At 48.6% G+C, this 140,796-nt stretch overlaps 6 protein-coding genes, 3 long non-coding RNA genes and 1 pseudogene across 23 annotated transcripts; 4 read left to right on the top strand and 6 right to left on the bottom strand.

The window, feature by feature from the left end:
* Positions 1-21,851: 21,851 nt before the first annotated feature.
* Positions 21,852-61,098, bottom strand: H13 (histocompatibility 13). 10 transcript variants are annotated; one of them, NM_001159551.1, is made up of 13 exons: positions 60,756-61,059; positions 52,880-52,978; positions 49,387-49,469; positions 44,334-44,422; positions 41,772-41,857; positions 41,558-41,683; positions 40,619-40,676; positions 38,644-38,727; positions 35,997-36,033; positions 34,936-35,038; positions 30,252-30,337; positions 26,326-26,525; positions 21,852-25,898 (listed from the first exon to the last, which is right to left on the bottom strand). In NM_001159551.1, exons 1-12 carry the CDS (start codon positions 60,936-60,938, stop codon positions 26,375-26,377), a joined length of 1,185 nt encoding a protein of 394 aa, NP_001153023.1. In that variant the 5' UTR covers positions 60,939-61,059; the 3' UTR covers positions 21,852-25,898; positions 26,326-26,374. The 10 variants fall into 10 exon arrangements, 7 of the variants coding, with proteins under 7 accessions (NP_001153023.1, NP_034506.1, XP_006498846.1 ...); XM_006498783.4 differs by having other exon boundaries at positions 25,468-25,898; positions 26,379-26,525; positions 60,756-61,098; NM_010376.4 differs by lacking the exon at positions 26,326-26,525.
* On the bottom strand, positions 42,574-43,372 carry Mcts2 (malignant T cell amplified sequence 2). Its single transcript, NM_025543.2, has one exon. The coding sequence runs from the start codon at positions 43,247-43,249 to the stop codon at positions 42,704-42,706; it is 546 nt and encodes a 181-aa protein (NP_079819.1). The 5' UTR covers positions 43,250-43,372; the 3' UTR covers positions 42,574-42,703.
* A 15,091-nt stretch (positions 61,099-76,189) lies between the features above and the next one.
* On the top strand, positions 76,190-77,637 carry 1700030C14Rik (RIKEN cDNA 1700030C14 gene). The gene is made up of 2 exons (NR_156705.1): positions 76,190-76,437; positions 77,130-77,637. It is a non-coding gene; the product is annotated as an RIKEN cDNA 1700030C14 gene (long non-coding RNA).
* Positions 77,638-81,380: 3,743 nt separating this feature from the next.
* On the bottom strand, positions 81,381-84,765 carry Gm31791. 3 transcript variants are annotated; one of them, XR_375130.3, is made up of 5 exons: positions 84,132-84,765; positions 82,737-82,780; positions 82,520-82,636; positions 82,053-82,200; positions 81,381-81,611 (listed from the first exon to the last, which is right to left on the bottom strand). It is a non-coding gene; the product is annotated as a predicted gene, 31791 (long non-coding RNA). The 3 variants fall into 3 exon arrangements; XR_866863.2 differs by having other exon boundaries at positions 82,520-82,780; XR_375131.3 differs by lacking the exon at positions 84,132-84,765 and having other exon boundaries at positions 82,520-82,996.
* A 10,563-nt stretch (positions 84,766-95,328) lies between these two features.
* Positions 95,329-103,512, bottom strand: Rem1 (rad and gem related GTP binding protein 1). Its single transcript, NM_009047.5, has 5 exons — positions 103,474-103,512; positions 102,085-102,620; positions 101,264-101,343; positions 96,863-97,064; positions 95,329-96,074 (listed from the first exon to the last, which is right to left on the bottom strand). Exons 2-5 carry the CDS (start codon positions 102,422-102,424, stop codon positions 95,803-95,805), a joined length of 894 nt encoding a protein of 297 aa, NP_033073.1. The 5' UTR covers positions 102,425-102,620; positions 103,474-103,512; the 3' UTR covers positions 95,329-95,802.
* Positions 103,513-107,466: 3,954 nt separating this feature from the next.
* On the top strand, positions 107,467-108,164 carry Defb25 (defensin beta 25). Its single transcript, NM_001039122.1, has 2 exons — positions 107,467-107,550; positions 107,956-108,164. Exons 1-2 carry the CDS (start codon positions 107,493-107,495, stop codon positions 108,111-108,113), a joined length of 216 nt encoding a protein of 71 aa, NP_001034211.1. The 5' UTR covers positions 107,467-107,492; the 3' UTR covers positions 108,114-108,164.
* An 8,582-nt stretch (positions 108,165-116,746) lies between these two features.
* Positions 116,747-119,114, top strand: Gm31618. 4 transcript variants are annotated; one of them, XR_375126.3, is made up of 3 exons: positions 116,747-117,160; positions 117,964-118,068; positions 118,489-119,114. It is a non-coding gene; the product is annotated as a predicted gene, 31618 (long non-coding RNA). The 4 variants fall into 4 exon arrangements; XR_375127.3 differs by lacking the exon at positions 116,747-117,160 and adding an exon at positions 117,167-117,313; XR_003954066.1 differs by lacking the exon at positions 116,747-117,160 and having other exon boundaries at positions 117,907-118,068.
* Defb36 (defensin beta 36) lies at positions 117,791-126,193 on the bottom strand. Its single transcript, NM_001037247.4, has 2 exons — positions 125,975-126,193; positions 117,791-118,039 (listed from the first exon to the last, which is right to left on the bottom strand). The coding sequence occupies exons 1-2, from the start codon at positions 126,030-126,032 to the stop codon at positions 117,894-117,896; spliced, it is 204 nt and encodes a 67-aa protein (NP_001032324.1). The 5' UTR covers positions 126,033-126,193; the 3' UTR covers positions 117,791-117,893.
* Gm14163 (predicted gene 14163) lies at positions 121,001-121,388 on the bottom strand (annotated as a pseudogene).
* A 7,841-nt stretch (positions 126,194-134,034) lies between the features above and the next one.
* Defb45 (defensin beta 45) lies at positions 134,035-137,329 on the top strand. The gene is made up of 2 exons (NM_001037752.2): positions 134,035-134,181; positions 137,089-137,329. The coding sequence occupies exons 1-2, from the start codon at positions 134,127-134,129 to the stop codon at positions 137,232-137,234; spliced, it is 201 nt and encodes a 66-aa protein (NP_001032841.1). The 5' UTR covers positions 134,035-134,126; the 3' UTR covers positions 137,235-137,329.
* Positions 137,330-140,796: the final 3,467 nt, after the last annotated feature.

The raw sequence follows: 140,796 nt of genomic DNA, 5'->3' as shown, positions 1-140,796 counted from the left end.
CCAGTCACGAAGCTCAGAGCCAAGGCAGCTGCATAGTTCAACCTCTTACTTGCCTCTTTGTATTCAGTCTGGGACCCTGGGTCTTCCCCCTTCAAGGTTTTTGAAATGACTCTGGCGGACATGCCCAGAGGTGTGTCTCTTAAGTAATTCTAAATCCAGTCAAGTTGACAATCAAGATGAAGCCTCCGTGTCCTCTATGGAGAAATGTACTGAATGAAGGCACGGCACTATTTAGGGAGGGCTGCAGGTGTGCAGTCAGTCACACCTGCTAGGGAAAGCTTCTTCAGTCTGGTTCCTGTCCCTGTCTGTCATGCCAATAGCTCAGAGTAACTTAGTGCTCCCTCCCTCAGTATCACTCAGAATTCTAAGCACTAGCCTAAGCCTGTGCTCTGAAGGCAGGCATCCAGGTCCTCTACCCAGCCTGTAGCTCAGGGTGCTTCTCAGGGCCTGTCTCTGAATGAGGAGTCAGCAGCCTCCAGAGGTAGCAGTCACTTCTTGTCTGCTCTGTGTAAGGAGTAGCTTCAGATCACACAGTGTGGAGATGGTGTTCTCTCCCTGTGTGGGGGGTGGGGAGACCTTACATATAAGTCCACACTGCAGAGCATATCTCTGTGGACATGCGCATTTCCAGATACTCTTCAACTGCCTTTTCTCAGAGTCTTGGCTCTGTAGGCTCCAGGGCGAGCCTGTCCGTGTCACGTGATCTACTCTGGCCCTGGCCCCGCAGCTGCTCCCCATATGTGCCCACAGTGAAGTCTTCCAGCAGCCAGGCCGGCGCCTCTGGGCTGGGACTGAGGGAACTTTGGGGAAAGACCTTGGGCTCTGGCTGTCCCCACCTCTGATTGTAACCAGAGAGCATTCCCCCATTCCACCCCAGGACTCTGGCCTGGCCAAACACTGTATCTGTGCCCATCTCCTTGAGAACAGAACCCAAACTCCACCCCCCTTTACTCACCCCCCCACTTCACCCCACGTCCTGTCCTCCCATTTCCCTCTCCAGCCCCTTGACTTCCTCTAACCAGCTCCATCCGGCCTCAAGACCCTTGCCCTAGATGTGCCCTCAGCCTAGAGCACTTACCAACCAGGTCTCTGCTAGTTTGTCACCCTGAGGTCCCAGGTCAAAGGTCACCTCCTCGATGGAGACCTCAGGACACCCTTGGCTATTTTCTTTTACTATCTAAAGCGATCGTTGTCTTGTGCTCTGTTATCCATTTCCTATTCCCATCCCCCACCCGTGGGGCTGTGAGTTCTAGGAAAGCAAGTAGGATTTACAGGGCATGCTGAACCTGTAATCCCAGGAATCAGGTAGAGGCAGCTGGAGGCTTAAGGTTTGAGGTCATCTTGGATTGGGGAGGACAACCCCCTTGAGGAGGCTGGGGAGCAGGATCGGTGAGCTCAGAAAAGGTTAGCAATCTGCTCAAAGTCACACCACCCAATACTTGGAGCTGAATAATTTTTAGATAATTTTAGTTAACTAGTGAATTGTTCCTCTAAGTCCTCGGTTTCCTCATTTACAACATGAGGATAAAAGTTGAATTTGGACGTGTGTGATGGCACAGTGGGAAAGGTGCCTGGGGCCAAGCTGACACCCTGAGGACCTATTCTTGTGGCCTACCCAAATGGTAGGAGAGAAGCAACTCTTCCCAGCCGTCCTCGGCCCACCACATGAGTGCTATAGCAAGAGTCCTCCGCTCCACCACAAGCGCACTAAATAAACAAGAGTAACAGAGAAACAAGACACATTCAAACGTTGAACTTAACCCAGAGTTAGGGTTAATGTTTAACCCACAAGAAGTATTCTGAAATGGGAGCCAACAAAACAGTTCTGTGACTTTTTAGGGTCTGACTCATCTAGACCCCCAACTTCATCAGGAGGCTGGGCAGTGGTCACACGAAGGGTGTAAAGGCTGTGATCTCTCTGGCCTTACTACTCATGGAACCAGCCCTTTCTGCTCTAGACTCAACTTCTCCATCTGCACAATGGACCCATAGCCAGCCTCCCCGTAAGGGTTCCAGGCTGCTTCCCTGGTGATTCTAGGGAGTGTGATGGCCCAGGCCTGGACCCACCTTTTGCCTTCCACCCAGTTTTCCAAAGAGGCCCTAGAACAATGGGAGGGAGTTTGGAGCCTGGCAGTCTGGGCCCCTCCCAGAGTCCCTGCAGATGAAGGGGGTGGGGCCTTCCTGTAGCTGGACAAAGGGCTGCTCCCAACCACCCCCCAATCTCCAGTGACTCTCACAGCAGAATATGGATGTACGGATTCAGCACCACATGAGTGTGCAACAGACACAGCCAGCGTGACAGCGGCACACTCATACATACAACCAAAGGACCTGCCAAGATGCACATGAACATAGTTAGCGTGCATACACAAACACAAACAAAGCCAGCACACTGGAAAAGATACTGTGGAGGGGACACGTCAAACCACAGACCGATCTTCCTCATCCCAGCCACTCACACAGAACATGCAGCTATCCCAGGAACCCGACCATCACACAGACTCACCCACCCTCCTCCCTGCACCGGAACCACCAGCAGAACGCACACTTCCGAACTGCGCAGTCCTGTCCATACCAAAGCACCATCCGCGGGCTGCAGTGTAGCTGGGGGCAGAGCACAGCCAGAGCACAACTGGGTTCCATTCTGAACACTGCACAAACCAAACCAAAGCAAACAGAGCACAGGCCTCACATCCAGCATGGGGAGGTTTCTGGACGATTACTGAAAATCTCTGAGGCCTGCCTAGAGAGTTCCAGGCCAACAGGGGCTGCATGAAAGTGAGATCCTGTTAAAAAAAAAAAAAAAAAAAAAGCCAAAATGAAACCCTCTCAGATACACCAAGGCCATAGCTGTGACAGAAACTCCCCTTCTAGGCATCTGTCACAATGCTTTTGCCCAGCCACTGTCAGCCTCCGCCAGGATGAACTCCACGTTGGCTAAATCCCTGCAACTAGGATCCCAACTACCTGGGAGGCAGAAGCAGGAGGATCTGTCTCAAAACAACCATAAACAACAACAAAAAATAAAGGGCCACGATGGATTCTATGGAGTTTAAAATTAAAACGAGCAAAAGTCCCACCAAGACCCAGCGGGTTTAATTGTACACAGCCCCTGGATCCTCAACACGAATATCCACTTCAGCAGGCTACCAAAGCCCCACAGTCACACAGCCGTACTTCTCCTGACCTAAGGAGTCCCACACCCACGCATACAGGCCTAGCCCTTTCCCAGGACTGAGGTGTAGGAGTTGGCCTGACCCTGGAGGGCTGGCTCTGAGGCTGGCAGGCCACAGCCTAAGCAAAGCCCCGCAGAGGGTGGAGGATTGCACAAGAGACCTCTGGGTGGGGCCTCAGGGGTTTTTTGCTTGCACCCACTGGGACCAGGCAGGAGACTCCAGAGATCCCCTCCTAGAAGCAGTGCCCCTCCCTCCCTGGCACGTGACCTGGCCTTTCTTTGACTCACCTACTTCCCATACACCTGGGTTCTCCCTCCTACTGCTCCAGGGCCTGGAACCAGGGGAGCAGCTGAGGTTGAGGCTCTCCTAGGACCCCACCCAGCTCCCTGCCCATCCTTCAAAGCCTTGAGCTCCCCCTTCCTGTCCTGCTCCACCCAACCCTGAATATCCTGTCACTGGGGTTGACATCTCAGGCCCCAAGGAAGGACAGCTGGATTCAGACACTGTGTGACTCACCGTATTGCCTTTCCTACTTTTCTTTTTAAAAGTATCATTATCATTTTACCGAGGCCAGAGTCGTGCTGTGCTGGGTGAAAGGAAGTTAAGACATCCAGGAAGCTGGGCTTGACGGCTCACACCTGTAATTCTAGCACTTGGGCAGCTGAGTCAAGAGGGTTAGCTTTAGTTCAAGGCTAGCCTGGGCTACATAGTGAGTTCTAGCCAGCCTAGAATTGGACAACAATTCCAGAGCTTTTGTTAAACACCACCACCACCAAAACAAAAATAAACAAACAAAACAATAAAAAGGCCATCCAGGAACACTGAGGATGAAAGAGACCTTCTAGGTGCCTCCGAGGCCCCAAGAGGCCATTTGGCTCCACTTCTTACAACCCAAGGGTCTGAGCCACTTCATTTCGTTGGGTCTCTGTGTCATTGCCTGTGAGAGTGAAGAGGGCGGTGCTCCCATCTCTGTGAGGACAGGAGTGCTCCCACCTCTGTGAGGTGATAGGCCAGTGAGTTGATTAGGCCAGTGATGATCTTGGAACAGTCTCCAGCAAAGGTGGCCTTCTTTAGAAACTGCTTTTTAATTGTTCCCAGACTACACTGTCGCTCCGAGAGGCTCTGCTGCGGCCATTTACTTCGTATCAAGTGAGTGGCTCACACTTGCACCACAGGGAAAGACTTGTCCTCATGACTTTAGGGAGCCCCATTGGTTCAACTGGAGTAACCAAACAGGAACACTTTGCTAGGGACACACAGATGCTATCTGTGGCTGGCCACTGTCACCTCAAGGGCACACTTAGAATAATGAAAGTTCTCTATTCTGGGTAGGGGAACACGATCTGTAGTGCCTGCGTACCCTTCACAACTGATTCAGTAGCCCCAAACTGCTGCCTGCCTAGGGATTTTGTAGTCTGGTGTGAGGTGGTCATCTCCCAAATTCCCAGGGCTGTGATGAAAACACACAGGGAACTTTGGGAGCCAACCCACACCAGACTGTTAGAAAAGTCAAGGGGGTCTTCCTGTCAGAGGAGGCTCCTGCCCTGCTGAGGCAGGTGTTTCTAGCTCTAAGATCTGCCTAAGACTGCAGAATTGTCTGCAGGAGACCATGGTCCATCATCACACTGCAAAGCCCTTTCCAGTCAGGTAGTTTAAAATGCTGGTGCTGATGTGGGAGGAAACCTCTAGTCCTCGGCAGGTGGGTGTGGAAACTGGAAGGCTTGCTCCAAGCTCTGTGTGGCGACAGGAGTAAAAGTGCACACCCCAACACCCGGTGACCCAGAGCCTTGCTCTCACTCCCACGGACAGACCCAGAGCGCCTTGCACACAACCCGCTGCAGCTGTGCGCTGGAACCTGCAGCGCTCGCCCGGTAGCCCGCAGAAGGAAAGTGCCCTGTCCTCATAAAACAGAAATAAAGTGACAATGGCCGACTGTGCAAACACTTCATTGGAGTGAGCTGGAGAGAATGGGAGTGAGCATGACCGACTCCTGCGCAGGGCAAACAGAGAATGACAGAGAAAACAACCACACAGGAACCCCACACGCAAGCAGCCTGGCAGTGGTGGCCCATGTCTTTAATGCCAGCACTCTGGAGGCAGAGAGGTGGATCTCTGTGAGTTTGAGGCCAGCCTGGTCTAAAGAGCAAGTTCCAGGACAGCCAAGGCTACACAGATAAAAAATGTCCTGAAAAGCTCAAACGAACAGACAAACCTTGTATGCTAATATGTTCATGTGCAGCAAAATCTAAAGCAATGATTCTCATTGTGGGTCACGACCCCCTTAGGGGGGGGGTCAAACGACTCTTTTACAGGGGTCACCTAAGACCACTGGAAACCAGATATTTACATTATGATTCATAACACTAGCAAAATTACAGTTATGACATAGCAATGAAAATTTTGTAGTTAGGGAATCACTAAAACATGGAACACTGTATTAAAGGCATTAGGGAGAGAAAAAAAAGCATTAGGATGGTTGAGAATCACTGGTCTAAAGAAAGAGGCATGGGGAGTAATAAAAAATAGAAGCAAGGGCCAGGCATGGTGTCACATGCCTTTAATCCCAGTACTCAGGAGGCAGAAGAAGGTGGCTCTCTGTGTCTGGTCTACACAGTAACTCAATCTGTAGATTTCAGGACAGCCAGGACTATGGGAAGAAACCTTAAACACTATCTTGAAAAAGAGAGAGGTGGGTGGGGAGGGAAAGTATGAAGTGGTTAGAGACGTAGCTAAGTTAACAGAGTGCTTGACTAACTAACATTCAGGAGGACCTGGGTTTGACCCCCCAGCACAACATAAGCAAGACTTGGTGGTACCTGTGTAATGCCAGCACTCGGGAGGAAGAGGCAGGAGGATCGAAGTTCAAGGTCATCACCACTACTAAGGTAGCAAGTACTTGCTTAAGCTCAAGTCCTGAGGTAGGGTTGAAGAGAGACCCAGTGCAGGCAGGACAAGCTAATGGCACACCCTCATTTCTCCCCCCAAAACAACAACTACAAAAACCTACAACCAAGGCTAATGTCTCCTGCAGATCTGCAGTGCTCAGAACTGAGGCAGAGCTGGGAGTGGACCTTGGCCGGACGGAGCTGCTCCTGCAGCTACTTGGGACGGAGTAGGACCCCGCCTGGAAGAGGCTAGCACCGGGGCTTTGTTCCGCGCGCGCACTTCCCGAAAGCATCCCCCGCCAGGGCACCCGCCCCGGCAGATGGGCGCCCGGGCGCGCGCTGGACCGTGGGAACCGGCCTGCGGCTCAGGAGAGGCAGGGCACAGATGGGGCGGGCGCCGGGGGCGGCAGCAGATGGGTGCGAGGCTGGCCCCGGCTGTGCGACAAAGGCTAAGGGCAGATGTTTGTGACCAGATGTTCGCGAAGAGTGAGGCGGGGGCCTGGGAAAAACCGACAGGCCAGTTTCCTGCATCCTTCCCTCGTGGCCACAGGGGAGAGCCTGGGAAGCCAGGGATCGAGGTCCGGGTCTCAGGCTGATGTGATGTTGTGTTCCAACCAGCGCACCCACCGTCCCACCCTGATCTATGGTAGCACAGGAGTCTGTGGGTACAACCATACCATCATGGCCACAGTGGAGCTCAAAACCTCCTACTGGAGAACCCTATGTGCCAGGTTCTGGCCAGTGCTGAGATATCACAGGGAACTTCATCCTGGGCAGCTTTTATTTTGGAGGTGGGGACAAGGACACATGTAGTACAAATGCATAACATTATCTTATAGGAGAACAATTCTTACTATTTTACTAATTATGAGATAGTCTTGCTATAAAGTCCAGGCTGGTCTGGAACTCAGAATACCTTGTCATCCCCAGCTCCCAAAGGTAATATACCTTTCTTTACTTGTTAAAAATCTATTTATTTGAATTTATGTATATGAGTGTCTTTCCTACATACATGTAAGTGTACTGTGTATGTACCTGGCACCTAAAGAAACCAGAAAAGGGCTGGAGTTACCAATAGTTGTAAGCTTCCATATGGGTACTGGGAACCAAAGCCAGGTCTTCTGAAAGCAACAAGTGCTCCTAACTGTCATCTCTCTAGATCTGTCAGTCTGTCTGTCTGTCTGTACTGGGGAGGTAGAGAGAGGAAGACCAGAAGCTTAAGTTCATCCTAAGTTCCATAGTAAGTTTGGAGCCTGACTGGGTTGCACGAGCCCATTTTCAAAAGGCCTGTGAGAAGGCTCAGCAAGTAAGGGTACCTGCTACCCAGCTTCATGAACTGATTTGCCAACAGGCGGCCAGAGCCTCAGAGAGAGTTATCCACAGTGTTTGTATCAGCTTGTTTGAAAGAGCAACCAGAAACAAGTCCTAATAAACCGCCACTGGAATAATGGCTGAATGAGCTGTGAATTCCTTGTGGATCTAGGGTATCATGAGGCTGCACTTCTCTTTCAGGAATCTGTCTTAAGGATATCCTCAAAGGTGGGAAATGATGTATGTCTGGGAAGGACAGCCAATTGGAAAGAGCCACACAGCCACGGCCAGGGAATGTCTCAAATCATGGCATTATAGTCACAAGGGAATGGGGAAGAGTGGAGCATGGGGTTGGTGTGTGATTTCAGCCTTAGGAAGGCAGAAGCAAGAGGATGGAAAACTGGGCTTATCTATGCTACAGAGTGTTCTCCGGGCCAGCCTGGGTTACATAACAAGATCTTGTCTTTAAAAAGAAAACTATGGGGTTGGAGAGGTGGCTACTAGTTAAAGGCAATTGTTGCTCTTGTAAAGGAGCTAGGTTTGGTTCCCAGCATCCACAGGGCAGCTCACAAGCATCTGTAACTCTAGGTCCTGGGTTCCAATGCCTTTTAGCCTTTTCCTTGGGCATCTGAACACACATGCATGCACCACATACACTCAAATGAAAATAAAAGATACATCTTTTAAAAAGGAAAACATCCAGGTGTACAGACGAATTCATTTTAAAACCCTAGCTTTCAGGAGGCAGAGGCAGGTGGATTTCCATGAGTTTGAGGCCAGCCTGGTCTACACAGTGAGTTCCAGGACGGTAAGACCTGTGTAAACCAACCAAACATTAAGCAAGAAAAGAAAACAGAAGGCCAGGGCCGGGGCCAGGGCTGGGGCTCAGGATTTGCCTCAAATGCATGCATGCAATCCTTAGTTCAATCTCAGTACTGCAAACATCAAAACCCTGGATTGTGTCCTAAGATGAAAGGTAAAGAAGGACTTTCCTGTTGACTTCAATTCCGGGAAACCACGGAAAGGAGGAAGGAGAGAAATGACTCCAGAGAGTTGTCCTCTGATCCCCATACTCATGCCATGGCATGTGTACCCTCCTCCATCACACACACACACACACACACACACACACACACACACACACACACACACACACACACACACACAACACACACAACACATACACACATATATATATATATATACACACAACACACACAAAACACACATAAGAAAAAAAACACACATAAGATGTATACACACACAACACATACACAAACACCCAATAAACACAAACATACACAACACACATAGGCATGCCCACACACAAAAAAAATACAACACATACAACACACACTAATAATAATATTTAATAAAGAAACCAGAAGCCGGGCATGGTGGTGCACGCCTTTAATCCCAGCACTTGGGAGGCAGAGGCAGGCAGATTTCTGAGTTTGAGGCCAACCTGGTCTACAGAGTGAGTTCCAGGACAGCCAGGGCTATACAGAGAAACCCTGTCTCGAAAAAAAAAAAAAAAAACAAACAAAAAACAACAAAACAAAACAAAACAAAACAAAACAAAACAAAACAAAAAAAAGAAATCAGAACACAGGCTTGCTGCTCGGCGGTGTTTAGTGCACTGGCAGAGCTGTACGCCATCAGAGAATTCCCACAACTTCAGAGAAGGCATTAGGGACTACTCATCACAGAACACTGCCCACACCCCTGGGCCTGTAATTAATTTTCTGTCTTTTAGCATCTGACTGTTCTGAATATTTGATGTACATGAAATTGTTCAGTATGGATCCTAGTGACCTCTGCTTTTATTTATTTGGTTGGTTATTTATTTTTGTTTTTATTTGTTTGTTTGTTTTTGAGACAGAGTCTCTTTACCTAACTCTGGCTGTCCAGGAACTCACTGTGTAGACCATGCTAGACTTGAACACACAGAGATCCACCTGCCTCTGCCTCCTGAGTATTGAGATTAAAGTTGTGCACCTCCATGCCCAACCTGCAACTTCTTTTATAGCAACAAGGTTTTCAAGATTTTCTCTCTCTCTCTCTCTCTCTCTCTCTCTCTCTCTCTCTCTCTCTCCTTCCTCCCTCCTTCCCTCCCTCCCTCTGTTCCTTTCTCTCACCCTACTTCTCTCTATTAAGCAAGGCTAAGATAAGATATTCCAAGACCTTTCTTGTACTTGTTTGAAAGGCAAGGGATTCTTCACCACTGAGCTATGAGTTGTACATCCAACCAAAACTAATTTTCTTCCTTTATATTTATATTTTAAAAATGTGTGTGTGTGTGTGTGTGTGTGTGTGTGTGTGTGTGTGTGTGTGTGTATTACATGTGTATATGGGTGCCTATGGAAGATGTCAGATATTCTGGAGGTGGAGAGGCAGGCTATTGTGAGCCACCATGTGGGTACTGGGTCCTTAGTAAGAGCAACAAGTGCTTTGAACCACTGAATCATCTCTCTAGCCTTTTTCTTTGACAAGGTCTTATGTAGTTCCAGCTGGCCTTGAACTTAATATGTAGCTCAGGGTGGCCTTTTCTGTCTCTGTCTTTTGAGGACAGAGATAACAGATGTGTGGGTCACTCTACCTGGCTTATATTATGCTGGGGACTGAATCTAGGGCTTTGTGTCAGCTAGCTAGGCAAGCTCTTTACTAAGTGAAACACATTTCTAGCCCTAGATCGTGTGCTTTTGTTTTTGAGACACTGTTTCACTCCGAAACCCTGTGTGGCATTAAACTGGGTATGCAGGTCAGCCTAGCCTTAAACTAACTAACGGAGATCTGCCTGCCTCTGCCTCTTGAGTGCTGGTATTGAAGGTGTGTGCCATCATGCCCAACAGAACATATTTTTTAGGGCACAGCTGGGCACAGTGACATTTTAAATCCCAGCACTTGAAAAGCAGAGGCAGCCGAATCAGGAATTTGAAGCCTTCTTTTCCTACAGAGGGAGTCTGAGGCCAGTCTAAGACCCCTATCTCCAAAACAACAAAACCATGGAGACACTGGCAAGTTGTTTGTTAGTTTACTTATTTATCTTCTCTTTTCAAGACAGGGTCTCTCTGTGTAGCCCTGGTTGTCTTGAAACTCGCTCTGTAGACCAGGCTGGCCTCAGAGATCCACCAAGGACAGGATTAAGGGAGTGTACCACCACGCCCAGCTTGACAAACTGTTTCATTGGAGCTCTAGATGGGGATTCTATGGGCAACTCAGATGCCAGGTCACCCTTTGTTGTGTTGTCCAGGTTTCTGCATCCTTTGCCTGCCTGTGGTGCCCCATTGTTTGTATTGTTGCTGACTAAAATAACGACACAGCCACAGTGGAACTTAAACAGAATAGAAGTCTTTCTCAGTTCTATTACCCAAACTCCCTGAGATAACTAGCTGGGATGTTTGAGGGTGAGCAGGGGCGTTTGGGAAGTGTAGAGATGTTACTTTCCACAGGGAATGGAGAGCTGGGAAGCCAGTGACTCCCAAGATCCCATGGGAATGGACAAAAATTCTGATTCTGTTTCTAGCTGTCATTGGCAAATATCCCACCCCACCCCACCGTCCTTCCTTTATATTGAGGTGGAATTGCATGCTTGAGGATTCAGTTAGTTCAGGAGTTCCTGAGGGCTTTAAAGCAAATAGGAAAATTGGCTTCAACATCACTTAGAGCCCTGGCAAATGAAGCTTGGAAGCAGCCGAGCTCAGTGCCTTGATACAGGGGACCTTCAGCATCCATGGTGTGACATCTGGAGAGTGTGTGCTCATTTTCTGGGCATCCCATCCATTGGCTCTTCAGTTGTGTATTTGTTTTTTCCTAAGCAGGGGTCAGGCTGGACTTGGAAGTTCTAACCCTGGCCAGGTGATGCAGCTCGTGTGGGTCTAGCATGCAGGAAACCCTGGCTCGATCCCTAGTACCAAATAAACGTGGTAACACTTCTGTAATCCCAGCACTCAGGAGGTGAGGCAGGAGGATCAGAATTCAAGGTCATCTCTAGCTACACAGCAAATTCAAGGTCAGCTTGGGTACCTAAGATCCTATTTCAAAAATATGACTTTTTTTGTTTGCTTGTTTTACAAAGCCAAGAAATTGGAACCTTTGTGCCTTTGCATCTGGAGTGAGATGGGGAATTCTGGGCAGGTCCATCAGATATTGCTCTGATCTTCAGTTTTAAGCACCAACTGTGTATCATGCTCTGGCCAAGTCTTAGGGAGGTGGCGGTGAGTGACATTTTCTTTCTTTCCCTTCTTAGCTTCCTTGAGGATTTTACATGGCCAGCGTCATGATCTAGCTCATGAACTGATATTCATAATGATGATAATGACCTAATGTGCTTCTGATTTCAGGTTGGGATAGCAAACCTTCCTTCACATCCTCAGCTGCTTGAGAAACCTATCTTCTTGGGTCTGGGTGCCCTCCTTTGCAAATGGGATCCCAATCATGCCACCTGTAGGGTTGTGGTGGGCGATATACAGGACAATGATGAACTTGGAAATGCCTCCTGCCCAGCTTAGTCCAGCTAAGAGCTTAAGAAGTCATGAGGACTGGAGTTTTTCTTGGGGCTGGAACCCAAGATTTTTGAGTCTGCTGGGCAAGAACTCACCAGAAAAAAATTAATTAAATTAGTAAAAAATTTAAAAGATAACTATTATGGGAGCCTAGCAACTATGTTGTAAACAGGCACCCCATCACCTCTGTTTGCTTACGAGGAAACAGTGTGGAGGAGGAGGATGGCTGCCAGCCCGAGCGCAGCATGCTCTGGCTGGTCGGTTCTCAGGATCAGGGTCTGCGAAGCAGGGAGTTAAGGGCTGGGAGCTGGGGCTCCTCCTCTCGGTTGGCTCCCCTCCTCTTCCCTGGGAAAATCCAACAGGTGGTGGGGCCACTGTGCTGGGGCCATTGTGTGGCCTAGAGGGTCCTGAGTGTGTGTGTGGGAAGATGGATGCCTTCATTACCATGTGAATCCTGGGAAAGCACAGGGCTGGAGGTGGGTGGGTGGGGGACTTGGCTGGCCCTGGCCAGACCACACAGTGGCTGAGAAGGGGGTCCCTGTGAACCCTGAAAGAGCCTTTTAAAGTCCCAGGTACTGGGCTTCGTCCTCTTGTTTAATCCCTTATTTTTAGAACATTTCCATCATATGAAGCGTAAAAAGGACACTGACAGAAAGAAGAATTTTTTAAAGGGAGAAACACTTTTGTTTTCCACCCATACTTTCTCAGTTGCAATTTCCCACCGCCGGAGCTGCCTATCACAGCAAACTGTAGCCCCGCACCTCGGTGGAACATTTCCCAGCGGGGCTCTGACTGTTCCTCAAATATGTCCTAGGTAGCTCCTGAGTGATTAGCGACTCGTGGGTGAGCAGACTAGTAGAGGCAGCAGGGTTTGGACTTAGAAACTAGATGTTGTCAGTTTGGTCGGAGTGGAACAGTGACTGGTCTGATGATGGGAAAGGAGGCAGGAAGAGAAATGGCAACAGCCAGCCAGCCATGCCCGCTGAGCACGAATCCCCCACTTTAGAGATGGTAAGAATGAGTCCGCTGTCTAGAATCCACACAAGGTGAGAACTGCGGCACAGTCAGGATTGCAGGTCCTGTTACTCTGGGGCAGTTTCTGTTTCTGCTGTTTCTGGAGTTTTTTCTTGGGGGTAGGAAAGAACCCTTGAGGGCTACTTGAGAGTCAGGGTGGGTGAGGGGGACACAGGAAAACAAAACTGGGGAGTGACCTAGACAAAGAGAAATGAGGACCCCAAGTCCAGACCTGACACATACAAGCAAGCACACAAACAAGTACAGATACATATACACAGACACATGCATACACAGACACATAGACACATACACAGACACATGCACACATGTACACACACACACAGACACATGCACACATGTACACACACAGACACATGCATACACAGACACATATACACAGACAGATACATGGACACACAGACACATGCACACATACACAGACACATATACACATACATAGACACATGAACACACATACACAGAGACACATGCACATAGAGTCACATACACACACAAATACACATACATACACAGACACATGCATACACAGATACATATATACATACACAGACACATGCACACACACACACAGAGACACATGCACACAGAGACACATGCGCATAGAGACTCATACACACACAAATACACATGCATACACAGACACATATACACATATACAGACACATGTACACACACAGACACATGCAAACAGAGGCACATGTGCATAGAGACACATACACAACTACACATACACATGCACACAAACACACACACACACAGAAACACACACACAAGACACAGACACACATGCACACACATGTGCACTCACACAAAACACACACATGCACACACAGACACACATGGACACTCACTCATGCATGCACACTCACATACACACTCACCACAGAGCAGAAAGAAGGCAAAAGGGCACAGGGTCACAAGTTGATACAAACAGGCTTGAAACCCTTCATAAGCCTGTTCTCAGCTAGTGTGCTCCCTCTCTCTACCAGGTATCCTGGCACAAGGGCTCATAAATGCACACACCCTTAAGAGTGCCCCAAACACAAAGGCATGCACAATGTGGAGGAAAGAGTATCAGCCGCCCCAGGTTTGGCCTGAATTCTGGCACTAGACCAAAATAGTGAAAGCTCGTTTGGCAAAATGCAAATCAAGATGCTTATCTGACTGTCCAAGAAATGAGCGATGGAAGCCGAGCACTCAGCAGACCGGTTTAGCCAAGTGTGTTGGTGAGTCCTCCTCTGTGCCTGTAACCTTTATGACGGAAAGTAACTTGAATAATTTTTTTTTTTAGACAAAGTCTCCCATGGTAGCCCAGGCAGGCCTACAATGCCACTGCCTTCCTGCCTCAGCCTCTACATCCATTTAAAGTAACTTTGAAATGACTAATTCACTGTTTGAGTTTCTACGTCCCTTCCTTGCACCATCTCCATCCATAAATCCCACCTCTTTTGCTTACCCCCCTGACACCCCCCTACCCCATTCCTTTGTATTTTTTGTGCGATAGAATCTCCCTGTGTTTCTCTCTAGCTGGCCTGGAGTTTGCTATACAGACCAGGCTGGCCTTACATTTGAAGTTATCCTCCTGTCTCTGCCTTCCAAGTCTAGAATGAGAGGTTTTGCGCCACTACACACAGTCTGAATGATCATTCTGTTTATAGAACAGGTGCTGTCTGATTACAGAATCACACATAAAGCCAGCTAGGATCTGAAGTACAAGGCTGGCCAGGTGTGGTAGTCCATACCTTAAACCCAGCACTCAGGAGGCAGAGGTAGGCAGATCTCTTCTGAGTCGAGGCTAGGCAAGGCTAGATAGTGAAGCCCTGTCAAAAAAAAAAAAAAAAAAAGAAAGAAAGAAAGGAAGAAAGACAGACAGACAGACAGATAGGTACGGTCATCTCTCACTAGCTAGGAGGTTCAAAGACAACTGTGGCCAGCAAGACCCTGTCTAGGGGGAGAAAAAGCCAACGTCAACTCAAGGCTGGTGTAGCTCCATGGTGAAGCGCTGGTAGATGCTGGCTTTGCCTGATGCCCTAGGATTGAGTCAGTTCAGCAGACAATACAGTAAGGCTGGTTAAGGTTCCGAAGACAGGATGAAGGACAGGTGAAGGAATAAGCACTGGCTGCTTCCCAGGGAGCCCAGGTTCGAGTCCCAGCACTCACAGTTCACAACTTTCTGTAACTTTAGGTCCAAGGGCCTCTGTGGGCGGCAGGCATGCACATGGGGTAGATACAAACACACAGACAAAGCAGAAAATATGTTTAGAAAAAAAAATTGGTGGTGGTGGGGAAGGGTTTCAAGAAAAAAATATTTTAAAGATAAACTTATTATAAATTTGTCTTTCTTTTTTTCTTCTTCTTCCTTTCTCTTTCTTTTCATTCTTTGAGACAGGGTCTGTGTAGCCTTGGCTGTCCTGGAACTCACTGTGTAGACCAGGCTGGCCTCGAACTCAGAGATCCACCTGCCTCTGCCTCCTGAGTGCTGTTTGTTGTTTGTTTGTTTATTTATTGAGACAAAGTCTCCTGTAGCTAAGGCTGGCCTAGACAGCTTTGATGATGAAGCATCCACCTCCTGGGTGTTTGGATCACAGACATGGAGACTATGCTCAGCCACCCCATGCCCCCACCCCATTATCGTTACATGCTTTCGAGTAGCCCAGGCTAGACTGAAACTAGAACTAGAGTTGAGGCTGAAGAGGACTTGAACCCCTGGCCTTCTTGCCTCTACCTCCCAAGTGCAATTGTTACAGGCAAAGAGATGTCCACCACTGCTCAGTGCTCCTTCCCTCTCCATGGCCACCTCGGTGGCAAAGGACTGAGGACCCAGAAAGGAGGAGGACCTACTTAGAGTCTCGCTCCTAAGGCAGGGTTTGGCCTTCACATGAAGAGAGCCTTTTATATCACCAGTACTGCCTCAAAATGACAGAGGTTGGGTCCTAGCTGGTATTAGATAAGATGCCAGAAACGAATGGATAAGGGGAGGTATCAAAACAATGCGCACTGTGGACCAGATTTGGGCTAGAAATATGTAAGTGGCAGCCAAGTTTGGTAGCACACGCCTTTAATCCCAGCACTTGGGAGGCAGAGGCAGACGGATCTCTGTGAGTTTGAAGGAAGTCTGGTGGTCAATAAGCCTGGACACAATGAGTTCCAGGACAGCCAGGGTTATGTAGAAAGGCTGTGTCTTTTTTGTTATGGATGGTTGTGAGCCACCATGTGGTTGCTGGGATTTCAACTCTGGACCTTTGGAAGAGCAGTCGGGTGCTCTTACCCACTGAGCCATCTCACCAGCCCGAAAGGCTGTGTCTTAAACAAACAAACAAACAAACAAACAAGCAAAGCAATATAACTTTTTTTTTTTGAGATAGGTTTCTCTGTGTAGAGTTGGCTGTCCTGGAACTTGCTTTGTAAACTGACCAGGCTGGCCTCAAACTCACAGAGATCTACCTGCTTCTGTCTCCCAAGTGCTGGGATTAAAGGTATGTATTGCCTGGCTAGCAATATCACTTTAAAAAGAGCTCTTTAGTGTTATTTATTCCTCTCTGTATTAGCTCATCTAATCCACCTTCTCTATAGAAACCTACCATAGATACTCCTTAAACATACACACAGAATTAAAATGGAGTTAGCCTATGATGAGACAGCAATGCCCCTATAGACATTACAGGTTGTCAAATTTAAAAGCTCAGTGCCAGGAATGGGTTACCTCTCTTGAAGTTGTCGGCTAATGATGTCTCACAGACACTCAGTTACAGACTATTGCCAATGCTATGACATTAAGTGACTTAGTGCTATGACATTAGGTGACTTGACAGTAAGCCACCCATTGTGGTGGTTTGAATAGGAATGCACTCATAGATTCATGGGTTTGAATGCTTGGACCATAGGAAGTGGCATTATTAGGAGGTGTGGCTTTTTTGGAGTAGTTGTGGCCTTGTTGGAGGGAGTGTGTCACTGTGGCAGCAGGCTCTGATGTCCCATATGCTCAAGTTACACCCACTGTGGCATACAGTCTCCTTCTGCTGCCTATGGATCCCGATGTACAACTCTCAGCTACCTCTCCAGCACCAAATCTGCCTGCATGCCATCAGTCTTTCTACCCTGACCTCTGAGCTATAAGCTAGATCCAATCAAATGTTGTTCTTTATAAGTGTTGCCGTGGTCATGGTGTCTCTTCACAGCAATAGAAACCCTACCCAAGACACCCATTGCTGAAGACACTACATACTTGAGTCATAGAATGTGGAGACATCAAGTTGGTACTGACCTGGAAGCATCATCCCTACTGGCTAGTTTCATAATTCTGGAAGGTGCCGTCCATGTTACCAAAGGAGAAAAGTAATCACTGGTCTTATCCAGCTGTGAATCCTGCCCAATGACTCAATACTGCCTCATACATCATGGGAATAACCAATCATTTTCTGATTAGATTCAAGTACCTACCAATCTACAAGGTGAACCCATACTTAACACCACCATTATCAGGCTCTAGTGAGATACATACATACATACATACATACATACATACATACATACATATATATATATGTGTGTGTGTGTGTGTGTGTGTATGCATATATATACACACATATCCTGTTTATATATATATACACGTGTGTTATATATATTATGCTGTTATGTGTTATATATATTATGCTGTTATGTAGTATATAATACAGTATTATATATTATATATGTATATTTATATACACTCTCTATATACACATACAATATTATATATATACACATATACATACATACATATGTACATATACACACACACACACACACACACACACACACACATATATATACACATATACATATATTTTAAAAAAAAACCTGTGGCTAGCTAGGTCATAGCTACTACTCCTCTGCTAATTAGACACAATATTGACTCCTAATGACCTATTGTTCTACACATAGGTTAGTGTATTTCTCAACCCTCATCTGAGAAGTTTCTATTCACAGCAGATGGCAGTTAACACAAGTGGTCAAGGTACAGAGAATAAGAGACTACAGAATGCTCAGCCCTAAGTAGAACATCTTTATCACAAGGCTCAGGGATCATTGTTTAAGAGATGGTAGAATACTGTAAGAGCAAAGGCAATGGTGTTTCCTAGACACAGCAGGGCAGTTGCACATATGAACTCACAGTGGTTGTGACAGCAAGCACAACTCCTGTATAGACTCACCCTAGACAAAAAGCTCAGTATAGGAGGGGAGGTGGCATCAAGCCCCACCCTTAGCTGGGAAGGTATTGACCACTGATAAGTTGCTGGGAGGGAGAGTCGGTTTTCCTTAAGTGTGGTCCCTGGTAGGGGCATCACATTCCAGGGAAGGCCACACCTCTAAGATTATATGAGCAACATAAATCGGATGAGCTAAAGGAGAAGAAGGATCCGAAGTTTGGTGGGTCCAGAAGTAGGGCAAGGGGTGGATATGATAAAAACGTATTGTGTGGCATTCCCAAAGAACTGGTACAAAAACCAAACGATAATAACAAAAACAAACACTACTAACAGGGTCTTATACTTTATCATTAAGCCACGCTCCTAGTTCCAGTAAAAGTCCTTTTTTTTTTCCCTTTTTGTTTTCTGAGATAGGGTTTCTCTGTGTATCCCTGTCTGTCCTGGAACTCATTCTATAGACCAGGCTGGCCTTGAACTCAGAGATCTGCCTGCCTCTATCTTCCAAATTCTGGGATTAAAGGCGTGAGCCACCACCACCCAGCTGCCTGGCAAGTTTTTAACAAACTGGAATTGAGTGACATGAAAAATAAGAAGGGTACTGGACCAGCCAGGCTGGACACAGACCATGTCCTCCAAGTGAGACCTTGGGAAGGTTCTTGGGTATTTGGCCTTGGGCAGATCCATTCCCGTCTGTACCTTTCCTTCCCCATCTGTACAATGGAAACTCACCCTATGGGATGGGGCTGATGTGAGGCTTAAGGATATGAAACACTCCAAAACCTGGAATGCTGTCAGCACACTGTAAACAGGAATGGCAACTACTGTGGTATATTTCTTACGTATAAGGTTCATGTCTGTGGTACCCAGTTCATAATGCTGCTTTCGAGATGGAGCCGTGCATGGAGGTATATTCAGGCTCACACACGGAAGTCTTTGTGTGTACATGTGCTGTCTTGCTCTGGATTTTATGTCAACTTGACACAAGCTACAGTCATCTGAGATGAGGGAACCTCAACTGAGAAAAAATGCTGTCCCCAAGATAGGGCTGTAGGCAAGCCTGTAGGACATTTTCTTAGTGCTACTTGGGAGAGGACTCAGTCCATTGTGAGTGGGGCCGTCCCAGGGCTGGTGGTCCTAAGTTCTATAAGTAAGTAGGTTAAGCAAGCCACGAGGAACAGGACAGTAAGCAACACTCCTCCATGGTTTCTGCATTAGCTCCTGCCTCCAGGATCCTGCCTCGTTTGAGTTTCTGCCTTGGCTTTCCTCAATGGACTGACTCAGGATGTGTAAGCCAAATAAACCCTCCTCAAGTCACTTCCGGTTGTGGTGGTGTTCCATCACGGTGATAAAAATCCTAAGACATGTGCTCTGTACACACCCAAACATGTACAATTCAGGAGAAACTGTACAGGCAAAAGGGGTTCCAGGCCCTTGGCTCCTAGAACCCCATGGTGAGTGGATAAATAATACAGCTTGCTCCACTCAGCTCTTCTGTACCCTGTGCTCATTCCAGTTGCCTTGTTTTTTTTTTTTCTTTTTTTTTGGTCTTTTGATATATATTTTTTCATCCCAGAGCTGAGGACCGAACCCTGGGCTTTGTGCTCGCTATGCAAGCGCTCTACCACTGAGCTAAGTCCCCAACTCCCAGCTCATCCCTAGACTCCTTCATCTCAACCCTGCAGGGGATATGATTCTTTCTGGGACCCATTCAGACCCCAGAGATCTTGAGGCTTGGAACTTTTGCTTTCTTTTGCAGTGTGGAGGGAGGGTCAACCCCTGGCTTTGCTTGCTGCTTGCTAAGCTGGTGGTGTTCCACCGAGCTGTGGTGCCCAGCCTTTGTCTTAAGGTGAGAGGACAGAAGTAAAGAGCTGACCTGAAACTCCTCTGCGCCCTGGGCTTGCAAGTCCGGCTGAAGGGAAGCAGGCTCCTTAGTTGTGGGCAGCCAGCTGGAGAACTTTTACTGTGAGAGCAAAGACAGGCCCCTGGGTGGAGGAGACCCTGCCCTCAGGATGGACTCCCTGTATTTTGCACTGTGTTTCTGTGACTTAACATGTGTCCTAGAGATAGAGATTCAAGGCGCAGAACTTTCTCATCCACCCCCTGCAAGGCCGGCTCTTCTTTCCCCCTTTCTCCTCGTCTTTTTTTTTGAAATAAGACATTTTAAATTACATTAATTTAGTGCAGTAGGTGTGCATGCCATGGTGCACAAGGAAGCTGGAGACGCATTACGAGAATCAGTTCTCTCCTCCCACCCATGTAGGTTGAGGTCCAAACTCTGGTTTTAAGGTGTGCTAGCAAGTGCTTTTTATCCACCGAGGAGTCATCTTGCTGGACCTCTCTCTCTCTCTTTACAGTTCATCATAGCCTAGCCTTTTAACATCTACATTTTGTGCTTTTGTGTGTAGGGATGAACGCATGCTCCAGCACATGTGAAGGAGTCAGAGGACAACTGTCAGGAGTTGGTTCTCTTCTACCACTTGGGGGGCCCCAGGTCATCACGCTAGGAAGCAGGTGCCCTTACCTACTGAGCTGTCTTGCCCGACAACTGAGGTCTTGCCTGGTTGGCAGCCTTCAACTTCTGAACCCCTGCCTGGAATTGTAGGCATGTACCACCACACCCAGTCCTAAGGCTGCCTGGGGGCGGGGGCGGGGGGGGGGGGAGGACAGACCTGTGTCCTTCCACCACTTCCTGGTCCTGTTTTTTTGGTTGGAGTGGTGAGCTGTAAGAATCTGGGGATTATTCACATGAATGTGACAGGAGAAAACTGTCAGGATGCGCTAAGGGACATCTGGATGACTCCAGGTCCACTCTTCCAGCCTACTTGTGTTCTCTCTTCCCCATCCCCTCAAAATCAGGGTTTCTTTTTGTGCATTCCTGGTTGTTCTCAAACTCACTGAGATCTGCCTGCCTCTGCCTCCTGAGTGCTGGGATCAAAGGTGTGCGCCGCCACTGCCTGGCTCTGTCTCTCTCATTTCTAGCCAGCCTGTACTCTCTGTCCTGGCCTCCTGTCCATTAAGGATGATGATGCTTTCCCACTCAGGGTTCTCCCTTGGGTTCTAAGCTCCTTCCTTGGTGTGGCTTGGGGCAAGGGCTATTTACTGCTTCCTGTCTCATCCCCGAAGCTTCCTCTGGCTTCTCTTCCTCTCTGCTGGGACCCTTTCCTCTTTTGGGCTAGGACTCACTCTTGGAGGAAGTAATGCGAAGCCCGGGAAGGGGAGGAGCGTCCTCCCTCACTTTTCTGTATTTAATTGGAGTCTAACAGATTTTCATTCGTATGTGTTTGTGTGTGTCCTCTCTCCCTCTAAGGTTCTTGTTACCATTGGCTTGGGTGGTGGGGATGGAGCCCAAGGTCTGCCTCCCTCTTCTAGATCAATGCTCAACTGAGCTCAAGCTCTGGCCTCTGGATCAAAATACTTAACTATGAAATTCGACAAACTATTTTCTTGAATCTAAGCTTGTAGGTACCCCATGGATTTCTTGACTCTTTTTAGATTTATTATTTTATGTGTATGAATGTTTTGCCTGCATGTGTGTATGGATGCGTGTGCATGGTGCCTGGGGTGGTCAGAGGTGGGTGGTGCCAGATTTCCTGGGACTGGGGATACAGATAATTGTGAGTTGCAGCGTGGTTTCTGGGAATTGAACCCAGGTCCTCTGTAAAAGCAACAAGTGCTCTTGACTTTTTGAGCCAACTCTCCCGCCCTGGGTCGAAATCTTTAAAAACACGAATAAGAAGAGACTACACACAGAGAAAGTTTCTTGTAATCCTAGTCTGCTGTACAGAGTTCCATCTGGGCCAGCCTGGGTTACATAGCAAGTTCCAATCTCAAACCCAAGCAACCCACTCCCTCCAAACTCCCCTACCCTCCAAAAAGCAAAATCTTCCAAGTGTAATTCTTTTGAGCATTTTTACCTCCAAATATATCAGTTTTGAGACAACAGGATCTTATGTAGCCCAAACTAGCCTTGAAATCTGCATCAGGAGCTGGCTCTAGACGATCCTCCTGCCTTACTCTCGATCCTCCTGCCTTACTCTCGGGTTTTAGGATTGCAGGAGTATGCTACCACATTCCCCCCCCCCCCCCCCCGCCCCATCTTGGAGACTCTTCCATATCTTTTACGGAGGATATTCTAGGTGTCCATGTTTTCCGAGGACTGTTTCTTCTCAGCCACCACTGACTGAGGAAAACGCAGCTCAGGGATGAAACAAAGGATTCCTCATCTGCGGGGAGCTTTTTGCCCAAGACAACGCCAGGCCTCAGGGAGGTTTTAGACCTTCGCATGCATTCATTTAACACACACAGTGCCGGCATGATTTTGCACTGGGCCAGGTGTTGGGGGTGGGGTACAATTCCCTCATTTTCTAGGTAAGAACATCGAAGTGAAGGGTTTCGGGGATACAGCTCAGTGATATAGCGCTCACTTAGCACGGTTCGGTCCCCTGGGACTGGGAGGAAAGAAAAACACAAATGGAGACTGTAAAGCCAGCCGAAATTCCAAAGCTTGTCCTTGGGCTACAGTGACCCTGCCCTCCTGGGTGGGACCAACACGGACCACGCCCCCCAGTGAACAGCTTCCGGCCGCGGAGCTGCGCGAGCGACCAGCCCAGCTGGCGGCCCCCGCAGTGCGTAGGGAGGGCGGCCCAGACTCGCTGGAGCCAGGCGCTGGCCCGGCGCTACCGCCTGCGGAGCCCAGGTGTGGCCTTGGCGGGGGCGAGAGAGGTGGCGCTTTCCTTCCCGCTTGCAAGGCCCTTCCTGGCGCACCCCGCAGGATGCCGCTCCTCCCGTGGCCGGCAGTCACGCGGGGAGTCCATAGTTGGAGAACAGGAAGGAGGCGCAGGCTGCCGCAGAGACCCCTGCCAGCCTGGCTTTTTTTTTCCTGGGGTGGTGGCGGGAGCACTGAGTTTGTCGTTTTGTGCAAGGGCAGCTGGATGGCACAGACCCTTGCTTTGCCCACCAGGACCGGGGCAGGAGTCCCATCTCCTGTGGCATCATCTCTTGGCACATCCACCCAGTCATTTCCGTCAGTCTCCCCAGAGGAATGCCATCTTGCAGGATGTCAGCTCCGGAGAGCCACCATTTGTGCTCCCTGTTAGGTCCTTATCAACTTAGCTGGTGTCTGACACTGCATGGAAACAGAAAGACTTTCCAAAGGGCAACTGGGTGAGAGGATGCTCTCACCTCTTTTAGCTGAAGAAAGGGATCAGATGTCAGGACACTGCCATCTCATCCTGGAAGCCATCCATTGTCATCCTCTCCCTGTCCCCATAATCCCTATGCTGTCCCCAAAGACAAGAAACAGGAATTCAGCACAGTGGTGAACATGAGTTTAGATAAGCCAGGCACTAAGGTCAAACACCGGCAGGTCAGTGCAGACCTGCTTGCCATTCCTTATCTGTGAAGATGATGGTAGGTGCCATATAGGATTGTTACAATTAATCTCTCCACTTGGCTAGAGGCAGGCTCTGGCTTTGAACTCTTTGTAGCCAAGGGGGACTTTGAATTGATCATCCTGTCTTAAGTCTCCCGGGTTCAAGATTAGTCACAAACCAGTATGGATCAATCTGGCTTTTTTTTTTTTTAATTTTTTAAGCTAATTCTTATCTTGGAGCGCTGGCTGACCTGAAACTTGCTATGTAGACAAGGCTTATCTCAGCTTGCTGCCTCTACAAGTGCTGGGATGGCAGGCATATTCCACACAGGGATAGTCAAGAACTTCTAGAACACTCTACAATGCTGGCCACATGCTAACCCGGTAAGCATGTATAGAGTATGGGGTTTCTTGCAGGGATGGTCTTAAGCCCTAACAGCCTCCTCCTACTGGAAAAACCAAGGCACAGAGAGGACACCACAAACCAGGGGAAATCTGTTTGAAAGCAGCTTCCGAAGAATCCACCCCCACTCCAGGGTGAGCCTGGCACCAGTCCCATCTGAGGCCCTGCCCAGCCACCCATCCCGCCTCCCAGTATGCAGGCCTGATGCGCGCCCGGCCTGGTGCCATTTTTCCATGGGGCTCAGGCGGTGGCGGTTCACATCTGGAGTCTAGACTCAGAGGCTCTGCCGGCCGGCCGGGCCGGGCCGGGCCCACCGCCCAGGCTGGGCCCCGCTGCTGCCCGTGGTTTGCTCAGCTGAAGCTGGTTAATTGGAACTGGAGTGGCCTCTGTGGCTGCTTGGCCAGGCAGGCCCTGATCGGCGCTGCAAGGTCTGTGGAACATCTGGCCCAGCCAGGACGGTCATTAGGTGGCAGGCGCCCGGCGCCACTGCCACCTCAGCCTCTGCTGGGGGTCGGCAGTGACTCAATGAGGCCTTTGTGGGCTGTGGGCTGTTGAGCCAACCACACTGTGTGCCTGGGCTGCCTGCCCCATCTGCCACCCTCAGAGGGGCTTTGTTCCAGGACCACATGGCCTCCCCCTGAAGGCAGTACAAGCCTGCAGAGATCCAAGAAGGCCCTAAAGAGACCCCCTGCCTAGAGAGCCTTTCAGGCTTTCCTCTCCAGACTTTTAGACCCAGAGAAGTTGGGTGGCTGACTCGGTGGCCCAGCAGAGCAGCCACAGTGACTTCTTGGTCCTATAAGAGGACAGCACAGTGCTTAGTATGTTGAGCTGCAGTCACTGTCTGGGGGTGAGCGGCCCCATTCCCTCCTCTGTAGAGCGAGGCTAAAGCACGCGCAGCTTAGCATCCGAAGTACAGATCCGAAGCTTGCATCGACACACCTGGTCTACATCTGAAACTGGGGACACTCACCTCCCTCCACTCTTATTCCCCAGGCTCTGGACAGCCTTTGCTCTCTGACCATTTCCAATCTGTTCATTTTAGTCATTAACCCTGAACCCTAGCCAGGGAAAGCTCACAGGTCATGGCCATTCCACAGTCTCAGTTTTTCCACCTGGGCAGGTGGACGAGGGATGAGCTGCCCTCTCCTTGCCCTTTAGGGACTCGCTTGAAGGTCAGGAGGGAGGGAGACTTTGGCTTTGGGATCTCTAACTCTTGCCTGACCTTGGATGGCCTCTTCTGTTCTCTGGAATCTGCTCCCTCCCCAGGGCAGGCTTTCTGAAGACCTGAGCTGTATTTTGGGAGACCTGGGGATGGAAAAGATGGACCTTTGATTTCCAGCCAGATGGACAGCAAGCCCAGGGAGCCGTCTGTCCATAGTTACAAGTCCCTTTGCTGAAGCGGGGTGCCCCGTGACACTCTCTTCATCTCATACCAAGGCCAGCGGGGCGCAGCAAGCACTCGCCCACCACCTTCACTGTCCCCCAGGAGTGGCTGGGAAAGGAGGCTCATGGGAACCCACTTCTGGCCTGGCACCCACGAAGGTACTCGCAAAGCCCCGATGAGTTCAGCACGAAACACTAGGCAGAGCTGCTGAGAGCTCCCTTGGAGCACGGTGGCCTAGCGGCCATGGGATGAGTTTTTAATATGAGGCAAAGACAGTCCACAATACAAAAATCTAAAAACCACATTCAGTGCCCACCTGGCTCCTGGGGAAGGAAGCAGCAGAGGGTTTCCTTTGCCTGCAGGGATGAGGAGGAGCAGAGGAAGCCAGAGAAAGGGCAGAGGGAACAGGCAGCAGAGGCCTGCTCCCCATCCTGGGGCCACCGTCGCCTCCTGCAGGTGTCTTCTCTTCTGTGTCGCCCACAGGTCATCCCCTGCCTGTCCGATCTGGCCCTCAAGGGTCAGGCAGCGCTGCCTCATTTCTCCTTCTTCTCTAGCCTCTTCGATGCCGACGCCTCTGTTGACTCCTCTTTGGATTCAGTCTCGGCTGCTGGATCTTTAGGGTTGGACTCCTCATAACTGATCAGAAAACAAAAGAACATACTTGGAGGATGCTGAGGGAGGGCAGAGTCTTTTGTGCCCCCTCTCCCTGCAATCCCAGGGAATGAACGACAGGGTCACTGCATCTCAAGCCTAGCCTCTGCCAGTACCTGGCCCCAGCCATCTGTGTGTCCTCATGGGCACCTTGCTTGGCTTCCCCTGTGCCCTGTGCTGCCAAGGGGCTGCAAGGGCAGCGGCAAATGGGAAAGGCTGGGGCTGGACTTGTGTGGATCGACTTTAAGCTTCTTATGCCTTCTGCTGGAGAGCAGAAGAGAATAGTGGGACCGAGACTCTGGGCAGCAAGTACGGATGGTTGTGAAGAGCTGCTTCCTGCCACCAGCCCCTTCCTGCCACCAGCCCAGTGACATTCCCTCACTTTCCACTAAGGCTGGAACATCTGCCCTACCTTAGGCCCAGGACAGTGGGGAAGCGGGCAGGTGGGCACCTGCTGGGCACTACATGGCGCTGGGATTCTGCGGGCGCCGGCGACGAGGGCCAGCTAGCTTCTGCTGCATGGAGTCGGCCAGGCTGGCAGGGGAGCCCGAGACTGTGGGAAAGTGAGTGAGCCTCGGCGTATGAGGCAGGATTACGGCCGAGGACTCGTAGCTGTGTGAGAGACAGACAGAGAAGACGGAACAAGGAGATGCAGAGGAGGAGATCAGGGAAAGCTAGAGTCAGCCTTCCCTAGGAGCACAGAGCACCACTGTCTTGGTTCCATGGCCTGTCCTTCCACTTTGCTGCGTGCAAAGCAGCCTGTGTGCATGGTGCACACAAGAGAGAAGCAGAATGGGCCGGCCGAGTGAGCATGCTGCCAAACCAGCGTCTCTAACATATGCTGTTCTGCAACACAGCAAGACAGCACACGCTCAGCCTCAGTGAGGCCCCTAACACACCGCACACAGGAAAGAGCACCAGAGAGCAGAGCAGGTGCTGGAGAATGTTGTCCTCAGTGCATGTGTCTCTGAAGGGCTGTGACATCTGGCCTCTCCAGCAGACCCAACAGGAGCGTAGCCTCCCTTCTCACAGCTGCATTTGTGTGTGTGTGTGTGCACGCGCATGCATGCATGCCACGTAAGGAGGTCAGAGGTCCATGATGTCTTCCTCTCTAACTCTACACCCTATGTCTGGAGACAGGGTCTGTTATTGAACCCATGGCTCACCCACTGGCGAGACTGGCTGTCTAGTGAACTCCAAGCATCTGTATGTCTATCCCCACCCAAAGCCAGGGTTACCCATGTGTGTCACTCTACCCTGCTGGGTGCTGGGTACCAAACACAGGTCCTCACGCTTGCACAGTTGGCACTTTAATAACAGCCACGTCCCTAGTTTGTTTTTAACGAGTTGATTTGTGTGTACCACGGTGCTTGTGGAAAGGTAGGAGGACAACTTATGGGAGTTGCTGCTTCCCTTCTACCATGTGGATTCTGGGGATTAAACTCAGGTCCTTGGGCTGGAGAGATGGCTCAGCGGTTAAGAGCACTGACTGCTCTTCCAGAGGTCCTGAGTTCAACTCCCAGCAGCGATATGGTGGCTCACAACCATCTATAATGGGATCCAATGCTCTCTTCTGGTGTGTCTGAAGACAGCGACAGTGTATGTAAATAAATTAAATAATTAACATAGATAAAATAAAAAAATAAATCTTTAAACTTAGGTTCTCACACTTGGCAGCAAGAATTGTTACCTTGTGAGTCATTTCGCTTACCCATTTTTTAAAAAACATGTTTTAATTCTCTGGTATGTGAGTGCTTTGCCTGCATTCATGCATGCGCACCTGGTGGCTGCAGAAGTACGAGAGTGTGTTGGATCCCTGGACCTGGAGTTTACAGAAGGTTGTGAGCTGGCCTGTAAGCGCTAGGAACTAAAGCCAGGTCCTCTGGAAGCACAGGCACACCTGACTGCTGAGCCATCTCCACAGCGTTCTTAAAAAAAATTTTTTTTTGAACTTTTAAACTTTTCTTTACTAATCTAGAGACAGGATCTTACTATGTAGCCTTGGCTGGGCTAGAACTCACATAGACACACCTGCCTCGGTCTTCCAAATGCTAGGATTAAGTGCGTGCCCCGCCACGGTGGGATTAAGGTCATATGCCACTGTTTTGTTTTGTTTTTTTGAAACAAGGTTTGACTTGCTCCATTTCTGACTTGGGCTGGCTCACTTGGGCCCCTTCTTTGGTAACCTGGTGGTCCCTGTTCCCAGGAGGTCACCCTATCAATGCCTGATTAGCATAGTGTGAGTTACAGTAGAGACCCTCCCGTCTCAGCCTTCCCAGCAGCTGGGGCTAAAGACACTTAGCTGAAACAAGGTTTTACTCCGAAACTCAGGCTGCTGGCCTGGAGCCTGACCTTAATCCTCCCATGATGGTGCATGCCCTTAGAGGTGGCTGGTCTTGAAATCAATGGTCCTTCTGCCTTAGTACAGGGCTAAGGCATGAAGTAGCCCAAGGCAAAGACAGGCTCAGATCTGAGTATTAAAGAGGAAATTCATTTTTATGCCCACTTGGCCAGCTGGGTGCTGAGCATCCAAGCACAGGTCTTCACTCATGTGAAGCAAGCACATTAGCGACTGAGCGCTCTCCCTAGTCTGCCTTACAAGACTGTGGTGGTGTGAGAAAGAACGGCACCCATATGCTCATATCTGAATGCTTAGTCATCAGTGAGTGGCACTATTTGAAAAGAATTAGGAAGGAGTGTGACCTTGCTGGAGGAGTGGGCCATGAGGTTTCAAAAGTCCATGGCAGCCCAGTGTCCTGCTCTCGGCGCTCTCAGTTCCTGCTCCAGCACCCTGAATCCACTCTGCTCCCTGACACAACGCTAATGGCCTAAGCCTCTGAAAGTAAGCAAGCCCCGTAATTAAATGCTCTCTTCCATAAGAGTGCCTTGGTCATGGTGTTTCTCTTCACAGCAACCCAACAGTGACTTAGATACATATTTATTCATGTGTGCCATGGTGCTTGTGAGCTCAGAGGACGACTTACGGGACTTGATGCCTGTGTGCGTGCCTGCTTGTGTATGTGTGTGTGTGTGTGTGTGTGTGTGTGTGCGCGCGTATGCGTGTTTGCTCTCTCACTGAATACAGGTTTCAGATCCCTTGGAGGACTGGTTGCGAGCTGCCCAGTGTGGGTGCTGGGAACCACATTAGAGTCCTCTGAGAGAAGAGCAAGTACTCTAACCGTGGAGTCATCTCTCCAACCGCAGCATCCGTATAAATGTGTAACCCATTCAAGACTGAATCATCAAATGAGTTTTTCAAAAGGGAGTGGCAGAGAAAGAAAAAAAAGCAAATGATCAGGTTGAGAAAGGGATAGAGGGCAGAAGAGAGGGCTGCCTGCTTTCTTGCTTCTCCCTAAGGACCTTCTGGGTAGGGTGGGGCTTACACAGAAGACCATTTAGGGAAACCAGACCTCAGACGGGGAAGGAGGCACCTTCTGCCCTGGCTGGGTGCTCAGAGCTTACGCTACGGGGATACAGGAGACTGGTTTGGAAATCTCTCTGAGCATGGATGTACAGAGCGAGATGGGATGGGAAGCGCTGACCTCAAGCATCAAGTGCCTTGCCAGAAGATGGGGGTGGGAGGGCTTCCAACCGGCAGGCCCAGCCGGGAGCTGGGGATTCCAGGCAGGGCAGGCATGGGGAAGGGGTGAGTCATCTGTCGCTCTGAGGCAGCCAGGTGCACAGGAGGCCCTGGCAGGCATTTGGGGGACAACTGGAGGCCAAGCCCGGAGTTGGGTGAAGGCCCCCGAGTGGGCAGCTTTAATAGTAGCTGGCAGCTATTTCTAGGTCTCTAGCAGGCGGGGGTTGGTGGTGCCTGGGAGCAGACACCTGCTGGGAGTCATGCAGGCCCTGGGGGTAGGGGTGGGGCTGTGCACAAGGTGCGGCAAATGTGGTAGTGGCCACGGGGAAGAGGGAGGGCGTATGAGAGAAGAATGGCTATAGAGGCAGCTGAACAGAGATGGACATATACCTTCTTGTTAAGGGTACATCCTTGTCCTAGTACATGCAAACTGATGATGAGGGATGGGGGAAGACATGCCTCAAGTCACCTGGTGACAGAGCTAGTCTGTGATCCAAGGCCCTGGAGAGTGGGCAGCCTGGACAGAACCTCCCCAGTCATTCCTTTAACACACAGTAGGCATGCAGGCCGTCCTAGGCCAGACCTCCCTGACTCCTAGGGAAAGTCCCACTGGTAATCACAGGCCAGGCACCAATCACCAGCAGAGAGGCACAGGTGCTGGGAACACGCCCTTGGAGCCGATGCTCCTGGGATCTGGCAGGCTGCGGGCAGGGCAGGTGTGCGAGGGCTGGCCTAGCGTCTGCTCCATCCCGCCTTACCTGAACATCTCGGCCACTTCTCCCTTGGCTAGTGCCACCAGGACAGGAAAGCCGATGCAGGCAGGGACCAGGTACAGGAGAGCCGGCTAGGAGAAGACAGAGGCTAGTGAGGGAAGGCACTGACTCAGGACCACACCCAGCACCCTGACTCTCTTCTGGAGTTAACTGAGGGATAGCTCAGACCCAGAGTTTCAGAGCGAGCCAATGGCAGAGCCTAGAAACAGGGCTAGAGTCAGAGACCAGGGCCCCTCCTCCCCGGGAGGAAAAGCACGCGTGGCTCCAAGGCTGACTGGTAGTGTCTGAATCAGGGACTAGCTCAGCGCTGCTACTTCGCAGGCTGACTTTCTTCCTAGAAGCCTGCAAGCCTAGGCTGGGGCAGAGCCTTGCACCTGGGAGACAGGTGACATGGTGACAACAATGACAGTAGCTCCCCGTGGCTGCAGTCAGTGTTGAGGGACAGACATATCACACGTACGTGCTCTGCCCTCCCCTCCCCCTACTCCAAGTCTGTGCTAAGACTCCTGGGAAAGCTGGGCTGGGAGAAAAGGAAGGCAGTCAGGGCACGAGGCTTTCCCTGGTGCTTCTAGCTCGCCTTCATGGTGGTGACCATCCTCTTTGGGCAGAGAAGGTCTAATGTCCTGGGGAACAGAACACAACACACCCTAGACCCTGAAGTCATTCCTCGCCTATTACCTCTGAAAGGTGGACATCACACCACAACACCGCTGCTGGATACTCCAGACTCCCCAGTGCTCCTAGTGGCCCCATGAGATGTGACTCTTGTCATCTCTTCCTATCTCATCTGACCTACTTTGGCCGCAGCTCCAGTACCTTGGCATGTGCGGTCTCAGCTGCCTAGGCTACTCTGCCTCCCCCCTCAAACCTTGTCTCTGTGGAGAAGCCTCCACTTGCGAGGCTTCAGGTCCCTTGCTGCGTGTTAGTGATCATTCTAGGCGGTGTGAGTCTCTGTTCCCTGCTGGGTTGTGGACTTGGAGGGAGTAAGTGACCTCTTCCCTGTTCAGTCTCTGTCTGGCATTTAGCAGAGGGTGGGGGTGGGGGTGGGGGCGGCGGCACAAAGTGTACTCGTGGCTTCTCCTTGCTCACGAGTTAAGAGATAATTTATCTCGGAGATAAATGGCCTGAGAGTAAAGAGGCATCGACCTCAGTATGAAGCCAGCCTGTGATGCTGTGACCCACCAGCAGCAGGTCTCTCCCTGCACTCAAGGATGAGCTTGGGGACCATTGTTTTTTGGCCCTGGTCTGGGTGGATGGTGAGCCACGTTACTTTATTATAGAGAATCTAGTAATAGCCTAACTCTTCAGGCCTGAGGCCTAAAGTCAGCGCTCCTGAGGATCAGAGCAGGGGACAGACCTGCCCAAGGTCACGGAGGGTGTATGAGCCAAGTTGGGGGTGTGACCTGGGCTCCTCTCACGGGCACTGGCTCCTTGTAGGTTTTTTGAGGTCCATGACCCAAGCTGAGAAGCAGCTAGAGGTCCTCTAAGGCCTAAGCAAACTCACGAGAAACAAGGCATGTGAAATGGTTTAAACTTTCAGGTCACAAAACTAGAAAAAAGGGCAGGGGTCGAGCTCAGTGGTAGACGTCTCACATAACATCCAAGCAATGCTGGGGTCGATTCCCAGCACTGCCACAGGTGGGGTGGGTGGGGCAGCTAGAGAAAGAATAAAATATCCTGTAAGGAGGAAGAAGCTGGGCACTGTGGTGCACACTGGTAACTCTAGCGCTAAGGAGACCGAGGCAAGGGGATTACTGGGAGTCTGAGGCTAGCCCAGCTATGCAGGGAGAACTTGCCTCAAAACAAAACAAAAAACAGCCAATGAACCAACAGAACAAACAGTCAAAACCAGGCTGGGTGTGGTGATGCGCATCTTTAACCAAGCCTTTGAGAAGCAGAGGCAGGCAGACCTCATGAATGATAGGGTGCTCTCACACAGTGGGTTCTAGGCCAGCCAGGGAAACACAATGAGACCCTGCCTCAAACCACCACCAGTCAGACTCAACCAAACCCAACCAAATCACACAGGCCCCTATAAATAGGAGGAAAAATAACATGAATACAAGCAGGGATGGAAGGTCAAACTCTAACAGCAAATTTAATTCGTGGGGGCTTGAGGGATGGCTCAGCGGTGAAGAAAGCACACTGCTCTTGTAGAAAACCCAAGGTTGGTTCTGTAGGCTCACAACTGCCTGTAACCCCAGCTCCAGGGAATCCGACATCCTTTGCTGACTACTGCAGGCATCTATACTCATGTATACAACCCAACACTCTTTCACACAGTACAATAAACGGAGAACAAACACATGAACAGACTGGTAATGTGGGGATGGGGACGGAAGGACCAGTCAGGAGTGACAGCCAGGGTCCTGCTCTGTAGCCCATGCATGTTCTTGCCTAAGATGGTCTTGGGCAATGTGGAATGTCGGACTTTTGGGGGGAGTATGTGTGGACTTTATTCTTTCCCAGTGGCCCTCTTACCAGAGAGCTGTTGGCCTCAGGCTCATGGGAAGGTTTCTTTAAGAAAGAGCAAGTTTGCTATTGTCAGAGGGTACAAGCCCTGCTTTCTTTTCTTTCTTCTTAAGGTACCCGGGAAACTCTTCAATGAGAGTGTGAAAGAGATAGATTGATGCACTATTCAGGGCAGTAAGGCAGGGGCCAGGGCTTGCTTTCTTTTCCTTTCTTTCTTTCTTTTTTTGTTTTTTCAAGACAGGGTTTCTCTGTGTAGCCCTGGCTGTCTTGGAACTCAACTCTGTAGACCAGGCTGGCCTCAAACTCAGAAATCCACCTGCCTCTGCCTCCTGAGTGCTGGGATTAAAGGCGTGTGCCAGCACCGCCCAGCGTGGCCAGGGTGTTCTGAGGCAGCGTCTTATATGTGTAACCCAGGCTCACTGGAGTTAGCTATGTAGCTGAGGCTGACTTTGAACTTCTGCACCTCCTTTTTCACCTCCCAAATGCTGGGGTCATAGGCATGTACCACCATGCCCAGCTAGGAAGGTTTCCTAAAAGGCTAAGTGAACTGAAGGCCACACAGGGGATGTCTACCTAGAGCAATGCTGGCACAGGGCCTGCTCATGTCTCGGAGAAGTAGACCCTTTTATTAGGCTCTACCTACGTCCTGGATCCCTTCTTTCAGGGATATAGCCATCTAGATGAATCAAGACCAGGTGCCCAGGCCTGGGCATAGCCTGGCTAGCTCGATTACCTGGCTAAGTCTGTCCTTGTAGGCCTCGGGGCCCTCCCTGTACCCGGCATGAGAGCAAGAATCTCTTCTCTCCAGGGTAGAAGGCAAGCCCGCCACCTGGTGGCCGCAGGGGGAATGTCTACCGGCCTACTCCAGCGGAGGGTTGAGAGCGGTAGTACAGGCCTTGAAAAGGCCTCTAAGCTTATTCCTGGATCTGGCACTTTGTAATCCTCTCACCAAGCACATGCCATGCTCCACGGGCACAGCAGAAGCTGAACCAAACAGAAATGAATGAGTGAGAAGGCTCTGCGAACGCTTTGGGTTTCCCTGCTTACGAGCCACACCCTCGGAGCTTGGTGGAAGGTTTAAGGCCAGGCCCAGTGCTCAGGAATCTGCTCTTGTGATGACTGCAGAGGCAGCTCCCGTGAGATGGAGCTTTGGGGAAGGGAGGAGTGAAGAGCAGCAATACACAGCCTCCTCCTTATCCTCAGGGCACCTCAAAACTGTATAGCACGGCACGTTGTGAGAGCCGTGAGAGTCTGTAATGGTTAGCAGTACGCAGTGTGATGCGCTGGATCAAGGAAGGCTTCATGTGGACAGTAAGCATGATCTTGGTATTCAGAATGCATGGCATTTAAAACCGGAGTTTTCCATTCAATATTTTTGGGTGTGGGCAACTGACCTCACAGAAGGCAAGGCTGTGCTGGGCATGGGGTATCTAGGTATAGTCTGTTCCATCCTTAAGCCACTCCCCTTTCTGCTTTCACTAACGACTAAGGAAATCAGAGCCTGGAGCTGCTGTGACCTGGCCTGCCTCCCCTAGACGAGTCTGGATTCCCACCGACACCGGCACGCCCTCAGCCTCCAGCCCTCATGCTGTTCCTGCAGCCCAGGCCTGGTTTTTATACTGTCCCAGGCCGAGTCCCGGCTCTAGGACCCACTCGCTGGGTGGCACCTCGGCTCAGGCTTCCTCATGAGCTCTCTCAGGTTACAGAGCCTGGCAAGTGCACTGTGCCCGTCAGACAAGAGGGGAAGCAATCCCCCTGCTCAGCCCCTAATGGCTTCCTCTCTCCAGACCTCTAAGACCCCACGCTGTTCACTGTGGTGGCTCAGTCTCTGCTGCCTACCTTGGTGGGAGGAGGCACCTGGGTCACCCAGTCCTGCTCTCTGTTCACTTATGTTAGCCTGCCTGGGAAGCCATCATCTCTTCTCCAGTCTCTTCCCCCAAACCTAGAATGGCCATGTGACACACTGTCTGCTTAGGGGCCACATACAGGCAGAAACCAGGTAGAGAGCTCTGACAAGATGTCTGCTTTCCTGATGAAGACAGTGCTTGTGGCAGCAGCTGCCACACCGGCACAAGTCAAAGACAATAAATAAAAACCGGGATTGTCTTTGCTGCCACCACCGCAGGGTGCTAACCTCTGGTCTCTAAGTTCTGCACTGTCAGGAAAGCGCTCTGGACCTCGAGGACGCGCTGCTCACCTGGGCGTGCTTGAAGATGTGCATGATGAAGATGGTGAGACCCAGGCCGAAGATGTAGGCGGCGAAGCTGGTGTAGAAGTAGGTGTGCGTGTTCTTCTTCAAGCTGCAGGGAAGGCGGAAGGAAGAGGTTAGACGAGTAACATCCTTTCTGCAAAGACTGAAGCTGCATATGTGTGTGGGGAGAGTCTCTGCCAGGCGCCTGGACAGCTGTGCACCTTGGCCTTCCCTGAGCTATGTCTCTTTAGATAAGTTACCCTTCTTCCATGCTTGGTTTATACCTTTGCAAAAAGACGGGAAAGCCATAGGCCATTTATAAATACCAAATGTAAAAATCTAGAAATGGCTCTAAGAGGTTTTTATTGTTTGTTTGTTTGTTTTTCGAGCCAGGGTTTCTCTGTATAGCCTGGCAGGCTCTAAGAGTTTTAGCCAGCACAAAAATCTCTTGGGGGAAAAAAGGTGGCTCTAGGTTATAGCCACAGAATGTAAGTTTGAGGCGAGGCTCAGGGAGTCTGCAAGGGCCTGAGCTGGGTCCTGTGCATGCTCTGAGCTCCAGGCCAGCCTTATGCTTAGCTTCTGCGACAGTCTGAAAAGAGCCCGAGGAGGGAGACCTCAGGGAACAGCTAGACCTGAATGCAGTGGCTCAAGTCCAGCCTGACAAAGACGGGCTGCAGCTGGCTTTCCCTACCACTGAGGTCAGCCTGTGCTCAGTGCTCTGCCCGACTTGGCACAGCAGACCCGAGAGGGAACTCTTGTTTACCACCATGGATATGAGATTGAGGTTTACAAGGTCAGACTGGCCGCCAAGGGCACAGAGCTACAAATACCAATCTCAGATAAAAGGAATTTTCTTTTTTTTTTTTTCTTTTTTTTTTTTTGGTCAGCAGCGTCGGGGGTTTGCTGGGGTTGGGCTTCAAACTTCAGAATGCAGGTGGAATGAGAATCTGTCTGGTTATATGTGGGTGGAGGTACCTTCCCTGGGCTCCTGAAAGCTGGAGAATGCTAGGAGAACCCCAGGTCAGGTCAGGTCAGGTCAGGTCAGGTCAGGCCCTCCCCTGGCTTACCTGATGTCAAAACGAAGCAGTAAGGCAATGAAGATCCCTGAAGGGAAAAGGGCACAGTTAGAAGGCCGAGTTGGAGTTGGGGTGGAGACATGCAGTGGGGTACCCGACTGATGGACGGGCCTGGTCCCCCACCTCAGCACTGTAGTATCACAATGGGCCTTCCACTGAGTGTCCCACTGACCAGGGACAGTGTAAGTCAAGTGAAGCCACAGCTCCTAGAGCCCAGCCAAGGGGACAGGACAGTGGGAGAATGACACCAGGTGTGACAAATTCCAACAGGATACCAAATTTATGCCTGTTCTAACTGAAAGACAGACTTCTTGTGTCGGAAAAGGTGGACTGTGGTGGGGCCTAGCCTGAAGAGGGCTTCTTTAAAGTTACACAGGCCAGGGAGAGTGGAAAACATGTTCTGAGGAACTAGTATGGCTGCACGTGGAGGAGGGAGACATGGCATAGAATGGTCACGCAGCAGGCCCGGGTGGGTCTACATTCCGAGTAAGGAACATGATATGCGGGGAGCATTCTGGGAGGAGAAGCGCCTAAACCGGTCCAGAAAGAGCCCTGTGGCTGCTGCCGGGCAGGAGGTGGAGGGCTGGAGCTGGAAGCCATCACTGGAAAGTACCACAGGAGCCCAGGAATGCTAACTGTGTCCCTTAGCACCCGAGCCACACTTCAAAACCAAGGCCAGGTGCCCCAGCCTCCAGAGTCCCCGAGACACAGCTAGCCAGTCCAACCTCCGTGTGCGCACACACCATATCCTTCATGGACCTCCCTCCTCAGCGGCCTTTCGGGCAAACACAGGACAGAGACTGAGTCTCACTTAGCTGAGGGCAACCTCTCAAGAGCTGAAACGTTCTGTGTCCATCAAAAGCATCAACAACTAGCAAGCATGACCAGTAGATATTTTTACAATGCTGCCTTTGGAACTCAGGCCCGCAATTATACATGCCAGGCAAGGGCTCTCTCTATCACGGAATTAAGGGCCCCACCTCAAGTCATTAATTTAAAGAAGGAAACCGAGTCGGAGAGGAGAGACGGGTGGAGAAAGCGGCCTAGAGTTGCCTTTTCTACAGTGTTTGGGGCTTAGCGCCCCCTGGTGACCGACACCTGTAACAGCTTTCCAACTGAAGCAGGGGCAGGGGCTCTGCTAACCTGGCAGCTGAGGGGATTTCAACATGCTGCTCTCAGGACTGAGTGACTGCTAGAAGGTTCGGAGACATGTACAGATCCTGGAGTGATTAATATGGAGAGGATGTATATACTCCTAAAGCCCAGAGCCACACACACCAAGAAGACTGGGGAAGCTAGACACTGGGCGACTGTAAGGCAGTGCTTCTCAACTTATTGGTCACAATCCCTTTGGTGTCCAATAACCCTTTCAAAGGGGTCATCTAAGACCATTGGAAAATACGGATATTTACAATCCATAACAGCAGCAACATTACAGTGATGAAAAATAGCAATGAAAATAGTATTAGGACGAGGAGCCGAAGTAACCGTTGGGAAGCACTGCTGTAAGGCATTGGTTTAGGGGTGGGATTCCATCATTTTCTTTAAAAACAGCTCTGCCCACCAAGCCAGGCATCAAGCTAGGATGAACACAGGACCACAGTCTGTTCTGCCCCTGGCCACCGCCGCCACTGCCACCACCACCACCACCACCGTCTCTACCCACTGCCAGGAGGCCTAGAATTAATCTTTAAAAAAAAAAAAATTCCATGTGTACTGTTGTTCTGCCTGCACGTGTGTGTGTGTGTGTGTGTGTGTGTGTGTGTGTGTGTGTGTGTGTGTGTGTGTGGTGGTGTCAGATCTTCTGGAACTGGAGTTTTGAACCACTGCATGAGCACTGAGAATCAAATCTGGGTCCTCTGGAAGAGCAGCAGCCAGTGCTCTTAACTACTGAGCCATCTCTCCTGTCCCAACCTTTTTTTCTTTAATAAGAGTCCCATGTTGAACAGTTAACCAGGCTAATTCAGAATTCTCTATGTCTGGGGTTCCTAGGGTTAAAGGCACGTGTCCTCATTTTCTACTACAGGACTCAAATTTCTTCCCTGTTAGTTACCTGGGAAACAAGTCCCTGTTAACTTTGGTATTGTACAGTGTGGGGAGACCAGGGGGGTGAGGTGGGTGGGATATGTCAAACCCAATCTCTCAGACAAGTTGAACCATTTCTTTGAACCTGTTTCTTTAACCTGGAATACAGAAATTCCCTCTACCCCCTCTGCACAATCAGAGGGCCCTACTGCAGAGGACGGTAGGCATGCCTATCCTACCTTAGAGGAACTAGGAGCTAGACAGATCCCCGACAGGCAGACAGGGAGAGCGGCCACAAATAAAAACACACACTTTCAGTTGCTTCATCCCTTGACCTGAGACAAAGGCCTGGCAGGCCTTTTCTCCTACAAGCAGGGCTCCCTCTTCTGGCTGACCAGTCCAGGTTGGCCAGATTATGTTCAAGGCCATTCTTATGGGGAAGAGACATGCCGAATGCCACCAAACCACAAACATGCACTGAGGGGGAACTGGCCAAATCCTCATGACCTTGCCCATTCTCAATAAGCAAGGCCAGCTTCCCGCTTCATACTAAAACTCTGACATGCCAAGTATCTTCTCCAACCCCACACCACGGTCCTCTCCCAGCAATTACCTGGAATGACAATGTCTCCAAGTCCCAGCATGGCAAAGTTGTCTGCTTCAAGGCCCTTCTCCAGCAGATCCTGGGGGAACACCACTGCAGGGAGAGGCAGGGGCGAGACGGCAAGGATCAGAGGGAACTCTGGTCCTCAGGCTGCCAGCCTCCAGCCCTGTGAAATATGACTCACACACATTTGTGTTTCGGGTGTACAGGGAGATGACAGGGTGCTCAGAGGATGAAATGGCAGTTCTTACAGCAAGGAGGACTCCCCCACCCTTTCTTTCTAGGATCACCTAGCCAAAGGTTTCATTCATCCTTATTTTTCCTTCCGAGTTGCCATGGGACCAAGCCAGGGCTGCCATGATTCTATAGACCACCAAGCATTTTTCAAGGTCACCTCACTCTCCTGAAACCATACCCCATAAGGTCCTTGAGCTTAGATAGCTCAGGTGATTCAGGGTCATCGAGGGCTGAGACTCCACGTTAAGCTGCGCTCTCCATCTACCTTGCTGGAGCATGGTCGTTGTTTGTTTTTGAGACAGATCTAGCTAGGAAGCCCAGGCTGGCCTTGACTTTTCATTCCTCTCAAGCTAGCAGGATTGCATTCCTGCATGTTTGTATCCCTATGTTCAGCCAAAGGAACCCATGTTTTAATTTTTTAAAGATTATTTCTTTATTTTATGTGCATTGGTGTTTTGCCTGCATGCGTGTCTGACGGCGCCAGATGCCCCTGGATTTGGAGCTTTAAACAGTTGTGAGCTGTCATGGAGGTGCTAAAAATTGAACCCCAGGTCCTCTGGAAGACAGACAGTGCTTTTAACCACTGAGCCATCTCTTCAGTCTGTTATTATTATTTTTTGGGGTGCTGGAGATCGAATCCAGGTCCCCCTGCATGGTAGGTGAGCACTTCACTACTGGCTACACCTGCAGCCCCCTAACATATGACCTGACCAATGAATTGTAAGGGAAGCTTCCCCAGGGGACTTGGAGGTGGCAGGGGTGAAGTGGGGTGCACTCCTTGAGCAAAGAGAAACAGAGTCCTCTCTGTACCTCTGGCCATGTCTGCTTGAGGAGTCAACCCTAGAACTGTGGTTCTCCCCCGGGGACCATCGGAAGCTGAATAAGGACAGGTGAGAAACATGCTGGGAACGGTAGGCTGGGAGGGCAGAAAGTAACCTTGGTTTCGGTGATCCTACTGAATTAACCCACCCTTGAGCTGATCTACCCAGGCTTCCTGTAACTGAGATAACAAAAATGTCTCCTTGTTTATTTAGGCCCTGTACTTTGGAAGCGGAAGCAGCAGGATGAGAGGCTCAAAGCCATCTTAGCCACATGGTGAGTTAGTTCTAGGATTGCTTTGGCTACCCGAAATGCATCTCAACAAACACCCACAGAAACTCTCCTTCTTCAAAGACATCGGTACTTAAAAGTTTTTCATTTTCTTTTGGGTGGGAACTGAAACAGGGTTTCTCTGTGCAGACCTGGCCAGCCTGATCTACAGAGTGAATTCTAGGAACTCCGTAGGCCAGGCTGGCTTTGAACTCAGAGATCCACCTACCTCTGCCTCCCAAATGTTGGGATTAAAGGCATGTGACACTACACTCAGCTACAGGTGGATTTTTTAAAAATACTGTTATGTAGACACAAGTTACTCTAAAACACAACAAGGTGTGGTGAGAGTTGGTAGTCAGGTAGCAAGGGAATCCCAGCGTGATGTAGTGACCGTGGAGGCACAGCAGGCCCTGTAACACTGAGTAATAAGCACCTCTCCTGGGTTTATTCCCGATCCTATGCTTTATGCCACATGATGTCATGACCAAGTGGCCCAAGGCCAGGGTCTATTAGGAAGCCTGAGTTCAAGAACAGAGACAGAGGAATCAATGAAGAGGAAAGAAAGAGAGTCCCTGACACCAATGATGTGACACCAGCGATGATGACCCAACTGGGTTGAGAGGAGGATGCCCGGATGTGGGAGGCGGTCACTTACATTTTATTGGTGCCTCAAAGGACTTGGCCACTGTCACCATCACGTTGGTGCCGAATACCTGGAAGGAGAAGACAGGAGTCTAAAGGGAGGTGGGTGGGTAAGAAAAGGTTGCCCCTAGGCTTCTAGATGCAGTATTGTTGGAGGTGCAAGAGAGTCGAACAAAGAACTAGGAGAGCTCAGAGCAGACCTGACGTTGAGTTGAGGTGGCCCTTCATGTGGTTCTGGGCAAAAGAAAATGTAAATGAGAAAGACCCTAACTGGCCCAAGCAAGGCAGCCTGCTGGTCAGGCTTCCATCCCACTAAGACACAAAGATCCCACCAGGTGGTGGCAGCAGCATGAGCCTTTAATGGAGGAAGAGGCAGGCAGATCTCTTGAGTTCTAGGCCAGCATGGTCTACAGAGCAAATTCCAGGACAGCCAGGCTGTTACAGAGAGAAACCATGTCTTGGACACTACCACCACTACTACCACCATCAAAAGAAGAGAGACAGACAGAAAAAGACCTTAGGCAGCTTTCATTCAAAGACAAAAGGTTTTCTGGAGGAAAGGATGTTCCAGTCAGGTAAATCTCAGACCCTTTTAGCAGTACCTCAGAAGAGTAGGTATGCAGCCAGAGCACAACTAATCTTTGTCCTCCTTGCTGGACATCCAGCAGCATCCACCAACTCCTGACCAAATGTCCCTGAGCCTCAACTCATTTACCCCAGAGACATAGGACTAAGAGTTTCCCTGGAAAGACCAGCTGAGGGCATCTGAAAGCACTGGGTACTCTGGGTTCTTGGTAGATTTGGTCCTTTGGATTTACAGGTGGACCAAAAATAGATCTGCTCTGGGGTACAAACTTCCACCAGGCTGCCACTTGGACCATAGATTCAGGGAAGCAGCCGGGAGGCGGAGGAGGACCCTCAGAGCTGGACATCATGTCCCTGCCTGACTCACCCAGAAGATGTCATAGATGAAGAGTCCTCCGAGCAGGATACAGCCAGTGCTCACGTTGTTCAGGTGCAGGAGCTCTACCCCATTAAGGGAGAAGGCCAGGCCAAACAGGTTGTTGGCAATCCAGTGCTGAAGAGAGGTGGGAGTGAGACCAGCTCGCTGTGTCCCATCCTGCCCTGTCAGCCCAACCTCCCCTTCTGCGCAGGCTCTGACTTACCTTCCTCAGAAGGTACCAGACACCAACGACGCTGCTTAGGCCCAGGCACACCAGGTCCTTAGTGTCAAACTCATAGTTGATGATCTCTGGGCAGAGAGGCCAGATAAGTTCACTCCCCAGAGTGAGGCTGCCCCCCCACCCCCAACCTGTCAGCGCCTGAAGGAGGGCATGGCTGTCAGCATCGTCAGACAGGCCCATGGGCTCAGCCTTGGCTTAGTTAGACTGGCAGGGGTATTAGGGTGGGGAAGGATCACTGGAGCCATGCCCAACTTGTCTTAATTTTCTGGAGCGCGAACATAAACCGGGATAAAATGTAGGATGCTGGAGATATAAGCCCTGCCACCTGAAGCTAGGTGACCCTGGGAAAGCAGGGCCCTCTTAAGAGTTTGTTTCCCTATCTGTAAAAGGTCAACAGCACCTTCCTTCCTCATGAGGGTGAGGAGTAAGGCTGCTCTTACAATGCCCTCAGCACAGTGCCTGGAACATAGTCAGTTCCCAAGTAATGGTACTCTTACCAAGCTCAGAATTTTAGGAAATCAAGGGAATTGCTGGTAACGTTTCATAAGCAGAGGGAAGAGGAAAGAGACAGATGTAGAAAAGAGGCAAGAGGGAATCTTGAAGGCTGCTCTTACAGGAGCACCTTGGTAGAGACCCTGATGTCAGACCCACTCTGGATTCTTCCAAATTTCCTAATAAGGAAGCCCCAGGCCAGAGTGCGGCCACTTTTTGTCACACTCCAAAGTGCAGCAAGCTGCTTGTTCCCCAATATCTGCTCTCTTGTGGTTACAACACCCCGATTTTGTTTTTTAAAGGTATTTGTTGAATTTATTCAGCATAACCATAGAGGTATTGTCTTCATGATGTCACATACAGACACACACAGAGATACAACGCAATATTTATATTTAGCTCAGGTGTATTGTGTCTAAGGCTCACTTATATGTCTTCATGTGCCACAGCCCGTCATTTAGATAATGGATATTCTCAATGCCGATCCCCTTGTTGATTTTCTCAATGTCTGCTGCAGCCATCTTCATGACTCCGACACACAGGGCATGCTCTTTCCCCTCTGCCATGACCGCCACGATGGTATCTACTGCAGCAGTGTAGAGCTTCGCTCCAGGAGACGTTAAACCCGGGCACATGATATTTGCACCACTGAGCACAAATTTGATGGCTCCTTTGTCGACCTGCTGGTGTGGCAGGATAAACGGGTATTTGTGAAGTAGTCTTAGCGTTGGATAAAAAGGTCCTTTTCTCTGCCTGAAAAACAGTAATTCTCCGTTGACTGTAAGGATTTCCATGTGTTCATGGCATCTCACTATTTTGACGGGATCTTTCTTAGGCATGATTTGATTAAGCCACGGCTCGATACCTGGAAACTGCTCAGTCAGTTGGCTCTTAATACCCTTAATAACGGAAGTTTTCAGTTGGATGCAGTTGGACACACTTTCCTTCTCGTCAAATTTCTTGAACATGATCTTGGTGAAGGGGCACCGTCAGGTATGAGAGATGAGGCGAGGCGTGGATCGCCGACCGTCCGAGTCGCGGTCTACAGGAAGGATGGCACCGGCATCTGAGCCGGCCGTTGTCGCTAACCGGAAGACGGTCCGACGGACTGTACTTTACGGCTGTGTAAAATCCAATGACTTCCGCTCCACTGACCCCCACGTTTGCGCTGATCCTCACGTGATTACCCCACTGGTTCTTCTTCAGATTTCCGGCTCCTCTCCGGACTTCCGGTTGCAAGAAAGGGTGGGGTCCGAACCGGAAAATGCGTCAGAGCATCCGAGTTGAGGGATGGACAGCCACTTCGCGTTCGGACTGGACATGCGCCAAGCTGCGGCAGGCTCTCGCGCGGCACGCGGCTCTCGCGGCACTGTACAGCTCCCCCGGGAGCTAACGGGCCAATAGGAATGTTCCTGTCTGTCTTCCGGCGTGGTTGCTATCCCAGACATCCCCGGAGGTCCCCCAGTATTCTAATGCTTGGGAATCCTGAACGGCTTTATGGACGTTAAAAAAATAAAAACAGGCGTAGCCTTTAAAAAAAATCCAATAATTATTTATTCGGCAAAGATGTACTTGACAACCAGGAAAGACTGGAATACATCCCACAGGCTATTCATTTCATGTGTATGAATTAGCTTCCACTTAGTCCAAGGCATCGTTACTCTTGTCACCTTGTGTGCATCCGCATGATGCCGTACGTATCTTCATAGTTATCTCTTTCAAAGCTTACGTGAAACAATCACGAGATAGGCACGCTAAGAGCTGTCTGGTACAGCTTTTACTGGGGGCTTATATGAGCCAGGCACTGTGCTGATTGCTTCCTACTTACTGTTTACTCCATTTTACAGATGGGGTAACAAACCTCCAAAAACAGCCCGTGCTCAGAAACAACGGGATCATTCAGATTCCCATTGCTAGGTGGTGACCAAGCTGGGTATGAACCAGGGCCATACAAATTCGGTTTCGTCTTTAGTGCTCGTTTCTTTGGAAAACCCAGTACTGGAGAAAGACAAGAGGGGAAGACACACCCCAGGGGACATGGGCAGCACTGACCTTCTTTGTTTTCCCCAGAGCCCTGTGTGAAGAGCAGCTGATACTGGCGGTTTGGGAAGTTGGCTGGAAAAAACTTATTCATGAAGGGGCTGAAAAGAAAGACAAAGCAGGTCGGCAAACGGAGCCCTATAGATGAGCCCAGTTCTAAGAGACCCCGCTAACACCTACTTGTGGCCGTTTACCTGCAGATGCCTTTTTAAGTGCCTTAGTAGGCACACTGTTCCCGCTCTATAGATCTGGAGCCTGTCAGAGGATGACTTGACCGGGGTCACACAGGCAGCCAGGATCTGAACTCAGATCCAAACTCAGGTTTCTGAACTCCTGGTGATTTGTTTCGTTTATTGGCAAAGTGGACATAAAATTTGGTATGAAAAATTTGGGGGACAGTCAGAATTTCGGAGTCTGGTCCATACACCTCCTGCATCTGCCTACAGTGTTAAGAAATGTACTCCCAGACTCTATCAATCTCATGCTGCTGATCAGACAACACGACTGGGCTTATACAAATATAGTGGAGATCTATGAGGCAGGTGAGCCACAGCCCATAGGGGAGGAACGTTATTTTTATGCCTGCTATGAAGTCTCTGTTGCCCAGGACAAGCGTAACTTTAAAAACAGTTTTACCCAGCATGCTCCATATCCTGGCCAGGCAGGGAACAGAGATGGTCTTTCCCAGATTATGTTAGAGCAAGACCAGCAAACCAAGGCCTCTTGGTTGTGGGTGTGAGAATATTGCAGTCCTGTGGGGGTTACATTAGTGATAGCCTCTCTGGGCTCTGGGTTCCTTACCTATGTGTGAGGGTTACAACCCTTCTGCCTGTCTCAAAGAAGTTTGTGAAGATGAAATAAGCAGGAAAGATGTCCAGGTCAGTGCTGGCCTGTAGCAGGGATGCTTAAGAGCTATGAACATATGTCATAGAAGGCATCCCAGGATGGCTTCCCAACCAAGAAGCGAACCAAGGTAGGTCTGGAAACATCTAGGTCACAATGGACAAGGCATGGATAAGAGAGTTCTGGTTCTTTGTTTGTTTTTAATTTCTGGTGGCTTGGAGAATAGGAATTTAAGAGTCACCTCTGGGCCTGATCCTTTGCAGACTGTGTGAAGTGGTTGATAATGAATATTATCAGAGGCAGAGAAGAGACGGGTACAGGGCATAGAGTGAGCACCCACGGAAGGCAGACTCAGCCAGGACAGCCAAGGCGAGGGGCTCAGTCTGCTGAATGTGAGGAAGGGTGAAGGCATGGCACAAGTGCAGACACAGGCAGAGGCAGAGCAGAGAGCAGTGTGAGGAGCTGGAACACTCACCCTACCTAGCCTCTTCAGAATTCGGTGTTTTTAATCAGCAGAATAGACTGGAGACATGATTCCTAGGTTCAAGTCCCATCTCTGCCACTTCTCAGAGGTATGATCTTGGCAAAGTTACAACAACTGCTCCATGCAACTCTTTCTGTATCCGAGTTATTAGATACCTTATTACAATCACCATATTGTAATACCTCTCTCAGAGGATTACTGTTTGTGCTAAGAGTCTCACTCTACAGCTCAGACCTGCCTCAAATTTGCAACAATCCTTCTGCTTCTGTCTCCCAAGTGCTGGAATTCCAGGACTCACACCAAGTCTGAATCTCTCAGGGATCTCGAAGAGGATTAAGCTAATACTTGGTATCTTGTGAGTTCACCCGTGGCTTCCACTTCAAGTGTTAAATGTCTGCACTGATTTCTGTATGTGTGCCATACCACCGAGCTACACATTTAGGCCTTACTCATTTTGAAATAGAGTTTCACTCAGTTGCTCAGGCTGGCCTCCAGCTTTTGATCCTCGTGTCTTAATCCCTCTAAACAGTTGGGATCAAGGCAAGCACTGAGGAAAAGGGTCTGCTGTAAGATACAACACAGAAGAGGACTAGTGTGATGTAACTGGTGTGAATCTGTGAACTGGAGGGCAGGGCCCTGTCTCATCGATGCCCCATGCCAGGCAGAGTTTGCTGGCCTGCTCTGATTGTACTTTTACTGTGGGCAGTGTTTTTATGACTCTCCATGACTCATAAGAGACAAAGTTCCTCGTTTTCTTCTGAGAAATGTTCTGGTGCCTCTCCCTCTGGGGTAGACAGCGAGGGTTAATGAACCTGGGGATGTGCTCTCCTGAGGTAGACGACTTGGGCTTTCTTGCTGTGGACCACTTGAGTAGGGCAAGAGCTCAGCCACAGGTGATAAAAACAGGCCACGACTGCTCTGGCAGGATGTGCAGAGTCTGGCTGGGTTGGAGTTTTGGTAACTATTAGGTGAAGGCAAGATGTCTCCTACCTGCCTGCAACGCTGTGAGCTGTGGTCTGGTCTGAGGCAGGCAGTGGGGTGGCAACAGAGGTGGAGGGATTTGGGTGTGGTCTGGGCCACCATGACTGGGATGTGGCTCTTACAGTCTTTAGCGGGCATTTTTGAGATGTGTGGAGAGGTGAGTCTGTTTTCTCCAAATTCTCTCTTCCCCTTAATTTTGGCCACAAAGTGATAAGGAATTCTAGCACTGTGGTCAGAGAGCCCTGGGATCAAACGCCTCTGCTTTTCTCAGCTGTGAATCCTGGGAGCCATAATAATTCTTTTGAACCTCAGCTTCCTTGTCTCATCCCCTCAGACCTTATGGCTCAACTCCAGAGGAAGTCTGACTTGTGGCTATAAACAGCTCGTGGAAACTCTTAAACACTGTAGTTTGCTTTACCAAAAGACTTGAGAAAACACACCTCCAGTGAGTAAGAGTCAGTTTAATTTTTGGATCAACACTCTAAAAAGAAAAAAAAGGTTAAATTCTTCCCCCTCTTGTAATAAAATTCATTGGCTTTACTTCTTTCTCACGATAACCTCACGCCTCAGCCTCTCAAGCTCCCGACTGCCACAGCACATTACCAGTGCTCTGGATTTTATTAACAAAATGACTCATGGCTGGGGAGGTGGGTCAGTGCTAGACCACACGACTCGCTTATGTGTGTATATGTGGCCCTGGGTTCAATTCCTAACACCAAAAGAAAAAACAAAACTTAGGACTGGGCTGTAGTTTAACACCCAGCAGGAAAACAACAACCAAACCAGCTTCTACCTCACAAATGTTACCACGTAGCCCTTACTGTTCTGCTACACTGTCTCATATAACTAATAGGCTGTGACCTGGCTGTGCAGCTGAGGGGGACTCTGAGCTCCTGCTCTCCCTGCCTCTGCATCCCAAGTACTAGGATCAAAGGCTGAGCCAACACACTCAGCTTGCCGGTGCCTTCCCTGTTCTCTTTCTTTTTTTGGAGACAGGGTCTTACAGTATAGCTAGCCGTGCTGGTGATTTGCCTGCCTCTTCCTCCTGAGTGCTTGGGATTAGAGGTGTGTAGTGCTGCCTGGCTTCCTACATAGTTAACTGCTCACTTTTGTTTGTGGTGCTAGGATCAAACCCAGGGTCTTACCCTTACCAGGCTTTACCATTAAGCTCTCTATTCCTAGGAGACCGCTGGCTTTATTTTGTGTTGATAATAGCTATCACTAACATTTCTAAGTTGGGTAGAGACACAATTGGTTGTTCTGAGACATGTGGACCACAACAGTTTGTGGGCAGTTGGATGCAGGGCTGCTGGGCTACCGTGAAATAATTAGTTCTCAAGCATATGCCGTTCCTGGTGCTTTCAAAGAGCACGCTCTCCCTGATCGGCGAAGCTAGGCTATGGGAGGAACTGGGAGACCTCTTGTAGACCCTGGATGGCTCTGGCCAGCATGGAAAAGAAGGAAACCCAGAGTTTCAGAGCGATGACTCCTATCCTTGCCTCAGGTCCTCATGAGTGCTGGACCTGCTATTCTTGCTTGCCAGGTCCAAGTCATCCTCTGAGAAGGGCTACCGTACTTTCAATGCAGCTAGAGTAAGATTTTGCAGGTCAAGATGGTGCTAGATTTACTCCAAAGCCCATAGCTAAAGTCCCAGCGGAGACAGCAGCCCATCTGACACTTTCTGCTTGTTTGAAGACTTTGTATACTGTTTACGGCAGGCCGGGTGGGGGTCGGGTGGTGGGGGGGGACACACGATGACGACGGGGGACAGACGGACTGATATTCAGAGGCCAAGGCTACCTACCACTCTGCCTGTCTCCATCCTGCCAGCTTGCCTGAGGAATAAACCTCACTGTTCCTTGGTGCAGATTCTGCTCTGTGTAGCTCTGATCCCTACTGTATGGAGATCATCAAGCTCCTGACCAGCACCTCTCTCCTTATACCTCTCCCAGGCTTCCTACCTCTCAAACCTGAGGTCACGTTGCGTTCCTTTCTTCGGACAACTTTTCCTAGCCATTCCTCAGTCTATCTGTGGACTACTGCAAACAGGCAGACAGAAATGGGCTGAGTGATCTTACTGAATGTCTCAAACACACTAACTTCAGCTTCCCTGACTAACCCAGGATTAACACCCAGAGCCAGCCAGTCAAGGGTGTCTAACAAGCTGACACAGGTGATCACAGCAGTCCTAACAAAGGTGACAGTTGTACTTATTGACTGAGAGACATTTTCTACATGAAGGCCATCAGTTTGCTTGCTTGTTTTTTAAAAACAAAACACAACCTTAAGGAGACTGAAGTCAAAGAGGTTAACTTGGAGTGTAGAGACTGGATTTAAGGGAAGGCATTCCTAACCCTCTGCTGGTAGGTGCCTGTCCCATGAGGAGCCAAGCCTCGTGCTTCAAGTGGTCCTGATGAGACACACATCAGCACTGTGGTGACTCTATGACACTTCTGCCTAGGTTTTTTTCGAAGACTGGGTCTTATATGGTAGCTCAGGAACTTGCCTCAGCCTCTTGAGTACTAAGAGCCACCATACATAGCCTTGTACGTCCTTATTAGGAGTTGGTGGCCCTGAGAAGTTTGGGGTTCCATCCTAGGTCACGTATAGTGCTGACGTGAGGGAAGATTCCCTTGGATTTTACAGCCAGGATTTAAACCTGGCTCTGAATGACACAAAAGACCATGTTCCCATCCAAGACCCTGTACTGGCTCCTGAGAAAGCAGCTTCAAAGGCTGTCGAGAGATGCCTTCTGACCTGATGGTGTGTGACAGGGCCAGGATCCCCAGCACGAAGAAATACATGGACAGCAAGAGGTTGATGTACTCCTGGGAGAATATCTGAGGAGGAAAAACAAAAAGAAGCAAGTCAGGGTTGCCACAGCCCGAGGAAGACCCTGGAGGGCGGACTCATTCTCCCCGCTCTGCAGTTAGGGGTAGTCAGGAAGAATCCCAGGCTCCAGGACTTACAGTTTCATAGCTATGGGGAAGGGCAGCCCCTCAGGTCCCACCCAGATGGACTCTACCGGAAAAGGTGTCTAGATGCTTACACAGGTGATTTCACAGTTACTGTGTGTGCCTAGTGTCTCAGTTGGCAGTTGCAGAGGGATGGGGAGGAGTCTGAAATCAAGCCCAGGAGCAGCGTCAGAACTATAGAACCCGCTCTTCAATGCTTCCTTCTCCCTGCTCAAAAATCCGGGAGCCCCTTCAGAGCAGCCCCAGGCCCTCCAGCATGCTAGTTTCAAAATAACCACACACTGTGTGCTCCGCTCTTCCTACCAACTCTCTGGTGATGCCTTCCCATGCCTCCGATGGCAGCAGAGTTGGGGCACCAGGCCCTGACAGCCACTTCCTCATCTTATCAGTGGTACGTGAAACAGAATCAGTCTGTCACAATGCTCCGAAGCGAGCTGTTACATTCTTTCTGGAACTTGGGAAGGCTGCGCTGAATTGCTTTATGCCTGCTGCAGCCTCTGCTACACTGGTCACCATGGTCTCTTAAACGGGAGGCAGGGATGTGCTTTCCTTGGGGGGGGGGGTTCACACTGCTTGAGCAAGACTCAGGTATCTGCTGAATGTGAGTCTGATCATGTCACTTTCCCACTCCAAGCCTCACCACTGTTTCCCTTTGTTTGCATGCTGTTCCCACGAGTGGGAAGACCTGATAGGCCCCCCGCCCCCACAGAGGCTGTCAATCACTCTGCCCTGCATCACACATGGCAGGGCAGCCTCATTCCCCTTCCTAGGCATCCTGGCAGTGTGCTCTTGAGCTGCTGAGCCAGCTTTCTTTTCCCTTACCAAAGCCACCCCAACTCTGCTTTCATCAGCAATCGGCTCTGAGAGGCATCACTCAGGTAACTGACTGACCCCTGCCCAGCAATTTGGCTGCGTTTCCTGACCGTCTACTGTGTGAAGAGCACTGTGCCAGATACCAGCCACACAATGAGGAATAAGGCAACTTCAGAGTTTATATGCCAGAGAGAGAAAGAATCTCAAACAGTGCTGGGGGCTAAGGGGGTGCCAGGTTCTGCAATACCATGGCAGAGTGCCCAGGGAGAAGCAGAATCCAGCCTGTGGACTAGATACTCCGAGGGCAGAGGAGAAATGGAGAGGGAGGCGGGCAGTCAGTCAAGCGTGGGGTACTCTGAAACCAGTAATGAGTATTCATGATTTAAGACTGAAAAGCAATCAGTCGATGCAAGGGCTACTGAGATGGCTCAGCGAGCAAAGGTGCCTACTGCCAAGCCTGAAGACCTGAGTTAGACCCCTGAGACCCACACAGTAGAAGGAAAGAGCCACCTCCTGCAAGTGCTCTTCAGACCTCAGGACATCTGCCGTAGCATATATGACCCCCCCAAATAAATTCAGTGTAAGAAGCTTAAAAACAAACAAACAAACAAACAGACCAAACCAGTGGGGCTGGCGAGTTGACTCAGTGATTAGGAATAGTTCTTGCGAAGGACCAGGGTTCGATTCTCAACACCCACACTGAGGCTCATTACCTCCTCAGGAACCAGGCATGCATGTGGTATACAGACAGACATGCAGGCAAACACATAATAAATAATAAAGAGTAATCAATGCACCATGAAACAAGCATTAAATTTCAGGTTTTTACGTGACTCATAGACTAGTGAAACACCGGCGGCAGTCAGTATTCATGTAAGCCAGTAGGAAGGTACAACAGTGCCACCTTCTTGGAGGGCAGTGTGATGTGATCTGGGGTGAGGGTGCAGCTCAGTGGTACAAAAATGTGCTTGGCATGCACAAAGCCTTGGCTCTCAGCAGCCCCACGGCTGGCACCAGTACCACCACCACAAAGGAATTTGGCATTGTCTGTCTGACTGCAAGTGGGGTCCCTGTTTGACTTGGAATCTTACTGCATATACTTGAAGAAGACATATTTGTGCACTGAAGTATTTTGTGCTACCGTGTGGAATGAACATACTCATATTCATGAATCAATTGCTAGCAACACTGCTGTGATAACCCAACACTGGGCCCAGGGCCCCTGAGGGCACATGAGACAACCAGGCACTGCTGACTGTGTTGGTTCAGGCAACCGACTAACCCAGAGAGCCTTCCAACCCCTCAAATATTTAATGCAATCTGGGTCTATCATTACAGATTCTCAAGAAACTACAGAAGAGGGTCTAGCTTGTTAGTACCTTAGGCTGAAGGACACAGGTGACAGAAACATGTCGTTACTGTGTTAATAATGGAGTCCAGGGCCTTGCACATGCCAGCCAAGCATTCTATGACTAAGCTACACTCCCAGCCTTGAAAAAAGATCAATCATTTAAAGAACTTTGCAGGGGGCTGGAGAGATGGCTCAGCGGTTAAGAGCACTGACTGCTCTTCCAGCAACCACATGGTGGCTCACAACCTTATGGCTGTGAATCCATGTAATGGAATCCGATGCCCTCTGCTGGTATGTCTGAAAAGAGTAACAGTGTACTCATACATAAATGAATAAATCTTTTAAAACATTTTTAAAAAGAACTTTGCAATTGCAAATTTAAGCTCTTTTTGACTAATTTTCAACAAAAAGAACAAGTTTGTGAGATACTAGTAAAAATACCAAGAGTTTAATGCTTTGCTTCTGATGCCAAGGCACAATTACCGGAAGCCTAAAGGGAGCTATAGCACACGGTGACAATGACCACCCTGTTGTGGGACCTGCTTCTCTCTCAACAGACTCTTCTGTGTAACGAATGTTAAGTGTCCAGTGTCCACTACTGTCACACTCAGAGAGCACCAAGTATACACGGAGCAGAACAGGTTTACGGAGCATTTAGCTATGTGAGAAAACCGCTCAGGACGTTTTCAATGGGCAGTGAATGCTACAGATTGGCCACACTGTGTGGCCACAGCTAGAGAGAGCATGGGAGGACCATGGAAGACACAGCTCTGAGGGGAACTGGGCGTGGACCTGGAAGCTGGTTTTGGATGGGGTTTCTCCCCTTTCACTTTCCTGTGTTTACTAAGTTTGACTTTGAGCCTGTTTAAATTTTACTGGGAAAATAAACCTCAATTTAAAAAATAAGGTGACCAGTATGGCAGAGGTACAACCGCTCAGCCCAGCCCAGCCCAGCAATGCAAGGAAACAGAAGTGGTACAAGAACACAAGCCCTGGGAGACGAAGGGCTGCTGGTGGGGAGAGGGAGCCAACGGTAGCTTTCTGTCTGCATGACTCTTCTCGCTGCTGTTCCCTATGACCATGCAGAAAACACAGGTAGCAGAGAACTTACTTTGAAAAAGAGGTAGAGCCCCAGGAGTGTGCAGCTGGCGATGATGGGGAAGCGGGCGGCATCTCGACTGGTGATGGTTTCTGGCATGTCCGAAGAGCTCTGGAGAGAAGAGAAGAGAAGGAAGGAAGGTGCAGCTGAGCCACACAGCTGCCTGCTGCTGGGACATGAGGCCTGGCAGTCATCTTTCTCCATGCTGGTCCACTCTGGTATCTTGTGTGGGGGTGGGGGTGGGGGTGGGGTCCCACACTCCCCATCTTGAAACTAATACCAATCCCTCTACCACAGGGGATGCCAAGATGTACTTGGCAAAAATTTGGTATGGGTAAGGAGCTAACAAAAGATAAAATATTTACACACACACAAAAGAACTGAATGTGAGGAACAGCACCTCAGTGCTATAAATATGGGAAATAAACGAAAATGGAGTAACAGCATCAGCTGCATGGAGAGAAAGACTGTGAATCTGAGAAGCACAAGACTGCAAAGTGACCCAGCAGCAGCTGGGCAGCAAGCCTGTGAAATCACCACCAGGAAAGGAGGCTTACAGGACAGATGTGCACAAACCTGGACAGCCTTGGAATGGCTATTTGGTGGGATGCATAATGTAAGTTTACACAAGCCCAATGACACAGGGAGCACGTGCCTATGGGATGCATGTGTGTACCCCTTTTATATAGACAGGGCCTGCCTCTCACTCGAACCCACAGTACTTCGATTTGGATAGTCCCGCTAGACGGGTGGTTTGAGGGGTCCTGTCTCTGTCTCCTTAAGTGCTGGGATTACAGGTGGCCTGCCACATGCCCTAGTGGTGAGATCTGAACCCTGGTCCTCACTCTCGTGGGACAATTGCATTATTCACTTCCTCAGCTCTAACCCTTATTCTTTTAGAACTTTCCGTGGCACCGGGGAACGAATCCAGAGGCTCACACACGGCTCAGCAAGCACTCCATTTCTGAGATCGACGGTCTGTCAACTTTCACAGTGTATCAGGATTTCATTTCTGACCTACCAGAATGGGAAAAATTCATGCTTTGTAAGATACCAACTTGACGAGCCATGGGGTAAGTGAAGGTCGACAGGTTGTTCTGAAGAGATAATTGGTGACGTATGCCAACATCTCCCTGTATAATTGGCCAAACAATTCCAGGCCTGAGAATCTTCCCTACAGATATTCATGGTTCTGAGTCTCAGTTATTCCTCTGCCAAAAAGGGTGACAACCTTCAGCTTTACTTACCACAAAATGGGTGTGCTCGAGAATTTGTGTGTACATGTGTGTATGTGTGTGTGTGTACATGAGCATTCTCACTCGATCATGTGCGCTGATAGGCTGAAGACTAAGATACATATGGGGCATGAGAAAAGGCAAACTGTGACCACGTGATGTCAATGGGGCAGTCCTTAACACCTGCCCCCCGCACTACCCTGTGCACAGGGCTGAGGGGCTACCCTGGCTACATGGCAGGCCTCCCCACTTTGAGTCTTTCCATGGTTAACAGGGAGGCCTCATTTCCTTCCTTCCTTTTCTCTGCCAGCCTGTGGCTTTTGCTTTTGGCAGCAGCGTGATAACATCTGGCCACTTCGTACCTCCACACCTGGAATACATTTTCCATGTAGCAGCAGTGTGGGCACAACATCAACAGGACAGCTCCTACCTCACTCAGTGAGTCCTCAGGCAAGCGGGCTAAGTCCTGACAGCTTAAATTGACTGGTACAATGCAGGCCGATGAGGGATAATGTGGACACACATGCTTATCTGGGGTATGATGGCCAAATGGTTAGTGCTTGCCCTGAGGCCAGGAGGCCCAGCAGCCTCCCAGCCACATTTGGGGATAGTGACTCTCTCTCAGAGCCTTCATTTCCTTGACTGCAAAACCAGGACTCCAGTGTCTGCAGTGGAGTCATTACTCAAGCCTATGTGCTATTTCTACCAGAATGTACAAGGAATCTCGGTAAGCCAGCACTATTTCTGCAGGGACGTAATTGCCACAGGTGGCCTGAGCAGATGCCATTTAAAGCCTTGACAGACAGTCTCAGGGTCTGGAATGCAACAGAGGCCCAATAAAGGCCAACTGTGTGGAGGCAGGCGTTCGCTCTGTGTAACTGAGGGGCAGTTCTCAGGCAGACTGCGCAGAGAGGCTTGGGGCTCGAAAGCACACTCGGGACTTTGTGGCTTCCCTACAAACCAATGCTACGGCTCATTTCCACAAATTCCTTTCAGTTTAGCCTGGTCCCAGGGCAGGAGGCGGCTTCATGTTATTCGATGACAAACCGAGGTTGGACAGATGCTTCAGCAAACAGAGGAATCTGGTCTCCTCTGTGGGTCCTGTTATAAATACCTCACGCTGCAGTGTTGACTCAGAATGGGAGCCTTTTGATCGACAGGTAATAATACAAAGAGGAGAACATTTACTGGGCCCTTTCTATGTGCCGGGCAGTGTCCCAGGGCCCCTGCCTCGAGCAGGTTCAGTGGTTAAGAGCACTGAGTGCTCTTCCTGAGGTCCTGAGTTCAATTCCCAGCAACCACATGGTGGCTCACAACCATCTGTAATGGGATCTGACGCCTGCTTCTGGTATGTCTGAAGACAGCTATAGTGTACTTGTGTATATATATATAACATTAAAAAAAAAAAAAAGAGGCTTGAAGAAGCAGAGTATTTTCCTTAGTATGACACATGGTGAGTGGCCAAGCCAGAGATAAACCCCGGCAGGCTGGTGGCCTCACTTCTCTTTATTAGCAGACATCTACCTTTCCTCTCTGGAGAGTTCTGTTGGAAGCCTGCTGATGCCAAAGAGGCCCATGGCCTTCCCAAGACTCTGAGTCCTGAAGAAAAAGAACAGGTCATCGTTTTTTTTGTTTTTTGTTTTCTTTTTTTTTTTTGAGACAGGATTTCTTTGTGAAATACCAGCTGTCTTAAACCTTCCTCTGTAGACAAGGCTGGTCTTGAACTTGAGAGATCGAGCTACAGCCTCTGCCTCCTGAGTGCTGGGATTAAAGGCATGCCCCACCACTGTGGTTACAATGACAACAACAACAACAACAACAAACCCCACCCTACAACTTATTAAGATTCACTACTAATTTGATTTGGGTTTTTAAGCCAAACACACTAAGAATTCATGGAGGGAAAAGCTTTACAAACAGCTGAGACAAATGTAGCTGTTGGCTGCCTGGGTATTTAGACATCCGGGTGGAAGCCAAAGCAACTGGGAGAGCCCGTTCGTTGCCCAGCTTGAGGCCTGGAAGGACGGCTTCCTGACCACACCCGAGATATCCTGGAATTCCCCAGCCACTCTATCACTGTCTACCTGGACTGAGGCCCCAGGGACACCTGCAGTTACGCCACACTCACTCTTTGCCACCGTTCTGCCTCCTGGCTATGCCCTAAATGCATCTTCTTCCTGTATGTGCCCTGTACCACACAGCTCGCTTCACTAAGTGCACCAGTCATTTTGTGTCTCCTTCCAGCCGACAGGCACGCATGCCCTCGAAAGCCCGCACCTGGCTGTAGTTGGGTAGCTACGAGCTCTATAGCAGGCCATCTTGTAGAAGCCGAGGATAGAGATTCAGGTAGTGTTTGACTCAATAAACCAATCTTAAGAAACTTTCCCTACAAATTATGAAAATAATAATTGCATAAGGATATTGATTTCAGCGTTTTTGTTTTGTTTTGTGGCTAAGGACTAAAAACATATTGTTGAGGTCTCTAAATTAGTGGCTCTCAAGTTTTTAGTGGTCACCAGAATCACCAAGAGGGCTTTACAGAGCCCACCTTGAATCTCTGGTTCTGAATCTGCCTTTTCTTTTTTTTTTTTTTAAAGATTTGTTTATTATTATATCTAAGTACACTATAGCTGTCTCTTCAGACACACCAGAAGAGGGCATCAGATCTTATTAAAGATGGTTGTGAGCCACCATGTGGTTGCTGGGATTTGAACTCATGACCTTTGGAAGAGCAGTCAGTGCTCTTACCCACTGAGCCATCTCTCCAGCCCCCTGAATCTGCCTTTCCTAAGAGTTCTGCCCTTTCAGAACTGGTGCCCTGAACAAACTCTGCGTATAGTAAGCCTGGCGCTCACATCTACAGTTCCAGCTCCAAGGAAGCTGAGGCAGGAAGAGGGTTGAGTTTGAGGCCACACAGGGCTGCCTACTGAATACCAAGCCAGCCAGAGCTACATAGCCAGATCCAGCCTCATAAAATCAAATACAGAACCCACCCCACTCCCCAAAAATCCAGATCTACTGATCTACTGACACACTTGGGTGTTCCAAGGAACAAAATCTCTACTGATGGGTAATAAGACCCAGGCAAGAGGAGCTGCTGCAGAGGCAGCTGGGGTGGGAGGGAGGGAGTCACATGTACCCGTGGGCCTTTGGATAGTGTACTAGGGACCTATGTCACTACAGAAAGGCAGCGGCGCTGTAAAAAGAAAATGACTAACTCACACTGCTGAATAAAAACAAGTTGTAGACAGCAGGTACTAAACAATACTCTTTATAGTGACAGATTACCTGTGTGTACATACAAAAGCAAGTGTGTATTTGTATACACACAGAAAATGTTCTAAAAGGCAGGCTGGGGATATAGCTTGGTGGTAGACTATATGCTTAGCATGGATGAGGTCCTGGGTTAGATCAGGAGTGCCACAAAACTGAAAAAGTTCTGGAAGATTCCATAAGTAGCCACGTGCGTGTGTGCGTGCGTGTGTGTGCACACGCGCATGCATACCATTTCCAAGGAATACTCTTTTATGCTTTGGCAGCTGCTTGGATGTCACACGCAAGCAGCAGTTTTCTAAGTACCCATTTTAAGTGTCACATTACCAGTCTGTTCTTTAGACAGGTTTTAGGTCCCTGAGCATCTTGTCACATAGCACCCAAGTCCCTCTCCTGAACTCTCCTCACCACTCCCTTTCCTCAGTCTGATGACTCCTCACTCACATGGGCAGAGACACCTGCTGCCCTTCCCTGGATACAGCAGGAGTTGGCTGATCGTACATTCTGGTCTCATCCCAGCAGCCCTGCAACCTCACCCAGGACCTGAGAACAGATTCCCAGTCCTGTTGGCAAAGAGATTTCTCTTTGCTGAAGCGAAAGCCCAATAGACTTATCAGTCAGCTCCTGCTAGGCTAGAAGCTGCCCCCTCTGAAGGATACAGGTTTCGGACACTCCCGCGGGGCGACTTCTTCCTTACACCCCCACAGGGTTCACCTTTTTTTGCCCAGGATTTCACAACGTACTCTGCCTTTTATGGATGCTGTTGACCCCAGGGGACCTGTCCTCGAGTGCTCTCTCTCTCAGTAGGCTGCGGTGTCGAATACCAGCCGGAAGTGCCAAGCTCCCGCCTGGGTCCCCGCTCTGCCCTCCTCTCTTGGACAAGGTGGACAAAGGAGTCATTTGGCTCTCATCATATCTCAGGCCAAAACACTACTTATGTGTCTTCAGTGGCATCTGCACCAAGGATGGTGGCCTGGGCTAGAAGTGGGGTCCCCGATGCATTCATTCTCTAGCAGTCAAGCAGCCTTCAGAAGTCATTCTTTCATCCTCCAGTCTTTTTACAGACAGACATGATAAACTGGCTCTTGCCTGCTGCTCAGTGCTGTGAGCTTCAAGGCAGGTAAAGGTTCTGCAAGCTTAGAGCATTCTGGCTACTGGGACTGGGAAGTCACTAACGAATGGACAGGTCCTTTGTAGTCTGAATCATCTAAGGCCTCCCTGTGGACAATGCCTGCAACAGATAAGAGGCGTTTTGGTTCCCTTTCTCCTACCCACACCCTCTGCTTCAGCTACACTAAGTCACCCGCTGTTTCCTTAAGTGCCTCCTTCCTTCCTGCTCTGTACCTTTCTTGCTTTCTCTTGCTTACGAATGCCCTCTCCTGGCTGGAACTGTGCATCTCATCTGCTCAGCCACAGATGCTCTGCCTTTTTCTATAGCCCACCCCAGCGCTTGCCCTACCAGCTTCCTGGACTCCTTGGTAACAGGGCTCTGACCTACTCATCTTTGTGGCATCCCTCATCATTGATAACAGCTTGAGTTCAAGAAACACTGCTGCCCGGAATGTGTTTTCTGCAAAGACTGGTCCATGTGCAGAAGGCACCAAGAACCATTCAGTCTGGGGCTGCTCAGCCTCATGCCATGCTGTCCTGCCTCTCTCTTGTCCTTGTCTGTTTCAGAACTTGCCTTGCCTGACCATACTGGTAGAGGGTAAGGACACCCGAACTCTTCTTAAGAGAGGCAGAGGAGCAAAGAAAACGGGTCACACGCACGTCTTTCAGCCCGGAGTCCAGACTCAGTGCTCTCCCTTTATCTGCCCAGAAAGGTGCAGCAGTAGGTTTCCTGTTTCTTGGACAGGAAGGTGGTAGGTCCTCAGCCACACCGTGTTTTGAGAATCTGAACTGAGGCAGTTTCAAAAGTGCCAGCTGCTTGGTGAGCCTGCCCTTTCTGGGGAAGGCAGCTTCCTCTCTAGGCCACCTTCAGGTTTGGTGGGGGAGGGGCTGTGGGGGAACTGTACGTTAACAGGCTGTTGGAGAGAGGGTGCCAGCAAGGGAGAAGCTGTTACTTTCTATGGGCCTCAAAAGCTTAATATAGGCAGGGAGATTTGGGGGAGAGGGAGGTGCAAGGTCCTGGAGTCCCCCTGGACACGCAGTGACAGACAGCACAGAAGGTCAAGGATAGGGCTCACCCTGTCTCATTAACAGTCCCAAAGAAGTTATTATTCAGCAGGTAGGCTCAATTTGCAAAGAGACTTATCCTGGGGAGAAAGGCTACTTTGAGGTAGTCAGTGTCTGGGCTTTAACTTGGGAAGATGCACGGCTGGGTGGTAAGCAGGGCAAAGAAATCAACCAAACACCTCGGTAGAACCGAGGGACACATTTCAAAAAGCCAGCTGGGTGGAACGCGTTCTAAACAAAAGACAAGGCGAGCTGGCACTCTTTTCCTCCACCCCTTCTTCCCGCTGGCCAACTGGGTCTCTGTAGCCTTGCTGCCCTACAATTTTTGATTCTTTTCTCTCAGCTCCCTGAGTGCTAGGCTTAAGGCATGATGGCAGGCTTCTATTTTATTTAAAAAAACAAAAACAACTCTACATTTACTTATTTAGTGGGATTGTGATGAGGTCAGAAAATAACATGCAGCAGTCAGGATATCTCCTTTCACCATTTGCGTCCCTGGGATTTAACTGAAATCGTCTGGCTTGGCGACAATCGCCTTCAACAGCTGCGCCACCTCCCCTCCCCTGGGTTTTGTTTTTAAGGCAGGGAGAAGAAGGTCTGATCGAGGAGTTCCAGGCGGGTATACCCGCAGCTGTGATTCCAGGGCGACAGAAAGCAGGGCCCAGGGATGGAGCTGGATGCTACAATTAATTGTGGGTGTGGCCAGGCATGGCTCCTTAACAGAGGATGACAAAAGATGGTGCCTTTCAGAGCCATACCTACCTGTAGGGAACACTGAGGCTGACCAAGGCCATGGGATGGGGTGATTGCCCCGGGTGAGGTGCAAACACCTGGCTCCTTATTAGCTAATAGCATCAGGTGGGGCTGGGCCCAGCAAGCTCAGAGTGAGCGCCTGCCTTTGTGTCTGGGTTCGGGCCGACAGGGTTTCCAGTTGTAGCGTGAAGCAGGGGTCTGGGGGGCGGGGATATGGCAGGGTCTGTCTGAGGGCTGCTATCTGAGGACGATGCTAATCCCCGCTTCTGGGAGTGGCCAGATCCCGCCCGGGACACCAAAGGCCAGCCACAGATGTGAACCCAAGTGAAGGAAAGGGTGATCCATACCCGGGTGGGTGAGGGACGAGGGAGAGGGGACAGCTATCGGGTCCCCAGGGACGGGTCCGTGGGCAGGATGGGAGTGGAAGGCGCTCGCTCTCGCCCAGACCCTACCTTGCCGCGGGCGCAGCGCACCGAGCGCAGGGCGCCGAAGAAGATGGGCAGCAGCGCCATGAGCAGGAGGCTGCCGTAGGCCAGCGCGATGCCCTCGGGCGTGGAGGGCGGCCGCGTCGTGCCGTTGGCTGGGGTGCCAGCCTCGGCGCTGCCGTTGTGCGGATCGCTGACAGCCGAATCCATGGCGAGGCTGCGCTCGGGCTCCGACTCCAGCTCCGGCCGCCGCAGCACGAACGTAGACGGAGAAGAGGCACTGCGGGGAAAGCCACGTTCCCCTAAAGAAACAGGAAGTGACGTGCCTCCCCTTGCCTTTCCGTGCCATGCAGGGAACGCGCGCGCGTTCACGCTACCGCGCGCCCGATCGCCCTCTGGTGGCGGTGAGGGAGGGGTGTCATGTTGCTAAGCAACTCGAGGCCGCCCTGAAAAGGAGCTCTGGACCACTATGGCTGTAATCCATCCTGAGATTTGAGGACCCATCCCTTAGTCCTAGGCGATTTCTTCAGTGCCAGGCTATCCACCTCTCCGCAAATCCGGATCCTTCATCCAAAGAGTTATGCATGCATTCACGGGAAACTCAACTGTTCATTTGAGCCTTAAATATTTATTGGGGTGTCCCACTTACCCTTATCACTCTCTTATTAGTGTCCTAGGGTCAGAGGACACTAAAGTGAACAAGCGAAGGTTTGTCCTTTCATTCATGAAGCTCAGATTTTAGTGTGAGGGAGTTGGAAGGGGGAAGGCAGAGAAGGTAAAATGAACAAAATAAATTATGGAGTCTAAAATATTATCTTTTAGAATAGCTTTAAAGTGTAAAGATGACAGCATATCGGTATGAGTTAGAAACCATCCTAATGCTAGATAAATTAGAGAAAAACAAAGCAAAATAGTATGGGTATGTAAAAGGTTCGCAAGTGTGTTATGTGGTTATTATATGCCAGGCAATAATAGTCCTCACCTCTGTGACACCATACAGTTTTTAAACTCCGTGGCTATTATCATAACTGGAAGCAACTATTTAGGGTAGTTTTAGTATTAAAAAAAAAAGGAAGCTTCAACTCACAAGACGATAATCCAATAGTATACACGGTAATATAAAAGCAAGATTCTTTTTGAAGATTCCCCTATTTTTCTTAAAGGAAGCTATTTTTAGTTTCCATTTTATTTCATGTATGTGGATTTTTTTTCTTGCCTACATTTTATGTGTGCAGCACTTGCTTGCCAGAAGAGAGAGTCAGATCCCCTGGAACTGGAGTTACAGACAGTTGTGAGCCATCCTGTGAGTCCTGGATATTGAATCTTAGTCCTCTGGAAATGCAGCCAGTGCTTTTAACTGCCAAGCCATCTCTCCAACCCCAAAGCAGCGAATCTTAATAGTTTCTTGTGTATCATTTTTTTGAAATATGATTTCATATAGTTAAGGCTGGCCCCAAATCTTGTAAGTAATTGAGGATGGCCTTAAACTCCCAATGCTCTTAAATGCCCAAATCTGGGATTACACGTGCACACCACTATTTTTTGAATGTTAAGGATTGACCGTAAGCTCTCATGCATGCTAGGCATGCACCCTGCCACTGAACTTTACTTGAGTTTATAAATACATACATTCATTAAACAAATCACAATTGCACACTTAGTATATAAGTGGTGTTATGCTCAGGTGTGGAATTCTAGTTGCTAGAAAAAGGAAACACATACAGACCTAGGCATTGAGTGACTGGAGGGATCCATGCTAAGGGGGTAGGTAGTTCAGGGGAAGCCTGATGTGAAAGACAATGGGGAAACAGAAAAAAGCTAAGAATTCCAGGCAGGGGATAGCTTAGGTTGTTATGTATAATATATGTATTCTTTTAATTTCTATTTTCTCTGCTGAATGGTACAGTGCATAAAGGCAGAAATAAGGTTACTAGTATCCAGTGCTGAATTTCAAGCACTTGAAATTGTGCTTGTAACATAGCGTGTATGGAGCTAGGCAACAGGATACCCCAGGCTGACCTCAAAAATGTGATTCCTTTGCCTCAGGTTTCTAAGTGCTGGGATTACAGGTGTGTACCACTTTGCCTGACTCTAGTCAATGAACAAATAAGAGAATATCTCACTTGAGCTTTAAAATGCTTCTTTTACACAAATAGAAAATCCCTTGGTTCTTCTGGTGATGCGGCGTGGCCCTAGCCAAGGTCCATTGTGAAAGCAAAAAAGAAAGTTGTATCTTGAAGGTTCCTGGCACTGGGATAGACTATGGGCCAAACAGAGGATCTCACTCTGGGCCTGAAGATCTATGGCCCTCCAGTCTGAATCTAGCAAATGCTATCAACGAGGCTGAGTACACAGTAGCTGGCAGAAGAGAGCCATCTACAAAGCTCAACTCCATTGTGGCAGAGCAGACACCGCGAATTTGAAACTGAGACTTAGTATCTTGACAAAAAGTTCAGATGGTTAAAAAAAAATACTAATCACCTGGCCTACTTCAGGTTAAGAAGGCAATTCACACTAGACAATGGATTTTACTCTTATTTACTTATGATCCCAATAACATTTACAAGGAGTGATTTGCCCTATTTGACAGTCGATAACACTGAGTCTTAGAGAGACAAAGTCACCCATGTAGGTCACAAAGCCAGACATGGAAGAGTGGGGCCTTGACTTTAGGTCTCTATGGAGTTTCTGTGACAGCCCAGCTACACAGAAGGCTAGGGAGCGTTATATGAGCCCAGCTATTGATAATTCCATTGCAGAATGTTAACCAGGAGCCAGGCATGGTGTTTGGGAAGACTCTTCATCTGGTAGCTCATGCCACACCACCTCCAGTAGGATCTGTGTGACAAGTTCCACACACTGAGGTGATTGACCTCAAAAGGGGGAGGTCTCCTGGAACAGGTTGTGGAACTCTCTGCCGGAGGGAAAAATATTGAGCCATAGTTCTCATGGCAATCTATCTGTTATGTTTTCTCTTATTCCTTTTCTTATTTACATGTTCCTGGTAGCCTAGGCCAAGATCTTAAGCGAGAATAATAGGTAAGAAACCATCCCTAGAGATGGGGCCACTAACCTGACCTTATCCCCGGGGAAATCATTTGTAAATGATTATTTTCTAAATCATCTACAAAACTATTATGATAAAAATTTTTTTCCTAACAATAAAATTTCATATGGCTACACATAGTGTGTCATTGGAGGTGGATTTTGGTATATGGTAAAGAAAGCCTTAATTAGAAAGAATTAAAATAGTTTAAATTTATACACTGAAGATTATAAGAAATCAGGCACTAGATGTTAAATAATAATTGACCACGGGGCTGGAGAGTTAGTTCAGTGGTTAAGAGCACTGACCGTTAAAGATTTATTAACCTGCTCCTGGAAATATGCCACTAGCCTTGGACGACATCCTTTTAGAGTTGTTATATTTTGATGATTTACAATGATGTTACCTGTTCTGTTTGGGATTCACTGAAAACATAGTTCCAGAGTTGTAATGCTTGGATAATTTTTGTGCTTTACAGTGCCAAATGATTTTTGTTGGTATTTGTGACTGTTTCACTGGATATAGTCTCTAAGAGATGTAATGTTTGTTTTTTTTTGTTTTTTGTTTTTTTTTTTTTAAAGATTTATTTATTTTTATTATATGTAAGTACACTGTAGCTGTCTTCAGACACTCCAGAAGAGGGAGTCAGATCTCATTACGGATGGTTGTGAGCCACCATGTGGTTGCTGGGATTTGAACTTCAGACCTTCGGAAGAGCAGTCGGGTGCTCTTACCCACTGAGCCATCTCACCAGCCCATGTTTGTTTTTTTTAATGTATAAAATTCCCTGCTTGAGAGCTGCAGAATACACTCAGATTCAAACTGCCTCTGTGTTTGGTTCTGTTTGTCACTGCCGAATCCTTACCCACCTAACTTCGAGGACCCTCATTCCAGAGATCCCCATACTTGACTGGTGTGGTCCATGGCAAGCTCAGGACTGGAAATTGGAGACAGTTTTATTTTTACTTGTTGAGACAGAGTTTTACTATGTAGCCTTGGCCTGCCTGGAACTCATATTGATCTGTCCGCCTGTACTGCCTAATACTGTTTTGATTCCTCTTGGGAGGAGCCTTGGATTCGGTTAGGCCTATGACTTACCTGGTCTCTCCCTTCACCTTCCTGGACAGGAAGTTGTGAACCAAACTAGAAAGTCCAGGAGCCAACCCAGGTTCAGGCAGCCACTGTCAAGGCTTCTGTGTGGACAGTTGGGTTCCTGGCTTGCAGATGCTCTGTCTTGCTATTCCCTGGAGAGAGTAATGAAGAAGTCAGAGGGAGGGAGGGAGGGAGTGCCCCAAGGGGGAGTGCTCTATGTAGGATTACATCTTTGGAATATATTCTTGAGGTCAGAGTTTAGAGTCTGGGGTGGTTAGATTACCAAACATTTATTCTAAAGAAAGGTACAACCACATCTCATTTCTCTATGAGCAGACCTCATACTCTATTTGTTCTTTATACATGTTCATCTGCACATACCAGGCATGAAAATGCCTTGTTCAATGTACTTAAATGTATGTATACTTCCTCTGATAGCTAGGAAGGGCCATCAGTGGGTATAAAATCATTTGGGCAGGTGGTTGAGGAGCAGGATACTCATGGAGCCTTGCAGTGTCACCCTACAGATGACTCGCTAACTACTAAGCAACTACAGAGGAAGATGTGTCCCTCCAACAGAGTAATTTCCTTTAACCGAATGATCGAACTTACTACAACCAAAACTGGAATGAAGTGACAAGATGCTGTGCAATGTAGGGGCACATCACCTAGGTAGTGCCAAACACACCATATATATGTTCTGCTTACATCTGCTCATGGGGAGAGAGCTGGAAAAGCCAAAGCAATTCAGATCCTATAAGACATAGTCTACATAATAAACTCGTCCTCAAAAAGAAATAGTGGAGAGTATTATAGATGGGAGAGATGGAAAAGAAGTAAAAATCTAAAGTCAGGAGTCGTGACTTATGCCTGTAACCCCAGGGATCTTAGCATTTGGGAGGTGGCTGGAGAGTCAGAAGTTCAAGGCCAGCCTTAATACAAAACAAAAGTTCCTTATCAGGTGAGACACCCTTGGCTGGGATGTCAGGGCATTTCGCTGTCTATGGTGCACAACAACACAGTGTTCCTAGCCACTTACACGGAAATCTGGTGGCCTCTCTAGCTCTCAGGAGCATGCCTAGTTCCTCTAGAATTTGTCGGGGATTCACTGTCAGTCTTGTCAAGGAAAACTGAAAATAGGAAAGCAGGAATCCAGTTTGTGTTTCCCCAATTCCCAACTGACAAAAAAATAAAAGAAAAAGAAGAAAAGAAAAAGAAAAGAAAAGAAAAGAAAAGGAAAAGAAAAGAAAATGAAATGAAATGAAATGAAATAAAATAAAATAAAAGGAAGCTGAAGAATTCCCCAGGCTGTTTCCAAACATCCTGAAAAAGAGAGAGCCATTCCCAAAAGACACACGCTCAGGAGAAGCAGTGGAAAGCCCATGCCTGGCATCTGGACCACACGGATGATGGAATAAAGAGAACTTACTTCTTCATCTTTGAATAATGTCCGTGGTTTCCTTTGACATTGTAGTGTGTAAGGCAGGGCAGATGTGCTTGTTCAGTTGGCTTGTTGACTAGGTTAGGGTTGCAAACTTTAATTATACAGCTAGTTTGTGTGTTGCCTCTCTTACCTCTTGCGAAGCATCTTGTTGTTGCTAAAATTGTATTACCACATTATGTTCTACCTACTCACCTGCTGCCTTTGAGATTTACATCTTTGTACAGATGCTGCTTTTAATGGGCATTTGACTGCTACGGGAGAGGGGACATGTTGTCATTCCTTGTTTCCTTTTAAAAGCAGTTAGTCTATACACGTTAAAGAATTCAACCTGGGAAGCCAGGCATGGTGGGATATGACTTTATCCCAGCACTTAGGCAGAGGCAGGAGGCAAGGGGGCAGGGGGCAGGGCAAGGGACCAGGGGCTAGGGGGCAGGGGGCAGAGGCTAGGGGCCAGGGGGCAGAGGGCAGAGGCTAGGGGCCAGGGGGCAGAGGGCAGAGGCTAGGGGCCAGGGGCCAGGGGGCAGGGGGTAGGGGGCAGGGGACAGGAGGCAGGATCTCTGTGAGTCTGAGACCAGCCAAGTCTATGTAGTAAGACTTTGTTTCAAAAAACAAAAACAAAAATAAAGACAACCAGCCACAAAACAACAACCATCCCCCCCCTTTTAAAAATCAATCTTGTGGCTGGCATGATGGCTCAGAGGCTAAGTGCACTTTGCTCTCACAGAGGGCAGGAGGTTGGTTCTCAGCACCTGCATTAGTGGCTTCTAACCATCCAAAAGGCTAGTTCCAGGGTATCTGATGTCCACTTCTAACCTCCTCAGGCACCAGGCATGCATGTGGTACAATACATGTATGCAGGCAATACAGTTGCACACATAAAAATAAATAAATCTAAAAACAAAACAATCTTAGCTAGGTTTGGTGATTCCTGCCTTTAACCCCAACATTCCAGAGGCAGAGGCAGCGATAATCTGACTGACGGCCTGAGTGAATGCATGGTGTGTGCTGTGGACATGGCTATGGTAAGGACCCCAGTGCCTTGGCCTCATGGGAGTGGCCAGGTTCCTCCCAGGGGAGACACAGAGGGATGGCAAAGCCTTCCTTGGGCTTAATGTTGAGAGTGTGTGCAGACAATGTCCACAGCTTTCTTTCCCTGCTCCTTCTGCTCCTACTGGGATTAGCTAAGCCAGCCTCCTGTATATAATAGCAATGCCTCCTTGGTTATCTGTATCTTGTTATTCTGTTACATGCAATAACCCCACCCCTCCTCTTCAACTATATATAATGAACACACTGAGCTTCTAGGGTGCTGGGGTCCCCAGCAGATAGCTGAACCCACTGGACCCCAGATTTTCTGTGTGTTTCTTCTTCATTTCCTCATAGCCCTAGTCAGATCAGTCCCTTGAGATGTCCAGCAGGACACGTTGATACAACATAATTTAATCATGTTTATCTTCTAGCGTCCCCTTAGCTCCTACCCTACAATCCTTTTGTTTTTCTGAGACATCGTTTCTCTACATAGAACTCGCTATGTAGATCAGGCTAACCTTGAATTCCCAGAAATCCACCTGCCCCTGCCTCCTAAGCCCTGTGGTTAAGGGATGTAGCACCATGCCCCATTTGCCAGTTGTTTTTACCCACAATCCTAGAGAAATTCTCATATAAACCTACTAGGAGATATATTCATCATTTATATGTGTGTGTGTGTGCGTGTCTATGTGTGCCTGTGTGTGCAAGTGTGTGGGTCCAAGGAGCTAGTAAATCTAGTTGGGTGTGTCACTGTGGACTGTGGACTGTTGGTGCAGGATGCTAAGTAGCCGCAGAAGCCCCAAGCTGAGGCCACTCTCCATTAGGGTGACCAGCATTCTAGCTGCCTAGGCCAATTGCACTTATACCCAGTGTTCATGTCTAGTTGCTAATAGAGTTCCTTCGATTCTTCAACAGTATATGGGTTTGGATAGTAGTGTACACCTGCTAGGTCAGATTCCCTAGAAAGAGAGCCACGGACTGTGGGGGAAGAGAATGTTCTCAGGAAGAAGGGGAAGATGGAAGCAAGAGACAAAAGGCTGAACAGGAGGAGATGACACACGCCTGTAATCCCAGTACTCAGTAGGTGGAGGCAGGAAGACCAGAACTTCAGGGCCATCCTCAACTACACAGGCAGTTTGAGGCCAGCCTGAGCCACATAGGGTGTTCCAGGTCAGTCTTGGCCATGCCTTGAGATGGTGTTTCAGAAGACAAAAACAAACAAACCAAACCAAACCAAACCCAAACAAACAAGCCAAACCCCAGTGCTTCCAAAAGTACGAACAGAAGCAAAATACAATGGCAGGTGGAGAGGGGCTTGTGGAAAATGGAAACAAAGCTCTACAGTTTGGAAGCGAGCCGAGTGGTGATACGGTGAGTGTGGTACGTGCCTTGGCACTCAGGAAGCAAAGACAGGTGGATTTCTGAGTTTTGAGGCCAGCCTGGTCTATATAGGAAGTTTTAGGCCAGTCAGGGCCACACAGTGAGACCTTGTCTTAAAAAGAAAAGAAAGGATGCATGAATTCCAACCCCTTTCTCTGCCCCTGATATTCAAAACAGAAAATATTTGAGGACTTAAAAGAGAAAGTTGTCATCTTGGAGTTCCCCTTTTTCCCTTTTGCTTTACTTTTTTTTTTTTTCTTTTAATGTTTCAACAAAAATACCTGACAAGAAGCAGCTTAGGGAAGGAAGGATGGGTCCAGTTCTGCTCTCAGATCGCAGGTATGGCCCGTCCACACAGCAGCAGGAGTGGAGACTGCTCAGCTAGCTTTGTCCCCAGTCAGGAACCGAAGAGACCTGCATGCCAGGCCTCAGCTCACTTCCTCTTAGTTTGGATCTGGCTATGAGGTGGTGCTACCCACGTTCAGGGTGGGTCTTCCCTTCTCAGTGAAACCTCTCTGGAAACGATGTCACGGACTTCTCCAGAGGAGCCATTTCATGGTGATTCTAAATCTGGTCCAATCCATGATGAAAACTAACCAGTGAACTTTGTTCTCTGAGAGGCTAGGATTGGCAAGTGGGGAGCCCGGGCTTCTGATCGAAAGGGCTAGAGGCCAAGAGTGAAACATTTTAGCAGAGGAAGGAGTGCATTGGCCTTAAATTCAGAAGAAGTGGAAAATCAAACCCTTACACAGAACATACAGGGCTGGAGCTGGGCCTCAGGAACCCCTAGGTGCCCGGGTATCATGATGCCAGGATCGTGTGTCTGCACCTCTGCTCTGCTCATCGCATTTAGTCTCCTTCCCTAAAAATCCATGGACTACAAATGCCAGACCCAAGGATTTGAGTTGAGGGTGAGGGGGAAGTCCAGGGCGCCCAATTGGAAGTCCTTTGGGATGGGCAAGTCTCCTTTCAAGGCTGAGTCTGAGGTTGGGGAGCACCCCAGCCATTTCAGGTCCAACGCGAGAGGCTGGAATTGTCAGCTACCATCGGTGAGCAGCCAGACACAGCTCGGTGCAGCCACCAGCAGCCGCTGCCAGCATTCATTTACTGGAAGTCTTGATTCCATACAGAAAAGCTTTTCAGAACTAGTCAGCAGGAAGGAGACATTGTGTTCATTAAGGTGTAAGTATGGGAGTTAATAAAAGGAGATTCAGCACCAGGTGTGGGTAGTGGCTTCCAGAGACAGACATGTGTGGTGTCTCAGCAGTAGCCATATTTACAGTTTCGGTGGCTTCTGAAGTTGCCTTGCTTTTCAAAGGATCTCCATGGGTCAGTGGTTAAGAACATGTTCCTACAGAGGATCCACATTCTATTCCCAGCACCAAAACTGGGTAGCTCCTAACCACATGTAAGTCAGCTCTATGGCATCTGACGCCCTCTTCTGGCCTCCTATGGCACCTGCACTTCCATGCACATACCCCTACCACAGATGCAAAATTAAATAATGCAATTTTAATTGAAAGAAGAATCTTTTTGGTAATGATCATAGGGTAGTCTCTGAGCTGCACTGACTAGGGTTACAAGCAGCCAAGGCGATGAATGACCTTAGCAGCGGTGGGTCTGGAGACACAGCCCTCAGATGTCCCTCCCTGGCAGCAGCCTGAGCAATTCTTTCAGAAACTTCTACTCGTGCAAAGTGGATTCCTGCCCACACTCACCGCAGACAAGACCTTCAGAACTGGCAAGTGTAAGACAGAGTTGGAGTTTATTAAAAGAGGCGCTAGCACCGATTCCACGCAGGGGGGTTTGACAAGGCTTACTGTAAGAAGGGTTGTGAGAAAGGAGCCTGCAGTTGTTGTCACTGTGGGTGTGATGGGTGTGTAGGTGACCCTGAGGCTTTTAAGTTCTATCAACTTGCAGCCAGAGTCAAAGGCTCAAGGCTTTCCTATTGTAAACAAGGTTTTAAGGTGGGTGGACTGGGCAGTTATTTAGCTTTGGGAATGGGAGGACTTGACAGATTCCAAGTCTTCAGGTTTGAAGCTGGGAAAAGAGGAAGACCATCCTTATATGCTTAGGCCTTAAGTATACGGCCTATTGGTATTTTAACTTAAAAAATGATTTTTTTTTGTTTGTTTTGAGACACAGTCTCACTATGTAGCCTTAAACAGCCTAGAACTCTCTATATAGACCAGGATGGCCTTGAACTCAAAGAGATGCTCCTGCCTCAGCCTCCTGAGTGCTGGAATTGAAGGCATACACTTTATTTTAACATTCTTATTGGAAACATCTCTCTATAAAAAGAATATTTTCTCCCTGTTGCCAGCCTTACCAGCAAATGCTCGAGAATTCCTGCTTCTCAGCTGGCCAGTGGCTTCTCCGGCCTCTGGAGGGAAGGGATATTTTTCCTTTCTATGCCCCCCCCTAATTCCTCCATCTCTCCATCCTGCCTCAGAACGACAGCATGTTAGTCATAGACCATTAGCCTGACACACATCAGGTTGGAAATAGTTTCCTGGCGCTCATGTTTTTCTTGGAAAGATTCTTTGGTAACCTGCTCGAGGGAGGGGAGACCCTGAGCGTGTTGGCAGGCAGGGCTGAAATGGCGACTCTGCCTTGGAGTAGAAGCAAACAGGAATTTCTGGGAAGGAGGGAATGGAGGGATAGAGAAGACTGGGCTGCTGAAGCAGAGAAGAACCAGTGAGATGCCCTGAGGCAGAGGGACTCCACTGCTGGGGGGCATTCCCTGGAGTGTGTGTGTGTACATGTGTGTATATATTATGTATGTGGGTGTATGTGTGGTGTGTGTGTGTGTGTGTATGTGTGATGTCGTGTGTATGTATTATGTGTGTGGGTGTATGTGTGGTGTGTGTGTGATGTGTGTGTGTATGTATTTATGTGTGTGGTGTATATGTGGTGTGTATATGTGTATGTTTGGGGTGTGTGTGTGTGGTATGTATGTGGTATGTGTAGTGAGTATGTGTGTATGTGTGTGGTGTGTATGTTTGTGTATGTGTATATGTGTGTGTGTGGTGTGAGTGTGTGTATGTGTGTGGTGTGTACATGTGTAGGTGTATATGTGTGTGTTGTGTTATGTGTTGTGTGTATTGTGTGTGTTGCGTAGGGATGCTTTGTTCATGACGTCCTGATTGTGAGCTTCTCCAACACCTCCAGTGCCCTGGTGGAAGGCGCCTGAGCGCCACAGTGCCTCCTTTCTCTAAGTGGTGTGAGGAGCTGCACACGGAGGAGAAAGGATTCTGGAATGAGAGGGATCTGTATGTGTTCTGCCCAGTGGAGAACGCCTTGGCCAGGGCCAGAGTGAAGGCGAATTAATGAAGGAAAGAAAGAAAGCTGTGGCGTCAGGGCCAGCTATAAAAGCAAAATGGACAGAAGACACAGGTAGGAAAAAAAGACGCAGGTGAAATTTGCCATTAGACTTCTGCTCAGTAAGTGGAGCGAGGGCAGGAGAGTCAGCTCGGCAGTTAGGAGTACACTGCTCACCCGGGATTGGTGCGGACCACTCACATGCAGGCTCACAGCTGCCTATAACTCCAGTCCCGGGCATCGGACGCCCTCTTCTGCCCTCTGCAGGCATCTGCACACATATGGTGCACATACATACGTGCGGGTACACACACACACACACACATACATGTACATAACCAAAAGAATCTCAAGGCTGGAGAGGTGAATCAGCAGTAAGGGCACTCGCTGCTCTTGCAAGAGGACCTGAGGTCAATTTCCTGCGCTCACATGATGGTTCACAACTTTCTGCAACTCCAGGTCCAGAGATCTGACTTTTTTTTTTTTTTTTTTTGGCTTCTTTGGTCACTGGCATTCATGTTGGGCACATATATACATGCAGGCAAAGCACTCATATACATACAATAAAAATAAATAAATCTTCAAAACATATAAAGAAGTAAAATTTGATGAAAAGAGCCCCGTGTGGGGGAGTGGGGGGGGTGCTGTGGCTCCAGCTAGCCCTGAATCCTTGATCTCTTGCTTCAGCCTCTCGAGTGTTGGAGCTGCGGGTGCGCACCATCGTGCTGGTGCATCGTGGCTGGGCTCTGGGCTGCTGAAGTGTTGTACTGGATAACGGAAGTAGGTAAGGGTGAGGCGGGGAGTCCTCTAACTAAATGTCTGTCTGGAGTTCTTGGAGGCAGAGGCTCCCCTTGTTTAGTGTTTTCTCGTGCCAGCAGAGGGCAGTAGAGGCCAGTTAACAGATTTGCCCCCCCCCCCCCCAGGGGTGGCTGTTTGCAACGTGGACCCAAGTGAAGGCCGCACTTTACTATGGAGAAGCCCCAGCCACAGGCCAGATCTAAGACTGGAGGCTCAGCTTTTGACTCTAGGCTGAATCTAGCCAGAGAAACCTGGGCCTGATCAAGACCAGTGCTGCTGGCAAATCTAAGCCGCACAATCTCTCTGGGAATGCTTCAACAGCCTCTTCTGGAGTTTCTTCCCAGCATGCTCCGTGTGCTGTTAAAAGCCCTTCAGTGGTCCTGCATGCCTGCAAGATGTGCTGTTTTGTCTATCCTGTCCAGGTGAAGGGGAACATGTAGCTCCTCTGAGCATTTGAAAGACCTAGCAATCTCCACTCTGCCCCACGTGGATGTATGTGCACCATGTTCATGCCGGGTGCCTGAGGTCAATAGAGCATCAAATCCAATGGGCCTGGAGTTACTGATGCTTGTGAGTTGCTGTGGGGGTGCTGGGAACTGAACCCAGGTCCTCTGCAAGAGCACCACTGTGGTTTTAACCACTGAAATAGCTCTCTAACTCTAAGTAATTACTAAATAAAATAATGAACAAGCAATTTCCCAGAGTGCATTGTGGTCTCCGAACCCCAACCTTCATTCCGATCCTACACAGCTGTGTTGCAGGGTACAGAATCGCACAGGTTGGAGGTGGGAAGAGACTTTTTGGTGAGTCTCTGAGGTCCACAGGACAATGTCCTCACTCTTTGGATTGGTAATTGGTCCTTTTATGTCACCTCTAGCTTCTTCCTCTAGCCTGATCTCCCTTGTCCCCAGACTTTCAGCTTGCAAAACTATTCAGTTAATGTAGTTTTTGTAATGTTAATGTAAAAACTCCCCAGTTAGTGAAATTCATCCATCCATCCATCCATCCATCCATCCATCCATCCATCCATCCATCCATTCATTCATTCATTCTTTTGTGTGTGTGTGTGTGTGTGTGGGTCATGTATGTCATAGGGCATACAGGAAAGTCTTTGGTTTTTTTTTGTTTTGTTTTTTTTTTGTTGTTGGTTTTTTTTTTTTCATCTTTACATGGGTGATGCCTGCTTTTGGTTGTCAGTCTGTCTACATCCAGAATTAACTAAAACCCAGGTCACTGGATACACTTGTGAGGGATTTTTTTTTTCTGAAGTAAACATTAGAAGTGGGAAGACCCATTTTTAATCCAGATCTCCTGAGGTGGTAAGAGCCACCTTTAACCTTGGTCACGCCTTCTGCTGGCAGTTCTTGCTGGCGAGTCCATTCCATCACTGGCACGAGAGCCTACCTCTTCAGGATTCTGGCCGATTCTGAAGACCAGCTGAGACATCCAGCCTTGTGTACTGAAAAACTACTGGATTTTTGGACCTTCCTTTGGTAGACAGCCATTGTTAGGCTAGCTTGACCACAGCCTATAAGCCATTCTAGCCCCCCCTTTCCCCCGCAGTTCATTCAATAAGTTCTTATCCTCTTGACAACCGTGACTGATACACATGGCTTTTGGAGGTTGAACATAGGTGTCTATTGAGCCATCTCTCTCTATCTTTTCAAGTTGCTTTTTTTTGTTGTTGTTTATTTACTTATTTTTTTAATATTTAATTTTATTTTCAAGATTTATATATTTTATCTTATGTATGTGAGTATTTTGCCTTTAAGTATGTATGTGCATTACATGTGTACCGGGTGCCTGTGAAGTCAGAAGAGGGTGCTACATGCCCTGGAACTGGACTTACATCATGTGGATGGTAGGTCTTCTGGAAGAGCAGACAGTGCTCTTAATCGTGGAGCCACCTCTCCAGCCCTAAACATGAGCATTAAAGCCTTTTCCTGTTGTCTTTTGAGACAGAATCTATCTAGGTAGACCTGGCTGTCATGGAACTCAATATGTGGACCAGGCTGGCCTCAAAACCACACAGATCCACCTGTCTCTGCCTCTTGAGTGCTGGGATGAAAGGCATGGGCCACCATTCCTGGAAAGATGTTTTTAAAACTTAATTAATTCTTATTTATTCTGGTCTCATACATTACATCCTGATGGCAATTTCCCCTCCCTCTACTCTTTCCAGCCCCCACCCCTTCGACGACTCCTTTTCCCTTCAGAAAAGAACAGGCTTCCCAGGGATATCAACTGAACATGCGTTACAACAAGACTAGGCACAGAACCTCATAGTAAGGCTGGAGGTGGCAATCCAGTCAGAGGAGAAGGGTCTCAGAAGCTGGGGAAGGAGTCAGAGACACCTCCCACTCCCACTGTTAGGAGTCCCACGAGAACACCAAGCTACACAACCATAACACATATGCAGAGGACCTAGCAGAGACCCACGCAGGCTCCAAGATCGCTGCTTCAGGCTCTGTGAGCCCCTATGAGCCCTGCTTAGCTGATTCTGTGGAGTGTGGGGTTTTCTTTTATATAATTTTTAAATCTACCTGTATTGTGTGCCCATGTGCGTTTTTGTGCAGCACATTCATGCAGGTGCCTGTAGAATCCAGAAGAGAGTATTGGATCCCTTGGAGCTAGAGTTACAGGCGGTTGTGAGCCATGTGATGTGGGTGCAAGGAACCAAACTCAGGGCCTCTGACAGAGCAGTAACTGCTCATAATGCCAGACTTCTCTCTCCAGCCCTATTTACTTACTATTTTTAATTTTAAAGGCAGCATCTTGCTATATAGTTCAGGCTGGCCTTTAACCAGAGGTTCTGCCAGGCACCAATCACCATGTATAGGGTCTGATCACCCCAAATAACTTCCTGGTTCTGAGCACACTTGTTTGGAGTTCCAGCACTGGAGGCCATTTCCTTTGGAGGGCAAAGGAAATTGAAGGCCTCTTGGTCTTCAGGGAGCCCCAGCTCATGTTGAAAACTCCCGTGATGAGTCTTCTGATAAGCCCACGTCAGCCCGTTCCCAGGAGGATGAGCTGGCTGACCAGCAGCCAAGGGCGAGATGAGATGCCGTGGGAAGGAGATCCTGACTGGGGGCCTGAGGAATGTGGGAAACACCAGGCAGGCAGATCAGCAGTGTGGGGAGGGTGTGCTCATCTCGGGAGGTCAGGCCTCTGTGAGAGCCTGGGTTGAAGATGCAGGAAGCCTGGCGTTACCACCAACTGGCTGTAGGTCAGCATGCTACGGTGCTGACTTGCTTCTGGGTTTTTATAGAGGATCTTTCACGTTAGGAAATTGCCAGCGCTGGGTGGTGGTTACCATGGCAACTATCTCTGCACTATAGCAACCAAGGAGACAGTTGCCATGACTATGGCTGCCAGGTACAAGAGACAAGTGATTGGCTATCAGCTCTACCTTGAGGCAGATTCTTCCTCCCCTCCTCTTCCTTCTGCCACCAACTGCTAAAGTTCAGTGTGTGTGTGTGTGTGTGTGTGTGTGTGTGTGTGTGTGTGTGTGGCCAGATGCAGTGATGCTCAACTGAGATGTCAGGCAGCAGGGACCCAGTGTACCAAGACCTTGGCGTAGGCTGACCTTCGGTATAACGGTAAATCTCTGTTTTTGTCTGTGCCCCTCCCTATCTGGATAATTTCAAAGATTGTGTAAGGTCCCTTCAGTTGTAAATTGAGAAACAAATTGGAAACCAAAGGGATGTTACAAAATTAATGAGACAAGTCAACAACTGTCCCGAGAACCCTTACTGATGGTTCCTACTGCCCCAATGATACTCATGTGCCAGACAGTGCCCTCTGTAGCTGTGAGGAGGTCTGGGAGAGGGGTCCTCTTAAAGAGTCTGGAGTGTTCATTGTTTCAGGTGAGTGGCACCAGGAACTCCAGATAGAGCCATTAATAATTACCAGGACCTCATGTAATTGTTCTTTGGGATAGTTCTTTTTAGATAGATTATATTGACATGGCTGGCTTTGAACTTATGATTCTCCTCCCGAGTCCAGGTATATGTCCCTACATCTAGTTTATGTTATGCTTTGAATTGGACCCAGGGCTTCATGAATGTTAGCTGAGCACCCTATCAACTTATTCACACCCATCCAGCCTACATAGTATGACCACATGCTTGTATCGAGGCTAACAAAAGCCTTGCTTGTGTCTGTTGTGGTGGAGGTCAGGGGCACTGCACTTTCTGATGTTAGAGAGATCAGGTTGCATCTGGCTTAACTGATAGCTCTCAAGTCCAGCCTTGGCAGAGGGATAATCACTCTTCCTTTCTGGTCTCCACAGCCTTGGCCTTCTGGGTTTCAGGGACAGCTGATGGTTGGAGAAACAGGCGGGGCACCAGATGAAATGACAGTGCCCAGGAACCCAAAGAGGAAGCAAGGAACTTGGACACTTCTCCCTGGGCAGATGCCAGATCTGTTGCCTCCAGGATCTGCCCTTCCCCCTGCAAGCCTGACAGTCCCCGCCCCTTGCCTCTTATAGCAGGACTTTGCAAACAGTCTTTCTGGATGGACACTGGACACGGCTGCGCCTCCTCCCTGAACACTTTCCATTCCCAGACTGAGCCTCAGCCACGGCTCCTCAGGAAAATTGGCCGAAAGAGACATTTTCCATGCTCTTGACTCCTCTGGCCATGCTGGCACGCTCCAACATCTTCTCCCCCCTGGTAAACCACGCCCAGAAAGAGGATGCTGTCCATCAACCTGCTGTTACTCATCCACCACTTAGTCTAAAGTCATTTCATCTCTCCGGGCCTCAGTGATCTAATCTATGAATAAACTATTCAGGCTGCATGTGGTAGTGCAGGTCTGTGGTCGCAGCACTGGAGATAAGGAGGCAGGAGAAGAACAAGTTGAGGCTAGCCCAGGCTGTGTTAAGTACGGGGACCAGATTTGAACCTGCATGATTGACAGGTGGTCATGACAGTACACCAGGATTCGGGACTCAGGGAATTGGAGACAGGATCCCTGGGGCAAGCTGGTTAGCTAGACTAGTCTAAGTGGTAATCGCTGGGTTCAATATGTAAGGTGGAGAGAGATTACAGAAGATAGCTGATGTCAACCTCTGGCTTTCATGAGCACATTTGCATATGTACACCAGCACACACATATCTGCCCACACATATGTGAACAGGTATGCAGATATACACATGCATAGACACATGAATAAAGAAAGGAAGAAAGAAAGAAAGAAGGGAAGAAAGAAAGAAGAAAGAAAGAAAGAAAGAAAGAAGGAAGGAAAGAAAGAAAGAAGAAAGAAAGAAAGAAAGAGAAAAAGGAAAAAAGAAGAAAAAAAGAAAGAACCCATAAAAAATCCATCCAAACACCTCTCTCTCTCTCTCTCTCTCTCTCTCTCTCTCTCTCACACACACACACACACACACACACACACACACACACAGAGAGAGAGAGAGAGAGAGAGAGAGAGAAGGGTCAGGGGATGTGGCTCAGTTGGTAAAGTACCTGACACACAAGTACAAGGAGCCGAGTTCAGCTCTCCGGAATCTACTGGAACGATGAACCGATGAACGGTTGGGCACAAAGGCACAGGCCTGTAACCCCCTGGCCTTGGGAGTAGAGAGCAGGGACAAACTGATCCCCGAATCTCATTGGCTGGCCAACTTAGCCAAACCAATAAGCTGCAGGTTCAGTGAGAGACCCTGTCTCAGGAAGTAAAGGTGAAACCAGGCAGTGGTAGCACATGCCTTTAATCCCAGCACTCAGGAGGCAGAGGCAGATGGATCTCTGTGAGTTTGAGGCCAGTCTAGTCTACATAGGAGTTCCAGGACAGCCAGGGCTATACAGAGAAACCCTGTCTTGAACAAACAAACAAGAAAGTAAAGGTAGAGAGTGAGAGAGAAAGGACACTTGATGTAGACCTTGAACCATCACATGTCTGCACGCACATGTTCATGTACGCTGATGCACACACACCATACACATGCCCACATCACATACACACACATGCATATACCATATACACCACACAATGCACACACCACACACACCACACATATCACACACACATATACCATATACACACATACATCATATACACACATATGTGCATACAATACATACATACCACACATATACACAAACCACACACATGCATACCACCCAACATGTATACAACACATACACATACCACACACATGCACACATACACAAATACACACGCACACACTTCTGTTCATATATACAACACATATAACCACACACACACAGACACACACAGACACACACAGACACACAGACACACAGACACACAGACACACAGACACACACACACACACACACACACACACACACACACACACACACACACACAGAGAATGAGCTACCTGAGAAGGAGGCTTAGTTAGAACTCTTTAGTCTAACTTAGACATTTCTTTTTCTTTTTTTCTTTTTCTTCTTTGTTTTTTCTGTAAAAGCCCTGGCTGCCCAGGAACTCACTTTTTAGACCAGGCTGGCCTCGAACTCACAGAGATCTGCCTGCCCCTGCCTCCTGAGTGCTGGGATTAAAGGCATGCGCCACCATCATGCCTGACAAGAAACAGACATTTCTTCTTTTGTCTTTAATATTATTTGTTGCCTGTGACTTTGCATGAGGTTGGAGTCTTCACTCTCATCTGTAAAATGCACATCTTTCACTACTGTGGGAGTTGATGAAGTGCCTGTGTTGTGAGCATCTCAGGGCTCAACGACCGCTACTTCGATCTTGTGTTTTGAGACAGAGTCTTACTGTACAGCTAAGCCGGTCTTTGAACGCAGCATCCTCTTGCCTCTTGGGTCCTGAGGTTATAGGTATGTGGTACCATGTTTGAGACAGGGTCTCACTATATAGCTTAAATGCGATGCAATTTCCTGTGTAGCCAAGGCTGGCCCCAAATTCTCCATCTCCCTATCTCAGTGCTGGATTCCAGGGATATGCCATGATGGCCATTTTATTTTTTAAAAGATTTACTTATTATTTTGATTTCTTATGTGTATGAGCATTTTGCCTGCATGCACGTGTGAGCACTGTTTGTGTACCTGGTGCCCATGAAGTCTAGAAGAAGGTACCCGGTCCTTCTGGACCTGGAGTTAGGATGGTGTGAGCAGTCACGTGGGTGCTGGGGACGGAACCGGGTCCTCTGCAAGAATAGCCCCCCCCCTCTTTCCCTCTTCCCCCCCCCCACTTCCCTCTGAGACAGGATTTCTCTGTGCAACTGTCCTTGCTGTCTTGGAACTTGCTTTGTAGACCAGTCTGACTCCGAACTCACAGAGATCCACCTGCCTCTGCCTCCTTAGTGATGGGATTAAAGGCGTGCACCACCACAGTCAACTTCTGTTCCATCTTTTGAAATTTTTAGCTAGGTAACTAAAATGAAAGTTTAGATTAGCATATGAAACATCATGGCAAACCCTGGTTTCAGTCTGCGTAACACCCACTAACCACATTGCTTTGTAAACCTGAGCACATCCCACATTGCAGAGGTCAAGGGTCTCCCCTAATCTCGCCTGGCACTTGGCTAAGCAGGAGGCCCTCACAGGCCCAGTTGGTGACTGCAAGCTTCCTGTTCAGAGGAGGCTCTGGTAAGCAGGAGAGGACCTGTCTAGCTAGGCAGAGAGCAGAGTGCAGGTGTCCATAGTAAAGCGCAAGCCAGCTTTCAGAAGCTGTCCTTTCAAAGCTTTGCTGGGCTTTGGGGCAGCTGAGGGGCACTGCCACTGAGGGGAATATTGCCCAGCTGTTGTAATCCAGGAAGTGTCATGTCAACAATGGCACACCCTCCTGACAGCTTCTGTTTATCTCACCCCCCCACCCGCCCCCAAAGCCTGGTGCTGTATGAGGTGGACCTTGGTGTGGGAAATCTAGTACAGCACTATTTAACAATGGAACTAATGAAATGCACACACCCTTGGATAGCCAGCTTCACTCTCATAGTCCGTCTCTCCCTCGTGTTAAAAGACACACAGCCAGGTAAAACATTTTCACCCAGATGTCGATCATCGATTGATGGATGTCACAGCTCATCCATACTGTGAAATACTTCTCAGTCATGAAAAAGAACATGGTCAAGAAAAACACTGATGGGCAGAAAGGAGAAATACACATATCCACAATTACAGTTGATTTCCACTCTCCTCAGCATGGATTTTAAATGAAGGCATAGTTACTAGGGACACAGAAAGCTTGACCGGCATGCCACGATGGAGTCAGTTCTCTTCACTTTAAAAAGATTTTTTTTTTAAATTATTATTTTAAGTTATGTGTATGTGTGTCAGGGGTGGGGCGGGGCATGGGTATATGTATGCAAGTCTGGCTGCCTACAGAGTTCAGAGGCATTGGATTCCCTGGAGCTGATGTTATAGGAGGTTGTAAGCTGCCTGACATGGGTGTGGGAGCTGAGCTCAGGTCCTCCGGAAAAGCTCCGAAAAAAATCCTGACAAACTGAGGAAAAGAGATTCGGCCTTTTCAGTTGTAGCTCTTTCATTTTTTGTGAAGCTGCAGGCAGCCTCGTGGATAAATGCCCCTTTTAAACTTCTTGCCATCTGTTTTCTGTTGTTTTATTTATTCTTATAACAAAATTATTACTGTGAATTCAAGTCCAGTTTGAAATCCTTAAGAGCAAACAAGCGTTCAGTAGACATCTGCCCTCCAGCCCAGAAAACCTTCCTTCACATGTCACTGCCCTGAACGGGGCAGATTCTCCTTAGATCAGCCTCTAGCTAAATATAATCAGAATTTCTTCTTGATTCCACAGAGGAGAACAACACAGTAGTTCTGTAATGTGGAAAAATAAAAGAAAAAAAAAGTTCAAACATCTTCTACAGGAAAAATGGAGGCAGAGGAAAGGATAATGGTGGCTACCTCCAGGGAGAATGGAGGACATGGGGCAGGGCATGGGAAGGGCATGGGGAGGGCATGGGGGATGGTATGGGGAGGGCATGTGGAGGACATGGGTGAGGGCATGGAGGATGGTATGGGGAGGGCATGGGGGAGGGTATGGGGAGGGCATGGAGGAGGGCATTGAGGGCATGGGGGAGGGCATGGGGGATGGTATGGGGAGGACATGGGGGAGGGCACGGGGAGGGCATGGAGGAGGGCATTGAGGAGGGCATGGGGGGTGGTATGGGAAGGACATGGGGTAGGGTATGGGGTAGGGCATGAAAGGAGTTCTATGACAGATGCCACAGTTCTGTCCAATGGCCTTCACTTCCTTACAGAAGCCATCTTGTTTGGAACAGCAGGGATGAAGTAGGACTGGCCCAAAGCAGGTGTGGTAATCTCATTCCTATTCTCTTCTGCCTCGTCGTAGCCTTTCCAGCTTCCCTCGCAGATGGAAGTAGTAAGATTCATTTTGGCCAGTGAGCTATAAACAAAAGTCTTTTGGCAAACAATTCCTCCCTTGACTGAGAGAGGGAGGGAGGGAGGGAGGGAAGGAGGTAGGGAGAGAGGGAAGGAGGTAGGGAGAGAGGGAAGGAGGGAGGGAGGGAGGGAGGGAGATAGAGAGAGAGAGAGAGAGAGAGAGAGAGAGAGAGAGAGAGAGAGAGAGAGAGAGAGAGAAAGAGAGAGATTGATTTTGTTTGGGATACCAGTCTAAGAATGGAATGCTTGGAATTGTGGTTGTCATATTATAGGCACGAGAAAAAGCTTGACAGAACTACAGAGTTGCAGAGCAGGGTCCTCACCTTTTAGGGCTGATGAATCAACCCGCAGTTGCCGACCTCTGGAGATGTAGGTAGAAAATGTTCTTAGAAGGGTTCCTATCATGCATAGCTGCAGGCAGCTTCATAGATAAGGCATCTCTGAAATTTCATACCGTATATTCTCTGTTGTTTTGATTTATCTTTCCAATGAAAATGTATTATTGCTGTAATTCCAAGTTTAGTTTGAAATATACACTACCTGGCATTGGGCATCCTTGATATTCCAAGTGGCAGGAAGAGGCACTGTTGGAGAGAGAGCTAGTGGGGAGATCACAGAAGGGACACACTGTTCCTTGTAATCGTGTCCTAACAGAGAGGAGTGGCCTTGCAGCCTGGGGGGCAGCGGAGAATCCATTTCTCATCTCTGTTTGGGTTTTCATCTGAGGCTGTAAAATGCTAGCCTCTGGTTAGACTTAGATGAAGGATGTATAGATTGGTGGCTGCTAGGCATGTCTTGCCCAGTTTTTGTTTTTGTTTTTAATTTTATTTTATGCAGATGTTTTGCCTGCACATGCATTTGTGCATCATGTATGTGCCTGGTGCCTACAGACATAGTGACACACATCTTTAATTCCAGTATTTAGAGTCAGGGGCAGGAAGGTTCTGTTACGTTCAAGTTTAGCTTGGTCTACATAGTGATTTACAGGCCAGCCAGAGAAACTAAAAAAATTCAGGCCTGGAGAGATGGCTTAGTGGTTAAGAACACAGGCTACTCTTTCAGAGAACCTGTATTCAATTCCCAGCACTCACATGGCAGCTCGCAACTGTTTGTAACCAGTTCTGGAAGTTTCAGTGCCCTCTTCTGGTCTCTGTGGGCACCAGGCATGAATGTGGTGCATAAACACACATGGAGGCAAAACTTTCATACGCATAAAATGAAATAATCAAGATAAATACATTAAAGATTTGAGATATTTCACAGAAAGATCGACTCCTGGTTTTCTTAGGAAAATGGAAGTATCCATGGTTCTGGCCTCCAATCCTGACAGCCCAGGGGCAACAGGCAGCTTAGGCCTCTCTTCCCTTTCAGCAGGTGAACTAGTTACTTTTCTGTTGCTGTGATTAAACACCATGATCAAGGCAATTTAGAGAGGGAAGGGTTTGGGCTCACAGCTTCAGATGAATAAGAGCCCATTATACTAGGAAAGCATGATAGCAGGCAGCCTCGGGGGCCGGAGCAGTGCGCTCATATCATGAACCAGAGAGGGAACTGCATGTGAGCCAGGCTATACACTCTCAAAGCATGCCCCAGTGACACACTTCCTCCAACAAGACCACGCCTCCTAAACCGCTCTAAACAGCTCTACCAAATAGGGACTAAATGGTCAATACCTGAGCCTATGGGGGAACATTTCTCACTTGAACTATCATGCGGGACAGGTTGTTCCGAATCAAGATGCTCTCTAAAGTCTACCTCTGACCTCTATAATTTATGTGACCTAACTCTGTTAACATTTCGGTTTGTGACTGCTCTCTCTCTCTCTCTCTCTCTCTCTCTCTGTGTGTGTGTGTTTGGACTTTTGTATAAGCCTGGAAGAGCCATTAGCAAGGAGTGCCTTCATTGCCCTTCTGAGGTGGTGGAGTGTATATCTACCTGGTAGTCCAGACTGTGGGAGATGTCTTGTTGGGCAAGGAGGATAATTGGGAGACAAGTCTTACTTCTGAGGGTATGGAGTAGGGTTTTCTGAAAGGTAAAGAGGGAGAGATTTGCTCAGTGCAGGTATATTAGTGACCGAATACCTGTCAGAAGCAACTTAAAGTAGGAGAAATTTAGTTTGGCTTGCAGTTTGAGGGACACAGTCCAGCACGGCAGAGAAGACATGGCTAACAGAAGCAGCTGGTTCTGAGGTGATGGGAGCTTGCAGTGTTGGTTTCTCACATGGCTTGGACCAGGAAGTCAAGCTGGATTACAACTCTTAGGGCTTTCCGTAATGGCCTCTTCCAGTCAGCTAGACCCTGTGTTCCAAAAGTTCCAGGGCCTCTTAAAACATCACCAGAGCCTTTAGGTCCGTGAGTGTGGGGGAGACATTTCAGACTCTCTCTCTAAGCACTGCTTCTGGATAAAGACATGGGCTCCAGGAAGAGAGGTGAGGTCAGCCTCTGGGGACAGTGACCCCTTTCTAATATCCCCCAGGTCCTCTCTTCATATCCATTGCATCTTAGTTAGGGTTTCTATTGCTGTGAAGAGATATCATGACCAAGGCAACTCTTATAAAGGACAACATTTAATTGGGGCTGGCTTACAGGTGAGAGATTCAGTCCATTATCATCAAGGCAGGAGCATGGTAGCAACTAGGCAGGCGTGGCACTGGAGGAGCAGAGAGTTCTACATCTTGTTCTGAAGGCAAACAGGAGAAGACTGAATCCCCAGGCAGCTAGGAGGAGGTTCTCAAAGCCCATTCCACCAGTGACACACCTCCTCCAACAAGGCCACACCCACTTCAACAAGGCCACACCTCCTAATAGTACCACTCCCTGGGCCAAGCATATACAAACCACCACACTTTGGAACAGAACTAGGGTGAAGATGTGAATGAATAAAAGCCCATTCCTCACTTTCCTGCATTCGTTTCTCTACTTCACTCTGGTGAGGACATATAAAATTCTCCACAATGTCCAGGTCTAAACCTCTAGAATCTGCTACATGACATGGTGAAGACATGTTATCTTACACCTGCTAACCAGACAGATGACTCTGATCTGAAGAGGTTGGCAGCTGGGGAAATGGCTGTGAGAAGGAATGAGACCCTTTGTTTGGATCTCCAGCACTCATGGCACTCATGGTACAATGCTGTGCATCTGTGACTCTCACTGGTATTGGGCAGAGGCAGGCAAGTCCCGAGGAACCGCTGGCCAGCTGGAAACAGTAAGGGAGAGGCTCTGTGAGAGACTCTGTCCTAAATTGGGTGAAGAGGCACAGAGAAAGACACCTCATGACGTTTGTCTGGAAAGATGGACCAGTGCCTAAGAGTTCTTGCCACTTTTGCAGAGGTCCTGAGTTTGATTCTCAGCACATTGGGTGACTCAACACTGCCAGTAACTTCAGCTCCAGGGATCCTGATGCTCTCTTCTGTCCCCCTTGAGCACCAGTGCCAGGAAAGTGGCATACACCCAGAGACACATACACATTTAAAAAAAAAATCTTTCACGGCGTGGTGGCACACACACTTGGTCCAGCACTCAGGAATCAGAGGCAGGTGAATTTCTATGAGTTTGAGGCCAGATTGGTCTACATACAGAGTTTCAGGTCAATTTCAGGGCTGCACAGTAAGACTCTGTTTAAGAAAAAAATCAAAAGCAAACAACTTTTATTTTGTTCTGATTTTGAGACTACGACAGGGTCTCACTGTGTGGCCATGACCGACTTGGAGCTGGCTTTGGAGACTTGGCTGACCTCAAACTCACGGAAATCCTCTTGCCTCTGTCTCCTGAGTGAATGGCTCAAACAAACAGAACAAAACCCCAAATCCCAAACCCCAAAAACAACAGCAACAAAAAAACCGTATGCTACCTGACATATTCATGTATAGGCATGTATACCAGCATTAACATGTGTTTGTATACTAACACACACACACACACACACACACACACACACACACACACACACACACACACATACACACACACATTCACACAAGAAATCAGAAATCCTGGGTGATCCGTGTGGGGCCATTGTAATCTCAGGGTGGAAAGGAAAGCGGCAGGGGGGTCAGGGAGATGGCGCAGGGACTTAGCTTGGCATTGCTGGTACTGATGATGACGAGGGAGCTGTGAGCAGAGCGATGTGCTTGCTCTCTGGGAGCTGAAATGAAGGAAGTGCCTTCTCCAGGGTACTGCCGTCATGGTATCGAGTATTTAGTCTCACCAGACCCATGCCCCAAATTTGCAGAACTGTAAAATAATAAACCCATGCTATGGGAAGCCACTGAATTGACAGGCATTTGTTGTAGAAGCAATAAGGAACAGATATTCTGAAACCACTTGGAGAGGCCACATGTAGATGAGACCATTGCCTACTGCCTGTGTCAGCCCTGACATATGACATCACCTCCTGCTCTCAGCAGAGGTCCCAGGGACAGCTGGATCAGTGGTGGTGGGTGCAGGCTGGAGGTACAGCACCACGCTGCCCACAGCAGCCAGGGAAGCTCTTACCAGAGACCTTCACTCAGCTAAGGTTGGATCTTTGACTTCACCATAGAAGGGAATTCCAGGATAAGCCCGTATGGAGCAGAGTTGGAGTGTATTAAAATGGATTTAACTTTTTTTTTATTACTTATTTTTGTTTTATGTGTGGGAGTTTGTTTTATCTGCACATATGTATGTGTGTCACATGAGTGTAGTGCCTTCAGAGGCCTGAAGAGGGCGTTAGGTCTCCCTGGAACTGGAATTGTGGATGATTGTAAACCACTATGTCAGTGCTGGGAACTGAACCCAGCTTCTGCCCAGGAGCAGTGAGTGCTCTTAACCACTGAGCTTAAAACATTCCAGCCCCAAGATTTAAAAAAAAATAGATTTAAGCTCAGGGGTTAATAGGCATACACCTAGAAAATGAATAAAAGACACCCAAGAGCGTGGGTGTGGACTTCTTCTGGGCCCATCACATCGCATTATCTCTACAATAGCATATTTATGATTTTGGTGACTTCTGAGGTATTATCTTCAAAGGCTTGCTAAGGAATTTAAATAAATTGACTGGTGATCCCCAGGGTGCACTGGGACAGGGTTACAGCTGGTGAGGTAAAACCCAGCTCACAGGGCTTCAAAAAACAGGACAGCTTTACTGAAAGCCAACGTTAATAGCTTTGCTTGTGAGATCCTTGGAAAATATCCAGACATCTAGCCAGGCCACACTTGTGTGCATGGCTCATTGCTATTTGAACTTCTTAATTTGGATTAATCTCTACGTAAAATGAATATTGTCTTTATGTTGGCCACCTTTATAGCAAATGGTGCTAATTTTGCTGGAACCCTTGGCTGCCAGCTGGTGAGAGGCATCAGCTAGACTCCAGAGAGAAGGGTCCTTTCCTTCCCATGTTCCCAACATCCCCCCAGTCTCTGTCCTGCCTCAGACGCACTTCTTTTCTGTGTGAGTTCCTGACATAGTTTCTGGGCATGAGAAATAGTGGCTTTCATGCTTCTGCACTTCGGGGCAGCTTTAACTCAGCCCAGAGTGAGGAGTAGTGACCCACCCGGCATGGCTCCCTCTTTTCTTGTCTGACACGTAGCTTTCCCTGTAAGTAACTTTTGTTCATTTTTCTTATTACATCTGTTTGGGTTTTTTTGTTTATTTAGTGTGTGTATGCTTCTCTTCTTCCACTTAGTGGGTCCTGGGGATTGAAGTCACATCTTATGGCTCTGAGGCAGATACCTTTACCTGCAGAACCATTTCACCAGACCCCTCAATACAGCTTGCTCAGGGACGAACCCTGATTAATCCAAGTTGGTTTGAAGATGGTCATGTGACTCTGTCCTATCCAACGAGAAGCTTATCTTGCTAGAAGCTTCGGGGAGAGGCTCCTGGTTGGTGAAAAGGGTGTGCCCAGGAATCAGCAGCTTTCTCAAGTCTCCTGGATAGCGTCATGATCATATTTGATATTTGGAGCTGGGGAGTCCATATAGTACCCCAAAGGTAGTCAACTCAGGTAAGCTGGGACTCAGAAGATGGCAGAGAGGAAAGATGGAAAAAAAAGTCTGATAGAAATGTTCAGTGTTTATAGCAACACTGTTTGTAATAGCAAAAGAAGTCCAGTAGTGAAAGATTTGTGTCAAAGATGAAAAAAGTGGAATACTATACAGCACCAAAAAGTATAAACTGTAGTTAATTATCAATGTAAATGAATATCATAAATACAATATTAGATATGATAAGTAATGCCAAAGGATATATATATGTATATGTATGTAAACGCACACATACATACATATATTACATTTGAATAGTCTAAAAGCATGCTTCAGAGAGTATATACATGGGAATAAATAGAGTGAATGAACAAACATATAACTACCAATTACAGAGTACTAACTCTGTGAGAAGCATCATGCTAATACACAGTAAACTGAATTCTCACACTGACCTTGAGAGGGAAGGGTCAGCCAGAGGTGGTGGATGACTTCAAGGAAAGAACTGCCTCCACACATAGCAGGGCTAATGCACACATGAACTCCCAGTGTGTGCCAGCGATCCCAGCATGGCAAAGGGGATGCGGCACAAAACCTCACCCCTACTCAAGAAGCTGTTTGCAATTAATAGCTACTAGAAAAGAGAAACGTAAGTTTTCCTCAATGGAGTGACTGGGGTCAACCATATTCCAGGTCAGGCTCTATGCTCAGGAATAGTAAGCCAACACAAACCAGACTCTGCTTCGTGTGTGTGTGTGTGTGTGTGTGTGTGTGTTTTTAGAAAAAAATAGTTTTATATTTTATTTTATGTGCATGTCTGTGTACCACGTGCATGCCTGGAAGAGGGCATTGGATCCCCTGAGACTGGAATTACTGATGGTTGTGAGTCACTGTGTGGGTGTGAGGAGCTGAACTTGGGTCCTCTGCAAGAGCAACAAGTGCTCTAACCACTGAGCAATCTCTCCAGTTCCCCCGCGCCCCTCTTTTTTATCAAGAGAGAGAGAGAGCTTGACATTGGGTAGATAGGAGAGGTAATCTGGAGGACTTGCAGTAAGGTAAATAATATAATTAAAATACATTAATGAAATTCTCAATAAAACAACAACAACGACAACAACAACAACAACAACAACAACAACAATGACAAAGAAAATGCCACAGGCACATCCTTACACCAATCTGATGGAGGCAACTCCTCATCTGAGTTCTCCTCTTCCCAACTGCCTCTAGTTTGTGTCAAACTGACACTAACTAGCGTGATATCTTTGTTACCCATAAAATTTAATAAAGCCTCCTCATCCCCCCCCGACAAAAGTGGGGGGGGGCAGTTATCCCATTTTCCAGAGGAGAGAACTGAGTTCTGAGAGATGAAAGAAATTACCCAGTGGTTCCAAATACTTAAAGGTCATTTCATTTTTATTCAGCTTTAAGTTTTTAAGTATTTATTGATTTATCTATTTATTTGAGCAGTCTATGCCTGCAGGCCGGAAGAAGGCGCCATTACTGATAGTTGTGAACCATCACGTGGTTGCTGGGATTTGAACTCAGGACTTTTGGAAGAGCAGCCAGTGCTCTGAACTGCTGAGCCCTCTCATTTTTCTTTTTTGAGACAGGATCTTTTTATGTAGTCCTGACTGTCCTGGAACTCACTGTGTAGAACAAACTCACGAAGATCCTCCTGTCTCTGCCTCCCGAGTGCTGGGACTAACGGTGTGCACCACTGCGCCTGACAACCCCACTTTATTTTATGGATTGGAATTACCACTTCTAAAAGGAAGGCAGGCTGAGTGAGGCCTCGGGGTGCATGCGGACCAAGCTTGGATCAAATGTTTTTCCCTGGTTTTAAAGTCTGTATTTTTACAGTCTCATCCATGAAGCATGGGAATGTTTCACACACACACACACACACACACACACACACACACACACACACACACACACACCTTGCCTTGAACTTGGAGCAGATGGGAGTGGGGAAAACCACACACTTTGGTGAGCCCCAAGCTCCCATCCTATCATTAGTGTTATTTTTATCTGAACTCTGCTCAAATTGAGATGGAACTCATGTATTTTTTCAAACTATTAAGATGGAATGTTCAAGTTGTTATTGAGACGGAAACCACCATGTGACAAATTCCACCATTATCTGCCCCTTCTGTATATTTTGATTTGTCGAAGGTCGCCTGAGTGGCCAGAGTCTAGAGACACTTAATCTCCCTGAAGGAGCTGAGCAGGAGTTTGTTTCTTCCCATGTCTCCCTCTCTCTTCCCCTCCCAAGCCAGGCACTTGCACATTTCCATCTCTGCTATCGGGGCACTCCCCGCCCCGCCCCAGGCCTTCCCTCACAGCCTAGATGAAGACAGGGGTGAGCCGGTCCCTGTGAGACCCTGAACTTCCCACTACCCAAGGACAGGAAGCTGTGGATGGAACTTAATCCCTTTGGGCTCTCCAGGCAGAAGCCTCACGGTTCTGGTGGAGAGACGCAGCTATTTTACTAACGGAGCCTCTGTGTTCTGAGCAGCGGCTGGGTTGTCTCAGGAGCAGGTGGCCTTCATCTCTTCTGGATCAAGCACAGTGCATGACCCTCCTCTGCAGCAAGATGGGGACTCTGAGGAGCCCTGGGGCCCCTGGGGACACATTAGTCTTCCCAGCCTTTATCGTATTTTTCCACAACAGTGCTCCTCCTTTGAGGTGCAATGGCCCAGCTGGAGGCTGAGGGCTTTCACTGTGTTTTTGTTCTGTGCCCTCCCCACTCTAGGCAACTAGCAAAGACTTCTCTCTTCCCTCGACAATCTGTTCTGGGCTTGTGGTGACAGTGGCAGTGGGATGCAAATGAGCTCCAGCCACTGTGAGACAAGACTTTGCTAGTTTGGATTCTGGTGCTATTTGCTAACTGTACAACCTCGGCTTGGTTACTGAGCCTCTCTCCACCTTAAAACTGGCATGGTGGCCAGAGGGATCAAGGACATCACAAGAAAACCCACAGAATCAACTAACCTGGGCCCACAGGGGCTCACAGAGATAGAACCACCAACCAAAGAGCATATATACTGTTACTATCACAGTATGTTGAACTAGGACCCTCTAGGACCCACCTAGGCCCCCTAGACATATGTAACAGATGTGTAGCTTGGTCTTCGTGTGGGACCCATAATAACTGGAGCAGGGTTGTCTCGGACTTTGTTGTCTGCCTTTAAACCTCTCTCCCCTAACTGAACTGCCTTGTTTAGGCTCAATAGGAGAAGATGCACCCAGCCCTACTGCCAAGGCGGGTTGATACCCGTGGGAGACCTCCCCTCCGAGGAGGAGAAAAGGAGGAGGAATTGCAGGAAGGGAGGGGAGAGGGAGGGACTGGGGGGAGAGGAGGGAGGGGAAGCTGCAATCAGGATATAAAGTAAATAAAGAAATACATTTTAAAAACTGGCATGGTGATGACATCACCAGCTTGGAGGACTTAACACGTTTCCTGCAGAAAGTACCTAGAACACAGTACCTTGCCCTTAGCAAAATGTGGGAACCTGATCAGCCAGCATCTAAGATTCCTAAGAGGCTTCCCTGTGCTAATGAGGCAGTCCAGGTACCCTAAGTCCCCAGCCAATGACCTTTGCCCATCTTGGATGTCCCTACCCTCAGCCCCCCAAGACTTTATAAGCCTCCAATTACCCTAAGTGAAGTTGATCTGCCTACTGACTGAGGTCCCGGGTGTGGTTTCTTCACCTTACTAACCCGCAGGGCTTCCAACCCCCCAGTTCAATGTCTACTCTGATCCTCAAGGACTGGAAGACCCACAGCAAAAGTAGTATTTGCTGTTACTATCACAGTATCTTGAACTTGGACCCTCTCCTCTCGCCATGTTTAGTTTCCTCGGCCATATAATTCAGGCAGCCCCTCCAGGATGCCTCTTGACAGTGGCTGAGTCGAACTGGCCTTGGGTCTATTTCTTAGGCTCTTTTAGCCTAGCATGTTCATCTGTGAAAGCATCTACTGAGGAGGGGGTAGGGACTGAGTTGAGATGAGAAAACTGGTACCAAGGCACAGGGCTTGACCGGACACACAAGAAGACTTCAGAGTTAGCCATCTTGATTGTTTCTGTGGGGCAGGCCTTCCTAAGTCACGGTAGGTGGTGCACTGTGGTTTTCTTACATGCTGTCCCAGCTTTGCCTTATTCGTGGGCACCCACTGTCTGGCCCAGAAGGGCATTTTACAGGTTGGTGAGCGTCTGTCTGTAGAAAACAGCCACTGTTACAGCCGCTGGTGCTGGAGACAGAACAGCACGTTACCTCACCCTTGTGAGTCTCCATTGCTTGGGCTGAGAACAACAGACAATGAAACATGAGAACACATAGATATGACACAGGCTCGGATTCAGTCCCTTTCTTTTGCAGATGGGGAAATTGAGGTCTAAGGAAGAAATAAAATTTCCCAAAGCCCTCCAGTGGCATATCCAGGCAGAAATTTCCAGGCAAATCTTCAGTTTAGACTCACTCCCGCTCAACACTGGACTCGTCCAAGGTCTTAAAATGCAATAGCATGCGTGTGTGGAGATATTACAGGCCAGCCTCAGGTACTAGGCCTCTGCAGGCATCCATTCCACTGGTTGTTTGTTTGTTTGTTTGTTTGTTTGTTCAAGATGAGCTTTCTTTGTGTAGCCCTGGCTGTCCTAGAACTTGCTGTGTAGACCAGGCTGGTCTCCTCCCCAGTGCTGGGACTAAAGGTGTGCAGCACCTGGCCTCACCTTGAGACAGGGTCTCTCACTGGGACCTACAACTCACAGAGTAAGCTAAGATGGTGGTCCACCAAGGGTCAGAAATCTGCATCTCTGTCTCCTCCGTGTTGCGATCACAAGCCTGTGACATGGTACCTGGCTGTTTGCATTGGCTCTTTGACTCTGAGCAGTACTGAGCCGTCTCCCTACTCCCGTTTGATATGTCTTAAAACAATTAATCCTTGAGTCAGGTTTGGGGCAGGGGATTGCCACGAATCTTATTTTATAGTGGGGAGGAGAAATGAGGCACAGAGAGGGGGAGGGAACAGAGTTCAAATGTTGACCCCTGGCTGCATGCTCTCGGCTGTCCACATAGCCACATTCCCTATCCTGGCTTCCTTTCCATTCTGAGTGGCCTGGTGGAAGACCTCCTCTTTCTGACTTCACCTTCCTCCTGGGTGAATTGAGGAGCCCTCCCTGATGACCCCCTAATCCCCGTTCTCTAATGTACCTTCCCACCATCTGGGGTGAGCTTCAGGCAGCCAGCGATGTCTCCCCAGGGCTTGGCTCTCTGCCTTGGCACATAGTAGTCCCTCAATAAAACCCGTGGAGCAAGAACGAAGGGAAGGACAGGGCTTGTTCGTGGTTCTCGAGGCCCACTGGGAAACTCTGGTTGGCCTCTTCTCTCGATTCTTGGTCCAGGCAGCTGTTTCCCCCTCCCCCTCCCTCGCACCCGGCCCTCCATCCGGCCTGCATTTTTCCGGGTTTGATATCATTTTTTCCACTCTCCCGGCTGCTGCCGGCGGCCTCTGCCAACTTTCCACAGTTACAGCCTCCCACCCCCATTCTCGACCGCAGGCCGGAGACAACTAAAGGGGCGGGGAGACCCTCCTCCGCTTCCTGGGCATGACTGGTGACCAGTGAGTTGGCGGTGAGCATTGGGGAACTGGGCACCTCGAAGTATGATTTTTTTTCTGTGCCTCATCCTCTGGACTGGGTCACGGGTGACTTCCGTGTAGGGACCAGGAGTCTGGTGGTGGGCAGTTGGTTGGAGGCAGGGGTGTCAGAAGTATGAGGCAGTGTGGTCTAAACAGTTTGCATCTTGTTCTCTTCTCAAAGTTGTGACAGTCCCTCCTCCCCCATCCTCCCCGAGATGGAAACTCCTGACCCGACCCCTACACCCAGCTGGGTCCTCAGCCAGGCGGGAAGCTTCACTGTGTCCCTCATCCCTCACAGCCAAGGGAGGTCAGAGGAGGGGGCTGGATCTTGAGGGCCCCGAAACTCACTGACTGGGTGACTCTGGAGTACTCTCTGCCTGTCTCAGGGCTTCATTTTCCACATTTGGAAGATGAATGCACTGAACTAAATTAGTGTCCATCCTGGGATTAATGGACCGAGTTCCATGGAATTCTTGCCTGGCCCCCTCAGATTGTATGCAAAATTGTGTTAGGGAATTGGTGTCCTCCCTCGGTTTTGAGTTAGCAGCTGGCTACATAGAGCTCAATGGCCTGGAACTCGCTTTGTGGACCGGGCTGGTTTTGAAGTTTCAGGGGGATCCTCTTGCCTCTGCATTCCCTTTGCATTATGGGTATTTACCTAACTTTCACCTCCCTTTTCTGGTAGACTAGATTGACCTTGAGCTCTAGATTCATCTGCCTCAATTCACTGAGTTCTGGACTATGGGCATCTACCGCTATTCCCACATAGAACCTTTACTCTGAACCCCCTTGCAGTGCTAGAATCAAACCCTTCAGTCATACCTCTACCCCCTGTCACTCTATGTGTGTAGGCAGAGGTCATCTGCCTACTGTTCCCCCCCCCCCCCCGAGACAAAGCCCGACTGGCCTTGAGCTCACCAAATAAGGCAGGCTGGCTGGCCAGTGAGTTCCAGGGATCCACTAACTAGTTCTTGCCTCTTAGGTACTGGGATTATAGTATTTTAGTGCCAGGCTGGCTTTTTGCCTGAGTTTTGGGAATGGAACTCGGGACTTCTCCTTAGCTCTTTATTACTGAGCTATTCACCCCACTGCCTCCTGAGGAGAACTGTGGCCAGGGGCTCATGGGATCTGGGATCTGGGTGGCTGGCCTCACTTAGAAGAACTATGTGATTACAGGCTCCTGCTTTCCCTCCCTCAACTTCCTTTTCCTAAGCAGCCAGAGGAGGTTAGGGGCCACACTCTTCGGTGTTGTACAGGCAGAACACACACATGCACAAAAATAACAGGGGCTGGGTGTTCGGCTCTGTGGTAGGATGCCCTAGTGTACGTGACAGGCTCGCACAATCAGCAGCGCTTACAGTGCCAGTCTAGATAGGCAACATTTTGTGGTTCTAGAATCTAAAATAAAATGAATTAAGGAAATAGGAGGTCACTCAGCATTGGGTTGGCAATGTGATCCACTGTGTGTCTGTCTCAAAGGCCTTGGGGTAGAAACCAAACCCGGAGGGCCTGAGCCTATAATTAATTCACTGACTTTATGGATTGTCTGAGACATCTGGGCCAGCAGGCCAAGCCAGTCTACAGTCAAGTTAGATGTTTGGGGAGAGAGTGGAGATGCCTGGAAGAGCCCACGGAGAGACCTCCACACATCAGACAGGACATCCTGGACCTGCTTATTGTGGTACATTCTGAGAGTTGGTCATATCCCAGGGACAAGAAAGATTTGTTTTGTTTTGTTTTTTTTTTTTACAAAAAGACACCCACCCTGTAAAAAAGAAAAAGAAAAAGAAAAAACCTTGTGCCTAGCTTGGGTTTATAGCCCCATAGTCTGCCTATTCATCCTTTCGCCCGGCAGGAAGGGTTCCCAAAGCTCTGGTTCCTGGCGATGCTATTGCCATCCTGGCAATACGCAAGGTCGACCACGAGGACTCCAACAACGTACCTTTTCTCCTCAGTGGCACCATAGTGTCCCATCACCCCAGAGAGAGGCGCTGGCCTCAGAGCACAGCCAGGTTGTGGCAGGACTTGGAGCGGGCTTTAAGTGCCCGGCGTCGTGCGCTGCGTGCTGTCAGACGTGCCAGGAATCGGCGGGCGCGCTGGCCCAAGCTGGCCCGTCGTCGAGGTGAAGGTGTCTCCGGGGCTGCATTGTCCTGGCGGCGCAGGCGCAGTTGGCGCACCACGCCCTCGAAGAGCTCTGTCACATTGTGCTGCAGAGTGGCCGAAGTCTCGATGAACTTGCAGTCGAACACCACGGCGCAGGCGCGACCCTCTGACAGGGCAGAGCCAGAGGCAGAAAGCAGAGATAAAGGTGGGAAGAGATGTGTTCAAACTCTCAGGAAGCAATTTCCTCGGTTCCTACTTAGTTCAGGTGTCAGGGGACCCAAATCATAGGCTCAGTGTAGGGACTTATATTCAAAAGAATAAAGCTGGGAAGATTGACCTCTTAAGTAGGGTCATTTTAAGACAAGTACGGATCCCACTAGAAATATGAAACTTATTAAAATATTCATTGCCCACTGTAAATATAATTTATACCTAACTTTAAAAGTTTTGGTTTGTAGTTCCTGGCCAACACACTAAGTGTTTCATATAAAGCTTGAATTTATAATCTCCCCAATTTATACTGGAGCCACTACTGGCCATTTCAGCCTTTGGGAGAAGCTGGTAGACACTGGGGGTGGGCAGAGAGTCTCTGATTATCAGCCATGGGGCTGATACGGGGGAATTTTAAGCAAAGGTCACAAGATAAGCTGTGCTTCTGGAAATCTGTTAGCTGTCAAGGAGGAATGATTAAATAGGGTTAGAATGATTGAATAAGGGCTAGCCTAAACAAAGCGGAGATGCCGAGATGCCGGGACAGGACAGAGGCTTGGGGTGTGGAGCGAAGAGAAGGGCTCTGTGGGACTTGGATGCTTGCTGATTTGGGAGGTGAGAGAGGACAGGACAAGTAAGTTGTTCGTTGTAGGACAGGCTAGGCTGGAGGGCACAGACTTCTGAGGCGAGCCCTGGAGGAGGGGCAGTCAGGCTGAAGGAGAGAGGGTATGGTAAAGGTCTCACCTTCTACCGAGACTTCCCGGCAGCGGGCCAGGTCGGCCTTGTTGCCCACCAGGATGATGGGCACGTGGTTGGCCTGATGCGTGCGCCTCAGCTGGATTCGGAGCTCCGAGGCGCTCTCAAAGCTGCTGCGATCCGCTATGGAGTACACGATGACGTAGGCGCTGCCTGCCTGCAGGCATGACTCCTGGCACCAGCTTTCATCCTGCGGGGGAGGGACCCCAGGCCCATCCTCAGAGGGCCTAGCCCTGGCTGGGAAAGAGGCTCTGTTGGTCTAAAGGGTGGAGTAGGAGAGGTTCTACCTGGGATGGTTTTGGGGGACAATTCTTTCATAATGCCCCCTGGGAAAACCATTGATTCTCCGAGTCTCAGTTTCTTTCTTCAAAAAGCTGATGAACACTTCCTCGTTTCCTTCCTTGGGGTGGGGGTGGGGGGCTCGGGGGCGGGGCTTTGTCCTGCAAATAAAGATCTAGCTTTGCCTGTTCAGCCTCCTCGCCTTTCTCTTCCTCCTTCCTCCACCCCATCTTTCGCCTTTTCTTCTTTTTTTGACAAGGCCTCACCCTGCATCGCAGAGTGGTTTTAATCTTGAAGCAATTCTCCTGCCTCAGCCCTGGGTCACTGAGAAGGCTCAGTGGGTAAAAGTGCGGGCAGTGGAAGCCTGGATGGGATTCCTGAGTCCCACAGTGGGAGGAGAGAACCGACTCCTATAGTTGTCCTCTGACCTCACACCTGCACGTACATGGCAAGCCTGTATCCGCACTCATACACACACAAACTGGTTATAGAATAAAGTGTGTGTGTGAGAGAGAGAGAGACAGACAGACAGACAGACACATACACGCACAGAGACAGAGAGACAGAGACAGTGAGAGAACTGAAGACTGAATTCAGGAGACTTTTCTCAGTAGTTTTGGAGATCTGAAAGGTCACCCGTGGGGGGTGAGGACATAAGGGAATGGGAATGGAAAGGGACACTTAAGAAGCAGAGCTCTTTCTCGTCACTTTACCAAGGAAAGGAAAGAAGCGGAATAACAGAGCCAGTGTGAGCTCTGAGAGAGTCGATTTCAGGCCTTTAATGAGGTCTGGTTCCTGTCCTCAAGGCTCATGTTCTGGAAGGCGGTTATGGGATGGGGAGGTAAAGGGTAGAGTGGGGAGGGCCATGCAGAGGGCCTACAAAAGTGACAGAGGATGGAGAGGTGGTGTGAGGTGTCAGGGGGAGTCAGAAGAGTATGGAGGAGCTCCTGGTGAGCCCATGGACAGGGTTTGAAAGGAGGGACGGGCCCAGCAGGAAAGATGGCTGTCCAGGAGAAAGGGAGAGTCTGTCTTAATGGCTGAGGTGGGAAAGGCTGAGTGTGTAGAAAGGGAGGAAGGTGAGCAGAGAAGTGTTAGGTCCTTGGTGGGGGAGGGGCGCATGCTCAACAGCTGCCCTAGTGGTTTCTCAGGCCAAATAACCTTTGAGTAGACTCAGACAGAAGTGGAATCTCAGGAACTAGAGGAAGGCTCACTGGGCTTGCTGCACACCCATAAGGATCTGAGTTTCATTGAACTTGGTTCTCTGAACCCGAGTTACAAAAAAAATTCTCAAAACCCTTCCCCGACAAAACCCAAAAACCTATGCAGTGCAGTGGTGAGGTCAGAGGACAACTTTCAGGAGTTGATTTTCTCCTTCTACCCTTCTACGGTGTGGGGTAAGTCTCTGGCTGTCAGGCTTGGCCGCAGACTCCTTTGCTCAGCTTAGCCATCTTGCAGACCCCATGCCTAGTTTTTGATTGGTCTGCCTAACTCACTGACTACTCTGCAGTGGTCTACTGCATTCAGAAAGCAGTTCGTTCTCATAGTGGTCCTTGAGCTTGGTGAGGCTCGAACCTCCAAGCCTCCTTCACCAGGGTCTTCAGGTCTCCTGGCCCACTAGGGACACCGAGCTAGTAGACAGTAATGGGGAACGTAACACAGCCATTGTGACTGGCATGAGTTCTGGATATAGCCTTTTGTAAATAGTGATTGTTATCTGAGGTTTATGGAGGTCCTTTTCCTGAAGGATTCCAGAGCCTTTGCATAACTTAGTCCGGAGACATACCTGGCAAACCAGGAAGTCTTGTATGGCTGAGGACTGCTTAGGTAATAATTCCTTCAGACAACTCCTAGATCAGAGGTTTGGGTAGGCAGAAATTGCCTGGCTAAACATGCCCTTTGTGTAACAATAAAGAGGCTTCGGCAAGGTAATTTGGAGTTTAGTCCATCGGAGACCGTTTCACCCAGCCATAATACATCCTGCAGTGTCTCTCTTTCTCTGATGGACCTGCATAACTAAGGACACCAACATGAGACTTAAGCTGAAGGTCCATTAAGTGACATGCTCGGGGCAGTTGGGGACATGATCACCCGAATAAGCTGTGGAGTTTGTAGATCTGGGCATGATTTACCTGCTCTTGGAGAGCTTTGGACACAGCCCCTCTGAGCATCGGCGTCTCCGCTGACCGAAGGGAAGAAGGGTGACTGTATAGCTTTAACTGCACACCATAATGTGTGTGCATTGATTTCCATCATGGGCCGAGAGGGAGCTCAGAAACCCCAGATGCTGTTTTGGGATCATCGTTGGGATTACTTTCACCTGGACCTTCTTCTCTACTTGTTAAAAGGAATTAGCCAAGCCAGACACAGTGGCACGTGCCTGTGATTGCAGCACTGGGATGGCTGAGGCTGGAGAGATGGCTCAGTAGGTAAAGGTGCCTGCTGCCAAGCCTGATGATCCAAGTTCGGTTCCCAGACCCACGTGGTAGAAGGAGAGAACTGATTCCAGCAGGTCGTCTTCTGACTTCTACATGAGCTTGTACCTGCCCCCCATACAATAAAAATCTAAAACAACACTGGCACATCATGAGGCCCCATCTAAAAGAATAAAACGGATCTGTCCACATAGCCTCCTTGTCCTCTCCTTAGGTTCTTCCAGCAGCACTGTCAGCTACAGAACGCTGCCTATTATTTATTTATTTATTTATTTATTTATTTATTTATTTATTTATTTATTTATTTATTTGTTTATTTTTGAAACAGGGTCTCTCTACACAGCCCCAGTTGTCCTGGACTCACTATGTAGCCCAGGTTGGCCCCTCAAACTCACAGAGATCCACCTGCCTCTACCTGTCAAGGGCTGGGATTAAAGACTTACACCACCAGGCCTGGCCTAACACTGTATTCTAACTTTCACTATGGGGCTTAAGTTCAGGGAAAAGATGGCATAACTAGTCTCTCCTCCGTGTTTCCTGTGCCTACTAGGTGACCTTGTGTCCCTAGATGTGAACATAATATTTGGAACATGGCAGGCAGGTGCAAGACAATGGGTTTTGTTGGTTGAATCCCTTTTCAGAGATAACATCTGCACTGATAATCTCTCCCTGATACGTTGAGACAGAATCTCATGTAGCCCAGGCTAGCCTTAAACTCACTATGTAGTTGATGACGGCTTCTGTAGCCTTTCGCCTTTAGCTACTGGGGTCACAAGCATGTACTATCACAGCTAGTTTGTGCAGTACTGGGGCTCTGACTCAGAGCCTTGCAATTCAGAGCATGCCAGCACTCACTCTGCTAACGGAGCTATATCCTTAGCTCATTGTCAATTAATATATCAAAGTCCTACAATAAGTATATATACCTGTGTAATGAAAGGAAAGAGGCCCATTGCATGTCTGTTCTGGAAGGGGGCAAGGGAGGGTGACCCCTGGTTTTCCTTTTTCACTACCTCCGTAGCTGTCGGAGTCACCCCAGCCAGTTCCCCTGTCCTACTTAGCTCCTACTCTCTTCATATTCTAAGCTCGGTGACTTCTTCACAGCTGCACTGGGATCTTAACAATCAGCCGATGCTGTGGCTAGGGGTACAGCTTGCTCTGTGGTGAGACACATTCAGAGCTGGCCCTTGGCCCTGGGTTTGATCCCCAGAAATTTTTGTAAACAGACAGCAGCAGTAGCGTATGAAAGTATCTGATAAGGCAGGAATGCTTGACCCATTTATCAGATGAGAAGGTTAAAAATCAGGGTAAGGATATTCACTGCACAAAGCTACACAGCTAGTGAGGAAAGGAAGGGGCATGTGTCACCCTTAGGCATTTGGGGGCCAAACCCAGTGTTTTATGCTTTGTTTTGTTTTTCCAAATGTGGGAGGCCCATAAAGATGTGGAGCATGCAAAGGAGAAGTGCATTCTGGGATGTCTGCCAGGAGGGGAATCGATGTAGTAAGGGCAGAGGTCAGGGCTTTGAGGTTCTTCTGCCCTTGGGAAAGCTACAGGTTTGAGGGAGGGACGCTGAGGCAGGCCCCTGCCGTAGGTCCTGCTCTGTTTGCCCCAGAAGGAGACAGGTGTCTAATATTAATTTTAGCACCCCTCCCCTAACATGCTTACAATGTCCTACCAGTTTCTCAGCCTCCCAGGTGTCCATGACCACCAGAGTGGTGTCCTCTCCGTCCACTGACAGCGTTCTCTCGTACACACCTGCAATCAAGTGAGAGAGTCCAATCAGAGTGTGGAGGAGGCCATTGGAGACAGCCTTCCCTCACCTCCCTTTCTCGTCAGTCACTCCTTGACATTTTCCTGGTGTAGGGAATCCTGTCGTTTTCGGTGGTCACAGCTCCACCAGATGCCCATGTGTCACCAGCTGTCAGCATAGTACTGGGCACGTAGCAGGCAGTTGCTAGACGCTGGGTCTTAGCTGAGTGGCTGTGGGCTGGAGGGGTAGCCTGGGAACCCTCTCCAACCTGCTCTGATTTTCCCTTAGTGTGCCTTTAGGCAGATCACATTATCTTGGTCCCCAGTCTCCCCACCTGTGACATGTACATGACACCCAGGAGAGTCAACACAGACTTGGTGGCTGATGGGTGGGAGGGGACGGTGGTTGAGAGTCAGGGGAGACTTGGGCCTGGGAGTTTCTAAGCTGGGTGGAAGCCCATCATTTCTTGGCACCCATAGTTTCTGGTTTTCTCCCCTTATGACATGGAGGTTAATCATGTACCTTCCATCCAATATCCCTCCTCTAGACCCTGCCCAGACTGTGCCCTGCACAGTCCTAGGTGAGCAACATTTACTTCATGGCATGAATGAATGATGCCCTTGTGAGTTGAACAGCACATTTTGTGAGTGACCTGCACTTCTATTCTCTGCAATCCTGTGCTCCTGGCGACAGACAGGCTTTTCAATCCTATGGCCACAGCCTGGCTTGTCCCGCGGGGCGCCTACCTCCCAGCTGCTCGTGAGGGTCTCGGTCTTGTTTCTCTGCGAAGAGGCTAGCCAGGCTAGTCTTCCCAACACCAGGGTCTCCAAGAAGCACCACCCGGTAGAGTGCCTCCCAAGAGCCTTCGGAGTCGCTGGATTCAGAGGACCACCCATCCTGGGCAGGGGAGGGTTTCCGGACGGGAGGGTTGAGAGAGACTGACTGACCCAGTCGGGGATGCTGGGATGGAGCAGAGGGTGCTGTGCACAGGCGGCCAGGCTGGTGGCCCCTGGACGACAGGGGTAGTGGTGTGCTTGCTCGACGTCGCAGAGTGGTCTTTGCTTCCTGCTGGGTGTTAAGAGTCATCCTCTGTGAGGAAATCTTTAGCTTCCCTGGCTTCTTCCTTCCTTCCAAAAGAAGGACAGTAAGTCTGTAGCCTGTAGCCCGGAGTCCCTTCTTAGGGCCCGATAGACGGTGGAAATAATTTCCTCCAGAGCCCTCTCAGGTTCAACTGGGAAGAAACTCTTCGGCTCCTTGGGTTCCGGGGCTGCTGGTTTCAGGCCTAAAAGGGTCGAGGGCATAGGCTCTGAACACTCACAGATGAGCACCCAGAAGCAGATTCCCAAGTTCCGAGGATAACCCCTTTCTCCATGAGACACACAGGCAGAGAGGGCTACAGCAAGTTGAGCCATCTAAAGCATCTATAGTGTATTCATCCTGCCCGCCCAGACCGGTCCCTACCCTTCAGTATTTGAGACCCTCCTCCCAGAAAGCATCGGACCGGTCCCTTCCCCCTTCCTCACTGGTCTTCACATGTTTAGGGACGAGGAGAGGCAGGCGGGGGGGGGGGGCGCTGAGGAGGGCTGAGGTCTCTGGGAAGTTTCATTCCCGCTGTCTGAAATCCCCGGCCGAATTTGAGGAGGAACTGTCGGGTGCAATGGTTCCCCACAAGGGCGAGGGGCTCCGGGGATCTCCTGGCTGTAACCCGAGTGCTCTGGTGCCATGGGAACGGCGTGCCCGGCCCGCCCCTGCGTGAAAAATTCAGGAGCCGCTGGCGCCATGGCCTCCAGCTGTTGTTGAGTGGGGTGGGGGGAGCCGCGAGGTACCGGGCAACAGGTTTGGTGACAGAACAGGGCGTAGGAGGGGAACCCGGAGGGGATCCCACCCGGTTCGGGAATCAATTGCCCTTTCGGGTTGGAACTTTCTCCACTCGCGGTCCTGGATGTGAGTCCCGAGTTCTGGGGCGAGGGCGCAGGGGTGGTGGTGGTGGCGGCGGCGTTCCTTGTGCCAAGCTCTCCCACCCTTGTCCCTCATTCCCACCTATCCCCTCCCGGGACGCGGGTTCGAGGCTCCTGGTCCTCGGACCACACTGCATGCAAGGGTCTGGAGAACTCCGCTAGGACAGGCAAGTTTACCTTGACGCGTGGAGGCTCCGAGTCCTCGCCGCCCCAAATGCTGGGTACTCCGCTGTCCCCCCGGCCTCCGCACGCAGCCCCTCCGGCCGGTCCCGCCCGTTCCAGCGCCACCCCGCCCCGTGCAGCCCCGCCCTGTCAAGGCAGCCCGGGTCTCCGCCCTGTAGACCTCCGCCTTCAGTCCTCCCCGTGAGGTGGGGGTGGCCGTGTAGGAATGGGGTGCTGGAAAGGGAGTTTATTCTTGGGTCTGGATGTCCTTCTGTGTCCGCCTCAGTTCCCCCACCACTTACGGGGCACATCAACTTCAGCCCTGGATGGAAGCCTCTAGGGGAACTTGGTGTTCAGAGTCACAGGTTCCACCTTCCAAGGGAGGTGATTCCGCAGGACTGGCCTCTGGGCTAAGGAATCTGCGCCTTAAACAAACGCGCAAGCGATGCAGATAACCCGCGGAACACACTTTGAGAAAGCTCTGGGTGGAGGGTTAATTTTGGAAAAGGGCTTGGAGGAAGCGAGAGCCTTATAGTCTGCACAGTAAAGATGTTTGATTCTGATACCCTTAAGTCGCTCGTCATCCAATTGCTTACGACTAGCAGGGATTAAGGTATCTGTCCTTTGGTTTACTGTCCCCTTTAAAAAAATAATACATAGAGAACATTTATTTGTTGGAGGAGCGGGAAGAGGGAGTGGGCAGAGCGGGCCTTAGCACCCGGCAGAGGATTAACTTATACAAGTTGGTTTATATAGAGTTGGTCCCTCTATCAAGTCGGTTTGGGGCACTGAGCTCAGGTTGTCAGGGTTGGCAGCAAGTGCCTTTATCTGCTGAGCCAACTCACTGGCCCTATCTATGTACCAGTTATCCATCATTTAAACTTTTGTAGGCATGTGGGAGCAGGAAAGATACTGATCTTGGTAAAGGAGAAAGAAGCCGGCTGCAAGGCCTGCATCCAAGCTCTTTGAGCAGGGAGCCCCGTTAGCTCTTGAGAGGTTAAAGTGTAGGTAGGGTGGTGGTAGAGACGCAGAGGCCAGGCAGTACCTGTGGGTGGGACTCCCCGTCATGCCTGAGGGGCTCCAGATTCGGAATAGATCCAAGCAGCAGGGTAGGTTGCCTCAACCCGGGCAGGCTTGGGACGCCCCCCCCCCCCCCGCAGCCTGGAGATCAGGCTGTGCTCAGCTCCAAGTCTCAGCAGACTGCAGAACAGTGGCTTCCAGGTTGTGCCTTGCCTTGGGTGACCCCATCTTACAAAGCAGTGGTTGGCTTCATTTTGACTGAACATGCAGAGTGGCAGGTAGATGCTCCCACCCGTCCAGCACCACCCATGAGGCAGAGACCGATAGATAACTTAGTCCTATAAGAGAAAAAAAAATCATCCTCTATTAGCTTATCAAATCAGACTGGGACCATATAAGCTCATTGGTGTATGAAAACTGCAACAGAAAAACAGACAGGGGGATTTACAGAACACCAGATCAATAAAGGACACAGCACCCTCACCTGGACCCCACAAAAAGGACAAGTGATGTAGCTATGGCAACATCCCCACAGACCTGTCATGTGACCAACTGCTGCTGTGTGTGTCAAAGGACCAATAGTTCTCAGCAGTCTCCACGGTTTGGCTGGGGCACTTGAATATTCATCCACTGTCCATCTTCTCATCTGGCTAGACTGGCCTGCCTGCTTCACAGCTCAACCCTGTGTCTGGGCTCTGTGAGCCTCCAGCAGCTCTCTACTTTTATTGTTAATATCTTGTCTAACCTTTGACAGTGATGTGTCTGGTCCAGTAGTTCTGTCTTCTGACTCCAGGAGTATCCCTTGAACTCTGCTTTAACTCTTTGTTGTAGTTATTCTATAACACACACACACACACACACACACACACACACACACACACACACACACGTACATGCGCGCACAGACATACACACAAACACTCAAACATATATGCATACATAGATATATACATGTATAGACAGATACATGCATTAAACTGTACCAAGTATAATATTAATAATTAAGATGAGAATAAAAGGATCTGAGATTGCCAAGGGCCAATTGCCAAATCAGGACTGCCTGGTAAATTGCAGTCAATGAAATGGACAAAACTTGTGAACTTATTGTTTTTCAATAAATTCTGGCACTGAGGATACACAAGTGTGATCATGCTTCTAACACGTGGCTTGGCTGTCCCAGTCTCCCTGTCCTGCCTGTAGGATGAACTGTGCTGGACAAGCATCTTCCACTGCCTGATGGTGTGGTGACCTGGTTTCCAGCCCTAGTTCTGTGACTCAGTCACTGTGTGTGACCTTGGGCAAATCAACTCCCCCCTTTGGGTTTCAGTTTCTTGATTTAAAATTGCAATTTGTCAGAGGTGGCACATATCTGAATTCCAACCCTTGAGAGTTGAAGCACACCAGCCTGGGCTGCGTAGTGAGTTCTAGGCCAGCCTGGCTGCATAGCATGGCCCTGTCTTAACTGTCAAGGGGAAAGGAAGCGGAGGTAACCTTGCTAAAACATACAAACAAGTGAACATGCTTTTCTCTATACGTACAAGTGTAAACTTGGCGGTGAGGACCTCATGGTCTATGGTCATTTCAGCGACTTGTAAGTAGGTCTCACCGCTGTGACCTGCCCTTTCAGGCCCTCTCCTCCCTCAGTTGGGGATACCCATTCCTACTCATCTTTCATGATGTAACCTATCCGCGGATGCTCTAGACGCTGAGCTAAGGAAGCTCTGTGCATGTGTTATCCTGGTGGCTCGACTGGACTGTAGTGGTGTCTTAGAAATGCCTGAGAGAGTTCCATGGCTCTCTGATTGTGACATTTGGGGTAGGCCTGTTGAGTTTGCATTTCTTTCAGGGAGGAGTAAGGGTTTGCTGCTCCAGGGACCACACTCTGAGAACTTTGTTTCATTCAGTGCTCTGAAGGTAGTTCTTACTTTCTATAAGGAATGTGTTCTTCCATTTTCAGAGTGGGCCTAGGGGGTGGGAAGATGGCTCAGTGGTTAAGAGCACTTGCTGCTCTTGCAGTGGACCCAGGTCTGGTTCCCAGAACCCACATGGTGGTCCACAGCCATCCCTAACTCCAGTTCCAGATCCATTTGCCTTTCTGACTTCTGTTAGCACCATGCACACACCTGGTGCATACACACGTGCAGACAAAACATAAAATAAAGTGAGTAAATCTAATGAAAATTAAAAAAATAATTAAAAAAACAGAGAGAAAAGGACACTTTTCATCATTTTGTAGATGGCAGCCTGGGTCTCTTCACAGTTATGTGACCTGTTTAAGGCCTTGCAGTGACTAAGGGGTGGGTTGGTCACTTTTGTCATTGTTGAGACAAAATACTTGACAAAAGCAACTTAAGGGAGGAAGGTTCTTCTTGGCTCACAGTTTAAGGGTATGAAGTCCTATCAGCGTAGGCACTGGAGTGTGACACAGCTAGAGAGGGAAGAAGGGAGGGAGGGAGGAGGGATAGTGGTGCTCAGCTCAGAATCTCTTTTTTTTATCCAGTCCAGGATGACCCTGGCCCTGGAGTGTTTGCCTACTTTTAGGGTGTGTCTTCCCTCCTCCATTAACCCAGCCAAGACACTTGCTCACAGACATGCCTAAATGTTAACCTCCTAGCTGCTTACTGGATGCTGTTAAGTTGACAGTCAGTATTGACCATCGCATGGGAAGATGCTGGATAGAAGCAGGCCTTTCTCAAGTATTTCTTTGATGCTCTTAGGCTGGGAGAAGCCATCCATATTCTCTTCATCTCTCTGTTTCTCTGTCTCTGTCCTTCTGTCACGCCCCCCGCCCCCCCCCCCAACGCCTTGCACAGCCTCTGGGGGATTTGGCTGACTAGTCCATGCAGAGGTAGCCATGGGAGAGCTAAACAGCCTTGGGACCACGTGGCCTCACCCTCCCACCTGGGCTTGCTGTTCATGGCTCTGCAGCCCATAAAAGCTGGGTATGAAGCAAGACGGTATGCTTCGCTCCTCCCCTGACTTCTTCCCGCAATCTTCCCAGGAGCTTGGTGGCCATGGCAAAGTGGATTCTGCTCATTGTGGCTCTCCTGGTCCTGAGTCATGTACCACCAGGTAACCCTTGTGTGTGTGTGTGTGTGACTATGATTTCCTTAAGGTTATTAATCTCTGATCAGGAGCTTCCATTTCTCCACTTGTACAATAGGGATCACAGCAAAACCAAGTGCAATCATACTGTGTTGTTAAGAGGAGTGTTGAGAGTGTGCCTGATGGGTGGATTTACTTGGACAATAAATTATTCTCTTAACTAGTGGTCTAACCTGTGACATATGGGCTCACTTAGAATGAGGTTTGTAACCTCCACTATCATCCATGCTCTCATTCATGACTTGTGGTCTAACAAATGACCAGAGAGCTAACCTATTACCAGCGTGACATAATCTGTAGTTCAACTTGTGACCAGTGGTCTAATCTGTGACCCACAGGCTGCTCTGTGATTTGTGGTCTTCTTCCACACAGGAAGCACTGAATTCAAACGGTGCTGGAACGGCCAAGGAGCCTGCCGGACTTTCTGCACAAGGCAAGAGACCTTCATGCACCTGTGTCCGGATGCTTCTCTGTGTTGCCTGTCCTATTCTTTCAAGCCTTCACGCCCCTCAAGGGTTGGAGATGTGTAGCTTGCTCTAGAGTTGATGCCATCACTGCCCAATAAAATTCATGTCATCAGCTCTCCCTGTGTTCTGCTTGGGTGACTGAGTTCATTTCCTGACAGGGAAGCGGGTGAACTCGAAGATGTGGGGGTGATGGGTGAAGGAACAGATGCCGGAGAGAGTGGGCTTAATGACCATCATAAATGTTCCGGGCTTGACTAACTCCGGAAAGATGATCCATCCTCCCGAAATCCTCCTCGAGATCCTCAGCCACAAAGCGGGGACAATGATATTGCCTGGTTAGAACTTTGCAGAAAGAATGTCCGAAGCAAGGTAGAGCTCACAATAAATTAATAAAGGCTAAGGATAACACGGTCAACAACACACATCTGCCACCCAGAACAGCATGGTTAGTTTGGCTTGAAAGGCAAGGCAGCCTGGCTGGAAGGGAAGGCGTTCGCTTTCTTCATCTGCTACTTGGTATTCACGAGTCTGCCAAGGTAAGTTGGTTCTAAGAACTTGCTCAGGGGAAACTGCCTCTGCTGTGATGAGGCCCAGTGATGCAGGAAGGTGGGGAAACGACCCCAGCAGGATCAGACAGGTACACAGAGAGGCACAGGATTCAATCCTATCTGCCTTTGGGGATTGTCTTAGGATGGAAAAACAGGAAGCTCACCTTGTGGGGAACCCTCCTCACTATAAAGGAGATCTGGAGGTGTGGGGATGTGGCTTTGTGGTGGAGAGCTTGTCTGGTGTACATGCAGATCTATGTACAATCCCCAGGAAACACATACCAACACATACCACACACACACACACACACACACACACACACACACACACACACACACGTGTCATTTCTATGACCTCCTTTTCTTGGGTGACTAACTATATGACCACCAAGATTTCAGGCCTCACGTCCTGTCTAGAGAAGGCATGGGGGATGGTGAGTTGGGAGTGGGTCAGTAATCCGAACCAGTAGTAGTCACAGCTCTAAACAATAACAGCACGAGGATGTGCCAGTAACAATACTATTGGCAATGTAACTCTTTCTCTGGAACCTTCTTGGCTGACTTCTGCTCGAGTTTGCTGCGCTGCCTCACTGTCTCACTTCCAGTTTAAGACTCTTGGGAAAGAAGAATTCTGCCTTTCAGCTCCAGAGAAGTGGGGCACGGAGCTCCCCTGCTTGCCGTCTTCTCTCTGGGGTTGAGTCCACAGAGGGATAGGGGATGCAGTGACTGGAAGGAATGTCAAGGACAGCAGAGACAGGAGCTGTTCTGGGTGGCGGTGGCCCAATGAGGGGTGGTGGATTCCACTAGCGGACTCATAGTGGTCAAATAATAAGTGAAGTTTGTGTCAGTGGAGAAAGCTGGTGTGACAGAGAGGCAGTCCTGGAGGCCACTTGTCCTGCTGAGTGTGACCCCTTTAGTTTCTGGCTCTTTGGTTCCTGCAGATGGGCCAAGACAGCTGGAGAGGAAGACAGACACGCCCACGGGGCTCAGGAACAACACTCCCATGCTGAATAATTTCTGTCACAAAGTGAACTGGGTGGAGGTTGGCACTCTGGCTTCCTGCTCCATTCCTGTGTGGTCTATGTGGGGAACTGAGAGTTAGCAAGCTGTTTAAAAGCACACCATGGCGGGTGGAAGAGCTTTGACACAGGAGGCCAGCTGAGCCACTGTGACTTCGAGGTGGCATTAGCTTGGGACAGCCATGAAGAGGGAGAGGGAGACCAAACCATCCACACCTTGTTGGATTCCAGCCAGCACCTATCGTTCCTATCATCTGTCATACATAGGTGAAGCAGTGGGAGGCGAGGAGGATCCTGCAAGACTGAGCCCTCATTCAGACTCAACTTCCTGATTTAGGAAACCCCAAAGGGACACACTGGTGATTTGAAATGTCAGCTTGCCATGATGTAGACTCAACTCGGAAGAGACTCTTGATGACAAATCCTCTAGACCAGGCTGGCCTGGGGGCACATCTGTGCAGGATTTTCTTGACTGTCGGACCCAGAGCCAGTTCCTTCCTGAGCCTGACTGTCAGGTTTCTCTGCTGTCAAGTGGAAATCACCACAGCCTATAATGGGGTGGCTGGTGGAGGATGCAGGGTCACAGAAGGTGGCTCAACATCTTTGAAAGGGCCCAGTGATACAAATCACTGTGGTGTCATTGCAACTGAGCAAAAGGCGTACGTGCCCTGGCCACCTTCTCAAAACAGTTGTATCACTGGAAATCCTCAGGAGTAGTACAAAGCATTTCCATGCTTTTCTCAGCGGCTGACTGTGTTGAATAGTTTCATGTCAGCTTGACACAAGCTAGAGTTGTCTGAGAGGAGGGAGCCTCAATTGAGAAAAATGCCTCTATACATTCAGAATGAAGGCAAACCTGCAGGCATTTTCTGAACAAGAGCTTGATGGGGGAGGGCCCCGTCCGTTGTGGGTGGTAACATACCTGGGCTGGTTGTCCTGGATTCTATAAGAAAACAGGCTGAACAAAGCCACAAAGAGCAAGGCAGTAAGCAGCACTCCTTCATGGCCTCTGCATCAACTCCAGCCTCCGGGTTCCTGCCCTGACTTCCTGCAGTGATGGACTACAATGTGGATGTTTAAGCCAAGGAAGCCTTTTCCTCTACAAAGTGCTTGTGTATCATTTCAGTAATAGAAATCCTAAGACAAGGGAGGGGGGCTGGGATGGAAGGGTTTCCAAAGGGGAGACCTAGAAATGCAAATAAAGTAGCCAATCAAACCAAACCAAACCAAAAATCCCAAGACAAGTTGTTACCAGGAGTCGGGTGTTGCTGTGATAGCTCTGACCATGTTTTGAGGAGGGTTGTGGAAGGACTTTGGAACTTTGGGCTAGAATTGAGTGTTGAGATCTCAGTGGGATGTTCTGTAAGAGCTTGGAAGATAAGAATCATGAGGGAAGTGTAGAGGAAGCAAGCCTGGCCGTGAAGTTTCAGAGGGAAGCAAATACTGCACTGGGTCCTTGGTGTGAAGAATTCATGGCTCTGTTCTGCTGGGGCTGAAAAATCAGCTGTGATGAACAAGAAACAAAATCACTAAAGCCAAACTTTTACTTTGCTAGGACAATGGATGCTGGTCAGCGGGGGCGGAAGAATCGGCAGCCATCGAGCTGTGGTTACGCATCCTTAAGGTGAAATCTTCTGGGAAGTGTTTCCTGAGGGTTAGTGCACAAGCTGTGGTCCAGAGGCCACCCACACTGTGCCTCTGCGGCAGCTGAACTTGGTAGTATAGGAGTCACCTAGGTTTCAAAGTATTGGCTTCGAAGGCATGAAGGGGTCATGGGTTGCGGCTGAGGCTTGGCACTAAGTGACAGGGCTGGACTCCCCAAGGAGAGTCCAGGAAGCTATTGGTGAAGGTGCAGTCCAGTGTGGCAAGAGATCCTAGCGTTTTGGAGATGCCAGCACTATAGGGTAACCAGCCACCAAAAACAACAGCCATGGTGACAGGGAGTGGTCTGGGAACCTGAACAATAAGCTGTGTGTGCTTCAGATGTTGGAGCCAGAGAAGTGGCCAGAGGCCTTTGGAGGAGCCCAGAAGGTTGTGAGCTGATTCTAGATGTTGGATCTTGAGTTATTTACACTCTTGGAGTTTGGTTTTGCTTTGTTCAGATTGCGACTGTGCCTGGTTCTTGCTGTCATTTTGTAAGTTGCTGACTTACAGAATTAGATTTACATTGGCAACTGGTTTATAAAGAATTAATGAATTGTGTATAAATCTCTTCTGACGTTTAATAAACATTTATTTTGGCTAATTTTGAAGTATTATGACGTAGTTTTCCTTTATTTTCTGATTGTGTGTGAGCGTGTGTCATAGTGTTATGGGAGGAGAACAAGAAAGTAATTTCTCTCCTTTTGAAATGAGAAAGTATTTAATACTTAAAAAAAAATCCTATTGAAATCCACAGTTGAGAGACTTTGGATTTCAAAAGATACTTTGCATCATTTTTTTTAAAAAACTTTTTTTATTACGTATTTTCCTCAATTACATTTCCAATGCTATCCCAAAAGTCCCCTATACCCTCCCCCCCACTTCCCTACCTACCCATTCCCATTTTTTTGGCCTTGGCGTTCCTCTGTACTGGGGCATATAAAGTTTGTGTGTCCAATGGGCCTCTCTTTCCAGTGATGGCCGACTAGGCCATCTTTTGATACATATGCAGCTAGAGTCCAGAGATCTGGGGTACTGGTTAGTTCATAATGTTGTTCCACCTATAGGGTTCCAGATCCCTTTAGCTCCTTGGGTACTTTCTCTAGCTCCTCCATTGGGAGCCCTGTGATCCATCCAATAGCTGACTGTGAGCATCCACTTCTGTGTTTGCTAGGCCCCGGCATAGTCTCACATGAGACAACTATAGATCCTTCTACAAAAGGCTATACTCAACAAAACTGGAAAACCTGGACGAAATGGACAAATTTCTAGACAGATACCAGGTACCAAAGTTAAATCAGGATCAAGTTAATGATCTAAACAGTCCCATATCCCCTAAAGAAATAGAATCAGTCATTAATAGTCTCCCAGCCAAAAAAAAGCCCAGGACCAGATGGGTTTAGTGCAGAGTTCTACCAGACCTTCAAAGAAGATCTAATTCCAGTTCTGCACAAACTATTCCACAAAATAGAAGTAGAAGGAACTCTACCCAACTCATTCTATGAAGCCACAATTACTCTGATACCTAAACCACAGAAAGATCCAACAAAGATAGAGAACTTTTTTTTTTTTTTAAGACTTGGGGCTGGAGAGATGGCTCAACGTTAAGAGCACTGTCTGCTCTTCCTGAGGTCCTGAGTCAATCCCCAGCAACCACATGGTGGCTCACAACCATCTATAGTGTGATCTGGCGCCCTCTTCTGGCATGCAGGTATTCATGCAGCTAGAGCACTCATTCTTAAAATAAATACATACATAAATAAAACTGTTTTTTTAAAAGAGACTGATTTTTTTTTTTAAGAAGAGAGACAGTTTTTAAAGTGTTTGAGTTTGTAAAGACTACGGGACTTGTGAGTTTGAAGATAGTTTATATCGTGACGTTAATATTAACGTGCAGCCTTGAGGATGAACAAGAATAGAAAGATTGAGACTTGACTGTGATTTGTGGGTCAAGTTGACAAAGAATCAGTCCCGTTGATTAGTTTTGTGTCAACTTGAAAGGAGCTGAAGTCCTCTCAGAGAAGGAAACCTCAGTTAGGACAGTGTGTCCACTTTCCACCGTTAGCATCCTAGTGTGCAACTCTTGTGAGCAGTTTGCAGGTGAACTTCAGGTGTGATGGTTTGGGTTTTCCCGTTCACCGCTTTGGTTTCCTGAGACAAAGGTGCTTGTTTATGTAACCACACCGGTTGCGATTAAACCCAGCTGCTAACAATGAAAAACAATCTCATTATTTGCTCTTCCGAACTTACCCAGATAAACACCATCTCTCAGTTGTAGTATTGGTTTGGCCTCCTTGACCAGAGACATCGGGGCTAGCAATGCCTCATGGTCTCTTGAGAGTTTTGCCTCCCACTCACCAGGCCCTGGCTTTGATACCCAGCGCCATATCAGTTGAACATGGCATGTGGGAGGTGGAGGTAGGGGGATAAGATTAGCGACACAGGAAGTTCAAAGCCGGCCTAGGAAAAGAGGAAATCAGAGTTCATCGTGCCTTCCAGACTCTGACATCTGTCACTCATCTGGCCAGCTGTTTTATGGAGTGCCCCTCGGTTTCAGCTGCTGCTGTTTCCTTATGACTGGATTAGACTAGATTAGACAGCATATCTATTTTTGGCCAGAGTGTTCCAGGAGTGACGCTGAATCTCTCTTTTTGGATCATATCAAAGAAAGTCACAGCAGACAGACTGTATGTTTTTTTCTAAACCCTTTTCCATGTTTAATTTTATAATTATTTTAAAATACCTATTTGTGTTTGGTGTGTGAGTGTCCTGAGAGGTCGGAGGCATTGGATTCTCTGGCACTGGAATTACAAACAGTTGTGAGCTCCCCATTGTGGGTGCTGGGAACTGAACCCGGGTCCCCTGCAGGAGCAGTGTGTGCTCCCAACTGTGGTGCCATCTCTCCAGCTCACTCTAGTGCTTTGAAAACAACCTTCACCCCCGTCCCCAACTGTAAAAAAGTAGAGCATGTTCACTGAGAAAAGTTTAAAATGGAGATCCACGAGTGAGAGAATGAAGGCCACACTCTGTTTACTACACAGAACACACAAGAATGTGTAAAATGTGGTTTAAAAGCAAAATGAAGTCAAGTAGTGGGTGCTTCATGTCTTTGTCACTCTGGAAAATTTCTAGGTGTGCTTATATATCTTCTCTCTCTCTCTCTCTCTTTATATTTCAAATAGGGTCTCTCTATGTAGCCATGCCTAAATGAAATCCAGCATGACCTTGAACTCAGAGATCCACCTGCCTCTGTACCCTGCCTGCTGGGATTCATGATGTGTGCCACCATGCCCAGCAAAATTTCTTCAGTGTTTTAGATCTAAAAGACCTCCCACGGTAACTATACAATCTTTCGTTTTTTATAATTCCAGTATTATGGCGAAGACCCTCTGAGGGCGTTGCAGCGTGCACCTGTAATCTCAGCACTTGGGAAGATCATGAGTTGAAGGCCAGCTTGGGCAGCTCCAGTTTGAGGCAACTTTTCCTTTAGACTTCAGTCGGGGTCCGGATCAAGGAGTCTCACAGGCAGATACTGCCCTCTAGTGGTTTCTTTGGGGATCTACTAGGTACACTTTTGATGGTTGCTTCTCTACTGGCCTGCAAGTGACTGGGGCTAGGGATCTTAGCAGCTTGAAATGGGTAGGGCTGCCTAGGAGAATGAAATATTGGCTTACTCCCCAGACTTGTACATGAGAGATCCAGATGCAAGCATTTCTTACCAACTGAATTTTCCTGGAACAAAAATACCGCACAAATCGTAGGATCATCATGTGTTGTTTTGGGAGATTCCCTTAAAAATATTTATTAATCTTCATTATTAATGTGTTTGGGTGTTTGCTTGCATGAATGCTTGTGCACCACATGAGTGTAGGCATCCAAAGAGGCCAGGGTAATGTCACTCGATTTCCTGAACTGGAGTTGCAGGCCATTTGTAAGCTGTCAGGTGGGTGTTAGGACCCCAGCTCAGGTCCTTTGCTCTTGATCACTGAGCCGTCTCTGCAGCCACTGGAAGACTCTTTGTTACTACTGCTCACGGCTTTAAAAGGATTTACTTTTTATTTGATGTCTATAAATGTTTTCCCCATATCTGTACCCGGCTCCTTCAGAAGTTAGAAGAGGGTGTCAGACCGCTGGGGCTGGAGTCACAGACAGACATGAGCCACCCTGTGGGTGCTGAGAGCTGAATCCAAGAACAGCAAGTGCTTGTAACCACTGAGCTTTCTCTCCAGCTCTCATCGCTGCTTCTATTTCCTCTTCCTCCTCTGCCTCCTCTTCCTCCTTTCCTTTCCTGCGGCCCGGGGGATCAGATCCAGGGCTGTGTACATGTTGGGCAAGTGTTCACTATTAACATACCTACCCTTCCTTGCTGCTTATAGATCAGTTTAGATTGTTTATATACTCTTGACTTGATTTTTTTTTACAGATACTATGTGCCTGACGATCCAACTCACATTATCAATCTTTGCAACAAGCGCCATTAGCTGCTGAGTCATCTCCCTGCCCCGTCAAAAAATTTCTTAATGACCCTCTAGATTTCATTACTATCTGCTATATCATCTTCATTTGAATCACCAGTTGTATTTTTACAATTAAAAATTACTTATTATTTTATTATTACTTCTCCTCCTCCTCCTACTTCTTCTTCTTATTATTATATGTGTGTTCAAGATGCCCATGATGCGCTTGTGAAGGTCACAGGACAATGTTGTGGAGTTGTTTCTTTCCTTCGAACTCCATGTGGGTTCCAGGTATTGAACTCGAGTCACCATGATTCTGTGCAAGCGCCTCCACCCACTGAGCCGTCTGCATGACCCTCTGATCAAAGTCCTCTGGCTTTCTCTCCTGATTAATTTGGTCAACAATTTGTCAGCATTGTTTATCTTTTTTAAAAATGTGTGCTCATATGTGTGTGTGTGTGTGTGTGTGTACAGAGTTAGAGAAGGACAGCTTTATATGTGGGCCCTCACCAGTTACCTTGCCTGAGACAGGATCTTTGTTATTTTTCTACTGTGTACACTGGGCTAGGTGGCCCACGTGCTTCTGGGGCTCTCCTCTTGTCATGTCTGCCTCTGTCTTTCTGTAGAGGCTGTTTCTATGCATCCAGCATTTACATGGGTTCTGGGGACCTGAACCCAGTTCTCAATCTGTGTAGCCATTGAGTCACCACCCCCCCAGCCCTCCCGTTTATCTTTTCAAAGAACCAACTCTGTCTGATTAATTCTTTGTCTTGTTCTTTTAGTTACTTTATGATTTTTTTTCCATTTTTTATTAGGTATTTAGCTCATTTACATTTCCAATGCTATACCAAAAGTCCCCCATACCCACCCACCCCCACTCCCCTACCCACCCACTCCCCTTTTTGGCCCTGGCGTTCCCCTGTACTGGGGCATACAAAGTTTACGTGTCCAATGGGCCTCTCTTTCCAGTGATGGCCGATTAGGCCATCTTTTATGATTTTTTTTTTTTTAACCATTGTGGCAGCTTGAATAGGAATGGCCTCCATAGACTCAAGTGTTTGAATACTTGATCCATGGGGAGTGGAACTATCAGGAGGGGTGGCCTTTTGGGAGTAGGTGTGGCTCCATTGGAGGAAGTGTGTCACTAGGGGCTGGACTTTGAGGCTCTCACATCTAAGAGCACATCATTAGGTTATTTATCTGAAATTACTCTGATTTTTTTTTTTAAAGTAGGCCCTCAAAATGATGGACATCTCTCTCTTAGAACCATCTTAGCCGTCTTACAGAGGTTTTGCTATGTTACATTTTCATTTGATTCTAGAATCAAAACATTTTAATCCTTGATATCTTCAATCATCACCGATCATTGAAAAGTGCATTGTTCAAACCCCATGCACAGCATGGCCTTGCTTGCCTTTGATTGTAGAGATCCCAGGAAGCCCAGGGTAAGTGAAGTCCTGAGTGAATGTGTATTGTTGCCATGGGAACCACCCGGACAAGGACCAAGGCCTCAGACCCACCGGAAGTTGGCAAAGCTTTCCCCCATATTAGCAAAGCCTTCTTCCTCTGGTCCAAGTAGGAGTGTTTACAATTGACCAGTGTGTAAATAAAACCAGTAACCATCGTCTTCCCTTCAGGGATAGCATAGTCTTTTCTATTAGGCAGTGGAATGTGCTTATTAATACACGTCTGCAAACTAAAGCAATAGAGAGCACTTAGGTCTCAGAGAAGGAAGGTTTCAGGATTTAAAAATAATGATTTTGGGGTTACACCTAATAACATCAGCAATCATTTGTATGTGGGCAGTGGGATTCCTGAGAATTGATCGAGTCAAGCTCTGCAAAGGATTCTACCTTAAGCCTTCTACCTAAACGACTCTAGAAACACAAATGGACATAAAAGCACATCTCTGTTAGCTGCCCAACAGTGTGTTGGGCATAGGCCTCATGGACTCGAGAAAGTCCCACTATGCGCCTGTAAGAGGCGGGGCTGTCTTATGATGACGCTAGTGATGATGATTATAGCGCTGATTTCCCCAGACCTCAAAATTGCTACTGTAGATGAGTAGGCTGCACTGAGGTTGGGCAAGCACGTTTATTGACTGAACTCAAGAATCCATGGGGTCAACCTAGGACAGCTTTGCCATCTGTATTATCTGGGCTTCAGGCTTCTGGGCAGTTAGAACATCCACGGCTTTGGCTTCGGCTGGTATTTGGGCTTCACGCAACACATCTTCCCGTTTGTGCAGTAGACGTAGACGCTCTCCTTCCTGGAGCATCGGTGGCGGCACTTGCCGTGGAGATTCCAGCATTTCTGAGCATCACCTGATACAAAGAAGAGGGAGCAGATGGTGGTAAGAAGAGGGTTGTCCTGGATGGGAGGAGCTGGGGAGGGGCTGGGGAGGAGCTGGGTAGGGGCTGGAGAGGAGCTGGGTAGGGGCTGGGGAGGAGCTGGGGAGGGGCTGGGGAGGAGCTGGGGAGGGGCTGTGGAGGAGCAGGGGCGGAGCTGGGGAGGAGCTGAGGAGGAGGTGGGTAGAGGCTGGGGAGGGGCTGGGTAGTAGCTGGGTAGGAGCTGAGTAGGAACTGGGGATGAGCTGGGGAGGGGCTGGGGAGGGGCTGGGGAGGGGCTGGGGAGGGCTGGCACAGGCTCCCTGCCTGACCTCTGACCCCTCACACCTACTGTTGTTTTTCCTGACCTCATTTTTTCTACCTTTCTTTAACCACAAGTTTAGACTAAATGACAAATGATGGAACTTTGAAAATCTGCCTTTCAGGCACTGGCGTAGCTATCCTGGGTTACAGGAAACCTTTTCTAACTCCCTCACCTCCACCCCTCCCAAACCAAGAAAGAAATAACAGTTCTGATAGTCACAACAGGATGAGGCTACACCTAACAGCTGGATGCACAGAAGGGGCACAGACAGGAATGGATCCCACCGGGTCTGCAGGGGTGGCAGTCCTTGCTGCCTGAGACGAAGCTAAGCCCAGACCCACTTTTCTGTGAAGCGCCAGTCCTGCTTTGGCTTACAGATGCCTCAGTGTCCCTCAGATGAACGAAGTCTTTAAGCTCTATTTGAACCACAGGTCAAGGCATGGCAAAGGGCAAGGAAAACCTTTGAAGAGAAGGCCAGCTTCTATACCATCACCATCAGCCTTGCCCTCTCTAGGTGTTCCCTCTTAGAGCACAGAAGGGGAGCAACGTTCCCATGTGTCACCAAGGAAAGGAATGACAACGAATGCCCTCAAGGATGTGGGGAAAGAGGAACCCTTGCTCACTGCTGGCGGAGTACAAATCTGCACAAACATTCTGGAACTCAGTACAGAGGTTCCCCAGCTGAAATGAGAATGGCCACGTGACCCATATGCATCCTTCCTAAATATACTTAGAACCTTTACTGTAGTCTGTGCCATTAGAGATACTTGTATTTCTGTGTTTATTGATGTACCATTCACAATAGCCTAGATATGGAATCAGTCTAGATGTCCATCCACAGACGAGGTTCATGTACACATTATATTCAGCTGTAAGAAGAACAGACAACATTCAGAGATGGGGACCGGGAACGAGAGAGGGTAATAGAACATACAGACAGGAAAGCAGAAGCCGCAGGGACCAGCCAAAGGGCAGAGGAGAAGGCAGGGTGTAAAGGGGGCGGGGGGAGACACAAACTATGACATAAATGCTATAGTGAGACTCTCTATAGGCTAGCTAAAAGTTAATAAAAACAATTTAAAAAGACTAAAGCAGCTATTTTAATCAGCATTTAAAACTTCAGATGGGCCCCAGAGGAGAGAAAAAAGAGAGGCAAAAGCATATGCCGTGTTGTGGAGGTCTCCAGAGGGACCATTTGACTTTGAATACTTATCTGAACACGCATGCGCGGGAAGTACCAAAGCCTGGGAAAGCATCGCCGAAGAGATCGAGGCAGAACTGTCCTCAGGGCTGCATGCTCAATGGTCAGAGCGGAAAGCTTTATAAGACATGGAGCATTTAGGGGCTGAAGGGATGCCTCAGAGGTTAAGAGCACTTGCTGTTCTGTCAGAGGACCTATGTTTAGTTCCCTGAAGCCATAGAGCAGTTCACTACAAGCTGTAACTTCAATTTCAGGGGATCCAACAGCCTCCTCTGGTCTCTGCAGATACCAGCTATGCACACAGTGCACAGACATACATACATACAGGTAACAGACACATACAATAGGAAGAACTACATCTTTTAAAAAATCCACCAGTCAGTGCAGTACAGAGGTATCATTCCGGCACCCAGGAGGTGGAGACAGGAAGGTTAGGAGGTAAGCCTCAGCCATATAGTGAGTTAAAAGTCAACCTGGTTTATATGAGACTAAATAAATAAATAAATAAAAATTTAAAAGTCTATTTGTAAAGATAAATGAACCTGGAGACACGAAAGAGATACTGTTCAAAATGAAATACAGAGAAAGAACAAGGTGTCCGTGAATGTGGAATGAAGATAGCAGATCAATGTGTCACCAGCTGAGGTGCCAAAGGACAGAGGGGAGAGAGACAGTGAGAGTATGTGGAGACATAGCATCTGGGACACGTCAGGTGTGACAAAATCTCAAGTAGCCAGGAATTCCAGTTTCCTAATGCAATTCCCGTTAGTTGTTTTCTGATGGCCACACATGTACATACCACCATGGTACAGGAATATAGGAAGTGGAAGGGGGAATATTTGGAGACTAGGAAGGAGATCAGTAATGAGTGGGTGGGGACCAGAGAGGGTAGAAGGGCAGATGTGTGAGTGAGCATGTGAGTGTGTATGCTGTGTGTGTATGTGTGTGTGAGTGTGTGCTGTGTGTGTGTGTGGTGTGTGTATGAGTGTGTGTGCTATGTGTGCAAGTGTATGTGTGAGTGTGTGTGCTGTGTGTGTGTGTTCTGTGGAATGCAGCCATTCCTTAAGGAAAACAGACTTATTTATAATTTGGCTGAACTGGGCAACAAAGACTCCTCCTTTCCTGTATTGATGCTACAGTTCCACAGAAAGGATACAACAACAGTCCAGGCATCCACATGTGTTCCCAGATAAGCAGGCAGAACTGTGTGGGCTCTCTTCCGAGGAGGTAAACTGCAGCCGTGGCCCTGGGGCTACAGCCCAAGAAATTACTGAGAAAATGACAAACTCTGGGGTGCACTGATCCAGTAGCATCAAAGCAAGAAAGCCACCCCCAAACCCCCACCCCGATCTCTCCTCTGGTATAGAGAGTGCTTGCTTGGCTTTTTTGTTTTTCTTTTTGTTTTTTTGTTTTTTGTTTTTTGTTTTTTTTTGAACAGCATCTCGAAATTTATCTCATTCCACATTCAGAGACAAATGGCTTAACCATTCTTCCCATTATTTCCTGGAGGCAAGTCCTTGCTTACAGTCTGATGGCAAGCACATGCTTGTAGTTTCCAAAGCTACTGTATGAAGAGGTTGCTAAAGGCCATCACTATACAGCATATAGACACCAGGACTCTTGCATTCACCAGTTTGGACACACTTCCAAAATATTCCCAATAGTCCAGTTTTATTTCTGTCCAGGATGCTGGGTGCCAGGGATTGGATATGAGCACACGTACATATAAGCAGCAAGATTACAGTCAATAGACTCTGAAAGTTGAAAATGGCAGACATAGGCTGGTGCTGGTCTAGCCACATCACCCTTCTGGGCCAGGGGTTGGGGTGGGGGTGGGAGATGATCAAGTGCTTGGCTTTTTATCTTTCCAGAAAGTGTTTCTGGGTCTCTTCTTCAGGTCATGGATCCATGCCCCACTGCAAGGACCAGCATGTAGCAGGCCTGCCATCATATTATTCCATCTATACAGATGAGAGTTTTGCCTGCATGTATGTATGTGAACCACAAGTATGCAGTACCCAAGGAAGCCAGAAGAGGGCACAGGATCCCCTGGAACTGGAGTGGGTATTGGGAACCCAAGTCCTTCTGAAGAGCAGCAAGTGCTCTGAGCCACTGAGCCGTCTCTCCAGCCTCACCATTACCATCTTCATCACAGCAGCCCTGACTACCTGCAAGAGACCCTCCAGGCTGGGCCTACTGAAGGTCCCTCATAGAGGGAGGGATTGGGCAGATCATTAGACTCCCACTTCCTCTGGCGCACTCTCCCGGCTGTGTGTAATTCTGCTCCGGCTGCTTGTTGTCTCAGGAGCTACTGGAGTATTGAGTGGGAGGGCTAACTGAGGAGGGGACTCAGTCTATGCAGCTTAAGAGTGCCATGATCCATGCTGACATGAGACATTGGTAGTGCGCCTGTTTTGGTCACCTGTGCCCCTCCCTGTGTATAACCCCTCTCTGGAGCTCCTACAATGTAAGCCCAGTAAACTGCTAGACTTGGGCGGAATCCTTACTTTGGTCTGTTGCTCCATTTGGAGTGAGTAGACATTGTTTCTACATCGCAGGAATTGTTCACACATTGGGTGGATACAAATAAATTACAATGATTCAAACCGGTGAAGATGTCAGAGAGAACCTGTTAGTTTGTACTCTAATTTTAAAAAAATTAATTAAAAGAGCATGATCCCAAAGAAAAAAAGATAATTGTTAAGGTTGGAGATGCTGTTCAGAGGATCAGCACTGCTAATATATATGAGGCCCTGGGTACAATCCCCAGTGTATTAGCAATAACTATGAGATAGCCTAAGGAACATATGAGCAATGCATTGTGGGTTGACAGCAGATGTAGGTGTAAGGGCAGGTGGAGGGAATCAGGACACTCACTGGTTTAAGACTCCTATATTCTGTGAACTGTCCGGTTAGCATCCGAAGGCAAACTGAGAAGGTCCAGATGTCTCTGGTCAACCTTGGAGCTAACTCAAGATTGATGCAGGGACTGGACAAGAGTGATCTACAACTTCCTGTCACACCAGTGTGAACTCCACTGACAGCTTTGTTCCTGAACAAAGGGACTGACTAAACGCTGAGAAACTTGGTTTTCTCACATCAGAACCGGGACAGACACTTGTATCTGAAATCCTACTCCCAAGAATGAAACATCCGGTCCTTCAGGCAAGGATTCAGGATTCCCAAAACAGAAGCCGCTCTGATTTCCACCAGGTGCCCAGGAGCAGATGAGGTGTTTTATGCAAAACTCCCGCCTCTGCCTTTCCAACTCTCTGTTTCTTTCTCTTTGGGGGGGGGGGGGGTGAGGGGAGCGGAAAGGCAGTCATTCTGTAGCTGATGACCATGAACTCCTGCTACCCCCGAGCTTGGGAATCCCTTTTTTCTTTATTTTGTGCTTTCCCCTGAAATTCCGCCTTGGATTCGTTCTTGCCTGGGCCTGATGTCAGCTCGTCACATGCTGCCTGGTGGCCCCCCGGCTTGCTTGGGAATCACTCATGCTATACTTAAACCCCATCCTTCTCCTCCTCTTATAGATTCACTGACTTTCAGCCTTCTCAATGCTTCAAATTCTTAATACAGTTCCTCAGGGTGCAGTGACACCCAGCCATAAAATTATTTTGTTGCTACTTCATAACTGTAATTTTACTAGTGTTATGAATCGTAATGCAAATATCTGATGTGTAACCCCCAAAGGGGTCTCTGTCCAGAACGGTTTGCTTCTTCATTGGGCAAACTGTTGCCAACCCCACAGACCCTTGGGTGTGCAGTGTCCTTTGCAGCAGGGCACCATGTTTAATGTGGTGAGACATCAGGGCTGTGCTGGTAGTCTTTATAAAGATGGATGGGAGTTACACAAGGAAACTACCACAGTAACTCGGATATTTAAGATAAAGCTTAGAAATCAAGTAGACTCCCCTCACCAATTTGAGTTCAATAAGAGTAGCCAGATATGGTAGCACCCAAGAGGGCAGTCTGGTCTACATAGCGAGTTTCCAGTCATCCAGGGCCACACCTCAGAGGAATGCTGTGAATTCTACCCTGAGTGTGCAAGAGGCAGAACCCTCACTGTGGGAGGATACAGGTCAGAGACCGGTTATTTCACGAGAACTTGCGAAGACAGAGGGATGATGATGAGAGAAACATTTTAAGGCATATTTTAAAACAGGATATCTGCGAGCCAGGGCTACACGGTGAGATCCTGTCTCAAAAATAATAAACAAAAAGCTGTCTAGGGATGTAACCTTGGTGATAGGCATTTTCATGAGGAAATGAAAAGTCAGTTGCTATGTAAGTCCAGACACTTAGGGAAGAGGAGAACTGAGGAGCAGGGACCTGGAGTGGGGACCTGTGAGCTGCGAGCTGCGAGCTGCGAGCTGTGTGCTGTTACACCACCCTGTGCTTGGTAACATTCTTTACTTGGTAACTTTGCTAAGCAGCAGATTTGGTTTTTGTATCCCCGATTCTACCTCTCTCTCTCTTATGAACAAACAGGCTAGAGGAGACATGGGGTGTTCTCTCTCACTCCCCACCTTCCTGCATTGAGATGGGGTCTCTCACTGAGTTGGAAATTCACCATTTCATCTGGCCTAGCTGGCTAGGGAGTTCCTGGATCTGTCTGTCTCCACCTCCCTACACTGGGGTTAAGTGCAGCCATGTCTGGCTTTGCATGTAATTGGCCAAGGATCCAAACTCAGCTCCTCTGGCTTGCACAGGAAGTGTTCCTACCCACGGAAGCATCCCTCAGCCCTTAGCCTTTTTACAGTTACACTTATCCATTTATTTATGGCTTGCACACACCAAGGACAACTGGAAGGAGCCAGTCTGCTCCTCCTGGAGGGTCTTGGTGCTCAAGCTCTGGCTGTCATGTTTGGTGGCAAGTGTCTTTACCCACCGAGCCATTTTAAACATTTTAAAGGGATGGACCCCTGGGCCCCTTTTCATTATGAAACCCTTGGACTGTCAAAAAGTAGAACTGAGTAGAATTTTCGGACTTTGGGACCCTTGTGAGCAACTTTAGGATGACCGTTGTCATTTACCTTAAATGAGAGAAGGGTTGTTTCAGGTCACGGCAAGACCATAATTTCAAGAATCAAATTTTACCAAGAAAAGTCAAGGACTGGGTGAAGCCTGGTAGGTTTGGACAGAGCCACCTCACCATAGGCTCTAGGAGATGAAGGCTGAGGATGACCAATGTGTTGACAGTTTCCACTCAACCCCTTTTATCACAATGTGCCACAGGAAGTGGAAGGGAACTGGGGAGTTTAAATTCACATCTATCATCGTCGTCGTCGTCGTCGTCGTCATCATCATCATCATCGGCAGGCAGCTGCCCGAGAAACCCCACTAACCCTGCCAGCCTGATGTGATCAGCACCCTAGGGACACAGGCCTTCTGGGGGGTGGGGCATGGGGAGTGTGTGGGAGATAGGAGGAGGAGGTGTCGGTCAGACAGTGGTGAGCCAGTTGCCAACTTGGGCTTTTGGCTTTTCTTTCTCCCTTAGATGAAGGTGTTTCAGGGCAACAGGAGGGGACGGAGACCAGCCTGTTTAGGAAAATAGCACTTCCTGACTCTGGAAAGTTCGACAGTCTTGGGGTGGACAGATGCTCCGCCAGGTGCATGGGAGGGGACAGGTAGCTGGCACGGAGCTGATGGGAAGGGTAGGCTGACCTCTGCTGCCTAGGCTCTCCCACAGCTCTCACCTGGCATCCATGCCCACCAGTGGGCCCCCCTGCAGGTGGCATTCTCTCTCTCTCCTTTCTCTCTCTCTCTCTCTCTCTCTCTCTCTCTCTCTCTCTCTCTCTCACACACACATGGTTACTGATGCTTATCTTGCCTGGGACACCCTTCCCTGTCCACCTCTTCTCTTCGCCCCCGGAACCCCGCCCCATGCCTAATTTCATGCCACTTATTAGGACTCTGCTGACCTCAGGCTAGCTGGGCCCTGCTCATGTGTATCCAGGTCCCTGGCTTCCCTTGGTCACAGCTTTGGCTATAATGTTTTTAAACCGTGTCCGAGGGACATGCCATTTGCTTCATAGTCCTAGCTCCAGCCTAGAGCATGGAACAGAGAAAGAAACTGTAAAAATGAGCTTCTCTCTCTCATTAAGGTGGCTGTGGCTTTTCCTAAGCCTAGACCAGTTTGGGGACTATTTTGCAAGAGATCTGCTGTTGCCTTCTCTCTGGCTGCTCCTATTCCCCCACTGGCTCTTTGCACTGCTTGGTAGAGCCGAACATGTAGTGGGTGATGACGAAGACACTCCCAATGTTAATGTTGGTACCTAAGATACAGCACCCGGCAAGACGTCTCGTCCATGGCGTGGGAATGGTTGCTCCATGCCCCCTGGGGATTCACTGACAAGGCCAGAGTCTCCCTACCTGGCCCCTTCCCTGAGGAGATCTACATTACCTGGAGTGAGCTGGGACACGAGCAGGAGCGCAGCCAAAGTCAGCAGCAGGAGCTTCATCGTGGGAGAAGGCCCAAGGCGAAGCTTCGAAGCTTCGAGTCCAAAGCAACGTTCGTGGCGTACTGGGGAGGCCGAGACTTCCTGGCGGAAACCTCTCAGATCTCCAGGAGCAGCCAACGGGAACAGTCCCGTACCCCGGGTCTAAAATGTGGAGCCACACCCACCGAGTCCACAGCATCCCTTTGTCTTTTGGATCAGGAGGGTGAGATCATCCAAGGTCCAAGGTCCAAGGCCACACAGCACAGCTCTTTGCCAACAGCTCTGCGTCTCATTATCCAAGGAACCACAAGGGGGCGCCACGCACACAAATGCCATAGAACACACATCTAGGAACTTGCAGAATAAACACCAAAAAAGTTGGCAGAGAACAGGAAATGGGGTTCCAGACAGGACAAGGTCTGTTCACGAGTAAACTCGACATTAGAGGAACAAAAACCGTGAGAAAAATGACATGTATGGGTTCTCTGAGCACCAGCCCAGCACTAACCAAGCACAGGGTTGGTCTGGGCTCTGGGCGGAGCCCCTTCCTCAGGGAATCCAATGATAGAGTTCCCTGAGTCCTGGTCTGGACATTCATTCCCACTTCTTTGGCTCCCTTAGTCAAGGTGAGGTGGCTGCTTCTGTAGTCGGTAGTGGTAGTGCATTCTTCAGGGTCCTCAGTTTTGAACCTCCCAGCAAAAGTGCGCAATACCCTGAATTAACTATCCGCTACCTCAGTTATTTACATGAATTCTACTTCCTGACTGGACCGTCCTGATATAGAGGTTAAGAGAATCAAAGCATGGTAGAGCTTACAAGATAAGATAGTGACCGAACTATCTGTGGGGACAGAAGATAATTGAGTGGGCTGCCCAAGATTTACACAAAGGTAAATAAACGCAGGAGGTGCTAGCTGTTCAGTAATGCCTTCAAGAGCATTTATAATGAAGAGAATAAGAGATGACCTGGGAAGGGACCTGGTGACCAGCCCTGTGGGAAGCCACATATGCCATTACAAGGTGGCGCTGGCTACCGCTGGCCACCACACATAAGGTTGGGTAAACAACCAATGTGTACATATGCAGTAAAATTTTTTGCCAAGTCACTGCCTGGCCCAGGCATGATAATGAGGTTCTGTGAGGTACTGAGAGTATAACCAATCAGATGTGAGACATGCAAATGAGGTAGAATGCATAACCAATCCGGGTGTGAGACACACCTCTCCTAGGCCTATATAAGCAGCACCAGTTCTGGGCTCGGGGTCTTTTCGCCTCTGCAATCAAGCTCTCCCAATAAGAAGAAGGATTGATCCTGTTGTGACATCATTCTTGCTATTGAGACGGGCGCTCACAAGACAGCCCTACAACTCTACCATGGAGGCCTGCCTCCTCTTTTCTTCCTTTGACGGTTCAATCAGAGGAGAGTCACTATCACACCATAGAATTAGGACTCTAGGGTAAAACATAGTCTCCGTTTTATTGTTGGAGAAGCTGGGAAGGCAAAGACTTGCCTAGGAACAGAGGACGTTAGCTCATTTCCATGGGTGATGGGCAGACAATCGAAGCTGCCCCAGAACTGTGATGGGAAGGTGCTGGACAATAGAGAGGTTCTTAGCTCCCCAGCTACTGAGGTCTGTTTGTGGTACTCACAGAGAAGTGGTTAGTGGAGAACCTGGCTTCTGGGGTTACTTTGGTCAGCAGGCCCGGAAGTGGGGTAGGAGAACTGTTACTAAAGAAGAAACTGAGGGACAGCCAAGACCTGTAGCTTGTCCTCGCCATCTCTCCTCTGTGACGGTGACAGACCACGATGGCCACCGCTTCTGATGGCTGCGGTCCCCAGCTTACGTGTGGGTGTATATGTATGCACGTGAGTGCAGTGCACTTGGAGACCTGAGCATCCCTTGGAGCGGGAGTTCTAATGCCTCCAGCCTCCTCCACATGGGTGCTAGGAACTGAACTCAGCTCTCTCACAACAGCAATATGCATTCGTAACTGCTGAGCCATCTCTCCAGTTCTTATGTGATATTGGACAATTTGTGTTTTTTTTTTTTATTATCCTAAACCCAGGGCCTCATGCATATGAGCAAGGGTCACATCCCTAGAAGAATCTGTTTCATCAAGGGTTCGTAGCAGATGAGCCATGGGGTCCATTTACCCAGAAATTTCTATGGGTCTGCATGTGGGGAGAAGACACAGAAAGCAAGTGGATATGGTAACCCAAGGATCTCACCACCCGTGCGGGGTGGGGTAGTTGTATTCTCACCCACAGACTCAGCAAGTGAGTCTCTGGGACCTTTAGACCAGGGACACTCTTTTCAATCCTCAGCTCCCAAGTGCAGAGTGACACATTGAAAGCCACCTTCCCTCCTGCGCCTCCTTGTACACTCATGTTCTAGTCTGCCTTAGAAAAACATTCCGGACTAGGGATAAGCACCGTGGGATCTGGTGAGGAGGCAGAGGAAAATGCTAAGTGAATACTTCAGGCACACCTAGAATACCGTGGCTGTTCATGGACAGGGAGAAAAGCCACTTTCAATCTGATCGGGAATCAAAGAAAACACATTCAAATAACGAGATGCTATATCATCTTCTACTATGAAATTAATAGGGATGTTATTTTATCAATAATGCCAGAAGTTTAAAAAAAAAGATTTTATTTTTCCAACTAAGCATGTGTGTATGTGTGTGTATGACTGTGGTTTTATGCACATGAGTGCAGTACCTGAGGAGGCCAGAAGAGGGCGTGGGTTCCCTGGAGCTGGAGTTCACCTCTGAAAGTGTCTGCTGAGGGCATGCCCAGAAAGGGTTAAGGAAGGTGGACTTGCCCTGGATATGGGTAGCATCATCCCCTAGGCCCGAAGCAGAAGGGAAAAGCCATCTAGCTTGGTGTTCTGTGTCCTGGTCACCATGGTGTGAGGAGCTTTGCTATTGTCCCTTGCCATGATGCTGTCTCACCATGACCCAGAAACAACTGATGGAGACCTCTGAATCACATCTCTCTTCAAGCTGTTTCTCTCCAGTGTTTTGTCACAGGGATGTGATGTCTAGACAACATGGTGTCTTTGGTGACTCATGGTGATTGAGCAACGGGGATAGCCATGATATTGTTCTTTCCTTCTTCCTTCCTGGCTAAGCAATTCTACAAGCCATCCAGGAAGCAAACTCTTGCTGCATTCACATGCATGCATATGCACACCAAACTCACCTATGAAGAAAACAAAGAGAAAAAAAAAATAGGCTGCCTTGTCCGGGGATTGTCACCTTCAACTTTTGACAAACAAGTGGCTAGAAAAGAGCATTTCTGGTGCATTATAAAAATCTTGAATAGATATTGGTATACCAGCCATTAAGTGCTAATAATGTGTGATATTGTAAAGCTAGCCCCTTGCAAGCTCTGAACAACCCAGTGTTAAGCAGATTAGTGCTGGAGGGTGGGCATGGGACAAACAGTGAACCAACAGCCTCATCAGCCCCCAAACCATCAGGATATAAAATCCTATAGGTGGTAGTTTCTCTGGTGGGCCAGCTCACCCCCTACCCCAAGCCCTCAGTATGTACAGTTGATGGTAGTGGGCTCTGTCTGGGTCAGCTCAAGTCAGCTCCAGGACTGCCCCACGAGTGGGGCATGCCCAAGGTACAGTTACCCTTTCCCTTGTATATATCTTATATATTTATCTATAGCACACTGAGTGCTGGGTAAAGTGGGCTTCCAGGAAGAGCACACCTCTTTCCTGGACGTTCAGCCCTCCTGGGCACTGCATGCATGTGGTGCACAGACATATATTCTAGTAAAACATCCATATACATAAAAAACAATGGGTTTTAATAAATTTAAAAAAAACATGGGCTTAACTAATTCAAACTCTACAGGAAGTAATATTAAGTACAAGGTGGTTTTACTGAGATGTAAAGACCACCAGACAACTTAAAAATTGAAAACATCAAAAGGTGGCCCCTGAAAGCCAAGTGTTCTCTCCTGTAATTGTCCCTGGTTTCTGACTGAAGAGACAATCCCCAGAGAAAGGACGACTTCCTGTTTCTAATGCATTCCTACTCCTGATGCTCTAGACAAACCCATGAGCAGTGCATAAGCAGGCCAAGGCCTCGGAGCTCAGCCTGCTGTCCCTGGACTCAACAGTGTATCTCTTGTTCAGCCTGCACCCCTGGAGTCCAGCAGGGGAGCAGATTCACTTGCTATCTCCCCCAGTTCTTCAGGGATGCCAAAGTCATTTGTTTCCCAAGCCACAATCTGAAGATTAATGTATCTTTAATGTTTAGTTCCGCTCTGTCCTCCTGCTCTTTCTCATGAGATAGGTGACTGTCCAAGGTCACGCACAGCGGCGGTTGAGCTTGCGGGAACAGAGCATTCTATAATTCTTAGGCCTTTGAAAGACAAGGAAAATCCTTGTAAAGGAACTTAAAACTATCTGAGCAGCCATCAAGTCTGTCCAACAGGAATGACTAAGACTTAGACGAGACCAGACTCTTACAACTTATTCCCACTTATTTCAGGAACCCAGGTCCTAGATGAGAGAATGCTGGCTAGACAGGAGATCAATGTCAGAGGAGACTAACAGGACCCCACTTTCACCCCAGTTACTTCAGTTGGACTGACTGAAAAGACAGGCAGTGGTGGTCAGACAATGTAAACACAGGTGAAGGTGGTCTCTCTGGTGAAGAACAGTTGGTGGTGGTGGACTCCGTCTGGTTCAGTTCAAACCAGTGCCGGGGACTGCCTCACCAGCAGGGCATGCCCAAACTGTAGTTACCCTTTCTCCTCATAAACTTTGTGATTTTAGGGGCCACTTAAACCTTTGTTTATATTCTTGAATCATTCATGTTTACTTATAACAGGCAGACTGACTTCTGGGTAAAATGGGATGCCAAGAAGCACACACCCCTTTCCTGGATGTTCCCACCCTGGAGGGCGCAGAGGGGACAGGGTGACAGAGAGAAGCGAGGCATAAGCCCTGTGCCTGCCAGGATCATTGCTGTTTGGCTCAGCTGGCCCCTGTTCTAAAGAGTGCATCGTGGCTTCCTTGGCTGAGTTTATGGAACCCCTCTTTCCTTTCTCTGCTGCCGCGTCTCATCTGAATTCTTCTCCTTTGGCAGCACAAGAGCTATAACTGTTTCTGGGGTCTAAAAGAGCGAGAACTCAAGATCACCTTGTCCTAGTTAGCTATTCTCTTGCAATGAGAAAAAACCACGACTAAAAGCAACTTGGGAAGGGTTTCAGATTGCAGTCTGTCATTAAGGGAAGCCAAGGGAGGAATTCAGGACAGGGACCTGGAGGCAGGAACTGAAGCAGAGACTATGGTAAATATGATTTACTGACTCTCCCCCCTCTCTCCCTTTCTCCCTCTCTCCCTCCCCCTCTCCCTCTTCCTCCTCCCCCTCTGTTTCTCTGTCTCTCTGTCTCTGTCTCTCTGTCTCTCCCATTCTCCTTAGGTAACTTACTTATATAGTCTAAAGATTATATTGTGCATAGTAGGGTGGGCTCTCTTGTGTCAATTAACAATCATGACAACGACCTGTAGACAGGCCAGTCTGATGGAGGCAATTCCTTAACTCAGGTTCCCTCTTCCCAAGTGTATCGTTGCAAACCAAGATTAGCCACACACACCTCATAACAGGAAGTTCTAAGGCTGAGTGGGGATGGGGGACAGCCTGTAGTTTGCCTAGAAAGATACCCAGGTTGGGGTTCCTTTCTTAGAACCTGAACCTGGATCTCCATGGTAACCTCCCTGAGGCAGCTGATGTAATAAGGAGTCATAGCCCTAGGGCTCAGGGGTAAGCCTAATTAGTTTGGTCCACATTGGTGGCAAAACCTTAGACTTCGGTAGTCTTTCGTTTTCTGTGTATTTTGACTGACCAGGGAGCCTGAGGGGTTGGGTTGAGTTTTAGAGTCCCTGAGTGTTTTAGAGCTCCCTGGCGAGAGCTCTAAATCCTAGAGAGAGATTTGGGTTCATTCTGAGGTCACAGAATTCAGTGGCACAACTGGGACAGTGAGTTGGATAATTTCAACTCTACCTTTCTTGGCTTCAATATCAAAATTCTTCCTGAAACTGAGCATTTTAGGCAGTGGGAGCTCTTTTCCTTGATAGAGACTCTCCTGAGAGACACTGCTGAAAGTGTGGGTAGTGTCCTCTCTTCCGTAGCTCCCAAACTGGACAAGTGCATCTGAAGAAAGGAGCTTCTCTGGGCTGGAGAGATGGCTCACTGGTTAAGCGAGTGTCTACTGCTCTTCCAGAGGACCCGAGTTCAGTGCCCGGCACCTACGTGGTGCCTCACAACTGCCTGTAACTCCGACTTCAGGGGATCTAACATCTCTCAGGGCAACTGCGCTTATGTGCACATATCTACAGACAGGAACACACATGCATATAGACAAAAGTAAGACTTTTATGTTTGTTTGTTTATTTGAGGCAAGGTCTGTCTATGCAGTGCTGGTGGTCTTGGAACTTGCTGTGTAGACCCACCTACCTCTTGCCTGTCAGGTTTGGGAATTAGGGGCCTATGCCACCATGCCCAGATAACATTTCTTTAAATTATTTTTTCAAAATTTTATTAGATATTTTCTTCATTTACATTTCAAATGCTATCCCCAACGTCCCCTATATCCCCCCACCCCGCCCTGCTCCCCTACCCACCCACTCCCACTTCTTGGCCCTGGCATTCCCCTAAAAGTTTTTTTAAAAGTAGCTCATTTAAGCTGTGTTAGAATCATGACAGCTGAGTTTGGATATGTGTGATTGCGTGTGTGAAGGTCAGAGATCAAGCGTGGGTGTCATTTCTGTCATTTCTCAAGAGCCATCACCTTGTGTTTTGAGACAGGGTTAGTCATTGGTTGGGGCAAGTTGATTAGGTCAGGGTAGCTGGCAGTGGGCACCAGGGCTTTTGAGTGCCTGTCCCCACTTTTTCCAGCACAGGGGTCACCATGTGTGTATCACCATGTTTGCCTGCTTTAATTTTATTTTTTCAGACAGCCGTGTCACTATGTAGTTTTGGCCATCCTGAAACCCCCTCTGAGGACCAGGCTGTCTTCAGACTCAGAGACACCCACAGCTCCGTCTCTGGAGTGCTGGGACAGAGGCTGTGCAGCACCGCACACCACTTCTGCTTCTTTTGTAGAGATTCTGGCGATCATACTCGGGTCCTCTCCATAAAGGACTCCAGTGAAAAGTGCTTTGCTGGATGAGCTATCAAGGTAGCACTTTGTAGAGCATGGTAAGGACTGCGGAGTGTTGAGGATTTTTAAAATGTATTAAACATAGTGTTCTAATTAATTCTTCGAAAATTGTGTGCACTCGTACAATGTATTTGAAGCATACCCACCCCTCCCCCTTCCGCTAGCTTCTTGTAGATCCGTCTCCCACCTCTCTCATTTCCTCCCAACTTCATGTCCTTCTCTGTTAAAAAAATATTTTGTTAGTGTGAGTGTGTGTGTGTGTGTGTGTGTGTGTGTGTGTGTGTCTGTATAGTCTGTGTGCCACATGCACACAGTGCCCACAGAGGCCAAAATGTGTCGGATCCTCCATAACTGGAATTGCCCACGGTTGTGAGCTTTCATATGCATGCTAGGGTCCCAAGTGGCTTCCTCTGGAAGAGCACCCAGTGCTTTTAACCAGTGAGCAACCTCTGCAGCCCAATCCTTTAAAAATATCTCTACTAATCCTGTTTGTGCTGCTCATAGAGCCACAGATGTGGGGCCTTCATTGGAGCATAGACAATCTGTCAGGGGCTACACTTTTAAAGAAAACTGACTCTCCCTCTACAGCCATCAACTGTGAACAGCATCTCAGTTATGGGTTCCTTTAGCTCCAGAGTAGAGGATTCTGGGCTGGATCATGACGTAGACTGACACATGCTTACAGTGATATACCTTGGCCATTGTAGGACTTAGTCTTGCTGGTCCTTGAGTGAATAAAGGAGTGTCAGCCTAGGAGTGTGTGGTCAGTGCTGTGGGTGTGGGGACTGAGGGATGGGGAGACAGACTGTACCCGTGGGCCTCGGAGGACACGTGTCTCAGCTGATTATAAGGAGCAGGGACCCAGAGCTCTGCTCTTTGTCTTGTGCTTTGATAGACACAAGCCAGCACCCTGAATTTCCTGAAGTCATGAAGACTGCGGTGTTAACTATGGCTCTGCTGCTGCTGTCCCAGGTCATTCCAGGTAACCTAGACTCCTTCAGAGGAGGGACAGAGCTGGGTCTAGTCAGGGTACTTATGGCCTGGGTGGATGGCAGATGGGTAGGAGACACTGTCTGGGCAGTGGGTAGAGCCTCAGATCTCGGGTTAGAACCTGTAAGACAACTCACATCTCTGCATTTCAATTTCCTAGTTTCTAAGTTTTATGTAACCAGTTAGGTTGAAAGGTCAAGACTGGGCAGGCTGAAATTTTGGTATACTGCAGCTTCTTTGTTTTATGTAATTCATCAGAGAGTTCCAGGGACTTCCATCCTGCTGGAGGAGAGCTGGGGGCTGGAGGCTCAGGGGCTGCAGAGAGCTCTGAAAGCTATCTGCATTGGCCTCTTAGGACTTGTGATACAGTTCTGGCTTGGAGAAATGGTTAGGCCTCCAGCCATTCTACCTTCATTCCCCCCCCCCCCCCCAACACACACTTCTTCCAACAATAACGGCTGGACTTAGGAGACAGTGGATAGATTATTACTCAGTTAAATATGACTTATCTTTGACTAATGTTTTTGATTTCTTTTTGTGGTGGTGGTAGTGTTGTTTTTGTTTTGTTTTGATTTTTTTTTTTTTTAGAAACAGGGTTTCTCTGTGTAACAGCCCTGGCTTTGTAGACTAAGCTGGTCTTGAACTCATAGAAATCAGACCAATAGTTCTACGCCACATGTTAAATATACTGCTGCCACCATCCCTCGTGCAGTTCAAGCTCCTTGTGTTTGATAGTGGGAAAGCCTTTGATCTGAGGAGTTGATCTTTCTGATAGAGCTTTTCTTGTCTCTGATGTCGTCCTCAGTCTCTGGTGTGGTACGATGCTTCAGGCTTGTTTTGGAATTTCTTGACCAAAACTGGTTTCTACAATTCTAATTTCTAGTTCCTACTGACTGGTCAATGTTTCTAAGCTTTGCAATAACCAGAGATGAGGAAGCGGTCTTTTTAAGAATAAGCACCCATGAACTTCTACTGGGACTTCTGATTCAAATTCACCACCCACCTCTATATTCCTTTATTTCTTTTCTTTTCGCAGGGGTGGGGATGGAACCCAGCTCATGGATGTTAGGGAAGCACTCTACCTCCAAGTCACACCCCTGGCCTGTTAGGAATGGTGGCCTAGACCCTCCTTCCTCATCTCACTGTCTGCCACCACATATATCTTAATAGTCACATGTTCTTAAGCCATTGTGAATGTCTGCACGTGTTTTCAGTGTGTGCCCGTGTTTGTATTGTGCTGCCTGGCTCTTTTATCAGGACATGGCACCATGGAGTCTTTCATGTACTCCTTTTGTTTCCGTATGTTTGTGGTCCGTGCTGGACAGACACTCTGTCAGTGAGCTCTGGTGGCCTGACTTTAAGCTGTCATTTAGTGAGAGTTCGACAAGGCATTGCACATGTAACAGTTAATTCTACGTCTCGTTTGCTAGTCTGAAGCTCCTCCCCCTGGTAGAGTCCTTAGGGAAGGCATGTGGAGGCAGTATTTGTCCAGTTTCAGATGTTAACAGTGCCTTGCTGTCCTTTGTCCTTGGAAGGCATGGGTAGCATAAACACATGATACCAGTCTTTATTCTGCCATAAAGCATTTTTGTCAATAAGTTCTAGTTTAACCCCAACCTCTGGTGAGCTCGAGAGCATATGTGTGTGCATGGTGTAAGTGTGTGTGTGTGTGTGTGTCCACTGAGTTCATCACACAGTACCTCTCATATGTATATGTATTTAGGGGTGACCACTTGGGATAACTTATCCCTGGAGAAGACTGACTCTTTTCCTCTCAGCAGCCATTGATGGCCTGGAGCTCCTCATGTATGTGGTGGGGCCTTGTGAGACTTCCTCATCCACACTGGTGTACCCACTGCTGTGGTTACGTAGGTGTTACCTATGTGGGCATAGTGTTAGCGTTTCATGGGCACAGCATCCCAGGCATGTCTAGAAGACACTGTTTAGCACCTGTTGTCCTGGTACTCTGCCTCCTACTGTCTTCCCATACCTCTTCCGTGCTGTTCCCTGAGTGGAAGGGTTGTACTGTAGATATAGTAATTGGGTCAGGCTCCTTATGGTCGTTAATTCTTTGCATTTTGATCAGTTGTGGGTTTTCTCTTCTTTATTTAAAAATCCTTTTCACTTCAAATTTCTTTTAAGCCACTAGGCTTCATTAGTATTCATATTGCTCCTAGTTCAGTTTCTTTCCTTGTAAAATAACTTAAACTGCTCAATTTTGCTGGCGTTCTGTCACTTCATAGCTGCATTTATTTAATACTAGTGTTTTTTTTTACACAAATTAATTAATAATTAGTTTTATTTACATTTTCCTTTTTACTTCTTTTGAGACACGGTCTCATGTAGCTGAAGCTGGTCTTGAATTCGCCATGTGTTGCTAAAGATGCCCTTGAATTCCTGATTCTCCTGTCCCTAACTCTGTTGAGATTACAGATCTAGGTCACCATGCTCAGTCTATGCTATGCTAGGACTGGAACACAGGGGCTTCAAGCATGCGAGGCAAACACCAACTGAGCTAAACCGCCAGTGTTATTCCTTAGCACAGCTTCATGAGACATCTACCTCTCCTTGTAGAAGAGAGGAAATAGATTCTTAAAAAGAGAGTCACCAGCCCAAGGTTTACCAGCTGCCTGGGGACACAGATAGACTTCAAACCCAATTCTGTAGATCCTGATGGTTCATGTAACCCTCATAACCCACTGTGCTTGTTAAGCCTTGCAACTACTGTACTTCCAAGAGGTGGAGTTTATGAAGGGCTGGGATGTGAGGTGATTTAAGCTTCCTCAACCTCTAGAGGTGACCGCTCCTTCCACTGCCTCTTTTTTTATTGCCCGGGGCTCTGGCCTTTACCAGGGACCTCATGACTCATGCAGGTGTCTTTGTCTTTGTTCTGGCATAGGGACCCCTGAAAGATGCTGGAAGTCTTTTGGTGTCTGCCGTGAAGAGTGTGCCAAGAAAGAAAGTTTCTACATCTTCTGCTGGAATGGCAAACTGTGCTGTGTGAAGCCCAAGAATGTGCCCCTGTGGTCACAGAATTTAGATTAGCACTCTAAATCCCAAGGCCACAGAAATGAAGTTGGACCTCGAAAGAGTCCACCTTGGCAGTTTCCCTGAGCTTCATTAAAGCGGCTTTGGCTGGCTCCTGTGTTTGCCTCTTTGTGTATGGAGTCAAATGTCTGCAAGAGGCCTGTGGCACAGGGACACATCCAGTTCTTCTTACCCAGGAGCTCTGCAACTGTGAATGGGGCTAACTGAATGCACGGCCGAAGTATTAGAGAAAAATCATTGCTGGTGCAGATCATCTTTCTAGTGGTTTCTAAACTATGCATTTGAAGACTATATACACGGCATTTACACTGTCCTAGGAATTGTAGGTAAAACTAGACATGATGTAAGTAGTCACTCCTTGTGGTAGGGTTCTGTAGTCCCCAGAAATGCCAAAGTGTGTGTATCCCCAATTCTCTCACATACAGTATCATGCTGTCTGTGTGTAACCTGTGTGAGGCCCTCTGGGGCTTTATTTCTTGTTATTAGGTCACACATATTGATTGTGCGAGATAGTAGGTTCTATTGTGACGCTTTTGTCTGGAATTCAGTGTGACTCGATCATCTTCACTCCCACGGCATTCTTACATTGTTTCTCCCAGCCCCTGTCTTCTTCCCCAACAGTCCCCTGCTAATTAATATCTGTGTCACTTTAAATTTCCTCCTTAGATTCCACATATGAGAGAAAACATGATGTTTGTTTTTCTGAATCTGGCTTATTTTGCTTAACAAGATAATCTCTACCGCCCATTTCCCTTCCGGTGAAATAATTCCTTATGACTGAATGACACCTCCTTGTCTATATATCTCACATTTTGACTCCTCCCCACTTTCTTAACTTTGGTTTCTGACACAAAGTCCTACCCCATGGCCCAGGCTACTCTGGAACTCACTATGTAATCCAAGTTGCTTTGCACTTGTGGCAATCCTCCTGCCTCAGCCTCCTGAGTGTTGTAGTTACCAGTATGAGTTACCTCACCTGACTGTTTCACATTTTCTTCATCCATTCATATGCTGGTGGACACCCAGGCTGCCATCGTGACTTGGCTGCTGTGGGTAGTGCTGTGATAATCACTGATATGCAGGTAGCAATAACACCTTAGCTTCCATTCCCTGCATGCCCAGGGCTGATAGCTAGAGTGTGGCCGTTCTATTTTTAATTGTTTGGAGAACTTTCATATGTGTTTCCGTGGTGGCCGCACTAATTTAAATTCTCAGAAGAGGATGTGAGAATTTTGTTTCCTTTTCTCTCTCAGTTTTTATTTTTCCTCAATGATCGCCATTTTCATTTTTTAACTTTTTATTGATTCTTTTGCACCCTAGTCCCACTCATCTCCCTATCCATTCATACGTGACCTTCCCTATGTCCTCCGTCTCTGCTGGGGGTGCCCCAGTGCCACCCAGAGAAGGCAGGGCAAAGTCCGGAATGAAGAGTCCACAGTCTGTGTTTCCCTCCGGGGTATCAGATTCCGCTACGTGTGGGACCGGAAGGGGAACGGAACAGGGTGGTCTTGGATGAATGCTATGGTTCCCAGTCTCCTCTCTGGGTGTGTACCCTGGTGCTGCTGGTATACCACTTGGAGAGGAAGTCAGGAATGGAATTTGAGGTCTATGCTTCCCCTCGGAGCATCTGCAAGCAAGCAAGAAGAAGGAAGTGGAGCCACAATGAGCAGGATCTGGTCCGGTTGGGAGTGGATGCGGATACCGGAGAGAACGTCTTCTTTGGGAGTCTTAGGCCAGGGTTTTTTTTTTTTTTTTTAGGCGAAGGCCTTCCCCATGGAGATCTTTAGTGAAGCAGCTCTTGAGACGATCCTTCATACTGCTTTTTGGAGGGTGTGGATGCGAACTGATACACTTTACTCTGGGTGAAACAGGGATTATATACTTTCGGAGGAAGGGCATGGGAATATCCAGGAAGAGAAGGTCATTGGCTGAAGGCTAAGACTATCTAGATTCCTCGTTAGCATCGAGAAGAACTCCATGTGGTATGGTACAAAGGCAGGCAGGGAGCTGCTCCATTCCAGCCGTTCTCAAGTCTCTGAGGTTGCCGGGGTTTGAGCCCACTCAACCTCACCAGTTCCTATTTCTGTCTGATGGCCCAGCCCACACCAAAAGAAAACAAACGAACCAAAAATAATAAACAAAACAAAACAAAGCATAGAAAATATCACCACGAAAGCTGTAGTGTGTCACAGAGACCCCTCAGTCCACACATCTTTGCTTGTAAACGTTCACAGCAATGAGTCACTGGTCTGGTCCCAGGCCTCTGGCTTCTATCACACCATCAATATTGGATTCTCAGCGGGACTCCTCCTGGCTATCCTGTTGTTGCCCAGTGTCATGGAGATTCTCCTGATTTATATCACACCAGTCCTTTCATGTGCTCTAACAGTTCACAGATGGTATAGATTTTGGGGTGTGCCAACTCAAAGCCCTGGATCCTGGTCTGGGTGGTAGTGGAACTAGTTGGTCCGCCTGAATCTGCACCACCAGGGGGAGGTCTGCGGCGCTGGCCCTGCAATCCCACCCAGGGAAGGAGCAGCATCAGCTGTTCTGATCTCATACCTTCAGGGCTGGCTCATCTGCACTCACACCACCAGAGCCAGCTCCACTGTGCTGCCCAGTTGAGGCATGGGGCCCACTCAAGTGCTGAAACCGTAAGGGGCTGAGGCAGATCTCCTGCTCTCACATCCTAGTGGCTGGCGCACCTGTGCCTTCATCATCAGTGCCATCTGTTGTGTTGCCCAGGTGAGGTGCAGCGCCCACTCTCCCTAGTTCTCCAGCTTTTGAGGGGCAGGGCCAGCTTTCCTGCTCTCATGACCTTGGGGGCTGGCTCTCCCGACTACTGCAGGTAAGGGAAGAAGGGGTGGGAGGGCATTGCCCCAGCACCCACACCACCTCGCAGTGGATGAGTGGTAGGACCAGCTCTTTCAAACTCACGACCTAAGAGCAGGCTACCAAGGCTCTACCAGGGCCAACCTCACTATGCAGCCCAGATGAGGAGCAGGGCCAGCTCTCCAGAGTGCTGTATCCAGTAAGGGGTGGGGCCAGTTCTGCCCAGCCCTTGGACATCTACGTGGTCTTAGGTGGCTGCCCAGACCAGGGATGTCCACATGGTCTCTAGTGGTAATATGATCCATAGACATGGACACCACTCCCTGCTGCTGCATGGCCATAGCCCCTCTGTGGTAGCATGGGTTGGGACTTCACTATGGCCTGGTGTGGCAGGGCTGGCCACTCACCCTCTCCATCCTCGTGTCATCATTTTCATCTCTCTTCACGCTGCTCAAACGGTTCTGTTTCTCTCTCACACATCTGTCCACCACATAACTTGCACATTGTAGTGGCTCCTGCTGCAGGCTGGCCATATGGCTGGCTGGCTGGCTGGCTGGTGGGGCTCTGGGTGACTTCCTCTGCTCGTGCTGTGGGGCATGGTCTCAGACTGGTCTCTGTGTATCTACAGCTCACCTGTGCCATGTGTGGGCATGTTTTCCTGCTCACCCCCATCTTTAAGATAGAATGGGAAATATCTACAAACTATTCATCTGACAGAGGATTAGTA

This window comes from Mus musculus, chromosome 2, assembly GCF_000001635.26.
Source record: "Mus musculus strain C57BL/6J chromosome 2, GRCm38.p6 C57BL/6J".
Taxonomy (NCBI): domain Eukaryota; kingdom Metazoa; phylum Chordata; class Mammalia; order Rodentia; family Muridae; genus Mus; species Mus musculus.
Note: the sequence above shows the minus strand (reverse complement) of the source record. Positions and strands in the feature narration are given on the sequence as shown.

Bases quoted from the DNA above. Each gene is read 5' to 3' on its own strand.
- Mcts2 (NM_025543.2), bottom strand. From the start codon at position 43,249: ATGTTCAAGAAATTTGACGAGAAGGAAAGTGTGTCCAACTGCATCCAA.
- H13 (XM_006498783.4), bottom strand. From the start codon at position 60,938: ATGGATTCGGCTGTCAGCGATCCGCACAACGGCAGCGCCGAGGCTGGC. The intron at 41,858-44,333 runs GTCAGTGCTGCC...CTCTCTGCCCAG, and splicing joins CTCTGGGGAAAACAAAGAAG to AGATCATCAACTATGAGTTT. The intron at 30,338-34,935 runs GTGAGCAGCGCG...GTCTTCTCCTAG, and splicing joins ACATCTTCAAGCACGCCCAG to CCGGCTCTCCTGTACCTGGT.
- Rem1 (NM_009047.5), bottom strand. From the start codon at position 102,424: ATGACTCTTAACACCCAGCAGGAAGCAAAGACCACTCTGCGACGTCGA. The intron at 101,344-102,084 runs GTAGGCGCCCCG...ACTTGATTGCAG, and splicing joins CCCTCACGAGCAGCTGGGAG to GTGTGTACGAGAGAACGCTG. The intron at 97,065-101,263 runs GTAGGACATTGT...CCTCCCCCGCAG, and splicing joins CCTGGGAGGCTGAGAAACTG to GATGAAAGCTGGTGCCAGGA.
- Defb25 (NM_001039122.1), top strand. From the start codon at position 107,493: ATGGCAAAGTGGATTCTGCTCATTGTGGCTCTCCTGGTCCTGAGTCAT. The intron at 107,551-107,955 runs GTAACCCTTGTG...TCTTCCACACAG, and splicing joins CCTGAGTCATGTACCACCAG to GAAGCACTGAATTCAAACGG.
- Defb36 (NM_001037247.4), bottom strand. From the start codon at position 126,032: ATGAAGCTCCTGCTGCTGACTTTGGCTGCGCTCCTGCTCGTGTCCCAG. The intron at 118,040-125,974 runs GTAATGTAGATC...TCTTTGTATCAG, and splicing joins CGTGTCCCAGCTCACTCCAG to GTGATGCTCAGAAATGCTGG.
- Defb45 (NM_001037752.2), top strand. From the start codon at position 134,127: ATGAAGACTGCGGTGTTAACTATGGCTCTGCTGCTGCTGTCCCAGGTC. The intron at 134,182-137,088 runs GTAACCTAGACT...GTTCTGGCATAG, and splicing joins GCTGTCCCAGGTCATTCCAG to GGACCCCTGAAAGATGCTGG.